Genomic DNA, 144,179 nt, shown 5'->3' on the forward strand with positions numbered 1-144,179 from the left:
TTAATAATATGGAAAATAAAATGGATAAGTTCAACAGTTTTCAACAATTTAAACTTCTAGTACAATTTTGTTAGGATCTACTAAAAAACATTTGTCTGTGTAAACCCAGCCAATTTGTAAATGGTAAAATAAATATTTGAGTGTAAAGAAAACGCAGGACTGAAAGAGTTCAAAGTAATGAAGATGTTTGTAAAAATAATATGGTAAGGATCTTAAGAAACTGTGGAAGACTATTTTTCATGAGGAATGGACTAGCATGATACCTGCACCAAATACTGAATCCTGGTTTTGATAACCACTCAGTTATATAGATTAACTTCTTATGGTTTGTACAACAAATGATTCAAGAAACTTTAAATTAGAAATGATACATATCTCTTTCTGTATCATTAAGGAAAATGAAGTTAAGGAAAGCATTTTTTATTGCTTTTATTTCACTTTCCTGTATTTATGTTTTGTTCCATACGTCACATAGATGTAGGAAAGCATCAACCCATTTCTTTGACATAATATCAAATGATAAGTAGGTAGATTGATGAATGTAGCAAAAATTAGGATAATGATAAAAAATAAGGTTTTTCTGTGATGAATAAAGTATGCAATAATATTCAGAGATTATAAATTAAATTCAGAAACTGAATGAAAATGAAACGTGAAAAGTATCGCTTTGGTAGATACAATGTGGACTTAAAAATCCACTACTGAGGGGAAGCTTTTGGAATGTGGCTGATAGTTAACACTGGTATTTAGAATTTTTCTTCGCTACCGATAGACAGTGTAATTCAAATAACTTACCTGCCCTGATTCTTTAAAATATTCATGTAGTAAGGAGTCAGATTGAAAACAATCAGGTAAATTGCATTTTGCCAAATAGAAACTATTCAAGTCCATAAAGAGGAGGTATTTGTCAGGATACGATAATTCTAAGTTGATCTGTTACATGATTTTAACTATCATATAACAACTTACGCAGAAAAAAATAAGTGTTCATGGATAGAATTCTACAAAGGTGTCTTTCCTTGGTTTTCAACATTTTTAAAAACTGAAAAAAAACCCTGTTTTTGCAGTTTAATCATTTTATAATGCAGTTTTGGTAAGATTCATAAAAGATAAGTAAGAACAAATCAGTGCAGATAGGGTTCATTTGACTTGGACTGACAGGTGAATCTTTGCTGCAAATTGTCATTTTCTGGTCTCTCAAATGCAATGTTGAACATGATGGAGAACTTATCCTCCTTAATCTGCTGATACCCTGCCTAAAAATTTTCATGGTTTTTTTCCTCCAAAAATTCTCCTTTTTAGAAATCCCATTAACACTGGTCTATATTCCTAAATTCATGATAAACTCAATGACTGAAAACTAAACATTTTCCTGTAGCATTGGTATGACTTAACTTTTGTTTCATCTTTTTGGAAGCGTTTTATGTTCCTATGTCCTATGACTACTGTGTTGGGATCTAGAAACCACTTAATCACCTCTATGATGCATGTTAAAATATGCTACTATCTTGTATCAACTTGTACTCAACTCATGGGAATTGGGTAGCTAGACTAATCTTCTAATACAGTTGAGGAACAGGTTAAAGTTCATTTGATGGTATTTAGATATCAAAATGTTTTAGCAGTAGTGGCTGAATATTATGCTATATCTACTGGATCACCAGAGAATACCTCTATGAGACAGAAAATGGAAAACAGCAAAACCCAGGAAAGACCAAAGGCAGTTTTTAGAAGATAAATATAATTGAGATATCTCTAGTTAGAATCATCAGTGGAAAATGACAAGGAACACACTACTGATTGAGTAGTGACCTCACTATAGATCCTAGAGATATTAGGAGAATAATGTGACATTATGAAAACGTTTGTGCCAAAAATAAGTGATTTATATAAAATAGACAAAATGCTTGTAAAATATAAACTTCTGAATCATGGAGAAGAAATGTATAAGCTGAATATCCTGTAACTGTTAAAGTAAATGATTTGTAGTTAGAAATTTTCCCACAGAAAAATATCAAGTTCTAGATGGCTTTAATTGTGAACTTACCCATTCTTTTTAAAAAACTACCAACTCTGTAGTTTTTTAAAAAAAGTATGGTTAAAAGTCTACCAATTTTACACATTCTTTCAAAAAAAACAGAAGAGAAGGCAATACTTCTCAATTCAGTTTTAAGTCATCAGTATCATGACACTAAAAAGGGCGAGACATTAAAAGAAAGCAAAACTTCAGAAAACATTCCTTATGAATAATAGGTACAGAAATTATAAAGAATATATAAAACATTAAATCCAATAATATGTAAAAATGATAGAATACCATGACCAAGTGGGATTTATTTCAAAAAATTAATTGCACAAGTACCATTAGAAAGCACATTGTTTGAATTCCTAACATTCACGTATCTACCAATAGAGTAACAAACAATTTGAGGAAAAAATAATACAATTTCAAAGAGAAATAGATGAACCTACTGTCATACTTGGTAGTTCAACAACTCTGTCCAAAATAGATCTGTCCGAAACAAAATCAATGAGGACAGTATTTTGAATTAAATAATGTCAATGGATATAACTTTGACATCTATAGAATATGTCAACCAGCAGTAGCTATAAACACATTCTTCTCAAACTCACCAAGATACAATACATTCTGGGTTGTAAAATACATTAAAAATTTTTTGAAGCATATAAATCATGCAGTATCTGCTCTCAGACAACAATGGTATTAAACTAGAAATATATGAAAATGAAACACTGAAAAGCCTTAATTTATGTGGATATTTAAATGACACATGAATCAAAGAAATCTCAAGAGAAATTTAAAATTTTTGAAATGAATGAAGATTAAACAATTTATTAAAATCCCTGGGATGCAGTGTAGGTAGTGCCTAGAGGGAAATTCATAGTATTGAATGCATCCATTGGAAATGAAGAAAGCTTAATAATTGATAATCTAAACTTCCAACATTGAATATGGATTAAAGAAAAATTAACAAACACCATGAATGAGTCTATAACCACAAGTTTGATAACCTAGATGAAATGGACAATCCTTGGGAGAAATATTTTGTCAATATTCACATAAGAATAAATAAACCACAGAAGCCTGTGTATGTTCAATTAAAAGGCCAAAAGATGTAGTTTTGAAAAGATCAATAAAATTAACTTTAGCTGCAATGACCAAGAACTGAAGACAGAAGGCTCAACATTACTTAGATCAGAAATGAAACTCAATTTACTACTAAATGACCTTATAGAAATAGAAAGGAATATAAATGTATGCTATGAAGAATTCTGTAGCAACAAAGCAGAGAGCATAGTCAAAAGCACAAATTTGTAGAATCCCACCAATTACCACTGACTTGAAAGAGAAAATCCAAAACTATTACACATCAGCAATAACAAAAACATAAACAAATAATCCAATTAAAAATGTGCAGCATTCGAATAGCCATTTCTTGAAATGGCCAACAAACACATGTTTCATTAGCCATTATGGAAATGCAAATCAAAATCACTTCAAACCCACTAAGATGGCTATACTTTAAAAAAAATGTGAGTTTAGAGTGATTGGGACCCTCATTCATTGTTGGTAGGAATATAAAAAATTGTGGAGTTGCTATGGAAAACAGTTTGACAGTGATTTTAAGGAAAATAAACATAAAATTCCCATATGTCCAGTAACTCCATTCCTCAGTTTTTATCCAAATAACTGAAAAAAGGGACTCAGATATTTGTACACTATTGTTATTCACAATAGCCAAAATGTGGAAACAATCCAAATGTCCATCAGTGAATTAATGGTGAACAAATTGTGATACTTACATACAATGGGATATTATTTATCCAGAGAAAAATTGGATTACTGATACATGCATCATGTACAAACTTCAATACCATCATTCTGTGTGACTAAGTCAGACACAAAAGCTCACATGCTGTGTGATTCCACTTACATAGGGAATCCAAAATGGGTAACTCCATGGAAACAGAAAGCAGACTCGTGTTCGCTAGAAGCTAAGGGGAGATAGGGAATTACTGTTTAATGGGCATGGGTTTTATTTATTTATTTTTTTGTAGTGATTATGATTTGGAAAAATATAGGTGGTGGTTGCAGACGTGGTCCATGTACTACATGGCATTGAGCTGTACAGTTTAAAGAAGCTAATTAAAAAGGGAAAACTACTGAGAGATCATCAAACAGTATAGTAAAAAATTGAAGGGAAAAATGTATTAGAGAATTACATTAACATTTAATGCAAATTTTGTCATTCTTTGCCTGCTGTGATTTTATTAACTTAGATGTGTTTAGCTATGATTTTCCTCTTTCTAAATTTCATTCATGTATGTCAATTCTTCACAAATTCATTGTTTCTTTGTCCAAAAGGTATAAAACTGTGTTTTTTGTTTACTTCTTTGAGTCTCACATTTTTATGTGGCTCCATCTGTAGGAAATTAATTAATTTTTTCCTGGTAATGTGTCTTATGTCAATTTAATTATTGGACCCGCCCCTAAAAGGGAAGAAGGAAAGAGTTGTCTGCTCTACACTGCTACAGCCTCTAAGAATGATGCAAGAGCTGGGGTAGTAGAAGTTCAGCACAGCAGAATCAGAAGTTTAGGTAGAAGGTTATGATGGAAGTTGAGGAGAAGTGTGAATACTGGACAGAACGCTGAAGAGACTTATATTGAGATTTCAGTTTGAAGCACAGGAACGCTTTTACTGCTAAATGGCAGTGACCCTCTGTACTTCCTGAGAACAGTTCTACCAGTTGTCTTAGCAGTAAAGTTGGTGAGTCTCATTTATTGAGAAGCCACTGTGGATCTCACCGTGTTCACAAATCTGACTAACCACACATCCGGAGAATATTAGCCTCTGATTCTATTCTGATTTCCAAATTTTGAACAAGGTCACCTTATCAGCAAATTGTAAATTAAAACCATGTGAGGAAGAGGGCACTCTGGGAAACGGGATCCCAGTTTTTCCTGTGCACTTAAGAGAAAAAAGAAAAGGTCATATGTGATGCCGAATTGGTTACAGACAATTCAAAGCAGATTCTTTGATTATAACCAAAGTCATGGTCTCAGGAGTTGCAAATTATTGGCTCTCTCAGTGGCTCTGCCCAAAGAATGTTACCAATGTTGAAGGCAGGATAGGCAAGATGAGACATGTTTTGCAAATTCTTGTTCAATTTATTACCATTCAATAGGATACTATTGGAGTTTTCTGGCCAATATGAATGTCTAAATCCAGGAAATCTATTGTAGTTAAAATTGCAATATCCAGAATCTCTCACCTGCCCTTAGTCATTTCCATATCGATAGGTGTTTTCAAGAGGAGGAGAGAAGTAGTCCATTTCCATACCAAAAGGTGATTACATGAGGAAACAAAGGCATATATGGACCAGAGAGGTTGGGTGGGTCCCCTTTTTGCAGCTGTGTTTAGAGACACAGTTGAGCTGATGTGGACAAGTGCTTGTCTACAATAACCAGATGTCTCCCACTTTATTTCTCCTTTTGATTGATTTTGGTTTCAAAGGTATTCTGCTCCTGGCTGGGAAAATATTTTTCCCTGGAGTTACATCTGGTGTTACTCGGTGGGACTTCTGAACCCCAAATCTGTCTTCATGGGTACAAGCAACCCTTGGGTGGGCTGACCCTAGAAAGGGTGGGGAGATACCTGGAAAACCCACTGTCGATGGTGGGGAGGCCCTGGTGGCTGCAGTGGTAGAGGGTGCAGGTTCACCAGGGAGCTCCCTTTCTGTTGGCCATGCAACTGGGGAACCCCTAGTGGGAAATTGGTCTAGTGTAAAGCACCTCCTAGAGGGGTAGAGCAGAAGCAGTAGAATTAGCCCCATGTGAGATAGAAGACTGCTTAGAGGTACTGAGTGGCTGCATGGCAACCAGGATTGTGGGATGTCTGATAATCGAGATAGTGGAAGGAGTTATCAAGAAGAGACACACTTAGTGTCACTTGGAGGAGATGGAAGATGACCTATGGGATGGCCTTAAGAAAGAGAGACAGTTATAGAGAAGAGAGGTCATGCTCTTCAGAGATACATTAGCAGCAAGGGAGGAGCCAGCAAGAGGCCTAGGGGAGGGCGAGGAAAGAGCGGTGCCTTCAGCCCTGGAGATGGTAGAGGAGATGTCGGGAGAGGATGAGGGTATAGGGCTGAGGGTGAATATGTTGCTAAGGCCACCACCCAAGGAACCAGCATCACCCATATTAAAGGCCTGCCCTGTTGTAATTAAGAAAATAAAAATGCAAAGACCATGGGCTAATTCGGGGAAGAGCACTCCATGCTGAACCCCTATAACCAGGGTAAGCTGGTGTCCATAGGCATCCAGTTTTGCAGAAGCCTTCAGAACGTCTGCCCACGTGGCTTTTGAGTCTTTGGGATATGGGGATGGAAAAGATTGTTTTGTTGGGTTTTGAAATGGGTAGACTGGTTTCCCTTGTATCTCACTCTTCCCTGTGGCCGTGGTTGCAAAGTGCCCACCACACCTCAGGGAATCAAGCTCTTCTGGATTGGCTGACAGCCCATCAGGGCTGTTTGGCCTAATCAGGGTGATTTACTATACTTATTGGCTAGGTGAAAAATGTATGCAGAGTGCCAGCAGATGTTTTGGGCGATGGGCATAAAGAATATCAACTATAATATGGACCAGAATACCCCAATGAGGAGTTGTCCACTGAAGAAATGAGATTTCTGGCACTCCATACATCTCCCCGCTCTCTCTTTGGGCCCCTAGTGACTATTCTTGTCCCTCACATAGGGGAACCCATAAGTGGGGCTACTCGTAGTTTAGCAGATCTGGGGAGTTTGAAACAGTAAGAGCATGGAAGGAAGTACAGGCTACAACTGAAAAGAGAGGTGCAAAGGGCCCCATGAAGGTCTTGAGGACCCAGATGTGGGTTGATATGATAAAGGCTGGGGTAGTGAAAGAAACACGTGATGAGCAGCCCAATAGGATCTTGTTTGAACTGTGGCATCAATTAAAGCCACAGCAGCGGTTCCAGCCACTGAGGTCCAGGACACAGAAGCAGAGGCAAAGCCCCGTGTCTGACCTGTGTCCCTGCAAAACTTCCTGGGGGACAGTACTCAGGCTTTACCTGGGCTCTAACGTCACAGTTTTACTGAGGTTGTGTCAAGTCCCCCACTTTGGGGACGTGGTGGGGACTGGAGGCCACCTCAAGAATTAGCAATTCATTGGTTCACTGTGAATGTACAATGTGTCCTGGCACTGGTGGACACAGGAGATGAATATTCTGTGATTTATGACAACCCTGAGCATTTTCCTGAGACCCCTGCTGTGATAGATGGCTATGGGGGTAAGGCAATTAGAGTGAAGACAGCCCAAATCCCATTGGGAATATGGCGTTTACCCACAAGGAATATACTGTGTACATTTCTCCCGTCCCTGAATATCTTTTGAGGGTAAATCCCCTGCAGGGCCTGTGGTTACAGACCATTAAAGGTGAGTTCAGGCTGAAAACATGTGGTAAAGGCAGTTCTGAGGGAACATGCTCAACACCCACCTGTAGCTCTGTCTGTACCTTACCAGGTGACAAATACTGAGCAGTATAAATTGCCTGGTGACACAAGGAAATTGGAGAAACTCTATAGGACTTGGAGAAGGTGGGCATCATAAAGCCCACTCCTAGTCTTAATTCCCCAGTGTGGCCAGTGAAAAAGTCAGATGACTCTTGGCATATGAACATGGATTACAGGGAACTGAAAAAGTCACATCCCCTTTGCACGTTGCTGTCCCTCTATAGCAGCCCTTATGGACACCCTTGGTCATGAACTAGTGACTTACCATTATGTTGTGGACTTTGCATATGCCTTCTTCTCTATTGCCATAGCACAGGAAAGTCAGGAGCAGTTTGCCTTCATGTCTGAAGGCCGGAAGTGCACATACGCTGTCCTTCCACAGGGATAACTCCACAGTCTCATCAGTTGTCACTGACTTGTAGTCCAGGACTTGGCCACATGGAAGATACTACAAACGGTGTGGCTATATCACTGCATTGATAATATCATACTCATGTCTGATTCTCTTGCAGATTTAGAATTGTCAGTTCCTAGATTGCTGCAACTTCTAGATGAGAAAGGATGGGCTGTGAGCATCACGAAGGACCTGGTTTGTCAGTAAATTCTTGGTGGTTGTCTGCCCAACCTGGCAAACTAATGTTATCCCAGAAGCAGTCATAGACGAGGTCCAGGCTTTCCCTACCCCTACCACTGTGGCAGTATTACAAGAGATTTTGGACCTTTTGGGCTACTGGAGAGTGTTTATCCCACACTTGGCACAAATTCTGAAGCCCTTATACTACTGTGTACGAAACGGCATCAGGTTGGACTGGGATGAAGCATGTGCCGCTGCTTTATACTGCTGCTAAGCGAGCAGTCAAGGCTGTACAGGCCTTGAGTGTAATTGATTCATCAAGACAGCTAACAGATGTCATATATGTAGACAAATAGATAGCATATATGCATACATGAATGTTTATATACATAGATGCTATCAAAGAATAGTGAAGAGGTTAATGTTAGACATTTTAGATAAATTCTTTTTCTGTAATTGGGTAGAAAATAAACTATTTTCTGTCTATCAAATTCTGAAGGTTTAGACTACTTTGAAAATAGCAATTATTTTATACCTGAACAAAATCATTTCAGGTTAAGCTTCATAGAAAATAAATAGTTCACTACAAAGCAAAAACTTCCCAAAACATATGAAAGTATGAATTTATTGGTGAAAATTTCTGTTCTATCCATTCCATCTAGCACATGAAATATCTAAATGTTTTGGCAGTATATGTGTTTGTATATTGTCTCATGAAGTCAAAAGTTAAAGCAAGGATTTATGATACCAAAAAAATTTTAAATTTTATCAACTATAATTTTTAGTAATAGGAAATAAATTAATTTGACTAGTAGAGATAAATTTTTACTGATCGTCACGCAATATCTCCACGTGGGGGACTTAGCACAACATTTATTGAGAAAGAAGTATCAGAAAATTGAAATGAATTCAAAATGTTAGATGGAAGACAGGAAACTTCATTTCCTCCTTATAGATTTAAAATTTGGGTTCTAAAGAAGAAAAATGGTTGAAAATCTGAGGTTTCTGTATCCTCTGAGTGAATAATTCCTCATTTATAAAACTTGCAAGACATCTTAAATTTATAGAAAGTGGGAACAAAATCATAACAGCACATAGAATAATGAGCTATCAATAAGTAGTAATTATTATTATCATTTAAATATGTGTATTAGTATAGTTGTGAATATGTTTCAGAATTTAAATTAAAAGAGAATATTCCCAGTTGTTTAAGTTTCGAGTTTATTATAACTGATGACATACTCATAAATATAAAAGGTAAGTGACAGATAAGTATCAATATTTGAAAGATGCAAAAAAACCCTCAGTAACAAATGAGGAAGAAAAGTGTCTCTTAATTGATGATATCTACAGATACTTGATAGAGATGATTGTATGTTTACACAATTTTGAGAAATGTATTAACAGATTTGCTATGGCTAATAATTCCAAAATTGAGGGAATTTTTAAAGCCAGAGTGGGAAGAATATTTTTAGAATGTTGAGAATGATACAAAATGTAGTGTTATATTGGAAACAGATTGTACATGGTGATAAGCCAGGGACAAATTGTAGAAACCTTTGTAAACTAATCTGAAGTATCTATATGGGCAATGATAATTAATTTAGAATTATTTTTGACTCCATAGGTTTTTCTGATGTTATTAGCCTTCAGGATGCCTGTTAGAACTGCTACTGTTGGCCTCTGAATCATGAATCCATGGATAGTTTACTATTTCAATTTTTTGTTTTTAAGATTGTGTCTTTAATAAGCAACACAACTTTTTAAATGCACATACAGCTCATTCTTGAGAGAACTTCCACAGAATTGTGGAAATGCTTCCCTGAAATGCTTTTAGAATTTTTGCTCTAGTGAGGTAGGCGAGACAAGAAAAGGGATACTAAGAGAGGAGATATTTGTTGGCCACCCACTAAATATACTGCTGAAAGCTGAATTAGGTTTTCCACTGTGATCAGAATACTCAAAATATTCTATTCCTAATAAATGTGATCTGCTTTATTTGTAATTTGAATTTTCAATGCTTCAGCTTTGTCTACATTTAGCTATTATTACCATCTCTACTTTTTTACTTCACATTTTCTGCTCAACACTCTTTTCTTTGCCCTGTAATCCACCAGTTCACTTAGTCAGCAGCTCATTCAAACTCCACCTTTCCAAATTCTTGTGTCATCTTTTATTGTCATTGAAATGAATCTCAGTAATATTTAGCACAGGTTACCACTACCTTTTATTTATATAATCTATTTGTCCTGGTTAAATGACACATTATAATGTGGGTTTCTCTGACTGCACTGGGATTTTTTTGTTGGTTTTTGTTGTGACTCGTTCCTTGCTACTAGAATCCCCAGAGCTCTAAGACTACAGATGAACCCCTTCTCCTTTATAGTCCTTATTGTCATTTCACTCACTTACCTATTGATGGAGCACTTCTGATTCCAAATTGTGTGTGTGTGTCAGTGTGGGTTTGTAAACTGGCTAAAAATGTTTCAAAATTGTTGATAAATTCTAAAGAGCAGATTGAGAAAGCTCAGAGAACACATTAAGAAAATGAAAAAAAATTAGGAATATCAGTTTATAAACTGATTAAAAAAAAAAGGCAAAAAACCAACAAAACCCTAACCTCTTGAAGGCCAAGGAAAATACATATTCACTACATAGCGACAAGAAGAGCTTCTCAGAAGCTGTGTACAAGCAGAAAGACAATTGAGTGACAACCTGTTAGAGTAGGCAGTTAGATCGACATGAGCAGGAGGGTCTCCATCCAGTCTCTGCCCCAGATGCTGTCCTGTCCCCCTTAGACCAATCTCTTCTGTGGTTTAACACAAACTGATAAGCAAAAGATACAGGTCACTGAGACATTCCCAATTTTGGTGCATGTGCACTTAAGGAAAATCCTGTCCGCTAATAACCCTGAGGCCATTATAATATCATTTACATTGCAGTTTTGATCCCACTGTGGATTTTGGTTAGGCGCTCATGAGAAGCGACAAACACAAACTTTGGAAAGAGGCTGAAGGGGAGGAATTAAGGTGGGTATAAACGATGGTGTGGGAATGACAAAATGTTGAGGGGCGAGAAAACCAAATGAACCCCCATAAAAAGACACAATGGAAAACCTGGTGGCTGCTACCCACCTTCAGGGTCATCCTGTTCCTCTGTCTTTGGAATGTACTTTCCTTTCACTTTGCTAAATAAAAAACACTTTTCAGCGTTAACTCTCTATCTATCCAGTCTCTAAACTGAGGTCTTCAAAGAGAACAGAGGAATTCCACAATCCACCTCCAGGTAACAAACCTAGATTGTAAGACAAAAATGCAAGTGAAATGAAAACTTTCTCAGATACGCTTAAACGGAGTGAATCTATTCCGAGCAAAACTACCCCTACAAGAGATGTTACAGGATTTCCTTCCAGCAAACCAAAATCATATAAGTAAAAAAATGAAGGGGTTCAAAAATGGAACAAAGAATGGTAAAATATAATGTTTTCTCATTTTAATTGCTCTAAAATTTAAGTAGCTGTAACAATGATGGTAATAATGTTTAGGGTGTTTAGTGAAATGAAAATTATGGCAAAATGCATAAAGTTGAGAGAGATATTTTAGGAATTTATGATCATAAATTGCTTCCCCTTAAAGGAGGATGGTATAAATTTTTTGATGTAGACAGACCATTTTGAAAAACATTTTCTGAACCACTAGGAAAATGAAAAATGGTTTTAAAATTACTCTGTTGTAAGTTAGGAAATACTCTTTTAAGTATACTATTAGGAAGGAAGTCTCAAGGAAAACTGCAAAAATTTGATATGAGTCCTGTCAGTCTGGGGAAAGGAAATCCCAGGGCAAAATATCCCTAAAAACCAAAATCAGTCAAAGGGAGAAATAAAGTTTAAAACCCGTTTGTTTCTCACAAACTGCAGTTCCAGTCTGTCTTTCTTCTCTTTCTCAAGCAGCAGCAACACCGACCACCCCCCTCACCTCTTAGGTACAGATAAGCCCTCTGTAGCCCAGGTAATCACCCATTGATATGGAGGTGACCTTCTCCACCCCTGAGGAAAGATGCAAATGCACTAAAGCCATACTTCTTTACAGCTCTGAACGCCTGTTGATATGCAGATATACTAAAGCCAGGCGAGATATTCTGGAAATGCTACAATTTTACCCACAGTCCACATAACATACATAAGTGTGGAGATGAAACAGATCCTCATTACTGAAGAATACAAATATAGACAGACAAATAGACAGGTAGAAATGTACATTAGTAGAAACTGGGTAAATTTTTTCCAATATAAAGGAGTTTGTTGAAAAACCATCTGCTCCTTGAAACATCAACACAAACTATGTCACCAGAGCAAACAGCAGTGAGGACTTGAGAGGCCATGGTCTAGGACGAAGGATACTTAGTAAGAGGATCCCCCCATGTTTTTTCTCTTAGAGTCTCTTGTTGTTTCATATGTAGTGGTGGGGAACGACCAAGTAGAAAGTTGTGGATAATGGCTTTTCTCTCTCACATGGGGCTGGGGAGAAACACACTGGAATCCACATTTATCAGTGCAAACAGGACTATTCTTGAAGAGAAAAAAAACCCTCTATACAAGGGAATTGATAACTAATGAGCCTGACCATTTTTGAGTGTTTTTCCTTAAGCTCATTTTAAAAGTCCTAAATTGCAAGCAATGGAAGCTTGAGGTCACAAGTACAAAGTAGAATCTGACTGATGAAGAATCTAAGAGTTTAAGAGTAAATTCCTGCAGTCTCCTAGTCTTGGAGACAGAAACTTGAAGCTATGATTTACCAAAGTGGAAGAGCAAAATACTTAAGCTTTTAATGGAGACCACTGAAATCTTATACTCTAACAATAAGCACAGTGAATTCGTCACTTTGCAAAATGTGAGGAGCAAGTTTGAACAATCATATTGCATGTTTCGGTAAAGGTTGCCTGTCTTTACCTGTGTGCCAGAATAAATTAAATTTTATTTGTAGGAATAAATCATCACCCACAGCCTTTAACATTTGCATACCATTTTAAGTATGCAATAAAAATTCACATGAGTACCAGAGGGAGGCTTAATGACCAACCATGAAAATAACTGAAATAGGAAGAGACCTGAGTACATCTACATATATTTAGCACACAGTCTGAAAAATAATTAGAAATTGTATTTTCATTCAGGAACTAAGAAATGATTTAAAATGATTAGTATTAATGTTCAAGAAACAAGCTATCCAATATTTGGAAGCAGAAAACAGGCGTTTTTGAACTGGAAAATTAGTTAGGAGAAATATCCAGAATGATTCTTATAAAAACTGCACGAACCTGCATTCTTTCCTGTAGGACACAGTAAAGAAATTAAAGAACTTTGAAATATCAGTCCTAGAAAACAGGTTTTGATATTAACATAGATTTGATAGAATTTGAGAACGACAAATATTTCAATGGTTTAACACAAAAATTTTTTAACTTGTTTAATTAATGAGGTTTGGATGTTGAAACTTGCATGAAGTCATTGTGTTTCTGGGCAGGTATGGCCTATAATGGTGTCCAGAACCTTGGTGTGTTTTGTCTTGTTGATTCCCCATCCCTAGGGTAATTGCTCATAGTTATGGCTCCCAGGGCCTTGCCACCTATCTTCATTACAGCAGATGAGAGGGTAATGGAGAAAGGGAGGGCAAACCCTATTTATCAAGGAATAATCCCTGGAAATTGCACGTAATCTCTATTTATAGTCTTTGGACAGAATTTAGTTACATGACCACAGTAAGTTGCAAGGAAGGCTAACTATAGACATAAATAGTTCACTGATAAAGAGGAATTGTAGAATGCTTTGATATTATGAAATCTTTAAAATTCCACTAGATGATATCACAGACGATGGGGAGGAAAGACGAATTTCACGATAGAAATAGAATTGCATACAGGACATGAGATGCTAGGTGTAACTGGAGAACTGATCGTGTTGCATTTAGCCTGAAGTACAGTTTGTTCTATGACAGGCTAAATTCTCCAGTTTATATTGTCAGTCTTTATTACCAATTAAATTTTTTTTTTTGCCTCTAAATCCTTATTTCTACACATGGGATTGCAAAACATCAGTGTGTGGGAAGGCAAGCATGTATCAGGGAAATCTATGCTGAATTTTCTGGAGACAATTGAAGTTAGTATTTTTCTTTTTCAGTGGTTATTTAAAAAAATATTTAGTGCCTGGGGAAAGCCCTGGCACACATATAAATCTCTGATCCTATGGGAATGGTGTTCTTGCATCTCATAGCCTCATAGCCTGCTGAGAATTCTTCATAATCTTTAGATATTTCCTTCAGGGCACAGATAGCACAATTACTCCATGGGATTAGTGTTGGTTAATTTATATGGCACTGCGAATAATACTTATAATAAGTATTGAATACATGAATAAGTAAATTATAGTAATGGGAAAATTTAATACACTAGTGTAAAATTTGAAAAAATAAAAACCTTTACAAAGTTGCCATTTATAAGAAGAAAAACACTCGTACAGGTGAATAGAGTGAGATCCATCAGAGAGGAATAGAATGCCAGTTTGTTCTGTTCAATAGGACGATAAAGTAGCTAAATGTGGACGCAGAAGTGTTAAATTTTGTCTGAAAAAATCCGTGTATATCTTCTTGTAAATACTGTTTGAATTTTTAAGTGTTTTTGGCGGACTGCTTTGGACTCAAATAAATGAAAAGAATTGGTATATCTAAAATGTAAAGACCATGTTTCCCATGAGATATATTTTAACACATTTTTTCTAATTTTATCATTACAGTATTAATGTTATTGTTTCTAAACTTTTAGTTTTGATTTAGAGAAAATGGTGAAAGAAGACAAATGGAATACAATGGCTATTTAGTATTGAAAAAACTGTTCTTTGTAACATTTATCTGATAGTCACAATGCTTAACACAAATAAACCTCATTGCTTTCTGAGGTCTGTCCTCCCAAAGCTCAACCTTCCTCATTAGTTTTTCACAAATTCATATTTTCTTTGTCTAAAAGGTACAAAAGCTGTCTACTTTCTTCACTTCTTTAAGTCTCATATTTTTATGTGGCTCCATTTGTCAGAAATTTATTTATTTTTCTCCTGTTAATTATTCTGTTGACAGGTAGCTGGGCAAACATGAGTGGGTCCTGCATTAGTCTGGACAAGGACCTCCCCCTCTCTACCTACCAATGACAGAACACACCTCAAACCCCTCAAGTTCATGGTTTAGTTTCCTGCCTTTTCAGGACCACACAAGATGTAAAAAAGCCCATTGGGACTATAGAAGAAAATAACCTTTAGGCCAATAAGATACATGTTTTAATGACACTAGCAGGCAAATCTTGTCCATCAGGTAGAATATATGCAAGAGAGTGGTCCTGTGATAGGACAGTGGCAGGAATGGGATCTCGTCCTGGTCTAGTGTACCAGACCTTCACCCCTCTCCCTGTGGGAGTTACAGATGGGTCAATATATAGGGCTATGGGAGGTACATGCACTGGCTATAAAGATAAAACAAAACTTCCCTGTAAGACGCTCTTACCTGCCAGACGTTTTGGGTATACTATCATGATCTTTGGGGGCCATTCTGCTGTTACTCCAGGAACACACAATAGGCCAGCTTCTAGGACTTTTCCCCAAGATACCAGAAATGCCAGCCATCACTGGTCCATGAGTCAAAATGTCCAGGGCCACATGCACTCAACAGAGTCTCCAGGATTGGCAGAAGGATGTTGCTCTGCTCACCATATCCTGGCTTCAATAACTCCTCTTTTGCACATACAGTTGTATAGGAGAGGCAGTGATGTGTGTTAGCATGTCCACTCGTCTCAAGGATACTTTTTAGGGCTTCTCATTCAAACACCATAGCACTGTGCATAAGTGAACTGACCAGCCCTGTAGAAGATTCGTGCCCTACTTCAAGCCAGATTTCAACAACCTTTGTACCTGTCTATCATGCCTACCCAAGTAGGGTTAGATGGTACAAGAATCTTCCATTTTATCTCTAATTGCTGAACCCATTCTTCTAACTCCTCTCCAGTAAAGTGTGTGACTCAATTGCTGTCAATCACCTGTGGCTGGCCATAGGCTGTTAAGAGATGCTCTAGGCCCCTTTTGGTCATTTGATGATCTTCACAATGTTCAGGAAAGGCAACAAACTGTCCCGTAGCTCTGTCCACAGAAGTCATGGCATACTGATACCTTTCTGATACCAGCAAAGGCCAAATATATTTGGCCTGTATAACCATTGGGCTACATCAGAGGTAGGCTTTCCTTCTAGCCAATGCACCTGGGCCAAAGTGTCTGCTTCATCATTCCTTGGGGAATCCAAAGGCAAATGGCCAGTCACATTATATACAGTAACAGTCTTAGTCTAACCAGAGACCCATAGGTCTTGCCACAAGTCTTGCCCCCAAAGGGGCCAGTGACCAATCATCCAGTGGGCATGGTACCATGACAGTAGCGACAGGTTCAAGCCCCGATAGATGGCCCAGCTTTCAGTGTAGACAACTATAGTATAGGATCCTGGGTGATCACAAAGCATACTGCCCACAACTCAGCCCACTGACTGCTCTTCCCATCCCTGTCCTCCATCAGTATTGTTTCAGTATTAGGACGGAAAGCCACAGCCCTCCAATTGTGAGGCTCCTATGACTACAATTGTTGGTATACCAAGCATCTTCAGGTATAGGGTTTTTCCCTCCTGATAAGGACTCTCAGCTAACAATGGCTCAAAAGCAAGTTCTTCCTGTATTCCACTTTTGTGTGTCACTGACTCTAATAAACAGACTTCTCCATTTAAGGGGCTAGTGGGAAGCATGCTGTGCTGCTTTAAATCTGTGCCCCAGTGTAGGTGTCTGTGCCATGCCTCTTGTCATTACCACATCCCCCAAGCTGGGGTCTTGACCCCCCCAAATCAGACAACAACACCCAATCATTCTCCAGTGAGGGTGAGAACCCAAGCAGAGCCTGAGTACTGTCCCCCAGGAAGTTTTACAGGGACACAGGCTGGACATGGGTCTTTGCCTATGGCTTCACTCTCCTGGACCTCAGTGGCTGGAAATGCTGCTCTGGCTTTAATTGGTGCCATAGTTCTAATGAGATCCTATTAGGCTTCCCATCAAGCTTTTGTTTAACTACCCCGACTTTATCAAATCAGCCCATACTTGGTCCTCAAGACCTTCATGGGGCCCTTTGAAGCTTTCCTTTTTATCATAGTCTGTACTTCTTTCTATCCTCTTATTGTTTGAACCTCCCCCAGATCTGTTAAAGTATGAGTAGCCTCACTAATGGATTTCCCTATGTAGGGGGCAAGAATAATCATAGGGACCCAAAGAGAGATAGAGGAGCTTTATGCAGCACCAGATTTCTCATTTCTGGGGTGACCAACTCCTCATCAGAGCCTTGTGGGTCCATATTATAGATGATGTTTTTCATGCCCAGCTCCCATAACACCTGCTAGAGCTCTGCCTATGTTTTCCAGCTAGTGGATAAGTATAATAAATCACCCTGATTAGGCCAATCTGCCTGATGGCTGCTGTTTGCCAATCCAGAAATCTCTTTTCCTGAGGTGTGATAGGCACTTTGCAACCACTGCCAGAGGGAAGAGTGAGTCATCAGGGAAGCCAGTCTACCCATTTCAGAATCAAGCATTACAATGTTTTCCACCCCAATATCCCAAACACGTGAAAGACATGTAAGCAGAGGTTCCAAGGGCCTCTGCCAAAACTGAATACTCATGTGCACCAGCTCATCCTGGGTATATGAGCGGAGCATGGAGTACTCCACCACCTGGGGAGGGGTCTTTGAGTTTTAATTTTCTTAATTACAACTGGGTTGACCTTTAATACAGGAGAGGCTGGTGTCTCAGGAAGTGGCCTCGGCAACAGATCACCCCTCAGTCCCACCCCCTCATCCTCTCCTGACATCTTCTCTACCATCTTCGGGGCTGAAGGCATCACTATTCCTCCTTCACCCCCATGGCCTTCTGCAATGCGGATTCTCCTGCTGCCCCCTCCTCACTGCTAATACATCTTCCAGGAGCATGACCTGTCTTCTCAATAACTGTCTCTCTCTTTCTTAAGGACATCCCATAAGTCATTACCCAGCTCCTCCAAGGAATGCCAAAGTGTACTTCTCTCCTTGATAACCCTTTCCACTACCTCTAGAAGCAATGATCCCACAATCCCACTCAGGGCCTCTAAGCCGTCTTCTCTCTCACAGAGGTCCAGTTCCATAGCTTCCGGTGTCTCCACCCTTCTCCAATTCTGGGAAGGATCCACCCATCTACAAGGTGCTTTACCCTGGACTAATTCCCACTAGGCACTCCCCTAGTGGAAGTCCCACAGATAGGGGGATCCTGGGTGAAGCTGCACCCTCCACCACTGCCGGACGGAAGGGTGAGTCAACACCCCCCATCACAGCAGCCACTGGGGCCTCCCCTCCCCGCCATCCACAGGGACATTACTGAGCATCTCCCCACTTTCTCTCGGAGCAGCATGCCCAAGTGTTGCACCCATGAAGACAGATTTCAGGGTCAGAGGTCCTTCCCAGTACCACCAGGTGGGGGGAAAATATGTTCTCATTTGGGGCAAATAACCTTTGAATTCAAAATCAATCAAAGGGAGAAATAAAGTGGAAGAAACCTGTTTATTGCTTAAAAGGCATTGTCCACTTCTGTTTGACTCTAAATCTCATGACCCAGGTACAAAAGGTCCCCATGAAACCTCTCTGGTCCAGATATACCCTTGCTCCCCTTTATAATCACCTATTGATATGGAGGTGGACTGCTTCTCTCCACCTCCTGGAAATACCTATTACTATGGAGACACACTATGGCCAGATGAGAGATTCTGGAAATACTGTAATTTTACTCACAGTATATTTACTTTGCTTAATACCCTCCTGGTGCTGTTTCAAGTCTGTCAATTCACTGAATCCTTTCTTTTGAAAAGACTAAAAGACTTGAGATCTAAATGAACAGGTAACATTATATCTTCTTAATTATTAGATCAGCCTAGGTCTCTAGAAGGAAGTAAATGGGAAGAACCTAAAACTTAGGTCCCTATTGTATTACAGCTTCTAAGAATACTACAAGCTGGGGTAACAGTAGTTCAAAGCAGCAGAATAAGAATTTTAGGTAGAAGCTTATGATGAAAGATTGAAGAAAAGCATAAATACTGGTTAGAATATTGAGACTGACATTGAAGATTTCAGTTTGAAGCATTGATCAGAATGGTTCAGGAATACTTTTACTGCTAAATAGCAGCGACTTTCAGTCATTTCTGAGAAAGCATATACCAACAGTCTTAGCAGTAAAGTGGGTATGTCTCAATGCTAAGAAGCCACTATGGATCTCAAATCTGTTTTAAAGCACCACAGGAGGATATTAGTTTCTGTTTTATTACAATTTTCACATTTGAACACGGTTATCTTATTGGCAAATTGCATATAAAACCATGCAAGGAAGAGGGCACTCTGGGAAATGGGACTCCAGTTTCTTCTCTGCCCTTAAGACAAAAAACAAAAGGTCATATGTGATACTGAACTGGTAATGGAAAATTCAAACCAGATTCTCTGATTCCAACCAAAGTCATGGTCTTAGAAGTTGCAAATCATTGCCTCTATCATTGACTCTGCCCAAAGAATGTTGTCAGTGTTGAGCACAGAGCAGGAGAGATGAGATGTATTTTGCATCTTGTTCAATTTAAGACCATTAAATAGGATACTATTGGAAATTCCTGGCCAATACGAATGCCTAAATCCAAGAGATCTATTCATGTTACTTCCGACACCTTTGGCCTACTGGATGAAAATTATGTTTCTACAGGGCACTGGAGGTGGGTTTCAAAATTACCTAGGAGCCATCCAACATGGCCCATAATATTTTATAGACCATTATTGCATCATTGATTATATTAAGAGCAGCAATACTGGGGTTAGTGTTTGTCTCTTTCAGGCAATGCAAGTTTCTTAAAAGTAAGGGTTGTGCCCTTCACAATGTCTGGAATAAGGGAAATACACAATAAATATATGTTTAATTAATTAACAAATTACATGTAGCAAGCTACACTTACACAGGGATATTTTATTCAAAACCATGGTTTCCAGAGCTAATATGCAATAAGGAAATCTTATTTAAAATTTAGATCCAGACTTGAGGAAGTAAATTATTGTGGCAGGGTCAAATGTCATCAGGAAGAATAAAATGTAAGAACTAAGTTACAAGACTCTTTGAAAGAATCTTCTATATGAGATAAGTAATGAGGTAGAAAAACATTATCAGAAGAAGTACATGAAACCTGTTTTTTGCTTTTATGGTAAGGTTGTCCTTTAACATTCCTGAACCCAATCAACATTGGGGGTCAATTCCATACACACAAGATGAAACCAGGCAATGCTCACACACCATCAGGGTATCTGATAATCTATGTCAAATTTGACTCCATCAAACCAGAGATAGTATAGATTCTACAGGTTAAGGGTTCAGTCCTCCAATATTGCCCCCATCCCCGCTTCAAAGTGGCTATTGTTGTGTTTCTGACCCACTGCCTACAGATTGGAAGTTCCAATGACCTCTTTAGGTTCAGTTAATTTGCTACAGCAGCTCACTGAATTCAGGGAAACAATTATGCTTACCAGTGTACCGAAAGACATGACAAAAGATCATCAACAGCCAGATGAAGAGATACATAGGGGTAGTTTCTGATCAAAGGAGCTTTCTGTCATCAAGTTGCTTGGGGCCTACCTCAGTAGCACTTGGAAAAAAATGGCCAAATCACTCTTGAGTTTTTATGGAAGCTTTATTATTGACCAAGTCACTGGCCATTGACTGATTCAACCACCAGCCCTTCCAGGGGGTGGGACTGAATGTTCCAATCCACTAGTCACATGGTTGTTCTCCTGTCAACCAGCCTGCATTCCTAGGTGATACCCAGAAATCACCCTATTAAAATAACACAAGACACCTTTATCACTCTCAGTTCTTAGGAAAATCCAAGGGTTTTTGGAGCCCTGCACCAGGAACTGTGGACAAATACCAAATATATATTTCCTATAAACCACAATTCAGCAGGTTATGCATTGTAGCATTTTTTACAACTATTGCTTTGAAAAACACCACATCTTTTGTAACATATCCCAGATGACTTCTTTTACCTGCTGGTTCCTTAGGGTATAAATGAAGGGATTTAGTAAAGGGGCAACTGAGGTGTACAGCAAAGCCACACCTTTGGATACAGTCACTCTTTCTTTGGCAGATGGCTTAATATACACAAAGATACAGCTGCCATAAGTAATGGAGACAACAATCATGTGGGAAGTACAGGTGGAAAATGCTTTGGTCCTTTGCTGTGTAGAAGGGAATTTCAGAATGGTCTTAATGATGTAAGTGTAAGACACAATCACTAGTACCAATGTGACCACAAGTGTCACTACAGCTAAGATAAAAGACATCAATTCTAGGACATGTGTGTCTGTGCAGGATATCTGCAGGATAGGAGATGTTTCACACATAAAGTGATCAATTGTTTTGGAAGCACAGAAATCCAGCTTGAGCCCCATGGCTATTGGAGGAAAGATTATTAGGAATCCAGTTATCCAAGAGCCAAGTACAAGCTGATAGCACACTTTGCTGTTCATAATGATTGGGTAATGCAAGGGTGCACAGATGGCAACATAGCGGTCATAGGACATGGCAGTTAGAAGATAAAACTCTGTAACTCCCAGTAAAAGTATAAAAAATAATTGAGCTGCACAATGATTGTATGAAATGGATTTCTCTCCAGTCATAATGGTTATCAGGTATCTTGGAATACATACTGTAATGAATAGGATTTCCAAAAATGAGAAGTTACGCAGAAAGAAATACATTGGTGTCTTGAGGCGAAGGTCCAGAAGGGTGAGGAGGATGATGGTTAAGTTCCCTATTAGGCTCAATGTGTAATTCAGAAATAGAAACAGGAAAATCACAATTTGCAATTGTGGGTCATCTGTCAATCCTAGGAGAATAAACTCTATGTCTTTTGATTGGTTCTTCATTTCCCTTTTGTGGGTCTTTTCAAATATACATAGAAAAAGAAGATAAAAAATTGAACATACTGATGAATGTAATACGGTAGGATATAGATTAATCTATGAATGTAAATATGTGTAAATATATAGCTATAAATTAGATTAAGTGTAGATAAATTAAACTAAATATGCATAAATTAACCTGTAAACAAATGAATATATAGTAAGTATATGTATATAGTAGCCAAATATGTATATTAACCTAATAAATACATATATACATTTCACCTAAAGCAGAATAAGGTATACATTCTCTAATTTATCCATTTGTAAATGGTTTCTCCAGTTTGAAACTGCTGATGACACATATAATCAATTTAAAATACTTTCTCATCCAAGTTCTCTTTATTATAATGTCCCTCATTAGTTTTCCTCTAGAACTTGGATATTTCTTGTGATTAATATGCATTCTTGCCCATCACTTCCAAAAGGAATCCACTCAGCATGTATAACTTAAATAAAATAATATGGGTTATTTTAAGTGAATTTTTCTATCATTTTTATTCAACCTGTAAAAATACACTAAATTATTTGCCTTTTTTGGAATAAATATCAGGGTGATTTTTCAAAAACATGATTTAGAGTTTGTTAACAATTCTTGTCATGTTCAATTACTAAGGCAGTGTTGATTTTTAGCACTTAAAGATCCTACTTATAATAGTTTTGGAATTATTATCTTCAGTTTTATTTTTATAAAATAGAAATTTTTATAATTACCATTATCAATTTTCTTGATATATGACAAATTAAATCATTACAAAACAATGATTTTAATAAAAATATTGTTTTAGTCATAATTAACCTTTTTGAGATAGATTCTTATATGTATCCACATAAGTTGAGGCATTGTTTTTTTCTTAGTTTTTTCATATTTTTACACAACTATTGAATTCTACAAAAATGTTGATGGGGAGCAGAATTTGCCACCCCAAAATGTGCCTTTTTGGCATGAGGATTATTTTAGGCTGATTATTTTTAAGAAACAGAAGACTCAGCAAGTTTTTCCTTTTACATCCCCCATAACTGCCTGCAAGAACTTAGAGGACCTGTTCCATAAAGGGAGTTACCACCGTAGATAACCAGAGTATAATATGAGCAAGGTGTGTAGACAGGAAGAAATATAGAAAAATCAGTTCATTAAAATTCTTCTTGATGTTCCATTGTTCCTGTATGGCCCTGAAAACATTTATTTTCCAAACATTTACTCCTTTTCATCTTCCTGTGAAATATCTCCTTACCTTCTGAAGTCCCAGATTCCATCCCTTTCTCCTTACCTAAGAATGGCAGATTAGCTTTGATTGCCTGATGGATTTGGGGCTTCATCTTTTTATGGAATCCCCACACATATGCAGTTATATTTGAGTTCCCCCTATTTACCTCTGTCATGGCAATTTATTTGACCAGTCAGAAGAATCTTGAAACAGAGGAAAATATTTCCTCCCCAGCATTGCATTACTCTCTATCCTCTCTATGTAGGAATTCTATTTGCTTCCATATTGTATCTTCCCTTTTTATGTTACTAAACATGTAGCTCTACTTCATTATACATATTACCTGTGGACTTTTAAAATAAATGGGCAACTAAAGCACTCTTTATTATCTTTTGTATTTGTTATTTATAAATTCTTGCTATTCTTATAAACACTACTTTTTCTCACTCGGAAAAAATAAAGCTAAGATTTTTAATGCTTAATGTGGTTTTCCAAAGCAGTTATTAGTGAATAGCTACTTTTTAAGAATGGCAATTGAAGATTTGCAGTCTTAAGCTACAAAGTTTTCACAAGGTTTTATTATAAAATATATTGATGATCATACTATGGCTCCCATCGTTACTCAAATCTGATTTTAAAAGGTATGTTCTAGGAGTCAATCATACAATTTCTGTTACCCTGTGTGTCTAGACTGTTCTAGAATTATAGGGAAGAGTTTCTCAATATTTTTCCCATACCACTTTATACAGGGTAACAATTCATAAAGAGAATCAGAGAAAATAAAACTTAGATGCCACTGGGTCTGAATAAAACAGATTACAACACTTGTTGATACACAACCATAAAGTGACTACAATTTAAAAATATTGTAAAACATGAAAATTAGGCAGTCAAATTTAACTCTGAATTGGATTTATAGTGCATTTGATTTAATTTCTGATTTTGACATTCAGTGAAAATGCACATTTGAGATATTTTCTTAGATATATTGTATCTATTGTTTATTACAATGTTATTTTCCTTTGTGGTCATATTGTAGTATCTAATCTGCATATTTACTGCCAATGCTTTTTGTAGGAAAAGGTAATGTACTGTGCTTCTGTAAAGAATTTCCATGTTCCCTCAAATTCATACTCACTTTGAAGTTCAGAACTCAGGTATCAATAATTTTAAGGGATATCCATCTTCTATTCAAGATAAGGTGCATTTTGTGAAATTTTGTTCATATAATTGCTGTTACTCAAAACCTTAAAATAGGAATTTATTCTTTAAGTTAAAGTAAAGTGAAGCAAAAAGTGGCAACTTAAAAACCTCAGGGAAATATCTGATGAAAGCTAAGCAACTGTTCCAAGAAAGAGATACCACATTGCCATCTGTACACTTACAAAATGCTCCAGTTTTATAATTTTCTATTTACCACAGACTCATTGGACCTATTGAAATAAAACTAAGGAAAAAAATATTTTCTTTGGAAACCAGAGCTTTAAAAGTACTAATTATTAGCAATAAAACACACCACTGTTCATCTTCTTTAAATAAAACAGAAATGAAAGTATCCCAGAGGAGTATCATAAGTGATTAAAAAACTCAATTACAAATTTCACAGGATCCTCAGTAGTTCACTGTCCTGAGGCAACAATGGGAAGTCCCAAGCTGATTTATACCAGCCCAAGACATCACCTTGCTTCCAATTAACAACAGAAACAATTTTAAACCATTGTAAACCATTTTTCACTCTGGTGCCTAGTGGTGTACATATGTGACTTATAAGTAATATATAAGTAATAAGTAACCATAGCTTATTATCACATTAAAAGGTGAGGCATGGGTGGATATTGATGAAAATTTTTTGATTTTTTGAGTAAACTAAATTTTATCTATTAAATATATTTTATGCCAATGCCAATGTAGGAGACAATCCAATGCCAATCAGCTGGTGAATGGATTATAAAATTTTGGTTATAGGCATTTGGTGATTTTCCAGTTATTTGTCCGTTAATGGTTCTTGCTTAATTTCATTATAATTGAAAGTATACTTCCTCAAATGTAAGCCTGTTGAACGTTTTGGAACTTCCTTTAGGCTAAGCTCATAGTTGATTTTGTAAATATTTCATGTGCTTTTAAGAATTAGATACTTTGAACTTGGATGCAGTATTCCACATTTATTAGGAATTAAAAAGAGAAAAGCTAAATTATTTTATATTTTTGCAAACACTAGTGCATTTGCTGTTTATTTATTTATTTATTGTAATTTACCTCTCGGTACTTTTTTGAAGGTTTTTCTATTTCATTTTTGATATTTCAAATTTGCACGTACATTGCTTTCTTGACTTTTCTACAGCATCCTCTATTTCTTCTAGTAACTTTAAGACAGTTGTTCTAAAGTCTCTGCCTAGTAGATCTGCCTAAGTCTTTGCAGGGACACCTCCTGTTGATCTGTTTTGAATGGATCACATTTTCCTGTCTCTTTTTATGGCTTGTGATTATGTTGTAGTTGAGATCTGGATACTTGAATATAATAAATAATGTAATGACTCTGGGATGCAGATTCTCGCCTTCCTAAGGGCTGCTGTTTTTTTTTTTTTTATCATTGTTTGTTTTATGTTTTGATTGTTGTAGGCTCCTCTGTATCAGCTTTGTATAAATTCAAGTCTTCATGTCCCTTCTAAGCCTGTGCCTCTCCCTGGGCAGTCACAGCTACTTTCTAATTTGTTCTCTCTATACATCTACTTTTGAATCTTCTAGACTTTAATGTGTGGTCACAGAAGGGAAACAAGAGAAAAATGAAGAGGTGGTAAAGGGCAGCAGTCCTTTTAAATCTCCTGAAGGTCACTTTAGTCACAGGCAGAAGGGCTTACACCAATGTAGGGAGGTCTAACAGCAATCCTTCCTGCCTCCTTATGGGCACCTGCAGGGTCAGAAGTAGCAATCCGGGACCAAGGGTGATTCCTAATATTAGGAGGACAGAATCCTTTCCACCCACCTTGGCTCCTGCAATCTGTGTGCAAGCTGCTAGGTGCCTGCCATGCAGGTGGGGGATGCAGGATGTGTAGCTTCTTCTATGCTAAGAGCCAAAATTAATTAACAGCAATTTATCATCTAGATTTCCCCTGGAAATTGCAAGCCTTCAGTAGATGCTAGAGTTCCAAACTGGTTACACCAGAAAGATTCTGCCACAAAAAACTTATACATTGTCCAGTGAAAGAAATGGCAATATATACAAAATTATACTATCAATAATATTTATGAAAATTCAGCCTTTGGAACATAAAGAAGGTGTAAAGCTTTCTTTTCTAAAATAATGCAGTCATATGTCTGAAAAAAAAACTTCCTTTAGGAAGATGTCAGAGTAGAGAGAGCCTGAATCCACCTTTTCCCATCTAAACACTGAATCTCCACCAACACATAGAGCATTTCAAAGACAAACCTCTATGTGCACAGAGCCTGAAGTGAACACTTTCTGTATAATGCCAGACAGACAGATAAAATTTAAAAATCCCAAAATGGCAGGAGAGGCTGTTTACTCCTCCATCAGCAGAGGTGAGTGGAGGGATATCACTGAGAGAGTTTGGTGTGGACTCCCTACCCTGAGGTACAGGAGAAAAGTCTGTGGTTTAACACGCAACTAGGCCGTAGTGAAAAAACCCAAGTTTCAGAGCTAAAATTCCACCACCATGCAAGGAACCACTGGAGGCCATCTGGGATCCAAGGAGCCAGGCAGCACCTTTGTTTGCACTCCTTCTGCACATCTTAGTGCACTGAGAGCAAATTCTGCGTGCACATACTAATCTCAGACTTGGCCTAGGCAGCCCTCTGACCCCTGCACCATACTCAGGTGCAAGCAGCAGGTTGGCAGGAGATCTGCTCCAACCTCTGCCCCAGCCAACATCAGCAGTACCAGGTAGTTCCTTGGCCCACAAGGAGGGTGCCTGAAATTTTGGGTAGGTGCCACCAAGGCAACTTCCCAGAGCAATGCAGGGGACCATGCATGTGGGGTGACCCCTGATGCATGGGTGAAAGCACATGCCCATGGTGTCTGACCCCAACAACTGGCAATGTTAGTGTGCACCAACATGGGAATTCCCTGAAGCATCCCAGAATAAGAAGTGACCTTGGCAACACTCTGCCTGACCCAAGACACAAGCAGGACTATGGGCACCAAAGCGATAGCTATCAGGAGTATACCAGAGTGTGCAGGGGCTGAGGGGCTGTGTGCACAGAGCCTGACTTCATACCACAAGTGGGATACTGGCCTACAGGTAAGCAGACCCTGGAGACTCAGCTGGTGCCAATCTGAGAGTTACCTTTAATGCACCCTTGACTCACCTCCCATCCACCACCATCCCCTGCTAGTGCAGATCACATAGGTGTCCACCTAGGAGCCCCTCCAACAGGCTACCAGGGCCCTACAGCTGCAACCATGTGCTAGGAGCACCAGCACCAGGAAAAGCCCATCTCACAAACAGCCTCCAGCTTGCCAAAATCACAAGGCACACATAGTCTATACAGGGGACTCTCCCACATGAGGCCAACACTTCAAGACTGGGAATATAGCCCTTTCAACTAACTCATGGAAACAAACACAGAAAGTCATACAAAATGAGGAGACAGAAGAATGTGCTCTAAAAAAAGCTTAAGAGATAATCTCAGAAAGACAAAATCTAAATTAAACAGAGTTAATCAACCTACTGATAAAGAGTTTAAAGCAATGGTTATGAAGATATTCACTGGACGTGAAAAAACAATAGTGTGACTCAAGACAAACCTCAAAAAAGTGGTAGAAAGCCTAAAAAGAACAATCAGAGCTGAAGATTCAATAGATGAAATTTAAAAAAAAAACCACTGGAGGGAATGAACAGCAGATTAGAGAATGTGGAAGAATGATCAGTGACTTGGAAGGTAGTTATGGATAGCACCCAAGTTGAACACTGAAGGAAGAAAGAAAAGAAAAAAGAAAAGAGAATAGGTAAGAGAGCTCTGAGACAGCATAAAGTGTACTAACATATAGCATTGTAAGATTCCCAGAAGGAGAAAAGAAAGAGAAAGGAGTGGAACATGTATTTGAAGAGATAATAGTTGAAAACTTTCCTAACATGGAGAAGGAAACACTCTACCAGGTCCAGAAAGCACAGAGAACTCCAAACAAGATGAACCCAAGAACATCCATGCCCAGTCACATTGTAATTAAAATGTCAAGATCAAAAGTAAAGAATCTTAAAAGCAGTAATAGAAAAGCAACAAATTACATATAAGGCATTCCTCAGAAGGTTATCAGCTGATAACCTGCAGAAAATATACAGACCAGAAGGGAATGACTTGCTGTATTCAAAGTGTTGAACACATATAACCTCCAACCAAGAATACTCTACTCAGCAAGGTTACCATTCAAAACTGAAGGGGACATAAAGGGCTTCACAGATAAATGTAAGTTAAAAATGCTCACCACCACAAGAGCAGCCTTACAAAAAATGTTAAAGGGACTTCTTTAAGAAGAAATGAAAATACCCTCTCTAATAGCAAGAAATTTAAGAAAGAAAATCTTCTGCTGGTGAAGCAAATGAATAGCAGGGGAAGGTAACAGATGAATTACTTAAAAGCTAGTATTAAGGTAAAAAATAAAAAAGTAGCAAAAGCAATTACATCTAACAATTACTTTAGGGAATCACTTAATAAATTTTTTAAAAGAAGATAAATACATAAAACATGGGGTAGGGGGTGTAAGAAATGTAGTGCTGTTAGAATATGTTTGAACTTCAGTGACCATCAGTCTATTATAGATTGTTATATTCATAGGATGTCATGTAGGAGCCCGATGATAACCACAAACCAGAAACTTATCATAGATACATAAAAACGGAAGAATAGGGAACCCAACCACAATACTAAAGAAATTCCTAAAACACAAGAGAAGAGAGCAAGAGGGGAATAAAGGATGAGAGAACAACAAAAACAAACAGAAAATGTTCAACAAAATGTCTATAAGTGGATACATATCAGTAATAACTGTAAATGTAAATGGCCTAAATTCTCCAAACAAAAGACATAGGGTAACTGAATGGATAAAAACATTACACTCATCTGTTTGTTGTCTACAAGTGACTCACTTCAGTCCTAAAGATACGTGCAGACGGAAACTGAAATCCTTATTTGCATGTAAAAAGCTATACCATGTAAATTAAGACAAAAAAAATCTGGAATGACAATATTTACATCAGACAATGTAGACTTCAAAATGAAGTAACAAAAGACAAAGAAGGACATTACATAATAATAAAAGGATCAGTCCAACAAGAGGATGTAAAAATCGTAACAATCTTTGTATCCAACATAAGAGCACCTAAGTATATAAAACAAATACTAACAGACCTAAAGGAAGAAATTAACTGAACATAATCATAGTAGGGACATTAGTAGCACACTTGCATCCAGACAAAAAATAAATAAGGAAGCAGAGGTGTTGAGTGACACATTAAACCACATTAATTTAACAGATATGTACAGAATATCCTACTCCAAAGCAAAAGAATACACATTTTTCTCAAGTGCACATGGAATATTCTCCAAAATTGATCAAATATTAAGACACAAAACAAGCCTCAACAAATTTAAGAAAATTGATGATGTTGTATCAATCATCTCAGACTACAGTGGTATGAAACTAGAACTCAGTTGCAAGAAAAGAATTAAAAAATAAAACCCCACATGGGAGTTAAATAAAATGCTCCTAAGTAATCAGTGGATCAAGGAAAAGATTAAAGATGAAATTAAACAATATGTGTAGACAAATAAAACAGAAAGTCAATGGTTCAAAATATGTGGGATGCCGCAAAAGCAGTTCTAAGAAGGAAGTTTATAGCAACACAGGCCTACCTCAAGAAACAAGAATAAGCTCAATTAAACAAGCTCACTGTACAACTGAAGGAACTAAAAAGATCACCAAAGCCCTAAATTAGTAGGAAGGGGGAAATAAAAATAATCAGAATGGAAATATTTAAAATATAGACAAAGAAAACAATAGAAAAAATCAATGAAACCAAGAGCCTTTTTGATAAGATAAACAAAATAGACAAAAAGACAAAAAGCCAGACTTATCACGACAAAAAGAGAGAGGATACAAATAAGATCAGAAACAAGAAAAGAATAGTTACAACTGACACAATAAAAATTCAAATAATTATTAGAGAATTCCATGGAAAATTATATACTAATAAATTAGACAATCTAGAAGAAATGGATAAATTCCTAGAAATATACAATCCTCCAAGAATGGTCCAGGAAGAAACAGAAAATCTGAACACAGTGATTAGTAATAATGAAATTGGAGGTTAATCAAAAAGTTCTCAACAAATATCTAGGACCAGATGGCTTCACAGGTGAATTATACCAAACATTTAAACATGAGATACCACTAATTCTTCTTAAAGTCTTCTAGAAAATAGAAGAGGAAGGAATACTTCCAAACTCATTCTATAAGGCCAGCATCACTCTAATACCAAAAACCAAGAGACACTACAATAAAAGAAAACTACATAACAAATATACCTTATGAACTTAGATGCAAAAATCTACAAGATATTAGCAAACCAATTTCAAAAATACATCAACAACATCTATCACAACCAAGTGGGGTTTATTCCAGGGATGCAAAGGTGGTACAATTCATAAGTCAGTCAATGTGATATACCATATTAACAAAAGGACTTAAACTGTATGACTGTCTAAATAGATGCTATAAAAGTATGTGACAAAATTGAACATCATGCTACAACTCTCAACAAAACTGGTATAGAGGGTTGAGGCAGAGCCAACGTGGTGGCGTGAGTAGGACAGTGGGAATATCCTCCCAAATACATATATATTTTTGAAAATACAACAAATACAACTAATCCTAAAAGAGAGACCAGAAGACACAGGACAACACCCAGATCACAACTACACCAGCGAGAACCCAGCGCCTGGTGAAAGGGGTAAGATACAAGCCCCGACCCGGCGGGACCAAAGCACACCTACCCCGACCTCCTGTCGGGAGATGAATAGGCAGAACGGGAGGGAGATGGAGCCCAGGACTGCTGAACACCCAGCCCCAGCCATCCAGGCCAGAGCGCAGACACAGTGCATGCGTGGGGTCCTGGATACTAGAGTAACAGGGCAGCAAGACCTCTGAGCGGGTGCCGAAGCTGATGCCCCTGTGACAAAGAAAAGCGGGGGCTTTTTGAAAGTCTTAAAAGGACAGGGACATAACAGCTAGACAGAAACAACACAGGTCTCAGTCCAGCAGCTGGAAATCACAGGGAAAACCAGGCGCACTAAACCCCTGGGCAACAGCTCTGAGACCCCTCACGGAGGTAAACAGCCAAACAGCCCCAAACCTCGTCCATTACCCCTCCGGGCGCTGCGAAAGCAGAGAAGCAGCTTAAGGCAAAACGGCCACAGAAAGGGAAATTCCTCCATTCCGGCCAGGCAAGACACAAAAACCCAGTCTACACGCAATTACCCAACACAAGCCACTAGGGGTCACAGTTGTCCCAGTAAAGAAAGGCCAGTAGCAAGTGAAAAGTTTGGCCCTCCCAGCTGACAGTCAATAGTACCTGTCAACATGAAAAGGCAAAAAAATATGATCCAGACAAGACTAACCCAGACAGCTTCGGCATCTGCTACATCTTCCACTGAGAAGGAACCTGGGGAGATAGATTTAGCCAGTCTTCCTGAAAAAGAATTCAAAACAAAAGTCATAACCATGCTGATGGACTTGCAGAGAAATACGCAAGAACTAAGGAAGGAGAATACAGAAATAAAACAAGCTCTGGAAGGACTTCAAAACAGAATGGATGAAATGCAAGAAACCACTAATGGACTAGAAAACAGAGAACAGGAATGCAGAGAAGCTGATGTAGAGAGAGATAAAAGGATATCCAGGAATGAAAGAATTTTAAGAGAGCTGAGTGACCAATCGAAAAGGAATAATATATGCATTATAGGAATACCAGAAGGAGAAGAGACAGAAGAAGGGATAGAAAGTGTCTTTGAAGGAATAATTGCTGAAAACTTCCAGAAACTAGGTGAAGATATGGCCTCTCAGACCGCAGAGGTACACAGAACTCCCATGACAAGGGATCCAAGGAGGGCAACATCAAGACACATAATAATTAAAATGGCAAAGATCAAAGACAAGGACAAAGTATTAAAGGCAGAGAGAGAGAAAAAAAAGGTTACCTACAAAGGAAAACCCATCAGGCTATCATCAGATTTCTCAACAGAAACCCTACAGGCCAGAAGAGAATGGCACGATATACTTAATGCAATGAAACAGAAGGGACTCGAACCAAGACTACTGTATCCAGCACGAATATCATTTAAACATGAAGGAGGGATTAAACAATTCCCAGACAAGCAAAAGTTGAGAGAATTTGCCTCCCACAAACCACCTCTTCAGGGCATCCTACAGGGACTGCTCTAGATGGGAGCATTCCTAAAAAGAGCACAGAACAAAACACCCAACATATGAAGAAGGGAGGAGGAGGAATAAGAAGGGAGAGAAATAAAGAATCATCAGACCACGTTTATAATAGCTCAACAAGCGAGTTAAGTTAGATAGTAAGACAGTAAGGAAGCTAACCCTGAACTTTTGATAACCACAAACTTAAAGCCTGCAATGGCAATAAAGTCATACCTTTCAATAATCACCCTAAATGTAAATGGACTGAATGCACCAATCAAAAGACACAGAGTAATAGAATGGATAAAAAAGCAAGATCCATCCATATGATGCTTACAAGAGACTCACCTCAAACCCAAAGACATGCACAGACTTAAAGTCACGGGTTGGAAAAAGATATTTCATGCAAACAACAAAGAGAAGAAAACAGGTGTTGCAATTCTGGTATCAGACAAAACAGACTTCAAAATAAAGAAAGTAACAAAAGATAAAGAAGGACATTACATAATGATAAAGGGCTCAGTCCATCAAGAGGATATAACCATTATAAATACATATGTACCCAATACAGGAGCACCAACATACCTGAAACAAATATTAACAGAACTAAAGGAGGAAATAGAATGCAATGCATTCTTTCTAGGAGAATTCAACATACCACTCACTAGAAAGGACATATCCACCAGACAGAAAATAAGTAAGGACACAGAGGCACTGAACAACACACTAGAACAGATGGACCTAATAGACATCTACAGAACTCTACATCCAAAAGCAACAGGACACACCTTCTTCTCAAGTGCACATGGAACATTCTCCAGAATAGACCACATACTAGGCCACAAAAAAAGCCTCAGTAAATTCCAAAAGATTGAAATCCTACCAACCACCTTTTCAGACAACAAGGGCATAAAACTAGAAATGAACTGTACAAAGAAAGCAAAAAGACTCACAAACACATGGAGGCTTAACAACACACTCCTAAATAATCAGTGGATCAATGAGCAAATCAAAATGGAGTTCCAGCAATATATGGAAAGAAATGACAACAACAACACTAAGCCCCAACTTCTGTGGGACACAGCAGAAGCAGTCTTAAGAGGAAAGTATATAGTAATGCAAGCATATTTAAGAAAGGAAGAACAATCCCAAATGAATGGTCTAATGTCACAATTATCGAAATTGGAAAAAGAAGAACAAATGAGGCCTAAGGTCAGCAGAAGGAGGGACATAATAAAGATCAGAGAAGAAATAAATAAAATTGAGAAGAATAAAACAATAGAAAAAAATCAATGAAACCAAGAGCTGGTTCTTCGAGAAAATAAACAAAATAGATAAGCCTCTAGCCAGACTTATTAAGAAGAAAAGAGAGTCAACACAAATCAACAGTATCAGAAACAAGAAAGGAAAAATCACGACGGACCCCACAGAAATACAAAGAATTATTAGAGACTACTATGAAAACCTATATGCTAACAAGCTGGGAAACCTAGGAGAAATGGACAACTTCCTAGAAAAATACAACCTTCCAAGACTGACCCAGAAAGAAACAGAAAATCTAAACAGACCAATTACCAGCAACGAAATTGAAGCGGTAATCAAAAAACTACCAAAGAACAAAACCGCCGGGACAGATGGATTTACCTCGGAATTTTATCAGACCTACAGGGAAGACATAATACCCATTCTCCTTAAAGTTTTCCAAAAAATAGAGGAGGAGGGAATACTCCCAAACTCATTCTATGAAGCTAACATCACCCTAAAACCAAAACCAGGCAAAGACCCCACCAAAAAAGAAAACTACAGACCAATATCCCTGATGAACGTAGATGCAAAAATACTCAACAAAATATTAGCAAACAGAATTCAAAAATACATCGAAAGGATCATACACCATGACCAAGTGGGATTCTTCCCAGGGATGCAAGGATGGTACAACATTCGAAAGGCCATCAACATCATCCACCACATCAACAAAAAGAAAGACAAAAACCACAAGATCATCTCCATAGATGCTGAAAAAGCATTTGACAAAGTTCAACATCCATTCATGATAAAAACTCTAAGCAAAATGGGAATAGACGGCAAGTACCTCAACATAATAAAGGCCATCTATGATAAACCCACAGCCAACATTATATTGAACAGCGAGAAGCTGAAAGCATTTCCTCTGAGATCGGGAACTAGACAGGGATGCCCACTCTCCCCACTGTTATTTAACATAGTACTGGAGGTCATAGCCACATCAATCAGACAAAACAAAAACATACAAGGAATCCAGATTGGTAAAGAAGAAGTTAAACTGTCACTATTTGCAGATGACATGATACTGTACATAAAAAACCCTAAAGACTCCACCCCAAAACTACTAGAACTGATATCGGAATACAGCAAAGTTGCAGGATACAAAATCAACACACAGAAATCTGTGGCTTTCCTATACACTAACAATTTACCAACAGAAAGAGAAATCAGGAAAACAACTCCATTCTCAATTGCATCAAAAACAATAAAATACCTATGAATAAACCTAACCAAAGAAGTGATATACTTATACTCTGAAAACTACAAGTCACTCTTAAGAGAAATTAAAGGGGACACTAACAGATGGAAACACATCCCATGCTCATGGCTAGGAAGAATTAATATCGTCAAAATGACCATTCTGCCCAAAGCAATATTCACATTTGATGCAATCCCTATGAAAGTAACAGCAACATTCTTCAATGAACTGAAACAAATAATTCAAAAATTCGTGTGGAACCACCAAAGACCCCGAATAGCCAAAGCAATCCTGAGTAAGAAGAATAAGTAGGGGGGATCTCACTCCCCAACTTCAAGCTCTCTTATAAAGCCATAGTAATCAAGACAATTTGGTACTGGGACAAGAACAGAGCCACAGAACAATGGAACAGACTAGACAATCCAGACATTAACCCAGACATATATGGTCAATTAATATTTGATAAAGGAGCCATGGACATACAATGGCGAAATGACAGTCTCTTCAACAGATGGTGCTGGCAAAACTGGACAGCAACATGTAGGAGAGTGAAACTGCACCATTGTCTAACCCCATATACAAAAGTAAACTCAAAATGAATCAAATACCTGAATGTAAGTCATGAAACCATTAAACTCTTGGAAGAAACATAGGCAAAAACCTCTTAGACATAAACAAGAGTGACCTCTTTTTGAACATATCTCCCCGGGCCAGGAAAACAACAGCAAAAATGAACAAGTAGGACTATATTAAGCTGAAAAGCTTCTGTACAGCAAAATACACCATCAATAGAACAAAAAGGAACCCTACACTATGGGAGGATATATTTGAAAATGACACAGCCAATGAAGGCTTGACGTCCAGGATATATAAAGAGCTCACACGCCTCAACAACCAAAAAACAAATAACCCAATTAAAAAATGGGCAGACGAACTGAACAGACGGTTCCCCAAAAAAGAAATACAGATGGCCAACAGACACATGAAAAGATGCTTCACATCGTTAATTATCAGAGAAATGCAAATTAAAACTACAATGAGGTATCACCTCACACCAGTAAGGATGGCTGCCATCCAAAAGACAAACAACAACAAATGTTGGCGAGGCTGTGGAGAAAGGGGAACCCTCCTACACTGCTGGTGGTAATGTAAATTAGTTCAACCATTGTGGAAAGCAGTATGGAGGTACATCAAAATGCTCAAAACAGCCATACCATTTGACCCAGGAATTGCACTCCTAGGAATTTACCCTAAGAGTGCAGCAATCAAGTATGAGAAAGACCAATGCACCCCTATGTTTATCGCAGCACTACTTACAATAGCCAAGAATTGGAAGCAACCTAAATGTCCATCGATAGATGAATGGATAAAGAAGAGGTGGTAAATATACACAATGGAATACTACTCAGCCATAAGAAAAGGGCAAATCCAACCATTTGCAGCAACATGGATGGAGCTGGAGGATATTATGCTCAGTGAAACAAGCCAAGCGGAGAAAGAGAAATACCAAATGATCTCACTCATCTGTGGAATATAAGAACAAAGGAAAAACTGAAGGAAGAAGACAGCAGCAGAATCACAGGACTCAAGAATGGACTAACAGGTACCAAAGGGAAAGGGACTGGGATGATGGGTGGGTAGGGAGGGATAAGCGGGGGGAGAAAAAGGGGGGTATTACAATTAGCATGCATAGGGGGGTGGGAGAAAGGGGAGGGCTGTACAACACAGAGAAGACAAGTAGTCATTCTAGAACATTTTGCTATGCTGATGGACAGTGACTGTAAAGGGGTTTATAGGGGGGACCTGGTATAGGGGTGAGCTTAGTAAACAAAGTATTCTTCATATAAGTGTAGATTAATGATAAAAAAAAAAAAAGCTGTTCCTGTGTGGTGACCTCCAATCAGTTCTACACAATGATATAAAGGGCATATAAAAGTGTAGGCAAAGGGTCTGTTTGTGTTTACACAGAGAATCAAAGCCTAATTTGGCTACCCCGAAAATGAACTAAGATATGATATGAAGAAAAACTTCCAACATCAGCACTCTCTGGAAGAGTCATACCAGAAGATGATCATCAAAAAACCCCAGCAAAGGTCCATGCACTGCTACAGCTGTAGATGCACTCATCCCACCAGTTCCTGGACTTGCCATGGGAATGAAGGAGATATCTAAGCTGGCCTGTGCATACAGTAAAACAACAAATTTGACTGGATCTATACTGTTGGAACTTAACCAAAAATTAGGAGAAGTGCAAGTTCTAGTGCTCCAAAATATTACAACTACAGACTATCTACTGTTAAAAGAACATATGGGATGTGAACAGTTCCCAGGAATGGGTTGTTTTAACTTGTCTGATTTCTCTCAGACTGTTCAAGTTCAGTTGGACAATATCCACCATATCATAGATAAGTTTTCACAAATGCCAAAGGTGCCTAACTGGTTTTCTTGGTTTCACTGGAGATGGCTGGTAATTATAGATCTGCTTTGGTTATGTAACTGTATTCCTATTATGTTAATGTGTGTGTGCAATTTAATTAGTAGTTTAAAACCTATACATGCTTAAGTTACTCTACAAGAAGATATGTCAAAGAAATAATCTTCCCATGTTTTCCTCCATCTGCTACTTCTATAGCTTTTCTTCTTCCTTCCTAATTACAACCCTTAAATAGAATTCGTGCCTCATATAGAATTTACCGAGTATCATAATTCCTCCAAGGGGTAAAGATACCTCAAGACAAATGCTGGGCATAGAAGCCACAGGGCATAAATAAACAAAGAAGTAAAAAGCTAACCTTTTCGAACAATATGGCTTATCTCTCACTTACCAACTTTACATTTCCCTGTATGGCCCCGGAAGATAACTGGTTAGCCAGAGACGGGTAAGATTCCTCAAGGGAAGAACAACCTAAGACAGGCACAGTCACAGGGGGGCCATCAGGTGAGAAATTGGGGCCAACAGAGGTGAGGCTTAGAACCTGACCCCCCTGTTTTGAGAGAAATCTTCTGCATCTGTGGATGTTTTATTGCCCTTGTCTAGCTTGGATTAACACATAGTCTATAGGCACATGCCTGATCATCTACATTTGCTCTCTTACAACACTAACCTAAGTTTTCTACCTTTATCTTGCATCTACCTACCACTTCAGCATTTTATTAAAAATAATAATAATAATAATAATAATAAAGGGAGAAATGTGGTATCCACATATAAATCAAGTATAAAAATCAGACGAATATTCATATTTGACCTGATTGTTTATAGTTCATAATGCGTGATCAAAACCAAAAGTTTCTGTGATGACTGCCCTTGTACTGTTCACCATGTAAGAACTTATTCACTATGTAAGAATTTGTTCACCATGTAAGAACTTGTTCGTTTTGCTTCAGAAGATTGGAGACTGATGAGAATTAGGCTTGGGGTGGATAATGATTGTGCATTGAGCATTGAGTCCCCTATACAGAATTTTATTGTTGTTAACAACCATTTGATCAATAAAAATGAAAGATGCAAAAAGAAAAAATCATCAAAAGGATCATTCATCATAAGCAAGTGGGGTTATTCCAGGGATGCAAGGATGGCACAGTACAAAAAAATCAGTCAGTGTGATACACAGATGTGTGGAAGTTGAGGTTCCTATGGCCAGGATCCTCACTGAACTTAAACCACCTGATGATGTAACTGGCCCATTGCTAGGCTACTACTTACACACCTTTAGGCAATAAGCTATTATTGCACTGTATGGAGAGTTCGGCCCAGTGCTCTGGGCGGAGGCAGAGACGCTAGTGCTCGACCTGCTGCCAGGAGAACAAGCCAGGTAATAAACCCTTTCACCCCAATGAACGTTTTGCTGTCAGTTTCTTTGGTCACGTTGAATCCATAGTGAACTTGCCTGGCTGAAACCCATTGGCAAGATAGCAGAATTAACAAAAAGGATAAAAAACATATGATCATCTCAATAGATTCTGTGGATAAAGTGAAGGTTCCTATGGCTAGAATCCTCACCTGAACCTAAACTATTTGATGATGTAACTGGCCTGGTGCTAGGCTTCTGCTTCCATACCCATAGGCAATTAGATTTATTGACTGAGTCACTATATAAAAGCTCTGCCCAATGCTCTGGGCATAGGCAGAGATGAAGGAGAATTACAGACCTGCAAACTGTTGGATGCAGACATAATTCTAGTGCTCGACCTGTTGCTGGGAGAACAAGCCAGGCAATAAACCCTTTCACCCAGAAACATTCCATTAACATTCCTCAGTCTCACTGAACCTATAGTGAACTTGCCCAGGGCTGAAACCAATTGGTAAGACAGTTGCTGAACAGCATTTGACAAAATTCAATAACCATTCGTGATAAAAACTCTCAACAAAATGGGTATATAGGGAAGGTACCTTAACATATTCAAGGTCATATACAACGAACTCACAGCTGACATCATACTCAATGGTGAAAAGATGAGAGCTTTTCCTCCCCGATCAGGGACAAGATAAGGATTGTCCGCTTTCCCCACTTTTATTCAACATAGTACTGGAGGTCTGAGCCATGGCAGTGAGACAAGATAGATAAGCATCCAAATTGATAAGGAAGAAACAAAACTGTCACTATTGGCAGATGACATGATACTGTATGTAGAAAACCCTGAACACTCCACAAAAAACTATTAGAACTAATAACTGGATTCAGCAAAGTTGCAGGATACCAAGTTAATATGCTGAAATAAGTTACATTCCTATATACTAACAATGAACTAGCAGAAGGAGAAATCAGGGAAACAGTTCCATTTAAAATTGTACCAAAAAGAATAAAATACATAGAAATAAACGTAACCAAGGAGGTGAAAGGCCTGTACTCTGACAATTGTAAGACACTGATGTGAGAAATCAAAGAAGACACAAATAAGTGAAAATCTATCCCATGCTTATCAGTAGGAAGAATTAATATTGTCAAATGGGCCATCCTGCCCAAAGCAATTTGCAGATTCAATGCAATCCCTCTCAAGATACCAATGGCATTTTTCAATGAAGCAGAACAAATCATGCTAAAATTCATATGGAAACACAAACAACCCAGAATAGCCAAAGCAATCTTGAGAAAGAAAAACAAAGCTGTGGGGATTACTCTTCCTGACTTCAAGCTATACTACAAAGTTGCAGTAATCAAAACACTATGGTAATGGCACAAGAACTGACACATAGATCAATGGAACAGAATGGAGAGCTCAGAGATAAACCCAGGCTTATATGGTCATTTAATATGATAAAGGAGACATGAATATACAATGGGAAAAGATAATCTCTTCAATAACTGGTGTTGGGAAAACTGGATAGCTACACCTAAGAGAATGAAACTGGATTACTAACTCCATACACAAAAGTAGACCCAAAATACATTAAAGACCTTAATGTAAGATATGAAATCATAAAACTCTTAGAAGAAAACATAGGCAAAAATCACTTGAATATAAGCACAAGCAACTTTTTTTCTTATTACATCTTCCCAAGCAAGGGAAACAAAATAAAAAATGAACAAGTTGAACTACACCAAACAAAAATCTTCTGTACAGTAAAGGACACAAACAATAGAACAAAAAGGCAGCCTAGAGTATGGAAGAAGATATTCATAAAGGATTTATATGATAAAGTGTTAACATCCAAAATATATAAAGAACTAATAGGACTCAGCACCAAAAAAACAAATAACTCAATTAAAAAATGAGCAGAGGACCTGAACAGACATTTTCCCAAAGAAGAAGAAAAACAGGTACATGAAAAGATGCTCCACATCACTAATCATCAGGGAAATGCAAATGAAAACCATGATGATGTATCACCACACACCAATTAGAGTGGTCACTATCCAAAAGACAAGAAATAACAAGTGTTCGTGAGGGTGTTAAGAAAAGGGAACTTTTCTACACTGCTGGTGGGAATGTAAATTGGTGGAGCCATTGTGAAAGCAGTATGGAGTTTCCTCAAAAATATTAAAAATAGAAATACCATACAACTCAGTGATTCCTCTTGTAGGACTATATCTGAAGAAAACAAAATCCATGATTCAAAAAATACATACACCCCTATGTCTGGAGAAAGGACATCACTTAAAGATGGCACAACAGGTGCAGAGGTTTTGAGCTGGCAATGGGCTTGGGTGACCAAGGAATAGCAAGACATCCACTCACAGAGAGAAAAATGGGTAGGAAACATAGTGACACATTCTGAGAGCAATGGAATGGTAAGGAAGGCTTAGGAGAGGGTTGCAATCTGCTTATATGCTCTGCAACCAAACTGCTTCTGTTTTCCTCTTCTTACCTGCTAATTTGACCCATTTCTGTTAGAACAGAAAGTCGGGGATTCTTGGGCATTTTGAAACAAATGATGACGAACCAGGGACCATTTCCCAATGGATCCTATATCTTTATAGCTTCCAATTCAGCCACAAAAGGAGCTGACTGGAACTAAGGCGTCACTGATTCACTTGCTTGAGGTAGGAAGAGGTTGAAGACAGCTACATTAACTAGAGGTGGATAGTGTCCTTATTGTTTTGTTCATCTAAAATTCATGTTTGCTTCTTGACATAACTGCACACACATTCTTTTTAATACAATTTTTATTTACTTTACAAGTACAGGTGAAAATTGGAAATGTAACTCCTTTTAGCATATATACATAATTTCAGGCAGAAAATGTTACATCATACAGAATTAGAGCTTAAAGTGGTAAAATTAGTCAAATCACATTTTTTTGTTTTTTCATTATTTCTGTTCTTACTTCCCATGGATTTGATTTTCTTCAATTTCCTCCTAAAAGTGTAATCTATAACAACCCTCCTTAAACAGATATTTCTTAAAGCTACCCTCCACAGGAGGAGACTGAGGCTAAATATTAGAATTATATATGATTTATTGTGGAGATGATTTCAGCCTAAATATTAGGGTTATGTATGATTTATTATGGAGATGATTCCACTTTGGGAGAAGGGATTCATAACTAAAGTTATCCAGGAGAGACTGGGAAAGTTCTTCCATGTCCTCTAAACTACAAGTAAATATTATTATTATTTTTTAAATCAGTGTCCTAACTGTAAATATTTTGAAGATAATAAATTTTTGGCCAAATAAACCTCATTTGGGTCAAGACTTTGTTATTTGATCATATACATGTAGGACTATATATATATACGTGTGTACATACATATTCTTTTTCTCAGAATAGTACTGATCTTAAGTGTAAAGAATTATCTTTTATTATGGTGAAAGAAATATGTTTGATATAAATTTTTCTTATATAAAATTGTCATTTAATTCTTCTTTTATTTAGTAGATGATGGTATCACTTGCTAATGTAAAAAATGTCATTTTTTTCTCTCAATTTTCAGCCCTCATTTATTTTTGCATTCAATCAAGTGTTTCTAGTATGTGGTAATCATTTATAAAGCTTTGTAAATTTGCCAAAAAGTTATCATTTAGACAATGGAAATTTAATAATATTAATGGTCTTTAGTAAAGGCAATTGCTTGATGACTTACATTCTAAGTTAGAATTTTAAGTCTTAAGTAGTAAGTAGGATCTCAAACTGGAAGATTAGCATCAATATCTTCAAATTATCTGACTCACTAGTTATTTGCATGTGGAAGCAGAAAATCATTACCAAGTGTTCAAGTCCCCAAGATTTATTTTAATTAGTTGTGGCAATATTACAGTTTAATGAGCTATTTTGACATAGTAGAAGTAGTGTCCTAATATTTCTCTGAATGTAAAATATTTTGTAAAATTTGTGTAATTTTTAATTCCCCACATTCACTTTTCAGTACTCAATATAAAATAGTCAAGATTATACATCCAGGCATAGGTAGCCATAACCTCAGTTAATACTTAAATTTACATTACTGGTACATTATTCATTCATTAAGATAATTTTTATATAATAATCTTGCATAATTGCATTGTACATTATAGCTTTTAAATATGTTAATTTAGCAGTATTTACAGAAAGACAATTATCTACAAAAGTGCAAATTGATTAAAGTTACAATATTAGGAACCCTAAAATTTTCCAAATATAATTCTACAAGGTGATAAATCTTCATAACTGAGCAGAACTGCCCTTTTGTCTGTATTAAATATATCTGGCACTTCTACCCTGATAAGAATATAAGACGTGTGACTATTACTAACTTATGAATTGTACAGTGAAAATATTCCCACACATGTAGTGATACAATTATTAGAATGAAAAGGACTTCATAATTTTTTGAGTAGGAAAAGTATTCTCTTTGTAATATTTCTTTGTATCTGATGATAGAAAATATTAAAAGAAAATTCTGATAAAATGAATGCATAAATTTAATTGGAACCTCTATTGGCATAAAAATAGCATTCAGTAAAGTAGAGCTATGATTCTGAAGAAGCAAAAATATATTTTGCATTACATTTTTATCAAATCTGTACAATTTCTGGCCTCTATAAAAACTATAAGGATATAGGGGCCTATTATTGTGGGCAACTTATTTGTTAAACTTGAATAGACAAAATGTACATACTTGATATAAATTGACTTTATGTGTTATGTTATGGTAAATTTTTATAAAGAAAATGAGAAAATATTGTTGAGGATTGTTACATAAAATCATATAGAAAGCTGAGCTTGAACTGAGTTTTAAGGAACTGTAATAGACTGGTGGGCAGATCCTGTGCACAGCAAGAAATCACAATCTGTGGATCATTTTGATTTAATATTTCACCAAGTACTGACTGATCCATATGCCTGTATGAATGGTGATGGCATTTATGGAGCCCTTGCCATGACCCAGGATTTGTATTATGAACCTTAAACACTTTATTAGGAGTTAAAATGAAACTCTGTCTAGGTTTTGAGCTTCAGTGGGTGCACAGAATTATTATTCAAAATAATAAAATTAAAATAAGCAAAAAAATACAAAATAGCAACAAGAAGAAAACAGCCACGTTCGATTTTATTGCTGTAGTTCATAATTTTTATTACTTTTACTTTGTTGGTGAATAAACTGAGAGCTAAAAGGCTATTATAAGAAATTGCAAATAAAATTTGCTTTCTAAGTTTGCTTTTATTTTATCTACATCCATGGACATCATCTAGTAGCATAGGAAATCAGAATAGGAAGAATGAAAAGGAAAAATTAAAGAAGAGAGAAAATGGTGAGGAAAAATATAGATAAATTTAGAAGAAATCATTGAAAATATTCCTAACAAACAGGACCTTTGTTACTTTGACGTAAAAGAGGAAAGTAAAAAAGATGTCTTATTTAAAACATAAAGGTAGAGAAAGATTCGTTTTAAAATTTTACTTCTAATTTTTTTTACCTTGATTTTATATTTCAAAAAAAATTTGGAACCTTTTGTTTTATTCCAATCTTTATCATTATTTATGTTTTCTCCTTTAATTTATCTGAAGTTAATGATGGGAAACCAAACATCAGCGATAGAGTTCATTCTTCTTGGGTTGACAAATGACGCCAAGCTTCAGGCTGTGCTTTTCCTTTTTCTGCTGCTAACTTATGTCTTGAGCATCATGGGAAATCTGACGATCATCTTTCTGACCCTGCTGGATTATCGCCTCCAGACTCCCATGTATTTCTTCCTCCGGAATTTTTCCATTTTGGAAATATCTTTTACCACAGTCTTTGTTCCCAAAATGCTAGTCAATATTGGAACTGGAGACAAGACTATCTCCTTTGCTGGTTGTTTCACTCAGTACTTCTTTGCCATCCTTCTGGGAGCAACTGAATTTTACCTCTTAGCTGCCATGTCTTATGACCGGTATGTTGCCCTTTGCAAACCCCTACATTATACAACTATCATGAGCAGGAGACTCTGCATTCAACTTGTCCTGTGTTCCTGGTTCTCTGGTTTTTTAGTTGTCACTGTGCCACATATACTGACTCTCCAGCTGCCTTTCTGCGCGTCCAACATCATCAATCATTATTGCTGTGACTATACTGTACTGTTGCATTTGTCCTGTTCAGACACACATTTCATAGAAGTGATGGAGTTTGTCCTTGCTGTGGTTACCCTTATCTTCACACTGGTGCTAGTGATTCTTTCATACACATACATTATCAGGACAATTCTAAGAATCCCCTTTGTTCAGCAAAGAAAAAAGGCTTTTTCTACATGTTCCTCTCACATGACTGTGGTCTTACTTTCTTATGGAAGCTGTATTTTTATGTACGTAAATCCCTCTGTTAAGGATGCAGCAACTTTTAATAAAGGAGTGGCTGTTTTAAATACCTCAGTTGCTCCTTTATTGAACCCTTTCATCTATACCTTAAGGAACAAGCAAGTAAAAATAGCCTTCAAAGATATGGTCAGTAAGATAACAATTTTTTCAAGAAAGTGACACTATCTGAGGTTCATTATTAAAATAAATAATAAATAAATGCAAGACCATAAATGTGTGTGATTATAATTAAGAACTATTTTCTGCATTATATCAATATTCCTATCTGAAACTGTAGTAGAACTATTTATTTAAGATGATTTTATCATAACTTTACAGTCCTGTGAGTGTGTGTTTGTCCTCTAACACTTTAGTATTATTTTTATTTACCTCACTTATAAGGAAAAGATTTAGGGGAATTATAACTGAATTTTTCTTATCTATTGCCCTATGATCTTCAAACTCTATATCTGGCAACTGAATAATTAAATATATATCTGGAAGAAAATTACATTAGCTTGTTCATACTAGCTTAAATAATATATTAGTGAATTGATATAAAGTTGGTTATTTTCAAATTATAATATTCAGATCACCATTTGTGAGAATATGAAATAAAACTATATAAGCTTTATCCATGGTGTTAATGATTTTATAGGCTTAAATAATACTCTTTCTAAATTTCATACTAAGTTTTAAATGTTCATAATTTAATATCCTTAGGGAAACTGTCCATCACAGGAAAAAACAGACATTTCCTGAACAATTCTTGTGCATATCAATTTTTCTGAAGGCATGGGCCAGATTCATGCCAAGTGTAGTTTTAGAATTTAAAGGCTGTAGATATTTCTACTCTAATCTGATCAATATAGTGATGAAGGAAACTGAGTCAGTGAACTTCAGAAAATCCTAATAACCTTAGAGTGTGTAAACAATGTCCTAATAATGTCCCGCAGAGAAATTCATGTCCTAATATATGGAACATTGAATGCTATCTTATATGGCAAAAGGGACTTTGCAGATGTGATTAAATTAAGGGACTTGAGATAAATACTTTAGTATTTATTTGAATATTATCCTAAATACTCTGGTTTGGCCTTAAATAGAATGACAGGCATCCTCATAAGGGGGACGTACAAGGATATTTGAGTACCAGCAAGAGGTTGGTGTGATCAGAGGAACAATCACAAGCCAAGGAATGCAGGTGTTTTCTAAAAAGCCCGAAAAGGCTATGGAACAGATTCTCACCTAGAGCCTTAAAAGGATCCAGCCTTTTCTGCACCTTGACCTTAGCCAAATGGAACTTATTTCAGTCTTCTGGACTCCAGAAGTTTTATTTTAATAAGAAAATTAATTTAGGTTGTTACATTTATAAGTTATATATATAAACATATGTTTAACTTTTATGTATAAGTTTGTAGCAGTTTGTTACAGCAGCAATAGTAAGCTAAGAGAGGGTGGGAAGATAATGAACTAAATAGAATGGCAGATCTCAAATCACTATCCGGTAAGAAAACACCAGACACAAAGGACCCACATACTATATAATTCCATATAATATGTAATTTCCAGAAAATACAAAGTATACTCTAAAGACAGAAAGCAGATGAATGGTTTCCCAGAGTCAGGGGCAAAGGAGAAGATGGTGTGTAAAGTGGCAACAGGGAAACTATGAGGATGGTGGCAGACTTCTGCATTAGGATTGTGGTGGTGGTTTCATGGGTATGTATTATGAAAACTCATAGAATCATACATTTTAAACAGCACAATGGGGTTTGTTAAGAGATGTTGAGAATAAAGCTTACTTCAAGATATATGAAGTGAAATTTAGAAGAAGACAAGAGGGAAAAACTGGTTACTTTGCTCAGAAATGCTTGGTGATTCAGTATAAAAATAAGTACAACACACCCAAATTAAGTATGATAGTTTGTGTGACCAACAGATATACTTGTCAGATTGCTTATGTCCTCTTAGAAGGGGGTAGGCTCGTTTGTGCAGCCTATGCTCATGAACTCCCCAAGTATGGGGTGAAGATCGGCGTGACAAATCATGCTGCAGCATATTGTACTGGGCCTGCTGCTGGTCCCCGGGCTCTTAATTGGTTTTCCAAGGGCACGATTCATGAAGGCCAAGCGGAGGTGACCAGAGAAGAATACAATGGGGAAAGCATTGATGGTCAGCTTCGTGCCTTCACCTGCTTTTTGGATGCAGGGCTTGCCAGAACTACTACCAGAAATGAAGTTTTGGGGGCCCTCAAGGGAGCTGTGGATGGTGGATTATGTGTCCCTCTCAGTACCAAACAATTCCCCAGTTATGATTCAGAAAGCAAGGAATTCATTGCCGGAGTACATCAGAAGCACACCATTGGACAGAACGTTGCATATTACATGCGTCAACTAATGCAAGAAGATGAAGATGCTTACAAGAAACAGTTCTCTCAATATGTAAAGACCAACGTAACCCCAGACATGGATAGATGGGTAAGAGAGCTCACACTGCCATATGAGAGAATTCAGTCTGTGAGAGGAAACCTAAGAAGGAAGTTAAAAAGAAGAGGTGGAACCATTCCCAAATGTCTCTTGCCCAGAAGAAAGATCAGGTAGCTTAGAAGAAGGTAAGCTCTCTTAGAGCTCAGGAATGGGCTGCTGAGAGCTAATAAACCAGATCACAATTTTCTAGGAGGTTTTTTCAGATAAAAACAATAATAATCTTACTGATCAAACATCAAGAAGAAAGAAAGAAAGAGTATAGGAGAAATTTGGTATCTTCTGAAAGACTGAACATACTAAAGGAAAATGATACAGAAAATGGAGCAATGTATGCATACTTGATAGCTAAGAATTGTGCAAAAAGTACAGAAAGTTTCAAGCCAAAGATTTAAGAAATCTGTTAATCCCTGACTTAATTAAAATTTTAAAAAAGTAAATAAACCAGCAAACCAACAAACCAACCAAAAACATCTAGGAACATCACAGTATAAGAGCTGACAATCCATATCAGGTAGGACAAAATGGTCAAGTAGGGGACAGTATGGGGGAGTCCCAGGACAGCCAAGGGAGTAGCAACTGAGTCCCATCATTCACATAGAATCTGAGTTGAATTCAGGCTGGGTTGCAGGCTTTGTTGCTGCTGTTTTGTTTTGTTTTCTTTTTCTTTGTTTGTTCTCAACTTTATTGAGTTACAGGTTTTGCACAATAAAGTGCAACCACTAAAGTTTATAAGAGGAGATTTGACATATGTGTACAGATATGAAACCACTACCAATATTGAGATAATGGACTTCAAATTTCCTGTAGGCACTCTGGAAATCCACCTCTGAATACTTTGTAATGTTTTCAATTTGGCTAGGCTCAACTGTTTGCTAGGATTTCCCTTTCCTGTACGCTTCCTACTAGGGCAGACCACAAGAAAGATTATCTGGGATATTTGGAGTGGAAGTGAAGCAGAGCCATTGTGTAGCTGGCACACATTGTTGCTTATTTGCTAATTTTGTGTGTAGAGGCAGCTTCAAGGCTTATGATTATTCTATTTTCACCTGGATCTTTTTTTCAGCATCTCCAACTCCAGACCCAGGTATGTATGTTTAACTCCATCAGAAAGTGCCCTGGCTTCTGTAGGATACCAATGAAACCTACTTCAGAAGCAGTAAGAACTAACACACATTTCAGTTATTCCTCATGTGATTCTGTCCAAGATAGACACAGACTTGACATGCTTCACAAAAATGAACTCAAAGTGGATCATGGACATAAATGTACACTGCAAAACTCTAAAATTTCTCAAAGATAATACAGGAGAAAACCTAGATGGCTTTGGGTATGGTGATCATCTTTTAGATACAACACCAAAGGTGTGACCCCTGAAAGAAATAATGGAGAAGCTGGACTTGACTAATTAAAATTTTCTGCTCTGCAAAAGATACTGTCAAGAGAAGACAAGAGAAGACAAGCCACAGACTGGGAGAAAATATTTACAGAAGACACAACTGATAAAGGACTGTTTCCCCAATTGTACAAAAATACATAGAACTCAACAATATGAAAGGAAATAACCCAATTTTAAAAATGGACCAAATATCTTAGCAAACTTCTTACCACAATGGCATGCAGATAACCAATAAATACATGAAAAGATGATCTACATCTTATCATCAGAGAAATGCAAATTAGAACAGCAGTGAGAAACCACTATACAACATGAGAATGGCCAAAATCTGGAACTCTGACCCCAGCAAATACTGGTGGGGATGTGGTGCAGCAAGAACCCTCTTTAATTGCTGGTGGGAATGCAAAATGATGCAGTCACTTCAGAAGGTAGTTAGGTAGTTTCTTATAGAAGTAAACATTCTCTTACCGTATGATGCAGCAATTACCCATCTTGGTATTTATCCAAAGGATTTGAAAACTTATGTCCACATATAAACCTGGATACAGATGTTTATAGCAGCTTATTCATAATTGTCCAAACTTGGAAGCAACTAACACATCTTTTAGTAGGTGAAAGGATAAATAAACAGTGGTATATCCAGACAGTGGAATATTACTCAGTGCTATAAAGAAATGAGCTTTCAAACCATGAAAAGACATGGTGGGAACTTACGTTCATGTCACCAAGTGAAAGAAGCCAATCTGAAAAGTCTATGTATTGTATGATTCCACCAATAAGACATTTTGAAGAAGAAAAAAGTATAGAGACATTAAAAAAGATCAGTGGTGCCAGAAGTTGGGAGCAAAGAGTGATAAATAGGCAGGGAACAGATTATTTTTAGAGCTTTGAAAATACTCTATGTGGTACCATAGTGATGTTTATAGATAGATGATAGATTGAAAGATAAATAGGTATAGTTAGTTAGGTAGATAGGATAGATGCAGTTAGATAGGTAGACAGTTGTTATACATTTGTCTGAACTTACAGGTGTACATCACCAAGTTAACCATAATGTAACCTATGGACTTTGAGTCATTATGATGTGTCAGTGTAGGTAACCAATTTGTAACCAATACTCCACTTTGCTGGGAAATATTGTAAATGCGGAGGCTATGCATGTCTGAGGTTTGGGGGAATATGGGAAATCTTTGTATCTTCATTTCAATTTCATTGTGAACCTAAAACTGCTCTAAAAAATAAAGTCTTAAAAAGTTTGTCCCTTTCTGGGTAAATATCCAGGAATATTTGGCCTGATGGTGTTCTCATAACTATTAAGGAAAAGCTTAATAGACAAAGAATATAAAGGGTACATTTTTTCTTGTTTTTCACTTTCTCTACCTTTTAGGGCTTATTTTCTACCTGAGGATAAGGAAAGTCTGAAAGCCACTAAGGGTGGAGAGGTACAGGTGGGGCAGAGAACATTTATTAGATAGGACCATTAGATAGGCTCATTGGGTTATGAGTAGAGAAAATCTAATCTGAAATTCCAAAGAATATTAGCTTTTGCTATGGTTGGTTACAGGAAATCAAAATAAATGATTGGTGTTCATATCTTTCAGTTCTTTTGTTGGCTCTATTTTTTCCTTTTTTATACTCTCTTTATGTGAGATAAACATGTTCTATTTAATGGGTGTTTTGAAAGACCCAAGTTTATTTTTTCATAACTCTAACTAAGACATAAATGAGTTTTCTCTAATATTTACAAAAATCTATTGAATTGAGCTTTACTGAACTGACTTTGGCCTCATGCCGAACACTGATTGAGTGCTTGTCTGTAGAGAGAATGTGGTCATTTGGGAAGCCTGTGATAGAAGTGGCACCTTGGACTAATCAGGGAGTACAAGGCATTAACTGGCTGTGGTTTATGGACCCAGATATGATTCATAAAAGTCACTCTATCAAAAATAAATACATAAATAAAATGATAGAGATAAAGATAGAGGTGAGAGAGAGAGAGATTGAATATCCTAGGCATACCACAACAATTATCTACTTTAAGGTAATTTGACTTGATACCAGGCCATATGGTAAAACCATAGGAAGTATCCTCCAAGCTCATAATGCTCTATTACAGAGCTTTCTAGATTTTTAAATGGCATGTTACCTATGTACAATGACAAGACACTACAGTAAATTACAATTCCAGCCAGATGTAGCCAGCTTGAGAGTTCCTTGTTGCACTTTCCCATGCAGCCCCCAAACTGAAACCATTACTATCCTGGCATATCTGTAAACCACTCTTTACTGTAAATTTGTTGGGGAGAGCTGATACTGGATAGAACTTAGCTTTTGGAATCTAGCAGAAATGAATCTGAATTCTCTCTTGCTAACTAGCCTTATGACTCTTGGTAATTTACTGCAACTCTTAAAAGTTTATTTTTTTACAAGATAAAATCAGAATAATTCATATGTTTTTAAAAAAATCTGGTTAGTATACATAGACACCTGAGATGATTATCACCCCAAAATAGTAGTTCTTATTAATGATTCAAATAATATTAAATAACATTTTCCAGCCTAACTCATTACAGCAGGCTGTCTTTATAGATTTGGAAGGGAAGTCTTCTTCGCAAATACAAGTGTTTGTAAATACTACCCCTGTGTAATTGTCCCTAGTATCACATGCAATAGTTTTAGAAACTGGGGTGTCCAGGGTTTAGAATTTTGTGGTACGGATTCCAATAAATGCAATGTCAAGGAGGAAGACTTTGCATAGAATTAATATAATTTTGCTTGTCCCTTTTCTCTTATAGTCAGAAATTACTGTCTTTGTTACTACTATAATATTTGAAAATGTAAGAAAGGAACATGGATAACTTAATCCAATCTGTCAAATGTAAATTAGGACATAGTTGAAGAAAATTATGTAAATTGGAACATTAACCAAGTTATACACCTTCTGTCTTGTTTTTCCTAAGCTAATTTTTTAATAATATTTATTATATAAATTCATAAATGCACACTATAGAGAAAATAATGAATACCCATGAACTCACTTTTCTGCTTCAACTATTGTAAATTACATTATTTTTATTTTTTATCTCTCTCCCTAATATTTTTGGAGCACATTTTAAAAATGAACAACAAATACCATATTTTTTTCATTGCTATTCATCAGGGAAATGCATATCAAAACCACAATGATATATCACCTCATACCAATTAGAATGGCCACTATCCAAATGGCAAGAAATAATAAATGCTGATGAGAATGCAGAGAAATGGGACCCTCCTACATTGTCGGTGGGAATGTAAATTGGTGCAACTGCTGTGTAAAGAAGTATGGAGGTTCCTCAAAAAACTAAAAGTAGAAATACTGTTTGATCCAGTAATTCCACTTGTTTGAATTTATTCAAAGAAAACAAAATCCCCGATTTGAAAAGATAAATGCACCCCTATGTTTATCATCACACTATTTGTAATATCCAGGATATGGAAGCAACCTAAGTGTCCATCAGTAGGTGATGGATAAAGAAGATGTGGTACATATACACAATGGACTATTATTCAGTCATAAATAAAGAAATCCTGCCATTTGCAACAACATGGAGGGATCTAGAGGGTATTATGTTCAGTGAAATAAGCCAGATGGAGAAAGACAAATACCACATGATTTCACTTATTTGTGGACTATAAAAACAAAGCAAAACAGAAGGCACGTAACAACATTAGACTCATAGACACTGGGAAGTGACTAGTGGTTAGCAGAGTAGAGAGGCTGGGCCGAGCGGGAGGGAAGGGTGAGGGGGATAAAGGGGCACAGTAATTCACAATCACAATATAAATTGTTCACAGAGATGGTAGTACAGCATGGAGAATATAGTCAGTGATTCTGTAACATCTTTCTATGTTTATGGATAGCAACCACACTAAAGGGGGTGAGGATTTAATAATATGGGTAAGTGTTGAACTACTGTGTTGTACATTTGAAACCAACATAAGATTGTGCATCAATGATGCCTCAATAAAAAAGTCATATCATTTCAGTCCCTAAACACTCCATTATTTAATTCTAACAAATGAGGAATTTAAAAACATGAGTCCAATGACATCATTACACTACATATTTTTAAATTACTCAACTCCTTAAAAAATGCCACTTTGCAGTTTATTTAGATAAGCTAGTATCAATTTGAAGTTTTGTAATTGTAATTTCTTTTAAATCTAGAATAATGTCCCCTATTATCTTTTTTCCTTTGTTTTTGGCTTGTTGAAGTAGTCGGGTTTTTTCATAAAAAATATACACATTCTCAACTGGATAGCTTGGATCCTTATAGTGTTCTACATGCTCACCTACACCCTGTATTTCCTATATGATGACAGTTGCATATAGACTCTGATTTTTAAATAAACATAGAACTTCAATTTTTCCACAAGCTCTTTTAAACCAAACTTTTCTTACCTATGATCACACTTTTGTTACTAGCAGTTGGTATGATTAAATAAACTGATTTGATTTTCTGGTTTCTGTTATGACTATTTTTTATTCATAGTTAGATTATGTGTGCTTGTAAAGGACTTATGTGGTCTCATTTGTTGTTGTTTTCCTAATAAGATATGTTAAATATATCTAATAATATAAATGGTTTGTAATTAACATTTCCCTTTCATCCAGTAATTATTTTATTCTCTTAAAGCACCCTTAAACACTTCTCAAAATAAAGTAAGTGGTTATTACTATGTTATAGATAGAGAACCTAGTTCCAAGATGAATAAGGAAGAGCTGGTTAAGTGTCAAATGTGATCTCTTTATGGTCTGTTTTATTCTTAAAGTTACCTAGATTTAGCATACACACGATTCAATATTTATTTAGTTATATAGAATGAACTATAACATAAACGTAACATACCATATATTTTTTAATTATATAAGCATAGAGGTTGTTTTTCAATTCTCAACAAAAATAACTTTTTAATCTCAGTGTCCCACTTTCGAATATCTTCATTTAAAACAATAAGAGCATGTGTATCAAGACATGAAAAGCCATGGAAAACAAAATGCCAAAGAAGCCACATTATATATTTATTATGAACTTATTAAGATTTTACAGAAAGTCAAATCTAAGAACAAAATGTACTGCACATATATAGAAATAGTTAACAGTCCCCATGAACAGATATATAAAATTGATTAACCTTTCAAATGTTTGCCACATTTAAATGAAAAAATAGGAAAGGAAGGGGTCAAACTTGGAATGCTTATAATAAAGCAAAAAAAATAATGCTTCGTTATTCTGAAAGGGAAGGTATTACTGAGAAACAACAACTGATGTAAATATTACACTACAGAAAGAAGTGAAAGGACAAATATTATATATCAGGTAGTGCAACTGGAAAATTAGAACACAATCCAAGCACTTCTTTTGCAATTTTCCTCAATAATTAATTTCCCTCATATACTTCATTATGATTCTACTTGCGTAAAGACAGAACTCTTTGTAACAAGTTCTTAAATGCTTGCTTCACCTGCTGGTTCCTCAGAGTATAAATAAAAGGGTTCAGAAGTGGGGCAACAGAGGTATTGAGAACTGCAACTCCCTTCATTAAGGATATCCCCTGTTTGACCGAGGGTTTCATGTACATAAAGATGCAGCTGCCATATGAGAGGGAGATGACAATCATGTGAGAGGAACAAGTGGAAAAAGCCTTTTTTCTCTGGTTGGCAGAAGGAATTTTTATAATTGTCAGAGCAATATATGTGTATGATAGGATTACCAATACCAAAGTGACCAGGAGAGTAACCAAGGCTAAGACGAAACTCATCATTTCCAGCAATTGTGTGTCTGTGCAGGATATTTTCAGGAGAGGAGCCGTATCACAGTAGAAATGATCGATGATGTTGGAGTCACAGAAATCCAGGTTTAAGCCTAAAATGAGTCCTGGAAAAATAATGAGGAAACCAGCGATCCAAGAGCTAAGGACCAGCTGGATACAGATTTTGGTGCTCATGATGTTGGTATAGTGCAGGGGCTTACAGATGGCGACATAACGGTCATAGGACATGACAGCCAGGAGGTAAAATTCAGATGCACCAAGAAGGAAGGCGAAAAATAGCTGAGCTGCACAGCAGTTATAGGAAATGGTTTTGTCCCCGGTTGCCATGGTAACAAGCAATTTGGGGATGCAGACTGTTGTATAAGAAATTTCTAAGAGTGAAAAATTTCGAAGAAAAAAATACATAGGTGTTTTGAGGTGAGAATCCAGTAAAGTGAGGGTAATAATAGTCAAGTTGCCTGAGATGCTTAGCAAGTAAGTGAAAAGCAGGAAGATAAATAGCACAATCTTCAATTCTGGGTCCTCTGTCAATCCTACTAAGATAAACACTGTCACTGTTGTATGATTTTTCATTGTTGCCTCTTGATCTTCTGCTCTGGTAAGAAATATTGAGAAAAAAGTTATGTCAAGGCACCAATGGTGACATAGGAAGATAACAATGTCAAAACATTAGTAATTGCTGTTGATCATACATACAAATTTAAAAAATGATTAGTGTAAGATAAACTCTAGCAAAAGCTGTTATTTTGCTTTTGAGAAAAGGCAAATATTTTCTACAAATCAAGTGAAATAAAAGAGTATCTTATGAATCATCTTTACACTCTAGTTATATTTATGGTAATGAGGTGAAAAGATGAACATGCATGTGAAAAACTGATTTCCTCTTTTGTCATTATGTAAGAGCTAAAATATCACATTACACTCAGTCTGATGACCACTAGGAAATGATTGTGCATATAAGAGAAGCAAGATGACATATAAATGCACATGATGGTTGAACTTAGAAATCCAGTTTAGACTTAAGGTAAATACTGGAAGTAATTCAATATAATAATGACCGTTACTCTTCAGCTGTTTGGCTTTTTGCTACACCTACTCAGTTAATCAACACTGTCTCAGTCCTTCCTGATTTTTTATTTCTATGGTTCCTATTTCCACCTCTTCAATTCTTCTGTCACCCTTCACTTTTACCATTTCCAGTTCTGATACTAGATTTATCTGATTGCGTAGTAAAATCTGACTTAGAATTAAACACATTAAAATCTGCTTCTTCTGGTTATGATTCTGAAAACAGGAAGAGAATAATAAAATGAAATAAAAACTAAAGTGAATAAGGGTTCAGAGAGAGGGGGAACTGAAATGGGGAAGAAGAAGAGGAGGAAGACAAAAACAGTAGAAAAGAGAGAAGTAAGGGAAGGTGATAAAGAGAAAATCCTACCATTAAGATTGTATTTTTCTTCAGGTGAGACAATGATTCTATTTCACTCTTGGCTTCTTAGCTGCTGTACAGATTGTGATTTACACAGGAGAACAGAGGGAAACTTCAGTAAATTTTACTCTGATGATCAGTCACTGGGCAAGTGTTCAGACACATGCAAGTAATATTTGACTGACCTAAAACAATACAGTAAATCAAAAGCCAAGCTAATTTAAATGAACTTGACTTTGTGGTTGAGAATTTTATAAGCTCCCTTTAAGCTAAATGTCATGAAAGCTCGTAGGTATAAACATTTCATCCCTTGAGGGCATGTTTCTTTGATGGTTTCATTATCAGTTAGGCTTCTTCGATGACTTCCTTGTAGCAAGCACTTACTGAGCGATTTATATAGGTCCATGGAGAATGCATTGTTGTACACTGAGGAATCAAAGAAGTATAAGAAAATGCTTCTGACTACTGCAGTTTACCAATGTATAGAGGAGACAGGATACCTGACTGAATATAGCTGTGTATAGTGTGCCATAAACTTAGGAGTAAATGAAGCTCATTTTTACTGTGTGTCATTGGAGAGTAGGAGACAAGATTTCTTTGGGGCTTGAGGCAGTTGGAGGAGATTTATCAGAAAGGCTGGTAAAAGGGAGGATGGAACCTCAGCTAGGCATTGGAGACAGACTGGGAAGTAGAATAAGGCATTTTAGGTAGTATAAACAGTGTGAACAAGGATATATGAGAGTGAAAACTAATGAATTAATAAAAATTTATCAGAGAGAATACAAAAATAAAAGTTTTCTCTAGGGAATATTTAAAGCTCTGGAGATTCTGGCAATTAGTGCCAAAGTATAATAACATCTTTCCGGTATTTAGACACATTCTTCCAAACCTAAGGGATGATTTCTGAAGAAACTAATTATGTTATAATGGCCACAGTCACTTGGGTCAACAACAGACCTGTCATCCTTGCAAGTCAGACTTTTACCAAATCAGACCTACTTTTCCTTCTGTTCCCAGCTCCCTGCTTGTATAACTGGGACAGTGTGTTACAATATGTATAACAAGCCTATTACTTTTATGGGTATTTACATTAAAAACTGAAAGTTTCCCCCCCCTTCAAAACCGTGAGTAAATATTTAAAAATGGTGAGTTTTAGAAATCAGTTTCAGATTTTTCCATAAATAAAATCAAATCAGAATAATTTAAGTCTGTTAACATAAATGAAATACCCTTAGAGTTTTAAAGAGATTTTTAACAATATATGGATTTATAAATCAATCTTCAAAATACACTAAGATCTATAAATTGTTACCCTTGAAGATATTTAAACCCAGTTACTCAGCATTCCTGAAAAACCCACAGCTAACATTATACTTGGTAGTGAAATCTGAAAGCCTTCCTCCAAATGTCAGGAGAAAAACAAAGATGTCCATTTATTTTAACTGTTATTCATCATTGTACTGTAAGTTCTGTCCAGAAAATCAGGCATAATAAATAAATAATTAAATAAATAAATAAATAAATAACATTTGAATTGGAAAGGACTTTCAATTCAATATAGAAAAATGGAATAGAATTTAAAGTTCTGAAATAACTCCATACATCTCTGGTTAATTAATTTTCAAATAGGGTACCAAGACCATTCAATGGGAAGATGAAACTTCATTAGTCAGAATGAAAACACAAATTAAAACCACAGTGAATTACACTACAGCTCCTCTTAGAATGGCTAATAGAAAAATGTGGATGTGAAGAAATTGGAAACCTCATATATTGTTGGTTGAAATTTAATATGGTGCATCCACTATGGAAACAGTTTGGCAGTTCCACTAAAAAAATTAAAAATAAAATTAGCATATGACCCAGTAACTCCATTCCTACATATTTACCCAAAGAACTGAAAACAGATACACAAATATTTGTACACTATTATTCATAGCAGCACTATTCACTATTCACAATAGCCAAAAGGTGGAAACATCTCAAATGCCCATCAACAAATGAATTGATAAACAAGATGTGATTTGAATGTGTAATGGAATATATTGTCCCACCAGAGAAAATGAAGAATTAATGCTTCAATATGGATGAACCTCAGTATCATTATGCTAAATGAAAGAAGCTAGGCAAAAGAGGTCACATATTAAGTGATTCTGTTATATGAAATATTCAAATAAGTAAATCCACAGATAGAAAACAGTTTGGAAAGGAAATGGGAATGACTGCTAAATGGACACAGAGCCTTTTTTGGGCTTGATCAAATGTTTTGGAACTTAATATACACAATGATTGCAAACATGGTGAAATATACTAAATGGCACAGAATTGCACACTTTAAAATGGTTAATCAAAAAAATATGTATTATCATAAAAATGTAAGGAAAAAGTATTAGAAAATTATAGTTAATGCAAATTTTGTTTTTTTTCTAGATTTTATGATTTTAATAGCTTTATTAAATATGATTTATGATTTTCCTCATTCTAAACAAAATTCATGTTTTCCCTAATTCTGTATTCAAAAATTTGCATTCATAATTTTGTAACTGTTTCCTTAAAAGAGGGCTCTATAATATGAGGAAACTTAAATATCCTCAACCTGCATTCACACTCGGAAGCAGGAGAAGCACTGTTGAGGAAAAAGGAAATGAAAGAGAGAATTTTCCTAACGTATTTGAACTTGTTGAGAATTTAAGAGCATTTCTGTAGGCTGCCTGGAGATAAATACTGAAAAGATACAGAGCTATGCAATTAATTTAATGAAGAAACTAAGCCCAGTGGAAGCAAACATTGTTAAATGAACAGAATGTATGCCAAGATGTGGGTCAGATGGAAAAAAAAATTACACTGTCAAAATAATGTAAATCAAAATTAAAATGATAATAAAAATTATTATGAAAAATATAAAAAAGGAAAAGAAATATGTGTAGAAGATCCAGGAGATATAAAAAAATCAAATGCTTAACTTCTACATTACATTACCAATAACTAATCTACAATTGAAAATATTATTTTAAAAAAGAGTAATGTGTGTTACAAGGGAAATAAACCCTATAACTTAATATACACTGGAAGTCTTGGGACTATGAGTTATGGTGGATGAAGGCTGGAGCAGGAAGTTACTAATTTACATTAAGAGAATTCTAAGATTTTTGATTTTTGAACTTTGTGTATGTACATCTTTAATGAAAACAAAATAATAAATGTACAAAAAACGACAACAACAAAACACCATTTTGTAGGACTTGAGAGCCAAAACTGTATATTTATGTCCATGGTATGTAACTTCACAAAAATGTTTTATTAAGAGATTTACTTGAGTGTGAGAAGTCGGCATGGAAGTAGACTCACAAGAACAATAAACTCTCTTACAGAAAAATCAATTTTTGAGTGCAAAGAATGTCTCAAAATAATTTACAATACACTGATTTTTATCAAAAGTTATAAATATTCATGAAGTTAACAACTATTATTGTATGATTATATAGTGTCAGGATATGAACCAACTTTTTTTAGTAACAGTTACCCACTTAATCACTACAACCTTCAACATTACTAGAAAGAAAATAGTTCTTCTGTTGCTAGATCATGACAAACATTAAAAAATGAAGTGTATTTTAACAGAATTCTATAGAAAAATCTCAAAAATTCCCTTATGTTTACAATGAAGGGGATGTTTTGTATCAGAAGATACATAACAGAATTATTCAAGTATGTCTGGTAAGTGAGCCACATATCCAAAATAACAGTAGCAATGAGAATCATAAAAGGGCCTGACAGTACTGTTTGGTACACTAAAAAGATTGATAAAGTTTTCTTTTTCTTTTTAAAACCATTTAAACCTAAAAGTAAAACAAGTGATATTACATTACTTTGTATAAAACATAAAAATATTTCTAATGGTAGATGTTATGATGGACAAATATTTAGATACATGATGGCATGTTTCATTTTTCACTCACAGCACCAAGTAGATGCAAATACAGAAGAAATAGTGAAGTTGACTAATTATATTCAGTTTAAGCAATGGAGCATGGGAAAAGTTTCAATGGGCCACTTTGGAAAATAAACACAGTTCAACACATTCGATGTGAATATGTTCTTTTGACTTGTATCTATAGTCTTCCATCTGCTCATTAATTTAAAATGTGAAATTTTTATTTGTGAGGACTATTCTAAGAGAATAGTTTTAGAGTTAAAAAAATAAATCAGTGGCACAATGGAAAGGCAACCTATAAGAAAGGATTTGCATGATGAGATTTATATTTTTTCCTGTCTGAATGACACAAAACTCTAGCTCTAATCTTTGAGAATAGAACTACCAGTCACCAGAGTTAAAAAATGGAGAGAAAAATAATTATTGAGATACAAATTCTTATCTTATTTTAAAACTGATTTTTAAAATGTATTTTTTAGTTGTCATATCACTGATAATACAAATTTATATTGGTTTCAAATACACAACACAGTGATTTCACACTTACCCATATTATTAAATCCTCCCCCCACTAGTGCAATTACTATCTGTCAACATAGGAAGATGTTACAGAGTAACCGGCCATATTTTCCATGCTGTAATACTATCCCTGCGACCAACTTACATTATGATAGAGAATTTTTGTGCCTCTTTATCCCCCTCACCCTCCCCAACCACCCATCCCAACTTCTTCCCCATGGTAACCACTAGTCACTTCTCAGTGTCTGTAAGACTACAGCTGCTTTGTTCATTCTGTTTTGCTTTGATTCTATAGTCCACAAATATGTGACATCATATGGCATTTGTTTTTCTCCATCTGGCTTATTTCACTAAGCATAATACACTCTAGATCCATCCATGTTGTTGCTAATGGCAGGATTTCATTTTTTATGGCTGAATAATATCCCATTGTGTATACGTACCACCTTTTCCTTATCCATTCATCTATTGAGGGATGCTTAGGTTGCTTCCATATCTTGGTTATTGTAAATAATGTAGTGATAAACATAGGGGTGCATATATCTTTTTAAATCAGGGATTTTATTTTCTTTCAGTAAATTTCTAGAAGTAGAATTACTAGGTCAATGGTATTCCTACTTTAATTTTTTGAGGAAACTCCCTTCTGTTTTCTGCAGCAGTTGCACCAATTTACATTCCCACCAACAGTGTAGAAGGGTCCCCTTGACTCCACATTGTTGCCAACATTTGTTATTTCTTGTCATTTAGATAGTGGCCATTCTAACTGGTGTGAGGTCATATCTCATTGTGGTTTTGACTTGCATTTCCCTGATGATTAGCGACGTGGAGGATCTTTTCATGTGCCTATTAGCTATTCATATTTCTTCTTTGGAGAAGCATCTGTTCAATATCTGCTGAATAATAATCTTGTGGGTAGAGGATTCTTGGTAGGAGGTCCTTCCTTTTGCTTCAGTACATTAAATATTTCATGCCACTTCCATCTGGCCTGTAACATTTCTGCCGAGAACTGCTAATAGTCTGATAGGGTTTCTCTTATAAGTAATCTTTTTCTCTCTGGCTGCTTTCAATACTCTCCTTATCCTTAATGTTTTCTTTTTCTTTTTTAAATTTTTTATTAAGGTACAATTGATATACACTCTTATGAAGGTTTCCTATGAAAAAACAATGTGGTTGCTATATTTACCCATATTATCAATCAAGTCCCCACCCATACTCCAATGCAGTCACTGTCCATCAGTGCAGCAAGATGCCACAGATCCACTATGTGCCTTCTCTGTGCTACACTGTTCTCCCTCTGGTCCCCCACACCATGTGCACTAAACACAATACCCCTCAATCCCCTTCTCCCTCCCTCCCCACCCCTCCCCTTTGGTAACCACTAGTTCATTCTTGGAGTCTCTAAGTCTGCTGTCATTATGTTCCTTCAGTTTTGCTTCACTGTTATACTCCACAAATGAGGGAAATTGTTTGGCATTTGTCTTTCTCCACCTGGCTTATTTCACTGAGCATAATGTCCTCCAGCTCCATCCATGTTGTTACAAATTGTAGAATTTGTTTCTTTCTTACAGCTGAATAATATTCCATTGTGTATATGTACCACATCTTCTTTATCCATTCATCTACTGATGGACACTTAGGTTGCTTCCATATCTTGGCTATTGTAAAAAGTGCTGCGATAAACATAGGGGTGTATATGTCTTTTTGAATCTGAGATTCTTTGGGTAAATTCCAAGGAGGGGGATTCCAGGGTCAAATGGTATTTCTATTTTTAGTTTTTTGAGGAACCTCCATATTGCTTTCCACAATGGGTGAACTAGCTTATATTCCAACCAGCAGTGTAGGAGGTTTCCCTTTTCTCCGCATCCTTGCCAGCATTTGTTGTTCTTAGTCTTTTTAATGCTGGCCATCCTTACTGGTGTGAGGTGATATCTCATTGTAGTTTTAATTTGCATTTTCCTGATGATTAGTGGTGTGGAGCATCTTTTCATGTGCCTGTTGGTCATCTGAATTTCTTCTCTGGAGAACTGTCTCTTCATATCCTCTGCCCATTTGTTAATTGGGTTATTTGCTTTTTGGGTGTTGAGGCATGTAAATTCTATATATATTTTGGATGTTAACCCCTTGTCGGATATGTCATTTACAAATATATTCTCCCATACTGTAAGATGCCTTTTTGTTCTACTGATGGTGTCCTTTGCTGTACAGAAACTTTATAGCTTGATGTAGTCCCATGAGTTCATTTTTGATTTTGTTTCCCTTGCTCGAGGAGATGCTTTCAGGAAGAATTTGCCCATGCTTATATTCAGGAGATGTTTGCCTATGTTGTCTTCTAAGAGTTTTATGGTTTCATGACTTACATTCAAGTTTTTAATCCATTTCAAGTTTACTTTTGTATATGGGGTTAAACAATTATCCAGTGTCGTTCTCCTGGATGTAGCTGTGCAGTTTTGCCAACACCAGCTGTCGAAGAGGCTGTCATTCCCCATTGTATGTCCATGGCTCCTTTATCATATATTAATTGACCACATGTGGTTGGGTTTATATCAGTGCTCTCTAGTCTGTTCCATTGGTCTGTGGCTCTGTTCTTGTGCCAGTACCAAATTGTCTTGATTACTGTGGCTTTGTAGTAGAGCTTGAAGTTGGGGAGCATAATGCCTCCAGCTTTATTCTTCTTTCTCAGGAATGCCTTGGCTATTTGAGGTCTTTTTGTTCCATATGAATTTTAGGACTATTTTCTCTAGTTCATTGAAGAATGCTGTTGGTATTTTGATAGGAATTGCATTGAACCTATAGATTGCTTTAGGCAGAATGGCCATTTTGACAATATTAATTCTTCCCAGCCATGAGCATGGGATGTGTGTCCATTTATTGGTATCTTCTTTAATTTTTCTCATGAGTGTCTTGTACTTTTCAGAGCATAGGTGTTTCACTTCCTTGGTTAGGTTTATTCCTAGGTATTTTATTCTTTTTGATGCAATTGTGAATGGAATTATTTTCCTGATTTCTCTCTCTGCTAGTTCATCATTAGTGTACAGGAATGCAACAGATTTCTGTGTATTAATTTTGTATCCTGCAACTTTTCTGAATTCAGACATTAGTTCTAATAGTTTTGGAGTGGATTCTTTAGGGTTTTTTATGTACAATATCATGTCATCTGCAAACAGGGACAGTTTAACTTCTTCCTTGCCAATCTGGATGCCTTTTATTTCTTTGTGTTGTCTGATTGCCTTGGCTAGGACCTCCAGTAGTATGTTGAATAGAAGTGGGAAAAGTGGGATTCTTGCCTTGTTCCCTATCTTAAAGGAAAAGCTTTCAGCTTCTCGCTGTTAAGTACAATATTGGCTGTGGTTTTGTCATATATGGCCTTTATTACATTGAGGAACTTGCCCTCTATACACATTTTGTTGATAGTTTTTATTATGAATGGATGTTGAATTTTGTTAAATGCTTTTCCAGCATCTGTGGAGATGATCGTGTGGGTTTTGTTCTTCTTTTTGTTGATGTGGTGGATGATGTTGATGGATTTTCAAATGTTGTACCATCCTTGCATCCCTGGAATAAATCCTACTTGATTGTGATGGATGATCTTTCTGGTGTATTTTTGAATTCAGCTTGGGAATATTTTTTTAAGTATTTTTGCGTCTATGTTCATCTGGGATATTGGTCTGTAATTTTCTTTTTTTGTAGTGTCTTTGCCTGGTTTTCATATTAGAGTAATGCTGGCCTCACAGAATGGGTTTGGAAGTATTCCCTCCTCTTCTATTTTTTAGAAAACTTTAAGAACAATAGGTATTAGGTCTTCACTAAATGTTTGATAAAATTCAGTGGTGAAGCCATCTGGTACAGGCATTTTGTTCTTAGGTAGGTTTTTGATTACCAGTTCAATTTTGTTGCTGGTAATTGGTGTGTTCAGATTCTCTGTTTCTTCCTTGGTCAGCCTTGGAAGGTTGTACAAATTTGTTCATTTCTTCTAGGTTATCCAATTTATTAGCATATAATTTTTCATTGTATTCTCTAATAATTCTTTGTATTCCTGTGGTGTCTGTAGTGATTTTTTTCTTTCTCATTTCTGATTCTGTTAATGTGTGTAGACTCTTTTTTTCTTGATAAGTTTGGCTAGGGGTTTATCTATTTTATTTATTTTCTTGAAGAACCAGCTCTTGCTTTCATTGATTCTTTCTATTGCTTTATTCTTCTTGATTTTATTTATTTTTGCTCTAATCTTTATTATGTCCCTCCTTCTACTGACTTTGGGCCTCATTTGTTCTTCTTTTTCTAGTTTCATTAATTGTGAGTTTAGACTGCTTATATGGGATTGTTCTTCTTTCCTGAGGTAGGCCTGTTTTGCAATATACTTTCCTCTTAACACAGCCTTGGCTGTTTCCCACAGATTTTGCAGTGTTGAATTATTGCTGTCATTTGTCTCCATATATTACTTGACCTCTGTGTTTATTTGATTATTGATCCATTGGTTATTCAGGGGCATGTTTTGAAGCCTCCATGTGTTTGTGGGATTTCTCATTTTCTTTGTGTAATTTATTTGTAGTTTCATATCTTTGTGGTCTGAGAAACTGGTTGGTACAATTTCAATCTTTTTTTATTTACTGAGGCTCTTTTTGTGGCCTAGTGTATGATCTATTCTTGAAAATGTTCCATGTGCACTTGAGAAGAATGTGTCTTCTGCTGCTTTTGGGTGTAGAGTTCTGTAGAAGTCTATTAGGTCCATCTGTTCTAGTGTGTTGTTCAGTGCGTCTGTGTCCTTACTTATTTTCTGTCTGGTTGATCTGTTCTTCAGAGTGAGTGGAGTGTTGAAGTCTCCTAGAATGAATGCATTGCATTCTATTTCCCCTTTTAATTCAGTTAGTATTTGCTTCACATATGTAGGTGCTCCTGTGTTGGGAGCATAGATATTTATAATGGTTATATCTTCCTGTTAGATTGACCCCTTTATCATTATGTAATGTCCTTCTTTTTCTCTTGTGACTTTCTTTGTTTCGAAGTCTATTTTGTCTGGTACAAGTACTGCAACTCCTGCTTTTTTGTCTCTATTAGTTGCATGAAATATCTTTTTCCATCCCTTCACTTTTAGTCTGTGTATGTCTTTGGATTTAAAGTGTGTCTCTTGTATGCAGCATATAGATGGGTCTTATTTTTCATCCATTTAGTGACTCTATTTCCTTTGATTGGTGCATTCAGTCCATTTACATTTAGAGTGATTATACATAGGTATGTACTTATTGCCATTGCAGACTTTAGATTCATGGTTACCAAAGGTTCAAAGTTAACTTCCTTACTATCTAAGAGTATAATTTAACTCACTTAATATGCTATTACAAACACAATCTGAAGTTTCTTTTCTTTCTCTCTTCCTTTTTTTTCCTCTTCCATTCTTTGTATATTAGGTATCATATTCTGTACTCTTTGTCTACCCCTTTATTGACTTAGGGGATAGTTAATTTAATTTTGCATTTGCTTAGTAATTAGCTGTACTACTTTCTTTACTGTGGTTTTATTTCCTCTGGTGACAACTATTAAACCTTAGGAAAACTTCCATCTATTACTGTCATTCCAAAATAGACTGTAGAGATGGTTTGTGGGAAGTAAATTCTATCAGCTTTTGCTTTTCTGAAAATTGTTTAATCACTCCTTCAAATTTAGATGATAATCTTGTCAGATAAAGTAACCTTGGTTCCAGGCCTTTCTACTTCATTTCATTAAATATATCATGCCCCTCCCTGCTGGTCTGTAAGGTTTCTGCTGAGAAGTCTGATAAAAGCCTGGTGGGCTTTCCTTTGTATGTGATTTTACTTCTCTCTCTGGCTGCTTTCAATAGTCTGTCCTTATCCTTGATCTTTGCCATTTTAATTACTATATATCTTGGTGTTGACTTCCTTGGGTCCCTTATGTTGGGAGATCTGTGGATCTCCATGGCCTGAGAGACTATCTCCTTCCCCAGATTGGGGAAGTTTTCATCAATTACCTCCTCAAAGACACTTTCTATCCCTTTCTCTCTTCTTCTTCTGGTACCCCTATAATGTGAATATTGTCCTGTTTGGATTGGTCACAGATTTCTCTCAATATTCTTTCATTCTTAGAGATCGTTTTTTCTCTCTGTGCCTCAGCTTCTTTCTATTCCTCTTCTCTAGTTTCTATGTTATTTATCATCTCCTCCACCATATCCAATCTGCTTTTAATTCCCTCTATTGTGCTCTTCAATGATTGGATCTCCAACCAGAATTCATTCCTGAGATCTTGAATATCTTTCCGTACCTCAGTTAGCATGTTAATGATTTTTATTTTGATCTCCCTTTCAGAAAGAGTCATGTGGTCCATGTCATCTTTCTCAGGAGTTGTATTAATTTTACTCCGAACCAGGTTCCTTTGGCATTTCATATTTGTATATGGGCCCTCTAGTGCCCAGAAGCTCTACTCTCTGGAGCTGCTCAGCTCCTGAAGCAATGTCAGGGGTCACAGGGGAGTGGTATTGGTGCCTTGGGGGAGGAAAGAGCTGTTTCCTGCTTCCTGGCAGCTATACCTGTCTCCACTGCCTGAACCAGTGGGCTGAGCACCCCAGCATATGCCTCTATGCCTTGTGTTTGCAGTTGCTGTAGACAGATCTTCCGTCTGGCTGGCCTAACGCCAGGGTAGGGTTTCTTGGTTTGTGAGCCAGGTTGGGCTGGCCAGGAGAAAGGCATAGTAGGCTACCTACCACAGAGGGGGTCCCTGCAGCTGTGTAGCCAGCCAGGGAGCTGGAGCACCTGGAAATTTGAAAGCTCCCAACCTTCTGGGCAGAGTGCACCCAGACAATTTTGTCTACCTGTCCTTTCTCTTGAGCAGTAAGATCTGTGCAATCCTTAACCCTTTAGCAGCCCTCCTGCCAAGGGCTTCCTTTTTAGGAAGTCTCTCAGACCACCCACCCTTACTTTGTCCCAGAGCAGCCAGATATGGTTCCCTGCTTTCCACAAGTGGCAGGAATCTCAGTTTCTCCAGGAATTCTGCTGTGTTAGCTTTCCAATCCCACAATCACGAGAGTATCATGAAAGCACCATGAAATGTAGGTTTGTGTTCCCAGAGCAGATCTCCAGCATTAGGTATTCAGCAGTCCCAGGCCTCCACTCCCTCCCCATCCCGTTTCTCTTCCTCCAGCTGGTTAGCTGGGGTGGGGGAAGGGCTTTGATCCTAACAGGCCACAGCTTTGGTACGTTACCCTGTTCCGTGAGGTCTGCTCTTTTCTCCAGGTGTATGCACTGTGGCACAGTCCTCCTGCCTGGTGCTCTTTCAGGATTAGTTGTGTTAGTTATATTTTCACATTACATGTGGTTTTAGGAGGAAGCCTCTGTCTCACCTCTCATGCCATCATCTTTGATCCTTTCCTCCTTATCCTTAATGTTTTTCATTTTAATTATTTTGTGTCTTGGTGTTTTCTTCCTGGGGTTCCTTTTATTAGGTACTCTTTGTACTTTGATGACTTGAGTGGCTATTTTCTTCCCCAGATTGGGGAAGTTTTCAACAGTTATTTCCTCAAAAAGACATTCTATCTCTTTGTTTCTCTCTTCTCCTTCTGATACCCCTATTATGTGAATATTGTTTCATTTGGATTAGCCACACAGCTCTCTTAGCATTCTTTCATTCCTAGAAATTCTTTTTTCTCTCTGTTTCTCACCTTTGTTGTTTTCTAGTTCTCTAATTTCCATCTCATCTCATTAATTGTCTCCTCTACTTGCAGTAGTCTATTATTCATTTCTTCCATTTTACATTATATTCTCCAGTTCTGAGTGGCTCTATTGCAGTTCTTGTATCTCTTATTGATGTCCTCCCTGAGATCTTCAATAATTTTCTACTGATCAGTGAGCATATTTATAACTTTTACTTTGAAATCTTTATCAAGAAGTTTGGTTATCTCTGTTTCATTTAACACTCTTTCTGGTGTCTTATTCTGTAATTTTGTTTGGGACAAATTCCTCTGCCTCTTCATTTTATCATGGTTTCTGTGTTTCTTCCTTTGTATCTGATGGATCTGCTATACTTCCTGGTGTAGAAAGAAATGACTGTATGAAGAAGGCATCTTGTGGTGCCTAGAAGCTTAGGACTCTTTCCTCTCCAATTCTTGGTTCTCCTTTGCTATGGAGCCCCAGTTGCTGTTTGTAGGCAATGGGTGGAGCTGCCTTTCTGTCTGCTGGCAGTGGTCTTAGTTTTAGACAAGCAGTTTGCCTCTGTGATCAGAGCAGGGCCATTGTGGGTGGAGCCACCCTCTGCCTGTGCTGCAGTGATAGCGGAGCTATAGGGTTAATGGGATGGGCAGGGCAGTTGTGTGAGTCTAGCACAGGGTAGGGCACAGTGAGGTGTGGAGTGGCAGGGTGCACTGCAACAGTAAGTCACACGGGGACCCCTCAGTAGTGTGAAATGCACAGCAGTGGGATTGGATGCCCCCAGGGAGGAAAATGTTCTCAGAGCTGCCTCCCACAGGAGCCTCCCTAATTGGGCCAAGACAAGGCTGAGAAAGCTAGGAGAGCCTCCCTTTGTCTGGCATAAACATCTGACACTGCTACTGGTCTGAGTGGGCTGCTGCTCCAATGTGCATGGAGCTGCCTCAGGCCTGCACTGCCAGTGAGGGGGATGGAGAACCTGGGGCTCCCTACAGTGCCCAACCTGTTGGGCTGAGGGAGGGCTAGGGAGATATGTCTACCTGCACTTCCTCCTTTGGAGGGAGCTCTGTCTAACCCTCACCCTTCTGGCACTCCTCCCACTGCTGACAAGTCCCTCAAACTGCTACCTCTGCTGTGGCTCTCAGAAGGACTGGTGGAGCATGCCTGTCCTCTACAAGTGGTTGGAGTCTCAGCTCCCAGAATGTTTCAACTGTATCTGGTATTCAGCCTTGCTAATTGACAGAACCCAATGCAATATGTCTTTGTGCTCTCAGAGCAGATCTCCAGAGCCAGCTGTGTAGAGTTCCTGGGCACCTATCCCCTCCCCACTCTGCTCCTCTTCCTCACTCAAGTGGGCTGGGGTGGGGAAGGGCTTTGATTCTGCTCAATTTCAGCTCTGCCACTTTACCCTTTTCTGGGTGGTCTTTTCTTCTTTACCAGGTGTAGGTGGTCTGTTCTGCAGTCTTCAGGTCATTTTCAGCGTTAGTTGTATTTGCTGTAGTTGTTTCCTCTGTATGCGTGTGGGAGGAGATTTCCTCCTTGCTTTCCTGTTCTGCTCTTTTTTTCTCAAATTCTTTATTGCTTAGACCTACACCTCACGATCGTTTACAATCCCAGATACAAGTATCTACAGAATAAACTTAGAGCTTTTGCTATAAGTTACAGCCACCTCTTATATCCTCTGAACATCACCATTTCAAGATTCAATCCAGATGCTTTCCAGATGCCAAATAATTGAGTCCTTGTGCCTGAGGGCATTTCCAAAATTGGGCTACAGTTAGTAGCACAGTAGGGGTTTAGGATTAATACTCCCTAGGACCAACTCTCAATCAACAATTCATGAGAAAAGGTGACACCCAGACCAGAAGGCAATAAACATTATGATTTTTTTTAAAGTCAGGGAAAAATCTGTATTTATAACATATACATATATATATATATATATGTCTTATACAACATATTTATAATGATATGTTTATAGAAATATATTTAAACAACATTTACAACATATATATTTCTATATATGCTACCCCTGAAATTTAACCTGCAGTCACACCCATTCTTTTGCTCCTGTGCCCTGCCAGGCATGGTGGTTCTCATCTCTCCTGTGAGGATAATTTCCACTTCTGTGTTCTGCATCTTATCCCCTTCTGCTCCCTGAGAGCGCTCTCTTTTAGCATCCTCAGTTACCTTCTTTCCTTGTTGGTTTCATCCCAATAGCACTCAAACATACTCTGTCCTCTGCTGCCTTAAAGAAATGCTCTCTGACCTCTTGTCCTTCTATGTCCTCCCAGGTCTTTTTCTGTTTAGTAGTTGAGCTTCTTGAAATCACTCACTGCTTATTCATTGTTTCCACATTCTCACCTTCTGTTCACTTTCTAATTCACTGCAGTAAAGTTTTCACTCCTGACATTGCTTTTACCAAAGCTACCAGTGACTTACATGTTTGTGACCAAGGGGCCAATTTTCAGTCTTAATATAGTTAATCTCTCTATAACACATGATTTGGTTTTATATTATTTCTCCCACATGATTAACTTTTAGTGGCATTTTATTTTTCCTGGCACAATGATGGGCTATTATTGTCTGTCTTCACCTGCCTGCATAAATTTTCCATCTTGAAGCCCCATCCAAATAACTTAGTTGTACTTCTATTAGGATTTGAGTCTATGGTAATAATATTAAGATAATATCAAAGGTTTTTCCCTTATGGAAGTGTGGTTCTTCATTATTCAAGGGATTAAAAATAATATCATTAGCTGATATATATTGGAGTCTATAAGGTAAATTATATTCAAACCAATACAGTGAGAGTAAGAAGAGTAAATGTTATGCAGGGAGAAGTTCCTCTAAAACTTAATTCAGATGAAAAAAGCAAAAAAGAAAAAAAAGGAGAATAAGAGCAAAAGAATAATCTTATTTTGTATAAAGAATGAGGATACCTCACTGGATTTACGAATTAGATAAATATTTTGATAGTTAAATAGTTAGAGTGTGTTATACTGTATACCACTCAGAAGTATTTATTGACAGTTGATTTTTAAAAGCAGCATAATTATTAAGATATGTAGAGAGCAGAGTAATTAAGGGAGCATACTCAACTTAAGAACTTAAATTCTAACAGTCTACATTTGATACTACAAATGCATTAACCATTCCCTATTAAAGTGGTGTGAAACATGCTTACCAAATCCTGTTACCCTTGGAGAAGGAAAATTGAATAGTGTCCAGGACAGAACATAGGAGGTGCTCTGTAACTTTTTTGATTGAATATTGCTGATTGAATGAATTATAAACAATTTAATAGTTCCCTGTTGCTTAAGCACATTGAAAAATGTGAAACAGATCCAACTGTTTCCTTGTTGTTATCTTACAAACATTTTCATGACAATATATATTCATAACGGGATCATAAAACCTTAGGAGACCTCTCTGTACAGTGGTGTAAGTTTCATCTACTATGGCTGGTTTAGACCGTTCGTCTGAGGGCGTTCCTTTGTGTTATCCTTAGAAAGGCTTCCTTTACTTCCTTGTTCCTCAAGGTGTAGATGACGGGATTGAGAGCAGGTGTGACCACCGTGTACATGAGTGCAGTTGCTTTGTCTGTTTCTGGAGTGTGTGCACTCTTAGGCTGGAGATAAGTGAACAAGGCAGTGCCATAGAACAGAGAAACCACCAGGATGTGAGAAGAACAAGTGGAGAGAGCTTTGCGTCTGCCAGCTGCTGAAGGGATTCTCAAGATGGTCGCCAGAATTCGAATGTAGGAGCACAGAATGAGCAAGCAGGGACTCATAATGAAGAGCACAGAGACAGAAAACATCACAATCTCATTGTGGGAGGTATCAACACAAGCCAGTTTCACTACAGGCATGATGTCGCAAAAAAAGTGCTGGATCTTTCCTGCTCCGCAGAAGGGCAGAGTGAAGATCCAGGTGGTCTGGGCTGACTCCACCACCACTCCGGTGGTCCAGGATGCTGCAGCCAGTTTCCAACACACACTAGGGCCCATCAGGAGAGTATAATGCAGTGGGTAGCAGATAGCTACAAAGCGGTCATAAGCCATGGCTGCCAGCAGGCAGCATTCTGTCAGTCCCAAGATAGTAAATACATACATCTGAGCTGCACACCCTCCCACACTTATGGTCTTGGTCTCCACCAACAGGTGCACCAGCATCTGAGGCACCACACTGGTGATATAGCACATCTCCAGAAGGGAGAGGTTAACCAGGAAGAAATACATAGGGGTGTGCAGGGAAGGGGTGATCCGGATCAGGGAGATGATGGTGAGGTTTCCTCCCACAGTAAACAAGTAAATGATTAGGAACACAGTGAAGAGCACAGGCTGTAACTCAGCTAGAGAGGAAAAAGCCACAAATGTGAATTTGGTGCAGAGAGACTGGTTTCCACTTATTACAGGCTCAGAGACAGACATCTGTGGAGACAGCAGAGGGGGCAGGTAAGGCCTCAGGGAATCCCTGCACCTGCAGAGGTGTCAATCAGACCTCAGAGAAGAAGCTTTCCTAGCGTCAGTGGTCTGACTGACCACCTAGACATTCATATTCCTTTTGCTAAATCTTTGTAAATAACTGTCCATTTAAATTGGGTCCAAAATTACTTCCTGATTTTGATTTCTAGATCTTAAACGATTTTCACAGAAATTTAGGGAAAACAATAGCTTTAAGTTACATAATCTATATTTTAATTTTAATGTTATCAGTATCCTAATCACATACACAGGCTTTTATGTATGCAGTATATGAATGTGTTCTAATTGTAAAGGAGTCACATAAAACCTAAGTTTATAAAGTGTAATATAAAGGTGCTATATTCAGGCCTTTTGGATTTACAACCTTCCTTAATGCCATACTTGGGGGTTTGGAAGGGAGTCTATTTCCAGCCAGTTATTCATTTTTATATATATTTTTACTCTTTTAGATTTCAAAAGCGTATGCTAAAGAGTAGACGGCTAAAATCAATGGAAACCAAAACTAGCAGAATCTCCTTTCCACAACATGAGTGTAATTTTGTAGGATATTTTGAAAAGGAGAACATACCTAGAACCACAGGCGAATTTTCTTGTTTGCTGGTCTTCTAGACTTCCTTCGATTTCAAACTATAACATTTTTGTTCTGACTAGAGTCCATAGGGATTACATCCATTGCAGAGCTTAATTACATTTGTCTCAAGAGGAATTTCGTCAGACAAAACAAAGAACTTTTAATGGAAATTTAGTTTTCAAAGTTTGAATACATTTTCCAGAGATAATCTTTTGCTGTTTGTTACACTACTTAGGTTCCAATGCAGGAAACTAAAGTTTCCAATAGATTTCCATCATGCAATTGAAATAATTACTGAACTTTATGGATGTTCGCCAGTATGACAGTGACTGTTCAGGTCTTTGGGATATCCAATAAGAACAATGAAGAACTCAAAATAGGCTCCATAAACCCCACACATGGCATTCACTTTATTCATTACCTAAAACTAACAACATAAATGAATATGCCTAATCAGAATTTCAAATTTGCAATGGAACTAATTAAAATAATTTATGAAAAATATGAAAAATGTTTTTTTTGCACTATCCTAAAGAAGGGAAAAACTTGTTAATTTTCAAAGATCCCTATTTCTTCAAAGAGAACACATGCTACTTTTTATTATATTTTATTTTTCAGCTTTATTGTTATAATTGATGAATAAACTTGTTTGTTTCTAGTGCATATAATGTGATGATTAGATAAGCTTATTCATTGTGAAATAATTACCATCAGGTTAATGAACATCACCTCCCATAGTTATCTTTCTTTTTGTAATGAGGGTGCTTAGTGTCTACTCTTAACAAATTGCAGTGTTGTTAACTACAGTCACCCACAGTGTACATTAGGTCCTCAAAACTCATTGATCTTATAACTGAAAGTTTTTAGCCTTCCTTTGATCAGCATCTCCCCATTTCTCTCACATCTCAGATCATTCTACTACCTGTTTCTAATGAGTTGAACATTTTTAAAAAGATCTCTCATGTAGCTGAGATCATATAGTATTGCTCTTTTTGTTTCTGGCTTATTTCACTTAAGATAATGTCCTCTAGGTCCATCTATATTGTGTCAAATGGCCATATTTCTTTCTTTTTTTATGGTTGAATAACATTTCTTTTTGACTTTGGTTTTGGTAATGATTTTTTGGATGTGACAACAAATGCAAAAAGAAATGTGACTGCATTAAACAAAATAGTTTCTACACAGCAAAGGAAAGACCAGGAAGAGCACAGACCAAATTGAAATTATTTATGAGAAAACAGAAGTTAAGAAATGAAAGAAACTGTCAGAAATAACAGGTTGGAGAACTTCGGCCATAAATGAAAGAGAAAATGGTGATACCTAGAGAAAAAGAAAGGACAGGACAAGATTATGTGTTATATGATACTCTATTTTTGGATGGAGAACCATGAGCTTGTGTAATAGTGACATGAAAGAGTCATCGAAGATAATGCTTCCCCTCCCCCAATTTGGAAATAGCATAACAGCACCTTTTCTTAAATTTTTCAATAAGGTGTTAATTTAAAAAACTGTGAACATCTCAGGGCAGAACAATTGCAAACAAACATTTATCATAGTAAGGTCTGTGCTTGTAGTACTTAAAATATTTTATTTGGGATAAGAATTCACTATAATGTCATTCGAAAGCCTTTTTTGTGCATGAGAGCTTTGATACACCCATCACTTGCATCAGAATTAAGATAATCTTTGTAACAATAATAACACATGGCTAATAACAGTGCTGATATTTTTAGTGTTTGCCATTTGCTAGATGTGTTTGACAATTTATACATATTACCTCATTTAATTTTTATGATCTCTTTGAAAGAGCTATTGGTAACCCATCATAGGCACCAGGAAACTTAAAAACAGAGCTGTTGAGTAATTATAAGTATTATTATAGTTAAGTATTATAGGTACAAAGATGTGGAGTTGGGATTTGTACCCAACATGTATAATATTTTTCATTTCCCTTTATTGTTCTCTGCTCTCTCCTCTGTATAAATTTTGGTGAAATAGGTAATAGAAATTATATAAATAAACATTGTGAGTCTTAGAAAAAAATGGAAATGAAAGACATAAGAGAGAAAAGAGTCCCCAATCATTCTGTTTATTCTCATCTTCAAAAATATTATTCTGAGGAATGTAAAGATAATCATTTTCCACTTTCTGCTTTTCAGTACTGAGAGTCCAGAGCAATCCTTAGGGATAAAAACATAATATAATTATAGATGTAATACAGAAGTCCTTCCTTAAAGTTCAGTGATTTTAAGATGCTTAAAAGTCATACACATTCATATTTATAGAAGCATGTTTATTAGTAAAAAATACTAATCACCAAGCAAATACATAAACCAGCTTTTAAATACATATAACCAAAACCAAAGATTCCAGTTATCTTCGTAAATAAATAATTGACCCACTACTTTGATTTCCTCACCTAATTCTTTTCAGACATTTAGTATGTTGGACCCAATCAACTGTGCTATTGCCATCAGAAGGACGCATACCAATCCTATAATACATGATATTCTGTCACATGCCAATGGATGGAACAGAAACTATTTGAATGGCTGAAATGGAAAGTACTGAAAATCAAATGTTGGTGAGGATGTGAAAAAATAGGAATTCTCATAAATTTGTAACCAGTGTGCAGAATACTTTATTTCTTAAAAGTTTAAACATAGTTTGGCACTTTCACCCAGAAAGTCCACTCTTAGGTGTTTATTCAAGAGGAATGAAAAGAAACACAATATTTATAATTTTACAAGAGACATGTGCAAGAATGTTTATAAAAGCTGTAGGCATCACAGTCTAAGCTTGAAACAACCACAACATTCATCGACAAGGGAACAGGTTAACAGATTTGTGTATATTCATACAATACTGCTAAAAATGGAGTGAATAACTGATCACTTAACCTTGTGGACGAACATTTATTTGAGTGAAAGAAATCAGATACAAAATACCAAATCTTATATGATTCAAGCTACTGGAATTCCTGAAGTACCCAAAACTACAGTGATAGAAATCAGAAAGTAGTTACCTTAAGGGGATGGGAATTGACTAGAAAAGCCAGGAGGAGAGTCTATGGAATAATTTAATATGCTTATTTTTTGTTTTGCATGGTTTTATAAAATTGTCAACAACCATTGAAGGAGAATCTGAATTCTGTATATTATATTATTTAAAGATTATCTGTTATCTATCATATATGGTTATATATATATATATATCCATTGATAGATACATAGGAAAAAATAAAAATATTTAGAATTATAAATATACTGTCATCTGCAAATAGCATCCATTTTATTCTCCATTCTAACCTTTTTATCTTTCAGTGCTTTTTCTCTTACTTTACTGTATTGCACAAAATGTGTTTCATTGTCATAACCAAAATCTCATGATTGCCTTAGATTTTTTTATGGTGATACACTTTATTAGATTAAGAAAGCTGCATTTTGTAGTAATCAGCCTTCAAGATAGCCCCCAGTAATCCCCATCTCCCTGTGCTCATGTTTTTTGTGTAGCCCCTTATATTGCAGAAATGGCAATGTGTGACCTACAAGTTTATGCAATAAAATATATTAGTAACTATTGGAAGAGATGAATATGTTAATTAGCTTGAATGTGACCATTATTTCCCAATGCATATAAACTGTACTTCTTAAATATATAAAATTCTTAGTTGTCAAATATACCTCAATTAAAAAAAAACTCTTGTTAAAAAAAGTAAACATTACATTTAAGAAAAGGCCATGGGTGTATCATCGTGTTCTATTGAATGTCTGCTCTTGGAGAGGCCAATTGACATGCCATGAGGACCTGAGGCAGCGCTGTGAAACTGAAGCTTCTTGCCAGCAGTCAGAACCAACTTAACAGCAATGTGAGGGGGCCATCTGGAAGCAGACCCTCCAGCCCCAGCCTAGTCTTCAGGTAGCTACTGTCTTGGCTGACATTTTTTTCCCCCAGCTTTATTGAGATATGATTTAATATGACATTGTGTAAGGTTAAGCTGCATAACATGACTTGATACATGTACGTATGTTTCACTAGGATTATTATAACAGGGTTAATTAACACCTCCAGCACTCACATAATTACTCTTTTTGGGTGCATGTGGTGAGAACACTCGAGATCTACTCTGGTGGCTACCTTTAAGTATATAATTGTATCATTAACTATAGTCACCACCTTGTACCTTAGATCCCCAGAACTTATTCATCTTATAACTGAAAGTTCCTACCTTTTTGACTATTTCCCAATTACCTCCACTTCCCAACCCCTGGCATCCACCATTCTATTCTCTGTTTCTATGAGTTCGGGTTTTTTAGTTCCATATTCAATTGAGATCATATGTTGACTACATTAAAGGCTCTGAGACAAAATCTGCCAGATAAACCATCCCTCAATTACAAAACCATGGAAGTTGTTAGGTAATCAATGTTCATTATTATTTTAAGTATAAAATTAATTTGTGACATAACAGTAGAAAATTAATATACCTTCAGTAGGTTTGTTTGCTGACAGTTTTTCTAAATGATGGCTGTGAAATATAATCAAACTCTTATGTGTGCACATAAAGAAACAGTAATGTGTTTTCCTATGTTTAATCTCCTAAAATGCTAAATTACATTGGCTGGTTTTCTAATATCAGATTTAGTCATTACATATTATCATTGTTATGCATTTCTGAATAATTATCCCTAATATCTAATTGTTGATCTTTATATTAATGTTAAAGAATAAAATTGTAGTACAAAATTTAGTACAGAATTTATTGGTTTAGGTTCTTAGCAGTGACCCAGCTTCATAAAATAATTTTGGAATACTAACATCTCTTCTATTATCTACACACGAAAATAGTTTTCTTTTTCAAGTTTCTGAAATACTTGATTTTTTTGTGAGCGTGAAGAGGTCCATAATTGCTTGGTACAATTTTCTCGTAAGTACGTCTGGGTCTACATTTTATTGTGAGATGGCTACTGACTCATTTTTAAAAACTGTTGTTTAGCTAATCCAGTTATCTATTTCTTCTTGAGTAAGCTTTAGCAAGTTATATGTTTTTTTCTCAGAGATTTAACATTTTATTTGTTTACGTTGTTACACTTATTTAACTCTCATTCCTTTTTTATTTGAAACACCTGAAGGGAGATATCTTTTATTTATTATTTATTTTGGTTATTAGTCACTTTATTTTCTTAGGCTCTCTTGTTGGAGTATTACCAATTTTTAATTCATTTCAGAAAATCAGTACTGACTCTACTGATACTCTCCTGTGTACATACATTTTGTTTCATTTATTTCTCATGTTTTCTTTATAATTTATTTCCTTCCATAACCATTGGGTTTAATTTATGTTTTCTTAATTCTTAGGATGGATAGTTAAGTCATTATTTTGTTATTACTAAAAATAAGTATATTAATTTCACTTTAAATAGAAATTTCATGAATTCCAGATCATAGTTAGAGACTTGTTTATTTATTTATTTATTTTATAGACAGGTTTAAAATAGAAAGAAGATTTGAAGATTTAAAAATAAATGATTTTAAGTTATTATAGTATTGTTATTGTGCTTACTTGGAAAATAAGGATTAAGGCATTTTCCTCTAATTTGTGCAAATGTAGCACATAGCTTCTCTTTTTTTTTCCAGAAGGGAGTAAAATAAGCAAGTGATGTAGTTTCCTGTCAAGCTATTTGTTACATCTCACTCTCATGCATAGGTTGACTTTAAATTCCTGGCGCGTTTTTGAGGTTTTTTGCTCCACAAAGATTTCACTAGAATTTTTTGGAATTATTCCCTCTACTAATTTGTAACTGTTTTAAATTTATATTTATTTTGATTTGGTTCTACAACAAATATAATGAAATAAAGAGAGTGATTTCCACAGTTTTTAGCTAATTATAAACACTTCCAAGGTAATGTTATATCTCTGCCTACTAAATTAAAATAGGCTTATATATTCCAAGGAGAAAACTTTCCAAGGATTAAAAAAAAAATTGCTTACTTGTTTATAGCACTAGCCATGTTAGAGGTACTGCTTCCATGGAACAATGTATGAATCTTGGTACTGTTTACAATGTTCCCATAGTAAAAAAAGCCCACTAGCCAAACTATTCAAGGTTTAAGACAAAAATAAACCCAACCCAATTGTCAGCTTACCTTGATGTGTATAAACATTTTAAAAAGATCATTATTAGGAAAATATATGTTTAAAATAATGTTTAAAAAATAATTAAAAAGTGAAATTTAAAAATCATGTGACTTTCAAGATCATGGTACAAATTACTTTTATCAATAATGGACCAAAGCCTATCCTACAGAAAAAACAAAAGTCTTACAGGGAAAATGAAAACATGTTCCTTACATAGTCTTGGCATAAAAATAGTTGTAATCCCAAGGTACTTGACCAGTGAGAATGTCAATAGAACCACCACACAGTATCTATTGTTGGAAAGTACATTTGAATGTAGTCATTATGACTTAAAGAAAATATAGACAGTTCCATGGAATTCTTTACTGTTCTGTATGAGAGAAAAACAGTTGTTTAATTAACAGTAGTCTTTTCTAATGTCCCAGAGATCATATCCCCAGTCAGTCACACTTTTAAATATTATTATAAAATACATCAAACATTAAGTGCCAATGTAAAGCAGGTTAGTCTGCCTAAGGCATTCGCTTAATTCTGAAGATCTGAGGTAACAAATTTAAAGATCAGTTAACAATTCTCATAAAATTAGTTATATTTTTAAAAAATCATTCAAATTCTAACTAAATAATAAATATGGGGTTTTATTTGGTAAGAAATATCCAGATATTTCTTTGTGTTTTATTTTATTTCTCAGTTAAAAAAAATGCGCTTTATCTTGAATCTGTTTTAACAAAATCATTTTAAGATAATTGTGGGACCTTGTTTATTTAGGGAAAAAGGAATGACTTTATGTTTTATTAAAAGAAAACAAAAAATACAGGGTCCCTGTTCTAGCTAGAAAGCTATAGAATGCTAAGGAAAAGAATATTAAGAAAACAATAGTTGTATATTTAAGAAATGCTGTGGATTATAACATACAAAGCATTTTTCATTCAGATCCTGGAGTCATTAGCTTTCTAATGTTTACTAATTTAAATAGTGGGTTGTTAGAAGTGCTTTTCCAATTTAGTGAAATTTGATGATCTCAGCTTCAGGTTGTACTCTAAATACTGATGATGTAATTGCATAGACCCATAATCATTTTTATGAGAAAACATATTTGTGAGAAAGCTGGATAGAATGGGAATTAAGGTCTATTTCCTCAGAAAATTTTGAAGTTGGTTTGCTTGATGGAAACTGAAAAATCTCTTTGGCCTTATTAGGACAGAGCCAGTAAATTAATGGACTTAAGTACATGTCATAAATTATCAAAATGCCATGCAAGAAGCAAAACGGTACATTGTCTAAAGCTATGCAATAATCATGGGAACTCAACCACAGTCTGCAAATATCTTAAAAGCACATCAGTATAAATCTACGGTGTGTTTCCACATGTGACCACGCTGTTTGTAGAAGATGGACAGTCTGCTGAGAGTTTAGCTGCAGTGCTCCACCATGTTGCTGACCAGGTCCCTGTTTGGTGAGGCCAAGTAGCCAGTAGCAAGGAGCAAGTGGCAGCAGCCTCGAACTCCCGTACTCTAGATAACAGACCTCAGAGTCCCAAGCAAAAGTAAGTTTTTGGTGTGAATCCACCAACTGCCCTTGTGATAAACAGTCTTCCCTGGCCCCTAGGGCCTTCCCCTTTAGCCCTCCTTAGATAAACCCCCCAGGAAGCATACCAAAACCCTGCTCATTTTGGTTTGGATTAACCAATCTGACCATAGCAGGGAACCCCAAAGTTCTCCCCCCTCAGACCCTAATAAAGCCATGTGCCCAAGTCCTGCCCTGCTCTTTCTGCCAGCACCCTGCCTTGTCTTCCCCAGGTGGCCTCCTGGAGAGTGCTGTGCACCTCCTCCAGGGCTTGTGAGTAATGACCTCCCTATCCCACTGTCCCTTGTGGTCTTCAGGTGAACCATGGCTCACCATCCTATACCCTATACCCTGGGCTCTACTTACTCAATGTTTTTTTAGAAAAGTCACAGCACAGTGGGAAGCAGCACTATTTTGGTGGATAGGAATTGAGATGAGGGCTGGAAGGAGGATTTATTTATTGCAAATCATATTTGTTCAGAAGTTTGTGATTTTATGCCCAATTCAAATGATAAGAATGTACATATGTGCAAAATAAGAAACAAAAGCCCAGTGAGGTCAAATTCTGGTTCAAGAGACAATATAAAAAAAAAATCACATAAATTAGCACTGTGAAGACTACTGAAATACAACAAAAATTATGAATATATGCTGTTTGTTTACTTATGTTTATTAACTGTCTCTCATATGCATATATATGTGTATGTGTATGTATATGCATATGTAAATGTGTATAAGTATATATACAGTAGATGAAGGCGTAAAATTCAGTACAGTTGAAGTATTTACTGAGATAAATGATTAGAAAAGTCAAAATAGCCCATAATATACTTTTTGCACCAAGGGTTTACTTTTAAAAATTAGCAGATGATTATATTTTAATTAATATCTGTCTGAACTCTTTCTACTTAATCCTAAAAAATAGCACGTCTCTGATGAAGAGCTTTAGGCCATGACCACTAAAGAGAGAAAAACTGTTTCGAGGTGATGTGTTAAGTAACCAGTAGGATTCATGCAAAATATGTACTTTCCCTTGATTTGTTCTATTGTAAACATTCTGCTTCAGATAAATAGAATATTAGAACAGTAGAACAGAGACACATTTATGGATTTTGTTGGCATTTTTGTGATTATATGTACATTTAAAGAATATCCTTTGACACATCTACTCTGATTCTCAGTGAGAAGCTAGTCAAAGATATGACTTGTGAAAAATCACACCAGAGTCACTGAATTTATTTTTCTTGGTTTTAAAAATAATCCTGAGACACAGGGTTCCCCCTTTGTTTTGCTCCTGGCTATCTATACAGTCACTTTTTTGAGCAACTTCCTTATTGTCACAGTCACCAGTGTGGATCCTGTTCTTCAAACACCCGTGTACTTCTTTCTCTGAAACCTACCACTCCTTGAAGTCTGTTTCACGTTGGTCATGGTGCCAAAGATGCTGGTAGATCTAGTGGTCGCCAGGGAAATCATCTCATTTGTAGTCTGCGGTACCCAGATGTACTTCTTTTTTGGCAGTTCTCAATGTTTCCTCCTCTCTAATGGCTTATGATTGCTTTGCGGCCATCTGTAACCCTCTCCACTCACTATTCAGCATAATGAATGGTCCCTGTGTGTGTTGGTGGCCCGAGGCTTTAGGGTGTCTGGTGTTCCTGTGTCTATGCTACAGACGGATTGGATGAAGCCCTTCCTTTCTGTGGATGAAACTACTTTTTTGTGGTGGTCCTCCAGTGTTGAAACTAGTTACTCAGGATACAGCCATGAATGAAATATAAGCATTTGCCTCCACACTCCTATTTATTATCTTTCCCTTTTCTCTCGTTTTGGTCTCCTACACCTGCATTATCAAAACCACCCTGAGGAAGCCCTCTGCTGCTGGCTGACAGAAGGCATTCTCTGCTTGTTTATCACCCCTCATTGTGGTATCCCTTCTCCATGGAACAGCAAGTTTGACCTACTAATGGCCCAGATCCAACCTGTCACCAGAGAGTAAGAGGCTAGTGTCATTGTCCTGCACTGTCATTACTGCTATGTTGAATGCCATCATCTACAGTCTAAGGAAAAATGATGTGAAAGGGGCAGTCAAGAGGACAATTACTTGGAAGTTCTTGCAGAAGTTAGCTGCTTCCTGAGTCCTACTGTGTAGATTATTTCCAAACAAAGTAGGGGCAGCCGCATCCAGGAACCAAAGCTGAAAGGGGTAGATTTGCTCTTATTTTCCTTGTCCCTCACTGTGATGGGTGGAATTCTTGTATCAGTCAGAGTCCCAGGAAGAGACAGATGGTACTCTCAAACTTGAATAATTGAGAGAATTATGACTCAGATTTACAGATCATTTTGGATTTACAAATATGTTTACAAATTGGAGGTAATTGTCACACAACTCATATGATGGAAATCCCTTATCTGTGGGGACCTGAAGGAGCAAGAAGAGTACTAACTGGAACCAGGAGAATGCCACAAGTAGAAGAAAAAGTCGCAACAGGATCTCTGTTTTTCAGCAGAGGAAGGCAGCCATCTCATCTTTATTCTGCTCTGACTCTCAGATCTCTTGGTGCCTGCTCTTGATCAAATAAAATCTGAGACAGAGGGCAAGAATGTCTGTTGATGCAGTAAATAAAAAAGGCCAGCCTTCTGGGGCACAGATCAGGATGGGTAAATTTATGAAGGTAAATGAAGATATCCGCCATAAACCATTACCTATTCTGTAGCTTAAGTTATGCAATGATCAATCATATCATGTGCTTTAAGTATCCTTTTAAAAGATTTATTGAAAGGTGGAGATTTGTAGTTGCCAAGAATTCATGGTGCAAATCCCTTGTAAGAGTTGCTGGTTTAAATGAGGTTATTTAGTAAAATTACCTTAGTATTCATATTTGGTGATATGATTCTGTACTTCTTTGATCATTGGATGAATCAACTTTTATTTTTTATTAATCAGCTATTAGTTGTTAGAATTTAAACAACAAACGTTCACTTGACACTATAGTAAAAACAGAGAGTGATGATAATAATAGGCAACACAATTCACAATTTATCTAGGCACTGCTTTTAACAAATGCCCCGGCAACAACTAAGTGATAGATCCTATTATACATTTATTTTTCATACAGGGCAAATTTGGATCAGAAGTTAATTATCTTGATAAGGCAAAGAGTTATTGAGAGGTGGCCACAAGAATTCAAATCCAGGCCTGTTTGTATTTGAAATCCAATATATTAACCTCTTAAAAATCTCTAGCTACATTTTCATTACTGTAAAACACCAACTGAACATGGGTATTTGTTTTTTAAGGGATTAAATTTCCTTAAAACAACAGAGAAGAAAAAATGAGTTTGTGTCAAATTCAATTTTTGAAAATCTTTTATTTCCACTAGCATAGAGATATACTGGCTTTGAATATGCCTCATATATAATGGTCTCTGTTGCTCTATGTCATCATTAGCCAATGTTTTTCTTAAACACAGATTTTCTTTATGCAGTAACCACCCTCCATCAGTCTCTGTCAATTTTCAGGAAAATTAAGAAATCATCACAAATTTTCAACTTGTGACTCCAAGAGGTTTGTTTTAATTGAGGGTAATGAGAGTTTAGGGTAAGAAATATCAGTTCTTTTAATTCAGTTCCTCCTCTGATGGCATTTTGATTTTTTAAGCCTAATTTTTAATTGTGATTCCAAGAGGTTTGTTTTAATTGAGGGTAATGAGAGTTTAGGGTAAGAAATATCAGTTCTTTTAATTCATTTCCTCCTCTGATGGCATTTTGATTTTTTAACCCTAATTCAAATATTTTTAGATTAATATGTTATGGTTGGTGACCATCTGGTAAGACTCTATTGCAAAGCTCTTCTACTAGTTGTATGTCACTCATGAGTAGGTTGTGAGATTTTAAAATCAATTTAATAATGTATGTGTGTGTTTAATAAACTAGCATAATAAAACCTGAATTATAATAAAATAAACAATATCTGAAAAGAGCTATGGGAGCTCTTTGTACATAGTAAATACTATCTTAGTGTTTGATAGTATTATTGTTAGAATAACAGAAAATATGGAGTAGATCCTGCATGTTAATGGGTGTGTTTTATTTATGCATATATTATGTTAAGATTAAAATGTAAAATTAATTTCTTCCCATAAGATGCAAGCAGAACTGTTCATAAATCATATGCCTATTGCATATACTGTGTGATTTATATCCACGGCATTGTGCAGGAATTTATAATTACTGTGTTTCAAATACTTTTATTAAGATTCATGTAAGTCACAGAGCCACAAGGTCTTCATGCAGTCTTGTTAAAAGGAAACTTTTCAGCCTCAGTTTACAAGTTGATTTTCACACCAAAGTCCTATTTACCTCCATTCTTATCACGTGACACAGAAAGTCCACCTTTCAACAACATTACAAGCATGACACAGCACGGAAAAGCTGTCAGAGGAAACAACAATCATCAAAGCCTGAGAGACATGTTGGCATTATCAGGTACAGAATTTGAAATAACTATGATTGTTGTGTTAAGGCTCTAACTGAAAAAGTAGGAATTGTTCAAGAACAGAGAGATAATATGAATGGAGAGATGGAAACTCTAAGAATGAAAAGTAATGCTAGATAACATTAGCATTATAGATAGATAATCATCCTACAAGAGATAAAGAGCGCCACTCACGGGCCCATCATCAGTCAGCAGGACGTGGCTCATGAGAAAACTAGAGCCCCTGCCCGTAGGTCAGAAAATACTTTTCAAAGAGAAACCTTGAAATGCAAAGACAAAAAATGAAAAAAAGAAAAAAAACTAGACAATATTACAAAGACAGGAAAGGCAGCTTTCAGAATAGAAACAGAATGGCATACAGAACATGAAATGCTACGTGTATCTGGAGAATTAGTTATGGTGCAGCTTTTTCTGACAGGCTGAATTCTCCACCTTATATTGTCACTTTTTATTATAGGCAAAATAATCCTTTCTTTTTCTGTTTCCAAATCCTTATTTATGCATGTAGGATTTGAAAATGTTAGTGTGGGGAATGGAAACCACTTATTAGGGAAATTTATGTTGAATTCTCTGGAGACAGTTAAAAGTAGTCTTTAAAAAATATATATATATGTGTGTGTGTGTGTGTGTGTGTGTGTGTGTATTTAAAAATATTTAATGCCTGGGGAAAACTCCTATATACAATATAAATTTTGATCCTTTGGGAATTGTGTTCTTGGATCTCATATTCTCCTGACAATTCTTCCTCACCTTTAGATATTTTCCATCAGGGCACAGAGAACATTAACACTCCATAGGATCAAGTGTTGATTTGTAACAGTATGGATAATACTTAAAAAGGTATTCAAAACATAAATAAGTAAAATGGTAGTAATGGAGAAATTTAAAATAATAGTCTAAAAATCTGAAAAAGGACTAAAACCTTTACAAAGATACCACTTATACACAGGAAAAGACAGTCACAGATTGTGGGTCAGAGTGGAATTCAGAGGACTGAACACCAGGATGCTCTGTTCAACATGATGCTAAAGAGTTAAACACGGAAGCAGGGACAATTTTCTCTGAAAAGAATCTGTGTATATATCTTCTTAAAAAAAAGGTATTTGAGTTTCAAAGTGTTTTTGGCAGACTGCTTTAGGACTCAAAAAAGTGAAAAGAATTGGTATGTCTAAAATGTAAAGACCATATTTCTTGTTAGATATGTTTTATCCACTTTTTCTAATTTATCATTGCATTATAACATTATTTTCTCTAGCCTTTTAAGTTTTAATTTAGGGAAAATGCTGAAAGAGGAAGAATGGAATACAATGGTAATTTAATATTGAAAAACTGTTCCTTTTTAACGTTTATCTGATAGTCACAATGTGCAACACAACTAAACATGGTTGCATTCACAGGCCTGCCTTCTACAGTTTACCACTGTGGAGGGACTTTGTTAATTTTTTTACAGTGTATTTTGAGGGTAGCTGGTGTATGTAATTGTTGAAGTTAGACAATGAAATAATTTGATATGTTAGAATTCTGATTTAGGTGTTTTAGAGATATGCATTCCTACAATACTTTGTACACTATAATATGTCCTGTGCATATTATACACTGTGTGTGTGTGTGTATATACATATATATATATACATATATATATATGTATATATATATATATGTAGTATATGTAAATACATACAGAAATACACTATAATCTGGCCTATAACTATATTACAAAATATTGCCACGGGAGTAATTTGTGTAGATAAAGGAAATTTTATAATAGACTGCTTCACAATTATGTGAGTATAAAGAGAATGTTCAGGAAAAATAACAGCCATTTCTTTTCACCCACACTGTCTACATTATTAACATGACTTTGACCACAGATCTTATTTTTTTAGTTTTAGAATCCTCCTGTAAACTCCTCTTCATAACTTTGATTTGTCCTCATATAGTTTTTATTTATGTATGCTTTTTAAATAATAATGTATGTTTTAAGGTTGGAAATAATTATCTTGTTATTGTCAAGACAGGAAACGTTGTCTTCTGTAGTTTCTATCACAAAACTTTATTATCTGTGTTTGGTGATGAAGATACTGGAAGGAAATTTCTTGAGACATTATTAATCGTTTTTTAAAGAAGTACATTATAATGAGTTCTATAATTATATGTAGAAAATTTTGCATTTTTAAGAGGACAACTTGTAAAAACATACTCGTTCAAATTCAGTCCTGATCTCCAATGTGCCGGCTGTGCAAACCTGAGCAATGTGATCGTGTCACTTAATGTGAGCAGGGTGTTGAGAGCAGTTATCTATGTTGATATTGTTTAACCATGTGTTAGCCAAACATTTGAATATCCTTATAATAGGGAAACATATCCCTCCTAAAATTTGTGTTACCACTATTTTGAGATTTACTGTGTTTGAAATTCACCAAATACTCAGCTCCTCATCTCTTTTAGTCCAGGCTGATCTCAAAATAGTCCATCTTTCTGTCTGTATTTGAGACAAAGAATAAAATTATAAGTACAAAGAATAGAATTACATGAGGAGAAATTTCATGGTAACATTTTCTCTTTATTATTGTTTTTACTGATTTCTTTACTACTAAGTTACATATTTTTAATTTTTAAAAATTATCCTTAAACTTACTATTCTACGTCTAAAAAACTCCCCTTTCCTCTGTAGTTTTTCATAAAACTTGGACATTATCTTTCTCTTCATTTTACTTCTCATACCTCATACAATTTCCTGAACCTGTATTTATATATTTATTTATGCTCCTATATTCCTTACTCCTATTTTTCATTTTTTAATAACCTGTAGAGGAAAACTGCTCTTTCTTGCTACATACAACCAACTGTTCCTGCTGAATTTGTATCAGGGTAAAATGTGTAAAGAGGGATGATAAGAGAAACTGCAGGATAGAAATACTAATAGAGACAGAAAATAAAATTATGTTCAATGCTCCACATGCACTGATCTCATTAGCCATGAAAGTGACACAGAAACTTATTTGAGTTGTGTCAGTTGAGTAAAATGGCAATGGTGTACTAGTCCTGTATACTGATGGTGGCTAGGTTTGTATGTGTAAGGGTATGTGTGTGTTAAATGTTACACATGGGGTGACATACTTGTAATGACAGGTATCATTTTGCTTCCAGTATGCAAGCTCCTCATAGTGAACAGAAAACGACATCCATCCCAAACTCTTGCATAAAATAGAGAAAAAAGTTTCATTCCATATTTTAGAAGTCCCTCTAACTTCCCTCCAATTTATTTGACAAAACGCAATAAACATTTACTGTCATAACATAGGTAATCCTCTGGTAGAATTGCAAAATAAAGATTGAACTCTGTCCAGATACTCTGGAAAGGAAAATTGTTGTTCTTCCTGCATGACCATCTTTAGAACGTGAATGAGCCTTGTGTTCCTCTAGCTGAAACATGACCTTCACCATTAGTTATCACTGTTACTTTCTCACTGGGATGCTCACTTTCTTGTTCTTCTTTTTCCATTTAGACCTGGGCAAATAGAGGACAGTAATGGGGAACCACACAAGAGTGACAGTGTTCATCCTAGCAGGTCTGACTGATGATCCACAGCTGAACGCAGTGTTGTTTACCTTCCTGCTGCTCACCTACCTTCTCAGCATCACTGGCAATCTGATCATCATCACACTCACCCTGCTGGATACTCACCTCAAGACCCCCATGTACTTCTTCCTTCGGAATTTTTCCTTCTTAGAAATTTCCTTCACAACTACATGCATCCCTAAATTGCTGGTGATGATGGCAACTGGGGACAAAACCATTTCCTATAACAGTTGTGCAGCTCAGGTGTTTTTTGTGTTCCTTCTCGGAGCATCTGAATTTTACCTGCTGGCAGCCATGTCCTATGACCGCTATGTTGCCGTCTGTAAGCCCCTGCATTACACAGCCATCATGAGCACTAAAATCTGCACACAGCTTGTCTCCTGTTCTTGGCTTGCCGGGTTCTTTACCATCTTTCCACCTCTCCTCTTAGGCCTAAATATTGATTTCTGTGACTCCCACACTGTTGATCATTTCTACTGTGACACAACTCCCCTCCTGCAGACTCCTGCTCAGACACGCAGCTGTTCTAGACAATGGGATTCGTTTCAGCTTTGGTGACCCTTGTGGTCACGTTAGTATTGGTGATAATATCATATATGTATATTGATTTAACAATTCTAAAAATCCCTTCAGCTAATCAGAGGAAAAAGCTTTTTCAACATGTTCTTCTCACATGATTGTGATCTCCCTTTCTTATGGCAGCTGCATCTTCATGTATGTTAAACCATCAGTGAAACAAAGAGTATCTTTTTCTAAGTGGATTGCGGTGCTCAGTACCTCTGTTGCACCACTTCTGAACCCTTTCATCTGCACCTTACGGAACCAACTGGTGAAACAAAGGTGAAACAAGCCTCCGTGAATATGACACACCGGGTTGTTTCTCTCTCAAAAAAATGAGTGTACTATTGCATTATATATAAAGGAAATGAAAAAAGGATCCCAAATAGTAAAAGTAATACAATAATGCAAATAATATAAATAATCCCTAGTAATACCAGTGTATCCAATAGTACCTTCCAAGACATAGTTTCCTCCTTTTTCCCTTTGATTTCTATAATATTCTTCATAATTCTTTATTCATAAAAATCTTTGTTCCACAAAAATGAAATTTCTCTGTATTTTTCTTTAGATTTTTGTTGTCATAGTAGTTCCTTTTCCTGTGTATATCTGAAAGAAATTGAGCTAAAGTTTTCAATGTCTTTTGTCTTCGATTTCTACTTATTCAAGAGTATAAAATATTAATTTTAACTATATTTTATGTAGCACACAATTCAAAGGTCATCAAATTATTAAGTAATTTTTATTTTAGTTACTTTTAATCAGTTAATTAAAATTTAAATAAATTTTTAATTACTTAATAATTACTTATTAATTAATTAAAAGAAAATGTAAACAGAGATTATCCATCTGTGTAATTGTTTATGTTTGAAAATATTTGTTAAAAATTTGATTGTTCTGTCTAGTATATTTCATAGAAACTAGATATTTAGAAGAAAATTTGTTTGAAAAATACTGTCTAAAAGAGCAGCATAAAACATAAAAAGGAAGAAAACCACATATAAAATATAATTGGCTGAACAATTTTACATGTTTCTATACAATTTGTAGGATGTCCTGGATTTTAAAAGATATTTGGGTCAGAAACATGATTTCAGGAATAATGGTTATCTAAACAATTGATTATTACATTTTATTCATGATAATTCTGGTCTAATTTGTTTTCAGAAAGCAGATATAGTGATCCTGAGTATTGTCTAACTTTTAGAAATTTTAAGAGCACAGAATTAAAATGAACAAATTATCTATCTATATAATATATATATATTATATTATTATATTACATAAGGCTATCTCAGTATTCCGACTACTTTGCTTTTGTTCATGTGCCAGTTAGGGTAAGATTGCTTATAACATACTACTTAAGTTAAGCCATTAATTTATCATTAGCTCTTCCAAAAACACTTATCTGTATACTCTAAAATGCTTATTACCTATTAGTTATTTATCATAGAGGACGTTCTGTAACTCTTAATAAGGGCCTAGTGTTTCTAAATTAAGACATCCCCATTGCTGCTGCTTCCCACCGGCTGGCAGGTTGAAGTTACATCATCCGTCTTCTCTTTATTTCAGTTTGTCTGTGACGAATCACCTGATACTGTATCTATTAGATCAGCTACTGTTGGTCTGAATCCTGAATCCACAGATACTTTACTACTGCTGTTCTTTGTTTTTGGTTTTGCTTTTTAAATTGAATATTTTTTGAAAGATATTTAAACAAGTATTGGATCTTTAATAAATTTTTAAATACAGGAACAGCATATTACTTGAGAGAACTTCCACAGAAATATTGGAGTTCTTCCCTGAAATGCTTTCAGCTTTTCTGCTCTAGTGAGGCAGGCGACACAACAAATGGGATAATAAGATAGGAGATACTTTGTTGACCACCTACTAAATAGAGGCACTGCTATGCATTTTATATAAATCATATAATTCTGGAAATAAAATTGTATATCATAATTATTACTAGCATTATATATAAGAACAAAAGATAGCTCAGTAAGGATAAGGTCATTTTGTGAGAAACAAAGCTATAATGATTAGTGAAAGCTTAGTCAGGAAGACTTAGTTTTCATTTTTTCAATTGAAGACCTTAAAGTTTTTTAAACATTTATATTAAATCTCTTCACACTTCCTGAGTTGTCTAGGAGGGGACATTGATCTTCTTTACATGTCCAGAGCTCTGAATGAAGACAAGTGTATTAATAGTATCACTTTGCCTTGCTTGCAGTCATCCTTACCTTGAACTGCCACACTCTTGTGCTTTCAAATACCTTCCTGTCTCAAAATTGATAAGCTGTCCTGAGTCCTCTAAGTCCCCAAGTCCAATATCACCATGCTTAAGAACATTGTCTATCTTTTCAAGGAAGAGTTAGTTACTCGATTCTGAGTAACTTCACCCTTAATACAACTTTTGCAAGTAACCCTAGTTACTCGATTTTGAGTAACTTCACCCTTAATACAACTTTTGCAAGTAACCCATTGGCACCTATCCCACATAAGTAATTCTAGCTTGCCAATTGATTTGCTCATAAGATTAACTTTTTGAATTAATTTTTCCAAAATAAATTCTGACAGATACATACTTCTATGTCTGAATATGGACAGAGACTTTCTTTTGCTCTTTCATCAAATGAATATCTACCTATGATAAAATAAAGATAAAGTCTTCCTAAATAAAAGCCTATGACTGAGAGACCCTAATTTATTATTCAGAAGAAATCTAGGCAATCATCCTTGCTTTGTCTCAAGACACATAGCTCCAATTTTGGTCAATTTAACAATAATATAAAATCCCTTATCTTACAAATACATTAAAAATTTTTTTTACTTTATTTTGATATCTCATTATGATACTATTTACTGAAAGCTGAAGTAGACTTCCCACTGTGACCAAAATACTTGAAATATTTTATTTCTAATAAGTGTCTCCTTGCTTTATTTGTAATTTGAATTTAGAAAGCATCAGCTTTGTCTACATTTAGCTATTATTACCTCTATATTTTTTTCATCTCACATTTTCTCCTGAACCCTCTTTTGTTTGGTCTATAATTTACCAATTCATTTACTCTGGTTTTTCAAACTCCACCTTTTCAAATTCATTGGTTGTTTTATTGTCATTGGCAGGAATTTAAGTAATATTTAGTGTAGTTGACCACTACCTTTTATTCATATAGTTTATTTGCCCTGGTTAGATGACACATTATTATGTGGGTTTTTCTGAATGTATTGGCTGTTCTTTCTTATTTCTTTGCTGGCTTCTCTTGTGACTCATTGCTTGATATGATAATCCCCAAAATTCTAAGACTCCATCTGAACCCCTTCTTTATAATCCTTATAGTCAAGTCACTTACCTGAATGATAGAGCACTTCTGATTCCAAATTGTGTGTGTGTTCGTGTCTGTGTGTGTATGTGTGTTTATGTAAAGTGGCTAAAAACATTTCAGAATTGTTGACAAATTTGAAAGAGTAGATTGAAGAAGCTCAGAGAATACAAAGAGAAAAAATATATATAATTAGGAATATGAATCTACAAACTTATGAAAAACCAAGACAAAAAGAAACTTGAAGGCAATCAAGGGAAACTACATGTTCCCTACATAATAACAGGAATAACAATTAGACCTGACTTCTGTTCAGAAGCACTGCAAACAGAAAGACGAGTGATGACCTACAATTGTACATACAAAAATGAGAGTGAAATGAACATTTTCTTAGATAAACTAAAACAGCAGGAATATATTGCTAGCAAACCTACCTTACAAGAGATGTTAAAGGATTTCCTTCCAGGAAAATCAAAATGATATGTCAAAAAACTGAGTTTCTTCAAAGAATAGAGAGTTTCAAAAATGGAGCAAAGGAGGATAAAATAGAATGTATTTTATCATTTACATTGCTCTACAATTTAAGAGACTGAAACAATGATGGTAATAATGTTTTGAATATTTCGTGAAATGAAGTTAATGGCAAAAATACAAAAGAGATGAGAGGGATGTTTTAAGAATACGTGATCATAACTTGCTTACACTTCGAGGGAGGTGGTATAGAGGTAGACATAGATCATTTTGAAATGCATGTTCTAAACCAGTGGGAAAATGACAAAAGGTTTCAAAAGTACTCAAATATTTGTAAGTTAGAAAATACTCTTTTAAATAATCTATTAAGGAAGAAGTCTACAGGAAAATTGCAGAAATTTGACATGAATGAACAGTAATCAAATAAGTGTGGGAGAAGGAACTAATCTTCCTTATGGAAGAATCCAAATACAGGTAGGTAGATAAATAGACAGACAGACAGTTATTCCTTCCAGGAAGAGAAGCTTATTAATCCTTCTCCCCTCCTTTGATGTGGGCTATTTAGTGATTAGTTGCCAAGAAAATATTATAGACAGGAGAAAAATAGCATTTTTTTTTAAAACTGGAAAACTATACCTTAAACAAGTTGTCAAGAAAAATATTAACAGTGATAAGTCATGGTGATGTCATTTACCCTCTGATATGATGGGATGATAAGCATTTAGTCATTCTTATATTCTTTACCTAAATACAGAACACTAATCTATTACTTAATAAAAAAAGAGAGAAATCCAAATTGAGGAACACTTTTAAAATTGCTTGACAAGTGTGGGTAAAATTGTGATATTTCCAGAATCTCTTTTGGCCTTAGTGCATCTACATATCAAGAGGTGTTTCCAAGGGGTGGAGAGAAGTAGTCCATCCAGACAGAGATAGGTGATTACAATGGGAAGTGAGGGCATATCTGGACCCAAGAGGTTGGGTGGGGTCCCTTTTGGTAGCTTGGTCGTGAGAGATATGGGCAAGCAGAAGTGGACAACTGCTTGTAAGCAGTACATGGGTTTCTCCCACTTTATTTCTCCATTTGACTGATTTTGGTTTCAAAGATAATTTGCTCCCAGCTGGAAAAATATTTTCCCCCAAGAGTTACAACTGGTGATAGCCGACAGGATCTCTGAACCCAAAATTTGTCTTCATATGTGAGATGCTTGGGTGGGCTTCCCCTAGAGAACGTAGGGAGGTATCAGAAATGCCCAAGTGGATGGTGGTGAAGCCCCAGTGGCTTCTGCAGTGGGGGTGATGACTCACCCTTACCTCTGGCAGCGTTGGAGGGTGCAGCTTCACCTGGGAACACCCTATCCATGGGGCTTCCTCCTGGGGAATCCCCAGTGGGAAATTGGTCTATGGTAAAGCACATCCTAGGTGTGTGGTCTCTTCCCCAGAACTGGGGAAGGGTGAAAACACTGGAAGCTATGGAATGAACCCTCCGTGACGTAGAAGACTGCTTAGAGGCCCTGAGTGGCCGTGTAGAAGCTGGGATTGTGGGATATTTGTTTCTTGAGATAGTAGAAAGGCTTACTGAGGAGAGAGACACACTCTGGCCTCACCTGGGTATGCTGGGCGATTACCTATGGGATGCCCTTAAGAAAGAAAGACAGTTACTGAGAACAGGTCATGCTCCTGGAAGATGTGTTAGAGTGAGGAAGGAGGCGGCAAGATGATTTGTGTTACAGGAAGCGATGGGGGAGGGGAAGGAGCAGGGCCCTAAGTCCTCCATGTGGTAGAGGAGATGTCAGAGGAGGATGAGGGGGAGGAGCTGAGGGCAGGACGGCTGCCGAGACCACCTCCAGGGGCACCAGCCTCTCCACACAAAAGGCTCTGACCAAGGTAGTAACCACCTGTCCCATTGTGGGGTCGGTGTGAGCCTGGGCCCAAGGGCCATGGAGTGGCATGGCACAGATACCTGCACTGGCCAAATGGGGTGCATACTTACAGCAGTATAGTGCCCTCTCCGATGGCACCTTAAATGGACAACTCCAACACTTATTGGGGCCAGTGACGTATACTAGTGGAAAACAGGAGGAACTTGCTTTTGAGCCATTGGTAGCTGAGACTCCTTATTAGGAGGGAAAAGCCACATACCTGAAGATGCTTGGTACACAGATGGCTCCAGTCATGGGCAGCCCCCAAAGTTTAGAGCTATGTCTTTCCATCCTAAGACTGAGACAATATGGACGAAAGATGAAGAAAGAAGAGCAGTCAAGGGGCTGAGCTGTGGTCAGTATGGCTCATGATCACCCAGGAGCCCTCCCCTATAGTTGTCTGCACTGACAGCTGGGACGTCTATCAGGGCTTAACCCTGTGGTTACCAACACGGTACCATGCCAACTGGATGGTTGGTCACTGGCCCCCTTGGGGGCAAGAGTGTGGCAAGACCTATGGGCCTCTGGTCAAACTGAGACAGTTACCATATGTCATGTGACTGGCCATTTGCCTTTGTCATCCCCAGGGAATGATGAAGCAGACACACTGGCCCAGGAACATTGACTTGAAGGAAAGCCTGCCTCTGACGTAGCTGGATGGTAACATCGGCATCCCTTTTTTTGTGCCGGGTCATGAGAGGTATGGGTGAGCAGAAGTGGATGACTGACTGTAAGCAATAAATGGGTGTATCCCACTTTATTTCTCCCCTTGACTGATTTCAGTTTCAAAGGTAATTTTCCCCAGGCTTGTAAAATATTTTCCCACCAGAGTTACAACAAGTCTCCTCCAAACTGACAAGTAAATGAACAAGAAAGGACTGAAAAGCAATCAAAGTCCAGATGACAATAAGGATACTGCATGAGTAAATGCTGTGTAGTACCCTGGATTGTAATAAAAAAAGGAAATTAGTGAGAACACTATTGAAAGAGAAATAAATTTAGGTCTCTAGTTAATAGTAATGTACCAATGCTTCTTTTTCAGTATATCTTTTATCTTGACAATAGTATACTGATAATACAATATATGTACAGTTCCTGTGTAGATTTTTCCCAGATAAAAGAGTTGAAAAACAAGCTGCCCTCTAAAACATCAACACAAACTGCTTGTGTCATTAGTGCAAAAAAATCAGTGAGGACTTGAGAGGCCAGGGCCTAGGAGAGCAGGGTACTGACTAAGTGGATGCCCCCTATTCTGTAACTTTCTCTTAGAGCCTCTTGCTCTTTTGTATGCAGTATGTAGAACATGTCCCAGCAGGAAATGGTGGGCCGCTGCTTTCCCCTCTCACATGGGGCTGGGGAGAAACAATCTGAATTCTATGAATGCATCTGTCAGTGCAAACAAGACCTTTCTTACAGACAATAAAAACCTCTATAAAAGGGAATTAATGACTCAAGAGCCTGGCATTTTGCAATATTACTTCCGTAAACTTGTTTGATAAATCCTTAGTGGCAAGCAATGGAAGACTGAGGCCACCAGTACAGAGTAACATCTGACTGATGGAGAAGCTGAGAATCGAAGAGGAAACTCCTGCAGTCTCCTAACCTCTGTCTGGGGAGGGGAAATCCCACGGCAAAATACCTAGCTGAAACCGAAATCAGTCAGTCAAAGGAAGAAATAAAGTTTAAAACCCATTTATTGCTTATAAACAGCCATCCGGTGTCTCTCTCTCTCTCTCTCCTCTTGTGGCAAAAGTGAGCGAATACTCCCCTCAACCTCTCAAGTCCAGACAAGCCCTTCCTTGCCCAGGTAATTACCCATTGATAGGGAGATGAACTACTCTCCACCCCTTGGAAATGCCTGTTGATATGGAGATGTGCTAAAGCCATGTGAGGGATTCTGGAAATAATTGTGATTTTATCCACACTGATGAAGAATTTTAGAATCTAAGAGGAAACTCCTGCAGTCTTCTAGTCTGTAGACAAAAGCTTGAAGCTATGATTTGCCAAAGTGGAAGAGCATGGGTTAGTGCCTAGGCCTTTAGTAGAGCCACTGACATCTTATACCCTAACAATATGCACAATTAATTCATCATCTCACATCATTTCACATGTTTTGGTCAAGGTTGTCTGCTTCTACCTGTGTGCCAGGATAAATTATTTTAAATGATTAGTACTGATGTTCTCAAGAAACTCTACCCAATATTTGGAAGTAGAGAACAGGAGTTCTTGAGCTGTAAAATTAGTTAGAAATATTCAGAATTATTTTACAAAATATATATGAACATATGTTCTTTACTGTGTGACACAGTAAAGAAATTAAACAAATATGAAATATAAGTCCTAGGAATCAGGTTGTGATAATAACAAAGATTTGGTAGGATATGAATAAAACAAATATCCCAAAGGTTTAACAACAACAAAAAATATTTTTATCTTATTTAAATGGTCAGTTTGTTATGTTGAAACTCTTCCATGAAGTCGTCGTGTTTATGAACTGGTGTGGCCTGAAATGGGTCCAGAACCTGGGTGTGTTTTTTCTTATTGATTCCCCATCCGTAGGGTGATTGCTCATACTCATGGCTCCCAGGGGCTTGTCACCTGTCTTCATTGCAAGAATGCGAGGGTAAAGAAGGAAAGGAGAGCAAGCCTGACCAATCAAGTAATAATTCCTGGAAGCTGCATGTTATCTCTGTTTACATTTTTGAACAGAACTTAGTAACATGGCTACAATAAGTTGCAAGGAAGGCAACTATAGATGTAGGTAAATAGTCTCTTAATATAGAAGTGGAGAATGCTTTGGAATTATGAAATCTTTAAGATCCACTAGATAATATCACAAATACTATTTGGAGGAAAAACAGCTTTCAGAATAGGAATGGAATGGCATACAGGACCAGAGATGATAGGTGTATCTGGAGAATTAATCATGATGCATTTAGCCAGAGGTACAATTTTTTCAATGACAGGATAAATTCTCCAATTTATTTTGCTACTCTTTATTATGAATTAAAATATTTTTATTTTGCTTCCAAAGCCTTATTTCTAAACATGGGATTGCAAAACATCAGTGTGTGGGAAGGTAAGCATATATTAAGGAAATCTATATTGAATTCTCTGGAGAGAGTTTAAATTAGTGTTTTCTTTGTCAGTGGTTATTTTAAAAAATATTTAGTGCCTGGGGAGAGCCCTGGTACACATATAAACTTTTGATCCTATGGGAATGGTGTTCTTGCATCTCATATCTTGCTGAGAATTCTTCATAGTCTTTAGATGTTTTCCTTCAGAGCACAGATAGCACAATTACTCCATGGGATTAGTGTTGGTTAATTTATACGGCACTGTGAATAATACTTAGAAAACTATTTAAAACATGACTAAGTGAACCGTAGTGATGGGGAAATTTAATACACTAGTCTAAAATCTGAAAAAAATCAACAACAAAACCTTTACAAAGCTGCCACTTATAACAAGAAAAACAGTCACAGAGGGTGGTTAGCGTGAGTTCCACCAGAGAGGAGTGGAATGCCAGTGCGTTCTGTATGGCAGGATGATGAAGTAGCTAAATGTGGAAGCAGAAGTTAAATTTTGTCTGAAAAAAGACATCAGTGCATAGTACATCTTCTTAAAAATGGTGTTTGAGCTTTTAAGTGTTTTTGGCAGACTGCTTTAGGACTCAAGAAGATGAAAAGAATTGGTATATTTAAAATTTAAAGTCCATATTTCCTGTCAGATATGTTTTACCCCATTGTTTTTCTCCTTTTATCTTTACCTCATTAATGTTATTTTCTCTAACCTTTAAATTTTAATTTAGGGAAAATGGTGAAAGAAGACAAATGGAATACAATGTAATTTAGTATTGAAAAACGGTTCTTTTTAATTTATCTGATAGTCCCAATATGCAACACAACTAAATGTATCGTATGGACAGGCCTGCCTCCTAATGCTTTGCTTATGTGACTTTTGTTAATTTTTTACAGTGTGTTTTGGTAGTAGTTGGTGTGTTTGACATAGAACAATTCTAATTAAGTGCTTTAGATATCTGCATTCCTGCAGTATCGCCATGGGTGTGATTTGTGTAAATGAGGGAAGATGTATAATAATTGCTTCACAGATACGTGAATGTAAAAGGAGTGTGAACGTAAAGGGAAAAATGACAGTCATTTCTTTTCACCCAAACTGTGTACACGATTAACATAACTTTGAGAGAAGGTCTCATTTTTTGTACATTAGTATCTTTCTATAAACTCCTCTAGATGTTATAGGTAAAAACTTTTGCTTTACCTTATATGTTTATTTTAATTTAGGTATGTGCCTTTTCTAAATTACTGCATGATTTAGAGGTTGGAAACAATTACCTTGATATTGTCAAGACAGAAAACATTGTGTTATCTGGGGTCCATCACTAAACTTTAATCTTTTTCTGTGTTTGATGATGAAGATACCAAGGAATACAATTTTCTTTAGAGATATTATTAATCCTTTTTTTAAAGAAACACACTAAAATCTGCCCTACAATTATTTACACAAAATATACTCTTGAAAGGACAACTTGGAAAACACACTCTTTCAAACTAATCCTGAACTTCAATTCACTAGCTGTGCAAACCTCAACAACACAACTGTCTCAGTAGGTACCTGGCATTGAGAACAGTATTCTATAATGAACATTTTAAGTATGTGTTGGCCAAACATCTGAATATCCTATCATAGGGAAAAGATTGTGTCACCCCAAAAATTTGTGTCAACACTATTCTGATATTATGTGTTTAATAGTTACCAAACACTCATTCTTCATCTCTTTTAGGCCATGCTTAATACAAAGAACAAAATAAAATGAACACAAAGAAAAGAAATAGGTGGAGAGAAATATCATTGGTAAATATTTTCTTCTTATAAATATTTACTTACAAATTTTTAACTTACTAAGTTAGAGATTTACTTACTAATTTACATATTTTTAATTCTTCAAAATTTTACTCACTCATTAATATATTTTTAATATTCTTTTGAAGTTTTTATCAGACTCACTCTTCTATCTCTAAAAAACCCTTCTTACTTCTTTAGGTTTCCATAAGTTTTGATTTTATCTTACTCTTCTTTTACCTCTCACACCTCATACAATGTCCTGAACACATAGTTTTATATTTCTATCTGCTTCTATATCCTTCCTCTCATTTTTCACTTCATTTTAACTGGTATATTCTCATCTTCACAACATGCATTAGAAAACTGAAATTACCATTGTGCTTACTGATATACTCAGGGTACAAGGTAGGTAGGGTAGTTCGTGATCATAACAGAGATAAGTGAAATGTGTGTGTATGTGTGTGGTTGGTTGGGTGGGTGAGGTGAATGCAAACATGGGCTGAAATACTTGTAATAACAGGTATAGATTTTCTCCTAGCATGCAAATTTCTTATATTAAACAGAAATAGCTCTATCCAAAACTCTTACATAAATCCAAGAGAGAAGAAAATTTCATTCTATGTTTTAGAAATCCCTTTAACTTCCCTATAATTTATTCAAATAAAAATGCTGAAAATTTACTGCCACGATATAGGTTATTCCATGTTGCAAACTAAAGATTGAACTCTCTGTATAGATACCCTGGAAAGGCAAACTACTGTTCTTCCTGCCATGACCATCATTGGAACATGAATGAGCCTTGTGTTGCTCTAGCTGAAACATCATCTTAACGACTATTATCATGTAACATTCCCGTTGGAATAATCGTTTTCTTCTTCTTTTTCTTCTTTTTCATTTAAACCTGGACAAGTAGATGGCAGTAATGGGGAACCACACAAGTGTGACAGTGTTCATCCTAGTAGGTCTGACTGATGATCCTCAACTGAAGGTGGTGGTGTTTACCTTCCTGCTGCTCACCTACCTGCTCAGCATCACTGGCAATCTGATCATCATCACACTCACCCTGCTGGATACTCACCTCAAGACCTCCATGTACTTCTTCCTTCGGAATTTTTCCATCTTAGAAATTTCCTTCACAACTACATGCATCCCTAAATTGCTGGTGATGATGGCAACTGGGAACAAAACCATTTCCTATAACAGTTGTGCAGCTCAAGTGTTTTTTGTCTTCCTTCTCGGAGCATCTGAATTTTATCTGCTGGCAGCCATGTCCTATGACCGCTATGTTGCCATCTGTAAGCCCCTGCATTACACAGCCATCATGAGCACTAAAATCTGCACACAGCTTCTCTTCTGTTGTTGGCTTGCTGGGTTCTTTACCATCTTTATACCTCTCCTCTTGGGCCTAAACCTTGATTTCTGTGACTCCAACATTGTTGATCATTTCTACTGTGACTCAACTTCCCTCATGCAGATCTCCTGCTCAGACACAAAGCTCATCGAGATAATGGGATTCATTTCTGCTGTGATGACACTCGTGGTCACCTTGGCAATGGTGATAATATCATATATGTATATTGCATTAACAATTCTAAAACTCCCTTCAGCCAATCAGAGGAAAAAAGCTTTTTTAACATGTTCTTCTCACATGATTGTGATTTCCCTTTCTTATGGCAGCTGCATCTTCATATATGTTAAACCTTCAGTGAAACAAAAAGTATCTTTTTCCAGGGGAATTGCAGTTCTCAATACCTCTGTTGCACCACTTTTGAACCCTTTCATCTACACCTTACGGAACCAACAGGTGAAACAAGCCTTCATTAATATGATACACAGGGTTGTTTCTCTCCCAAACAAATGAATATCCTATTGCATCACATGTAAAGAAACAAACAAAGGGACCCTGGCAATACCAGTGTATTCAATAGTAGCTTCCAATACACAGTTTCCTCATTTATTGTGGTTTCTTTGCTTTGTTATTTATCTCTATCTCATTTCAAGCTGTATTTTCAAAAAGCTTGGTTTCAAAGAATTTTATTTTCTTTATAGTCTTCAGTATAGATTATTTTCACTTCACTTCTTTTCCTGTTGATACCTGGAAAAACTGAGCCAAGTTCTTCAGCCTTTCTCTTTTATATTTGAATTCTAGTTAGTCAAGAATATAAATATATTTAATTAAAATATATTGAATGCAGCATGCCATGTAAAGGTTATTATCATTGTTTACTTGCACTTAATTACAACCTACATAAAATAATATTCATTTATGTTTTTGAAATACTACCAATTTTTGTGTGTACTCTACTGAATGAATAAAAAGAAAATTGTGGTAGAGTTAACCATTAGTAGTGTTGATGCTCAACTTAGAGAGTGTTTGTCTATTAAAAAGAAAAGGTCATTGTGTTAAAATACATCCAAAGGATCTGGTTGTTTTCTATTACTGCATTGTTAACATTTAGAAGTATTTCAATTGTAGATGAAAAATGGTTTTTCTCATTACCTTATTTAAAAAAATAACAATGAAATACCATGCTTGTTAGGTGTTTCCATTCTCAAAAAGCTCCCTTTGAAAACTTGGGATACTTCTGAAGCTATCTGGAAACTGCTTATAAATGACTGATAAATGAGGAGGACAAGGCTAACTCAATGTATTTATTCTTTCCGTTTGTCACTCATATATATATATATATATACATTTAGAGCTATATTTCTACCTACATATATACATTTATAGCTATACTTTCTACCAGTGACACCAAAATATTAGAATAAACTGAACCTTTTCTTTAGGATTTTTGAATTCCCAGTAATAATCTGGAATTTCAGGGAATCAACTTCTTTGTCATGACCAGAATTTAAAAATATTAAATATAAAAAAGAATTTTTTCACAGAAACACATCATGGTACATGATTTCTTTTCCAGAAAAGTTTATGAATTAGGCAATTTCATTTCCTTTTTAACTTTTGACCTTGATTTGAAGAAAACGTATTTTGAAAATACCATCTATAAGAGCATAATAAAACACATCCAGGAAAAAAATCTATATAACCTGTAATGGACTGGGCAGTTTTTTATGTTTTTGTATAACTTGTTAATAAACTAGATCTTAAAAAGACATGGGAGTCATAAATACAATTTCAGGAATAGTGGTTATTTAAACAATCTATTATATTGTCCCTTAATCATTTATATGCATACAGTTTCCATTTTAAGAAAATTGATCAAGTTATCCCATAGCATTATCTAACTTTAAGAAATTTAAAGAGCATAGAAAATGAAAAAATACATATAATATAATGAGGCAATATAATAAAACCAAAAGTTAAGGCTCTTCCAATATTCTCTTTAGTTTGTATTCTGCTATCTATGGTAAATAACTAGTAAATAACAGGTATTTGAAAGTATATAAATAAAGCATTTCAGAAAAAATGACAAAAAAGGTTTATATATATCAACTTCTTATGGTTTGTAGAACAGATGATTCAAGAAGTTTTAAATTAGAAATCATACATATCCCTTTATGTGTCATTAAGGAAGATGAGGTTAAGGAAAGCATTTTTATTGCTTTTACTTCACTTTCCTATATTTATGTTTTGTTCCATACATCATATAGATGTAGGAAAGCATCAACCCATTTCATAGACTTCAAATTTCATAGAGTATCAAATTATAAATAGGAAGATTGATAAATGTAGCAATGTGTCGTCCAGAATTGGTTTGCTTAAACTGCCTGAGTTAAACCACCTTTTTGTCATTTTTTCTGAAATGCTTTATTTATATACTTTCAAATGTCTGTCATCTACTAGTTATTTACCATAGAGGATTTCTGCAACTCCTTGTAAGGGTTGAGCTCTTCTAAAGTAAGACTTCCCCATTCTCACCACTTCCCACTTGCAGGCAGGTTAAAGTTGCATCACCTGGTTTCTCTTTATTTCAGTCAGTCTCTGATATTATCATCTCATTAAGTCTAATGGAACCACTATCACTGGCCTCTGAATTCTGAATTCCCAGTTAGCTTAATAGTGCTGTATTTTTAAAATATGGTCTTGAAAAAGTAACACAACTCTTTAAATAGAGGTACAACTTGTTTCTTAAGGGAACCTCCACCAGAAAGGCTGAAATATTCACCTTGAAATTCTTTCAACATTCTTTTCTTTGAGGAAAGCTGAACAACAAATATGATATAAAAACAAAATTTCTATTTTGTTGATTAATTACTGGATTGCATGCCTGGTGGATATTTTATATGTAATTCTGGAAATGTGATAAGATATAATGATTACTATTAGCATTATGCATAGGAGCAAAAGATTGCTCAGTTAGGACAAAATCATTTTGAAAACCACAGAGTAAAAAAAATAGATCATAAAAATTTAAACTCAGGGAGATTTATCTCCCATTACTCCAATTAAGGAGTAATGAATTATATAATCATTAGTGAAAGATTACTAGTAGTAATGATTAGTAAAAGAGGAGAAAAATAATACATAGACACCGATCAAGAAAAATGCAGTAATTAATAAAATTAATGATCTTCCTAACAGGTGCTTAAATTGGGAATTTAGATAAAGCAATTGAATAAGTACAGCATAGAAATGCTTGGTATAAAGTACCTGTAGTAGAATAAGAAGAGTTACTTAATAATATGGAGAATAAAATGGATAAGTTCAACAGTTTTCAACAATTTAAACTTCGAGTACAATTTTGTTAGGATCTACTAAAAAACATTTGTCTGTGTAAACCCAGCCAATTTGTAAATGGAAAAATAAATATTTGAGTGTAAAGAAAACACAGAACTGAAAGAGTTCAAAGTAATGAAGATGTTTGTAAAAATAATATGGTAAGGATCATAAGAAACTGTGGAAGACTATTTTTCATGAGGAATGGACTAGCATAATACCTGCACCAAATACTGAATCCTGGTTTTGATAACCACTCAGTTATATAGATCAACTTCTTATGGTTTGTACAACAAATAATTCAAGAAATTTTAAATTAGAAATGATACATATCTCTTTATGTATCATTAAGGAAAATGAAGTTAAGGAAAGCATTTTTTATTGCTTTTATTTCACTTTCATGTATTTATGTTTTGTTCCATACGTCACATAGATGTAGGAAAGCATCAACCCATTTCTTAGACATAATATCAAAGGATAAGTAGGTAGATTGATGAATGTAGCAAAAATTAGGATAATGATAAAAAATAAGGTTTTTCTGTGATGAATAAAGTATGCAATAATATTCCGAGATTATAAATTAAATTCAGAAACTGAATGAAAATGAAACGTGAAAAGTATCGCATTGGTAGATACAATGTGGACTTAAAAATCCACTACTGAGAGGAAGCTTTTGGAATGTGGCTTAATAGTTAACACTGATATTTAGAATATTTCTTTGCTATCAATAGACAGTGTAATTCAAATAACTTACCTGCCCTGATTCTTTAAAGTATTCATGTAGTAAGGAGTCAGATTGAAAACAATCAGGTAAATTGCATTTTGCCAAATAGAAGCTATTTAAGTCCATAAAGAGGAGATATTTGTCAGGATATGATAATTCTAAGTTGATCTGTTACATGATTTTAACTATCATATAACAACTTATGCAGAAAAAAAAAGTGTTCATGGATAGAATTCTACAAAAATGTCTTTCCTTGGTTTTCAACATTTTTAAAAACTGAAAAAAAGACCCTGTTTTTGAGTTTAATCATTTTATAATGCAGTTTTGGTAAGATTCATAAAAGGTAAGTAAGAACAAATCAGTGGAGATAGGGTTCATTTGACCTGGACTAACAGATGAAACTTTGCTGCAGATTGTCATTTTCTGCTCTCTCAAATGCAATGTTGAACATGATGGAGAACTTATCCTCCTTAATCTGCTGATACCCTGCCTAAAAATTTTCATGTTTTTTTTCCTCCAAAAATTCTCCTTTTTAGAAATCCCATTAACACTGGTCTATATTCCTAAATTCATGATAACCTCAGTGACTGAAAACTAAACATTTTCCTGTAGCATTGGTATGACTTAGCTTTTGTTTCATCTTTTTGGGAGCGTGTTATGTTCCTATGTCCTATGACTACTGTGTTGGGATCTAGAAACCACTTAATCACCTCTATGATGCATGGTAAAATATGCTACTATCTTGTACCAACTGTACTCAACTCATGGGAATTGGGTAGCTAGACTAATCTTCTAATACAGTTGAGGAGCAGATAAAAGTTCATTTGATGGTATTTAGATATCAAAATGTTTTAGCAGTAGTGGCTGAATATTATGCTAGATCTACTGGATCACCAGAGAAGACCTCTATGAGACAGAAAATGGAAAACAGCAAAACCCAGGAAAGACCAAAGGCAGTTTTTAGAAGATAAATATAATTGAGATATCTCTAGTTAGAACCATCAGTGGAAAATGACAAGGCACACACTACTGGTTGAGTAGTGTCCTCACTATAGATCCTGGAGATATTAGGAGAATAATGAGATATTATGAAAAAGTTTGTGCCAAAAATAAGTGATTTATATAAAATAGACAAAATGCTTGTAAAATATAAACTTTTGAATCATGCAGAAGAAATGTATAAGCTGAATATCCTGTAACTGTTAAAGTAAATGATTTGTAGTTAGAAATTTTCCCACAGAAAAATATCAAGATCTAGATGGCTTTAATTGTGAACTTACCCATTCTTTTAAAAAAACTACCAACTCTGTATTTTTTTTAAAAAAGAATGGTTAAAAGTTTACCAATTTTACACATCCTTCCAAAAAAAACAGAAGAGAAGGCAATACTTCTCAATTCAGATTTAAGTCATCAGTATCATGACACTAAAAAGGGCAAGACATTAAAAGAAAGCAAAACTTCAGAAAACATTCCTTATGAATAGTAGGTACAGAAATTATAAAGAATATAAAAAACATTAAATCCAAAAGTATGTAAAAGTGATAGTATACCATGACCAAGTGGGATTTATTTCAAAAAATTACTTGCACAAGTACCATTAGAAAGCACATTGTTTGAATTCCTAACATTCACGTACCTACCAATAGAGTAACAAACAATTTGAGGAAAAAATAATACAATTTCAAAGAGAAATAGATGAACCTACTGTCATACTTGAAAGTTCAACAACTCTGTCCAAAACAGATCTGGCCGAAACAAAATCAATGAGGACAGTTTTTTGAATTAAAATAATGTCAATGGATATAATTGAGACATCTATAGAATATGTCAACCAGCAATAGCTATAAACACATTCTTCTCAAACTCATCAAGATACAATACATTCTGGGTCGTAAAATACATTAAAAATTTTTGAAGCACATAAATCATGCAGTATCTGCTCTCAGACAACAATGATATTAAACTAGAAATAAATGAAAAGAAAACACTGAAAAGCCTTAAATTATGTGGATATTTAAATGACACATGAATCAAAGAAATCTCAAGAGAAATTTAAAATTTTTGAAATGAATGAAGATTAAACAATTTATTAAAATCCCTGGGATGCAGTGTAGGTAGTGCCTAGAGGGAAATTCATAGTATTGAATGCATCCATTGTAAATGAAGAAAGCTTAATAATTGATAATCTAAACTTCCAACATAGAATATGGATTAAAGAAAAATTAACAAACACCATGAATGAGTCTATAACCGCAAGTTTGATACCCTAGATGAAATGGACAATCCTTGGGAGAAATATTTTGTCAATATTCACATAAGAATAAATAAACCACAGAAGCCTGTTTATGTTCAATTAAAAGGCCAAAAGATGTAGTTTTGAAAAGATCAATAAAATTAACTTTAGCTGCAATGACCAAGAACTGAAGACAGAAGGCTCAACATTACTTAGATCAGAAATGAAACTCAATTTACTACTAAATGACCTTATAGAAATAGAAAGGAATATAAATGTATGCTATGAAGAATTCTGTAGCAACAAAGCAGAGAGCATAGTCAAAAGCACAAATTTGTAGAATCCCACCAATTACCACTGACTTGAAAGAGAAAATCCAAAACTATTACACATCAGCAATAACAAAAACATAAACAAATAATCCAATTAAAAATGTGCATCATTTGAATAGCCATTTCTTGAAATGGCCAACAAACACATGCTTCATTAGCCATTGTGGAAATACAAATCAAAATCACTTCAAACCCACTAAGATGGCTATACTTTTTTTAAAAATGTGAATTTAGAGTGATTGGGACCCTCATTCATTGTTGGTAGGTATATAAAAAATTGTGGAGTTGCTATGGAAAACAGTTTGACAGTGATTTTAAGGAAAATAAACATAAAATTCCCATATGTCCAGTAACTCCATTCCTCAGTTTTTATCCAAATAACTGAAAAAAGGTACTCAGATATTTGTACACTATCGTTATTCACAGTAGCCAAAATGTGGAAACAATCCAAATGTCCATCAGTGAATTAATGGATGAACAAATTGTGATAGTTACATACAATGGGATATTATTTATCCAGAGAAAAATTGGATTACTGATACATGCATCAGGTACAAACTTCAATACCTGCATTCTGTGTGACTAAGTCAGACACAAAAGCTCACATGCTATGTGATTCCACTTACATAGGTAATCCAAAATGGGTAACTCCATGGAAACAGAAAGCAGACTCGTGTTCACTACAAGCTAAGGGAAGATAGGGAATTACTGTTTAATGGGCATGGGTTTTTTTTTTTTTTTTGTAGTGATTATGTTTTGGAAAAATATAGGTGGTGGTTGCGGATGTGGTCCATGTACTACATGGCATTGAGCTGTACAGTTTAAAGAAGCTAATTAAAAAGGGAAAACTACTGAAAGATCATCAAACAGTATAGTAAAAAATTGAAGGGAAAAATGTATTAGAGAATTACATTAACATTTAATGCAAATTTTGTCCTTCTTTGCCTGCTGTGATTTTATTAACTTAGATGTGTTTAGCTATGATTTTTCTCATTCTAAATTTCATTCATGTATGTCAATTCTTCACAAATTCATTGTTTCTTTGTCCAAAAGGTATAAAACTGTGTTTTTTGTTTACTTCTTTGAGTCTCACATTTTTATGTGTCTCCATCTGTAGGAAATTAATTAATTTTTTTCCTGGTAATCTGTCTTAATGTCAATTTAATTATTGGACCAGCCCCTAAAAGGGAAGAGGAAAGAGTTGTCTGCTCTACACTGCTACAGCTTCTAAGAATGATGCAAGAGCTGGGGTAGTAGAAGTTCAGCACAGCAGAATCAGAAGTTTAGGTAGAAGGTTATGATGGAAGTTGAGGAGAAGTGTGAATACTGGACAGAACGCTGAAGAGACTTATATTGAGATTTCAGTGTGAAGCACAGGAACGCTTTTACTGCTAAAGGCAGTGACCCTCTGTACTTCCTGAGAACAGTTCTACCAGTTGTCTTAGCAGTAAAGTTGGTGAGTCTCATTTATTGAGAAGCCACTGTGGATCTCACCGTGTTCACAAATCTGACTAAACACACCTCTGGAGAATATTAGCCTCTGATTCTATTCTGATTTCCAAATTTTGAACAAGGTCACCTTATGATCAAATTGTAAATTAAAACCATGTGAGGAAGAGGGCACTCTGGGAAACGGGATCCCAGTTTTTCCTGTGCACTTAAGAGAAAAAAGAAAAGGTCATATGTGATGCCGAATTGGTGACAGAGAATTTGAAGCAGATTCTTTGATTATAACCAAAGTCATGGTCTCAGGAGTTGTAAATTATTGGCTCTCTCAGTGGCTCTGCCAAAGAATGTTACCAATGTTGAAGGCAGGATAGGCAAGATGAGATATGTTTTGCAAATTCTTGTTCAATTTATTACCATTCAATAGGATACTATTGGAGTTTTCTGGCCAATATGAATGTCTAAATCCAGGAAATCTATTGTAGTTAAAATTGCAATATCCAGAATCTCTCACCTGCCCTTAGTCATTTCCATATCAATAGGTGTTTTCAAGGGGTGGAGAGAAGTAGTCCATTTCCATACCAAAAGGTGATTACATGAGGAAACAAAGGCATATATGGACCAGAGAGGTTGGGTGGGTCCCCTTTTTGCAGCTGTGTTTAGAGACACAGTTGAGCTGAAGTGGACAAGTGCTTGTCTACAATAACCAGATGTCTCCCACTTTATTTCTCCCTTTGATTGATTTTCATTTCAAAGGTATTCTGCTCCTGGCTGGGAAAATATTTTTCCGTGGAGTTACATCTGGTGTTATTTGGTGGGACTTCTGAACCCCAAATCTGTCTTCATGGGTGCAAGCAAACCTTGGGTGGGCTGACCCTAGAAAGGGTGGGGAGATACCTGGAAAACCCACTGTGGATGGTGGGGAGGCCCTGGTGGCTGCAGTGGTAGAGGGTGCAGCTTCACCAGGGAGCTCCCTTTCTGTGGGCCATTCAACTGGGGAGCCCCTAGTGGGGAATTGGTCTAGTGTAAAGCACCTCCCAGAGGGGTAGAGCAGAAGCTGTGGAATTAGCCCCATGTGAGATAGAAGACTGCTTAGAGGTACTGAGTGGCTGCATGGCAACCAGGATTGTGGGAAGTCTGTTAATCGAGATAGTGGAAGGAGTTATCAAGAAGAGACACACTTAGTGTCACTTGGAGGAGCTGGGAGATGACCTATGGGATGGCCTTAAGAAAGAGAGACAGTTATAGAGAAGAGAGGTCATGCTTTTGGGAGATACATTAGCAGCAAGGGAGGAGCCAGCAAGAGGCCTAGGGGAGGGCGAGGAAAGAGCGGTGCCTTCAGCCCTGGAGATGGTAGAGGAGATGTCGGGAGAGGATGAGGGTATAGGGCTGAGGGTGAATAGGTTGCTAAGGCCACCACCCAAGGAACCAGCCTCTCCCATGTTAAAGGCCTGCCCTGTTGTAATTAAGAAAATAAAAACGCAAAGACCATGGACTCCTTCGGGGAAGAGCACTCCATGCTCCACCCCTATAACCAGGGTAAGCTGGTGTCCATAGGCATCCAGTTTTGCAGAAGCCTTCAGAACGTCTGCCTACGTGGCTTTTGAGTCTTTGGGATATGGGGATGGAAAAGATTGTTTTGTTGGGTTTTAAATGGGTAGACTGGTTTCCCTTGTGACTCATTCTTCCCTGTGGCCATGGTTGCCAAGTGCCCATCACACCTCAGGGAATCAAGCTCTTCTGCATTGGCTGACAGCCCATCAGGGCTGTTTGGCCTAATCAGGGTGATTTACTATACTTATCGGCTAGGTGAAAAATGTATGCAGAGTGCCAGCAGGTGTTTTGGGAGATGGGCATAAAGAATATCAACTATAATATGGACCAGAATGCCCAAATGAGGAGTTGTTCACTGAAGAAATGAGATTTCTGGCACTCCACACATCTCCCTCATCTCTCTTTGGGCCCCTAGTGACTATTCTTGTCCCTCACATAGGGCAGCCCGTAGGTGAGGCGACTCATAGTTTAGCAGATCTGGGAGTTTGAAAAAATAAGAGCATGGAAGGAAGTACAGGCTACAACTGAAAAGAGAGGTGCAAAGGGCCCCATGAAGGTCTTGAGGACCCAGATGTGGGTTGATTTGATAAAGGCTGGGGTAGTGAAAGAAACACTTGATGAGCAGCCCAATAGGATCTTGTTTGAACTGTGGCATCAATTAAAGCCACAGCAGAGGTTCCAGCCACTGAGGTCCAGGACACAGAAGCAGAGGCAGAGCCCCGTGTCTGGACTGTGTCCCTGCAAAACTTCCTGGGGGACAGTACTCAGGGTTTACCTGGGCTCTAACATCCACAGGAAGATGATCGGGCATCACAGTTTTACTGAGGTTGGGTCAAGGCCCCCACTTTGGGGACTTGGTGGGGACTGGAGGCCACCTGGAGAATTAGCAATTCATTGGTCCACTGTGAATGTACAATGTGTCCTGGCACTGGTGGACACAGGAGATGAATATTCTGTGATTTATGACAACCCTGAGCATTTTCCTGAGACCCCTGCTGTGATAGATGGCTATGGGGGTAAGGCAATTAGAGTGAACAAAACCCAAATCCCATTGGGAATAGGGCGTTTACCCACAAGGAATATACTGTGTACATTTCCTCTGTCCGTGAATAACTTTTGGGGGTAGATCCCCTGTAGGGCCTATGGTTACAGACCATTACAGGTGAGTTCAGGCTGAAAACATGTGGTAAAGGCAGTTCTGAGGGGACTTGCTCAACACCCACCTGTAGCTCTGTCTGTACCTTACCAGGTGACAAATACTAAGCAGTATAAATCGCCTGGTGACACAAGGAAATTGGAGAAACTCTATAGGACTTGGAGAAGGTGGGCATCATAAAGCCCACTCCTAGTCTTAATTCCCCAGTGTGGCCAGTGAAAAAGTCAGATGACTCTTGGCATATGACCATGGATTACAGGGAACTGAAAAAGTCACATCCCCTTTGCACGGTGCTGTCCCTCTATAGCAGCCCTTATGGACACCCTCGGTCATGAACTAGTGACTTACCATTATGTTGTGGACTTTGCTTATGCCTTCTTCTCTATTGCCATAGCACAGGAATGTCAGGAGCAGTTTGCCTTCATGTCTGAAGGCCGGAAGTGCACATACGCTGTCCTTACACAGGGAAAACTCCACAGTCTCATCAGTTGTCACTGACTTGTAGTCCAGGACTTGGCCACATGGAAGATACTACAAACGGTGTGGCTATATCACTGCATTGATAATATCATGCTCATGTCTGATTCTCTTGCAGATTTAGAATAGTCAGTTCATAGACTGCTGCCACATCTAGATGAGAAAGGATGGGCTGTGAGCATCACCAAGGACCTGGTTTGTCAGTAAATTCTTGGTGGTTGTCTGCCCAACCTGGCAAACTAATGTTATCCCAGAAGCAGTCATAGACAAGGTCCAGGCTTTCCCTACCCCTACCACTGTGGCAGTATTACAAGAGTTTTTGGACCTTTTGGGCTACTGGAGAGTGTTTATCCCACACGGCACAAATTCTGAAGCCCTTATACTACTGTGTATGAAAGGGCATCAGGTTGGACTGGGATGAAGCATGTGCCGCTGCGTTTTACTGCTACTAAGCGAGCAGTCAAGGCTGTACAGGCCTTGAGTGTAATTGATTCATCAAGACAGCTAACAGATATCATATATGTAGACAAATAGATAGCATATATGCATACATGAATGTATATATACATAGATGGTATCAAAGAATAGTGAAGAGGTGAATGTTAGACATTTTAGATAAATTCTTTTTCTGTAATTGGGTAGAAAATAAACTATTTTCTGTCTATCAAATTCTGAAGGCTTAGACTACTTTGAAAATAGCAATTATTTTATACCTGAACAAAATCATTTCAGGTTAAGCTTCATAGAAAATAAATAGTTCACTGCAAAGCAAAAATTTTCCAAAACATATGAAAGTATGAATTTATTGGTGAAAATTTCTGTTCTATCCATTCCATCTAGCACATGAAATATCTAAATGTTTTGGCAGTGTATGTGTTTGTATATTGTCTCATGAAGTCAAAAGTTGAAGCAAGGATTTATGATACCAAAAAAATTTTAAATTTTATCAACTATAATTTTTAGTAATAGGAAATAAATTAATTTGACTAGTAGAGACAAATTTTTACTGATCGTCACACAATATCTCCACGTGGGGGACTTAGCACAACATTTATTGAGAAAGAAGTATCAGAAAATTGAAATGAATTCAAAATGTTAGATGGAAGACAGGAAACTTCATTTCCTCCTTATAGATTTAAAATTTGGGTTCTAAAGAAGAAAAATGGTTGAAAATCTGAGGTTTCTGTATCCTCTGAGTGAATAATTCCTCATTTATAAAACTTGCAAGACATCTTAAATTTCTAGAAAGTGGGAACAAAATCATAACAGCACATAGCATAATGAGCTATCAATAAATAGTAATTATTATTATCATTTAAATATGTGTATTAGTATAGTTGTGAATATGTTTCAGAATTTAAATTAAAAGAGAATATTCCCAGTTGTTTAAGTTTCAAGTTTATTATAACTGATGACATACTCATAAATATAAAAGGTAAGTGACAGATAAGTATCAATATTTGAAAGATGCAAAAAAACCCTCAGTAACAGATGAGGAAGAAAAGTGTCTCTTAATTGATGATATCTACAGATACTTGATAGAGATGATTATATGTTTACACAATTTTGAGAAATGTATTAACAGATTTGCTATGGCTAATAATTCCAAAATTAAGGGAATTTTTAAAGCCAGAGTGGGAAGAATATTTTTAGAATGTTGAGAATGATACACAATGTAGTGTTATTTTGGAAACAGATTGTACATGGTGATAAACCAGGGACAAACTGTAGAAAGCTTTGTAAACTAATCTGAAGTATCTATATGGACAATGATAATTAATTTAGAATTATTTTTGACTCTGTAGGTTTTTCTGATGTTATTAGCCTTCAGGACGCCTGTTAGAACTGCTACTGTTGGCCTCTGAATCATGAATCCATGGATAGTTTACTATTTCAATTTTTGTTTTTAAGATTGTGTCTTTAACAAGCAGCACAACTTTTTAAATACACATACAGCTCATTCTTGAGAGAACTTCCACAGAAATGTGGAAATGCTTCCCTGAAATGCTTTTAGATTTTTTGCTCTAGTGAGGTAGGCGAGACAAGAAATGGGATACTAAGATAGGAGATATTTGTTGGCCACCCACTAAATATACTGCTGAAAGCTGAATTAGGTTTTCCACTGTGATCAGAATACTCAAAATATTCTATTCCTAATAAATGTGATCCGCTTTATTTGTAATTTGAATTTTCAATGCTTCAGCTTTGTCTACCTTTATCTATTATTACCATCTCTACTTTTTTACTTCACATTTTCTGCTCAACATTCTTCTTTGCCCTGTAATCCACCAGTTCACTTAGTCAGCAGCTCATTCAAACTCCACCTTTCCAAATTCTTGTGTCATCTTTTATTGTCATTGAAATGAATCTCAGTAATATTTAGCACAGGTTACCACTACCTTTTATTTATATAATCTATTTGTCCTGGTTAAATGACACATTATCACGTGGGTTTCTCTGATGACATTGGGATTTTTTTGTTGGTTTTTGTTGTGACTGGTTCCTTGCTACTTGAATCCCCAGAGCTCTAAGACTCCATATGAACCCCTTCTCCTTTATAGTCCTTATTGTCATTTCACTCACTTACCTAATGATGGAGCACTTCTGATTCCAAATTGTGTGTGTGTGTCAGTGTGGGTTTGTAAACTGGCTAAAAATGTTTCAAAATTGTTGATAAATTCTAAAGAGCAGATTGAGAAAGCTCAGAGAACACATGAAGAAAATGAAAAAAATTAGGAATATCAGTTTATAAACTGATGAAAAAAAGGCAAAAAACCAACAAAACCCCAACCTCTTGAAGGCAAAGGAAAATACATATTCCCTACATAGCAACAACCTGTTAGAGTAGGCAGTTAGATCAATATGAGCAGGAGGGTGGGGGCTACACAGTCTCCATCCAGTCTCTGCCCCAGATGCTATCCTGTCCCCTTAGACCAATCTCTTCTGTGGTTTAACACAAACTGATAAGCAAAAGATACAGGTCACTGAGACATTCCCAATTTTGGTGCATGTGCACTTAAGGAAAATCCTGTCCGCTAATAACCCTGAGGCCATTATAATATCATTTACATTGCAGTTTAGGTCCCACTGTGGATTTTGGTTAGGCGCTCATGAGAAGCGACAAACACAAACTTTGGAAAGAGGCTGAAGGGGAGGAATTAAGGTGGGTATAAACGATGGTGTGGGAATGACAAAATGGGGAGGGGTGAGAAAACCAAATGAACCCCCATAAAAAGACACAATGGAAAACCTGGTGGCTGCTACCCACCTTCAGGGTCATCCTGTTCCTCTGTCTTTGGAATGTACTTTCCTTTCACTTTGCTAAATAAAAAACACTTTTCAGCTTTAACTCTCTATCTATCCGGTCTCTAAACCGAGGTCTTCAAGGAGAACAGAGGAATTCCACAATCCACCTCCAGGTAACAAACCTAGATTGTAAGACAAAAATGGAAATGAAATGAAAACTTTCTCAGATACGCTTAAACAGAGTGAATCTATTCCGAGCAAAACTACCCCTACAAGAGATGTTACAGGATTTCCTTCCAGCAAACCAAAATCATATAAGTAAAAAAATAAAGGGGTTTAAAAATGGAACAAAGAAAGGTAAAATATAATGTTTTCTCATTTTAATTGCTCTAAAATTTAAGTGGCTGTAACAATGATGGTAATAATGTTTTGGGTGTTTAGTGAAATGAAAATTATGGCAAAATGCATAAATTTGAGAGAGATATTTTAGGAATTTATGACCATAAATTACTTCCCCTTAAAGGAGGATGGTATAAATTTTTTGATGTAGACAGACCATTTTGAAAAACATTTTCTGAACCACTAGAAAAATGAAAAATGGTTTTAAAATTACTCTGTTGTAAGTTAGAAAATACTCTTTTAAATATACTATTAGGAAATCCCAGGGCAAAATACCCCTAAAAACCAAAATCAGTCAAAGGGAGAAATAAAGTTTAAAACCCATTTATTTGTCACAAACTGCAGTTCCAGTCCGTCTTTCTTCTCTTTCTCAAGCAGCAGCAACACCGACCACCCCCCTCACCTCTTAGGTACAGATAAGCCCTCTGTAGCCCAGGTAATCATCCATTGATATGGAGATGACCTTCTCCACCCCTGAGGAAAGATGCAAATGCACTAAAGCCATACTTCTTTTCAGCTCTGAACGCCTGTTGATATGCAGATATACTAAAGCCAGGAGAGATATTCTGGAAATGCTACAATTTTACCCACAGTCCACATAACATAAATAAGTGTGGAGATGAAACATCCTCATTACTGAAGAATACAAACATAGACAGACAAATAGACAGGTAAATATGTACATTAGTAGAAACTGGGTAAATTTTTTCCAATATAAAGGAGTTTGTTGAGAAACCATCTGCTCCTTGAAACATCAACACAAACTATGTCACCAGAGCAAAACAGCAGTGAGGACTTGAGAGGCCAATGTCTAGGACGAAGGATACTTAGTAAGAGGATCCCCCCATGTTTTTTCTCTTAGACTCTCTTGTTTCATATGTAGTGGTGGGGAACGACCAAGTAGAAAGTTGTGGATAATGGCTTTTCTCTCTCACATGGTGCTGGGGAGAAACACACTGGAATCCACATTTATCAGTGCAAACAGGACTATTCTTGAAGAGAAAAAAAACCCTCTATACAAGGGAATTGATAACTAATGAGCCTGACCATTTTTGAGCGTTTTTCCTTAAGCTCATTTTAAAAGTCCTAAATTGCAAGCAATGGAAGCTTGAGGTCACAAGCACAAAGTAGAATCTGACTGATGAAGAATCTAAGAGCTTAAGAATAAATTCCTGCAGTCTCCTAGTCTCTGGAGACAAAAACTTGAAGCTATGATTTGCCAAAGTGGAAGAGCAAAATACTTAAGCTTTTAATGGAGACCACTGAAATCTTATACTCTTAACAATAAGCACAGTGAATTCATCACTTTGCAAAATGTGAGGAGCAAGTTTGAACAATCTTATTGCATGATTTGGTCAAGGTTGCCTGCCTTTACCTGAAGGGCCCCCACCCATAAGATGGCAAACCTCCTGCTTCTCTTCCGGGTCCTCGGTTCCCGCCGGCGCCACCTGAAGCCCAATCACCCCTCCCCCTCCCAATCCCAGCACCTAGCCAATAGCCACCAGCCCCGTAGAAGTAACACCACAATCACCCCATGCCCCTTCCTATATAACCCAGCACCTTTCCCTAATAAAGCGGAATTCTACGGTGAATTGCTGCTGTGTGTCGCTCCTTTCCTTTCATTGGTGCTAAAACCTGGGAGACGGGACACCCCAACTGGGCCCCGTCTTCCCCCGACACCAGGAGCAGCTTGCCCTCGTCCTCTTTTTCTGGCGCTGGCTCATCACACTCACCACTCCTCTCTGGCCTTTGGGTAAGTTTTCCTCCAGAGTGGGCCGCTCTTCCCCGACGAGGAGGGAACTCTCCCCGTCAGGCTTTCACAGCTGCGGCGGACCGTCAGGCCCCTCCTCCAACAGCCATAAACGAGGTGACTCCTTTGCGGATGAGAACGCTCCCTTCTCCCCCCCTCCTCCTTCCGTTCCTTCCACTGAAAACTCCTAGTACTAGGTACCTCGTGACTCCGGCACTCTGCCTTCTTAGAGAAGTCTGGGTGACGACCCACACTTCCTATGAAACCGACTCATATACGAGTTTCCGCAGACCCCCAAGGATCATCGGGGACGCCCTTTGTCTCCTTGCGGTCTTCTCCCAGTCCGAGGGTCTCCATTCATCTTCCCCTGTTTGTCTCCTTCTCTGTCCTTTAGCCATGGGAGCCTCCTCATCCCTCCCTGAAAGATCACCCCTTGATGCCTGCTCAAGCATCTAGCCACCCTCTCCCTGACACCTGATATAAAACCAAAACTTCTCCGTAAATACTGCTCCCAAGATTGGCCGACATACCCCCTAGACAATAACAACCAATGGCCCACAGGGGGAGCTCTTGATCCTAACATCATTCGTGATCTCTTTAACTACTGGCAGCGCCTGAAAAAATGGAAGGAGATTCCCTATACCGAAGCTTTCCGCTTCCTCCCCCCGCCTCCCTCCAAGTTCTCCTAGCTTGCAAGCCATCTCCCTCGCAAAAACCTCCCTTTCACTCCCTTCCCTCTTCTACAACCACTCCGCCCTCTTCCCTTCCACCGTGGCCACCACCTCCCCCTCCTCTCCCACAAGAGCCCCTCCCCCTTTCTCCACCACCATCTCCTCCCCCACCTCACCCCCCTTGCAGTTTAAGCCGGAGCCTTTCAGCCCCCCTCCAACTAATTTCCAGGAGCCTCCTCTGTCTTTGCCCCCATCACCTGTTTCTCCCCCACAGACTGAGCCTGAACCCTTCAGTCCTCCTCAGACTCGGTCCCGAGGGCCTCCCAAAATTATTGCACCCCTCCGAGAAGTAGCAGGATCCGAAGAGCCCGTTCACGTCCCTTTCTCCTTAGGAGATTTAGCCCAACTGGAGAAACGCCTAGGTTCCTTTTCCACTGATCCCACGACATATATCAAGGAGTTTAAATGGACCCTCCAGTCATACAGCCTCACACATCATGACATTTTCATGCTCCTGGCCAATACCCTCCTTCCTGAAGAGTGTAGACGAGTTTGGGTCTTCGCCCAAACGCACGCCACCGAAACCCACAGGACTGACCCCACCTATACCCCTGGTCCCACCGCTGTCCCCAAACAAGACCCATACTGGGATTATAACACTTCCATGGGTCTCCGCTCTCAAGATATTTTTGCCTCCTGCTTAATAGCAGGTCTGAAAAAGGCAGCTCGTAAAGTAGTCAATTTTCAAAAGCTCCGTCCGAGTTCTTAGACAGACTCACTCAAGCCCTATTACAGTATACCAGCCTGGATCCAGAAACGCCTGACAGGAGACATGTCCTTATGACATACTTCCTAGCTCAAAGCTATCCCAACATTAAAGCTAAACTCAAAAAGTTAGAACAGGGCCCCGCTACCCCACAGACTGAGATCCTAACAGTGGCCTTTAAAGTCTTCCATAACCGGGAGGAGAAGAAAGAATGCGGTAAATAAAAGGCTAATCAGGCCAATTTCCAAATGTTGGCCCAGCTGATAAAACCACAACCTGGGCACTCCTCTACAAACAAGCCCCCCACAGGAGCTTGTTTCAAGTGCAGACAGGAAGGACATTAGACAAGGGCTACCACCCCATGCCCCAGATGCCACAAAAAGGGCCACTGGGAGTCTGATTGCCCAGCCAACCGAAGGGGAGGCTGGACGAACAACCCCCATCCTAAGCCCTCCATAGTGGGGCTGGCAGAAGAAGATTGACGGGGCCCAGGGGCTTCTCGCCCGACCATTTCCATCACCAAACAGGAGCCCAGGGTTACTTTAATAGTAGACGGTCGCCCCATCTTCTTCTTCCTAGGTACAAGAGCCACCTTCTCAGTCTTGTGGGAATACCGGGGCCCTATCATGCCTGCCATTACTCCTATAGTCGGGGTAGGAGGTAAACAGATTTTCCCATTAAACCCCCCCCTTTTATGCACAATCCAAGACAATCCCATACCTTTCTCCCACTCCTTCCTGGTTATGCCCCAGTGTCCCATCCCCTTACTAGGACGGGACATCCTTTCTCTCCTACATGTTTCCATAACTATATCCACTCCCACAGCCCCCAGTGCTCCCTTTCTAATGGCCCTCATAGCTGACAATCCCCCTCTACCCAATGAAAGTTCTAGCTCCGCCCTCATAAACCCTGTAAATCCCAAAGTTTGGGACATTACAAGCCCCTCCATGGCTCTATATCCTCCTGCCTCTATCAAATTACATAACCCCTCTCAGTATATATGTCAGGCCCCATACCCCCTAACCACTTCAGCCCTCATAGGCCTCCAACCCATCATTCAAGATCTTTTAAACAAAAATTACCTCAGACCCACTCACTCCCCGTTTAATACCCCCATATTAGCTGTTAAAAAAACCAACGTATCTTTCCGCCTTGTCCAAGAGCTTCGCCTCATTAACATGGCCATCGTCCCTATCCATCCCTTAGTCCCAAATCCATACACCCTTTTATCGAGATCCCTGCCTCGGGCTCCCACTTCTCAGTCCTAGATTTCAAGGACGCATTTTTTTCTATCCATCTGGACCCCTCCTCCCAAGATTTTTTTCGCCTTCACCTGGACGGACCCATACACAAGACATTCTGGACAACTCACTTGGACATTTTTGCCACAAGGCTTCCGAGTCCACCTTATTACAATATGTGGATGATCTTCTATTCTGCAGTCCCTCATGGGAACAGTCTCAACTTGACACTGCCTCCCTGCTTAACCTTCTAGCTTCCAGAGTTTACCGGGTATCCCCCGTCAAAGCTCAAATCTCTTCCCCTTCTGTCACTTACATCAGATTTCTTCTATCTCAACAAAGAAAGTCCATTACCTTAGACAGAAAACGGCTCCTCTCTGACCTGCCCGTTCCCAAAACCAAGACAGAAATCCTTTCCTTTCTAGGCCTGGCTGGGTATTTTAGAGCGTGGATCCCTAACTTCTCCCTGTTGGCAAGACCCCTGTATGACCTCAGCAAGGGCCCCCCTGAAGAACCATTATCCTCCTCACCGCGACACTCCTTCATTAAGCTCCGTCGAGCCCTTGTGGAAGCCCCAGCTCTCCATCTTCCTGATTTGTCGAAGCCCTTCTCATTATACATTCATGAGAGGTCCAGTCAAGCTCTAGGAGTCCTAAGCCAATATTATGGCCCATCCTTTGCCCCAGTAGCTTATTTTTCAAGTAATTAGACCCCACAGTTCGGGGATGGGCCCCCTGCCTACGGGCATTAGCCGCTGGACAGCTCTTGCAGAAGGAAGCTCATACACTGACATTCGGGGCGCCCCTTACCATTCTGTCCCCACATCACCTAAAGGATCTCTTAACCTACAAAAGTTTACAGACTCTCCCTCCCTCCAGACTCCTGACCTTACTGTCCTCTTTCCTCCAAAATCCCGTTCACCCCCTTTGCCATCCATACCCGAATCATGACTTTTTCCTCCTTTACTGCTCCCTCGCTCTCTCTCGCCTCTTTTCCTCATTCCTATTGTCTTCTCTGCCACCCCAGCCTCCTTTGTATGGTGATTCAAAGTCAGACAGACTTATACAGAGCATCAAACAAAAATTACTGCCCTCATTGCCACATCAGACTGCCCTCTGAAAGGCTGCTCCAAGCCTTTATACCTCCACTTTCCTCCCTCCATTGAAGTGCTCACTAGCAGCTACCTTTATTCTCCCTACCTCTGCTTCCTCTATGACCAAAAACAAGCCTGTTGCAGGCGATCTCCAGACACCTACAGAGATGTCCCTACTAGTCTTGTGCCATTCACTTCATGGGTAACTCCCGGTACCCACAGTGTTACTCCTCCAACCCATTCTCTTCAATACTAACAAACCCCTTCCTCACCTGGCTGTGGCCCATTGCAGGCCCTATAATAATCATTCTTCTCGCCTGTCTCTTCTTACCTTGTATAGTAAAGTTTATCAAATCCTAAGTCGGTAAAATGTCTAATCAAACTTTCAATCAGCTTTTACTCAGGATCTACCATCTTTTAGCCACAGAAGATCCCTCACCCTCATGTAACCTCCTCACCACACGCTGAGATGGACCCCTCTCTCCGGTGGACACTGTTCCTGGAAACAATGGCCACAGACGCCTGGCTTCTGGCATCCGTATCCTCTTGGCACCATTAGAATCAACAAATCCTCGACCTATGGTTACAGGGAACCTTCATTGATTTACAACCTGAAGAAGTCCACATCTACTCGTCCTTACTGTGGGGAGTCCTATCAACCCTTTCCTCCCAGTCCTCAAGCCCTCACTGCCTTCTCCACCCCCGTTCAGCAGGAAGCAGTCAGAGAGAAAGCAACATCCACAACCCCATAGAGGAGAAAGGGGGGAATGAAAGGCCCCCACCCATAAGATGGCGAACCTCCTGCTTCTCTTCCGGGTCCTCGGTTCCCTCTGGTGCCACCTGAAGCCCAATCAACCCTCGCCCCCCTAATCCCAGCATCTGTCCAATAGCCACCAGCCCCGTAGAAGTAACACCACAATCACCCCATGCCCCTTCCTATATAACCCAGCACCTTTCCCTAATAAAGCGGAATTCTATGGTGAATTGCTGCTGTGTGTCGCTCCTTTCCTCTCATTACCTGTGTGCCAGAATAAATTAAATTTTATTTGTAGGAATAAATCACCACCCACAGCCTTTAACATTTGCATACCATTTTAAGTATGCAATAAAAATTCACATGAGTACCAGAGGGAGGCTTAAATGACCAACCATGAAAATAACTGAAATAGGAAGAGGCCTGAGTACATCTACATATATTTAGCACACAGTCTGAAAAATAATTAGAAATTGTATTTTCATTCAGGAACTAAGAAATGATTTAAAATGATTAGTATTAATGTTCAAGAAACAAGCTATCCAATATTTGGAAGCAGAAAACAGGCATTTTTGAACTGGAAAATTACTTAGGAGAAATATCCAGAATGATTCTTATAAAAACTGCACGAACCTGCATTCTTTCCTGTAGGACTGTAAGACAAAATGGCCTTATTCCGGTCTGCGCTTCCCCCCAGTGAGGAGACGAATTCCACGGCAGATCATGCAACAAGTAAGAGGTTTATTGTTATTCCAGCTAGCTGGGGTCCAAGTGTCTGCCCGACACAGCGGGTTTCAACAAGGATCCCGAGCACTCAAAGCCAAGGGTTTATATAGCATTTTCAAAACACTTAACTCATAGTAATTGTCCACAGCTGCACATTATTTTTGCAAGACATACATCCTGGGGTTAAGCGAGAGCAAGATAAGCCCACTCCTCAATTGTTAGGGAGGTTCTGCACGATAAGCTTGGTATGTAAGATTAGCTGACCAAGGTTGGCTGACCAAAGGCCACAGCTGCCTTATTCTGGTGTTCATGATTGATTATCTTGTTTTTCTCGGCCTTACCCAGTTCCAGTTCACACACACTCAGGAAATGGCTTTTAGGCCCTTAAGATGGCTACTCTTATGCTAACCTATTTTTATTCTTACATTTAACCTATTTCTATTCTTACAGGACACAGTAAAGAAATTAAACAACTTTGAAATATTAGTCCTAGAAAACAGGTTTTGATATTAACATAGATTTGATAGAACTTGAGAACGACAAATATTTCAATGGTTCAACACAAAAAATTTTTAACTCTAATTATTGAGGTTTGGATGTTGAAACTTGCATGAATTCATTGTGTTTCTGGGCAGGTATGGCCTACAATGGTGTCCAGAACCTTGGTGTGTTTTGTCTTGTTAATTCCCCATCCCTAGGGTAATTGCTCATAGTAATGTCTCCCAGGGCCTTGCCACTTATATTCATTACAGCAGATGAGAGGGTAATGGAGAAAGGGAGGGCAAACCCTATTTATCAAGGAATAATCCCTGGAAATTGCACGTTATCTCTATTTATAGTCTTTGGACAGAATTTAGTTACATGACCACAGTAAGTTGCAAGGAAGGTTAACTATAGACATAAATAGTTCACTGATAAAGAGGAATTGTGGAATGCTTTGATATTATGAAATCTTAAAGATTCCACTAGATGATATCACAGACAATGGGGAGGAAAGACGAATTTCACGATAGACATAGAATTGCATACAGGACATGAGATGCTAGGTGTATCTGGAGAATTGATCGTGCTGCATTTAGCCTGAGGTACAGTTTGTTCTATGACAGGCTAAATTCTCCAATTTATATTGTCAGTCTTTATTACCAATTAAATTTTTTTTTTTTTGCTTCTAAATCCTTATTTCTACACATGGGATTGCAAAACATCAGTGTGTGGGAAGGCAAGGATGTATCAGGGAAATCTATGCTGAATTTTCTGGAGACAATTGAAGTTAGTATTTTTCTTTTTCAGTGGTTATTTAAAAAAATATTTAGTGCCTGGGGAAAGCCCTGGCACACATATAAATCTCTGATCCTATGGGAATGGTGTTCTTGCATCTCATAGCCTGCTGAGAATTCTTCATAATCTTTAGATGTTTTCCTTCAGGGCACAGATAGCACAATTACTCCATGGGATTAGTGTTGGTTAATTTATATGGCACTGCGAATAATACTTATAATAAGTATTGAATACATGAATAAGTAAATTATAGTAATGGGAAAATTTAATACACTAGTCTAAGATTTGAAAAAATAAAAACCTTTACAAAGTTGCCATGTATAAGAAGAAAAACACTCGTAGAGGTGATTAGAGTGAGATCTATCAGAGAGGAATAGAATGCCAGTTTGTTCTGTTCAATAGGATGATAAAGTAGCTAAATGTGGACGCAGAAGTGTTAAATTTTGTCTGAAAAAATCTGTTTATATCTTCTTGTAAATACTGTTTGAATTTTTAAGTGTTTTTGGCGGACTGCTTTGGACTCAAATAAATGAAAAGAATTGGTATGTCTAAAATTTAAAGACCATGTTTCCCATCAGATATATTTTAACACATTTTTTCTAATTTTATCATTACAGTATTAATGTTATTGTTTCTAAACTTTTTGTTTTGATTTAGAGAAAATGGTGAAAGAAGACAAATGGAATACAATGGCTATTTAGTATTGAAAAAACTCTTCTTTGTAACATTTATCTGATAGTCACAATGCTTAACACAAATAAACCTCATTGCTTTCTGAGACCTGTCCTCTGATGGTTTGCTAATGTGACCTGTGTTAATTTTTTACAGAATTGCCTTTCTTGGTATCTTCATCATCAACCACAGATGTTTGGGGATAGTTGTTGTGGGCAACTGTTGAAATTGAAAGAAGAAATAATTTGACATGGTAGAATTCTGATTTAAGGGTTTTAATTTATTCTTACACCATTGCCGTGGGAGTAATTTGTATAAATGAACGAAAATGTACAATAGATTGCTTCATAAACATTTGAACATAAAAGGAATGTACTTGAAATACAATAGTCGTTTTTTTTCACCGAAATTGTGTACATTATTACCATGATTTTGACAGATCTCATTTTCTTATCTTAGTATCCTACTATAAACTCCTCTAGATATTATTATAAATAACTTTTGTTTTACCTTATATGTTTTTTTAATTTATATACGCCTTTTCAAAAATCATGTATGTTTTAGAGGTTGGAAACAATTATCTTGATTTTGTCAAGACAAATACTGTGTTATCTAATGTCTATCAAAAAACTTTAACCTTTATTGTATTTGATGATGAAAATATACCAATGAAGACAATTTTTTTCAGGGATACTAATTTCTTTAAAGAAACACACTAAAATAAGTCCTGTAATTATTTACACGAAATATACTTTTGAAAGAACAACTTTGGTAAATAATCCTGAGCTTCAATTTACTAGCTGTGCAAATCTGAACAATACAACACTTTTTTTTTTTTATATATTTATTTTTTATTGAAGGGTAGTTGACACACAGTATTACATTACATTAGTTTCAGGTGTACAACACAGTGATTCAACATTTATATACATGATAATTCTAGGTACCAGCTATCACCATACCAAGTTGTTACAATATTTTGACTATATTCCTTATGCTATACATTACATCCCGGTTACTTTTTTATTTTACAATTGGAAGTGTGTTTATATATATATATATATATATATATATATATATATATATATATATATCTTTTGTGAAGGCATCTCTCATATTTATTGATAAAACCGTTGTTAACAACAATAAAATTCTGTATAGGGGGGTCAATACTCAATGCACAATCATTAATCCACCCCAAGCCTAATTTTCGTCAGTCTCCAATCTTCTGATGCATAACGAACAAGTTCTTACATGGACTACAAATTCTTACATAATGAATAAGTTACATAGTGAACAGTACAAGGGCAGTCATCACAGAAACTTTCGGTTTTGCTCATGCATTATGAACTATAAACAGTCAGTTCAAATATGAATATTCATTTGATTTTTAAACTTGATTTATATGTGGACACCACATTTCTCTATTATTATTATTTTTAATAAAATGCTGAAGTGGTAGGTAGATACGAGATAAAGGTAGAAAACATAGTTTAGTGTTGTAAGAGAGCAAATGTAGATGATCAGGTGTGTGCCTGTAGACTATGTGTTAATCTGAGCTAGACAAGGGCAATAAACATCCATGTATGCAGAAGATTTCTCTCAGAACATGAGGGGGGAGGTTCTAAGCCTCACCTCTGCTGCTCCCCATTTTCTCACCAGATGGCCCCCTGCGACTGTGCCTGTCTTAGGTTGTTCCTCCCTTGAGGAATCCTACCCGTCTCTGGCTAACCAGTCATCTTCCGGGGCCATACAGGGAAATGTTAAGTTGGTAAGTGAGAGAGAAGCCTTATTGTTTGAAAAGGTTAGCTTTTTACTTCTTTGCATATTTATGCCCTGTGGCTTCTATGCCCAGCATTTGTCTTGAGGTGTCTTTACCAGTTGGAAGAATTATGATACTCGGTAAATTCGACATGTGGCACGAGTTCTATTTAAAGGTTGTAATTAGGTAGGAAGAAGAAAAGCTATAGAAGTAGCAGGCAGAAGAAAACATGGGAAGATTGATTATTTCTTTGACATATCTTCTTGTAGAGTAACTTCAGCATGGATAGGTTTTAAACTACTAATTAAATTGTGCGCACACATTAACATAATAGGAATATAGTTACATAACCAAAGCATACCTGTAATTACCAGCCATCTCCAGTGAAACCAAGAAAACCAGTTAGGCACCTTTGGCATTTGTGAAAACTTATCTATGATATGGTGGATATTGTCCAACTGAACTTGAACAGTCTGAGAGAATTCAGATAAATTAGAACAACCCATTCCTGGGGACTGTTCACATCCCATATGTTCTTTTAACAGTAAGTAGTCTGTGGTTGTAAGGTTTTGGAGTGCTACAATTTGCACTTCTCCTAATTCTTGGTTGAGTTCCAAAAGTATGCACAGGCCAGCTTAGATATCTCCTTCATCATTCCCATGGCAAGTCCAGGAACTGGTGGGATGAGTGCATCTACACCTGTGGCAATGCGTGGATCTTTGTTGGGGTTTTTTGTTTTTTTTGCTTATCATCTTCTGTCATGAGTCTTCCTGAGAGTGTTGATGTTGGAAGTTCTTTTTCATATCGTATCTTAGTTCATTTTCGGGGTAGCCAAATTAGTCTTTGATACTCTGTATAAACACAAACAGACCCTTTGCCTACACTTTCATATGCCCTTTATATCATTGTGTAGAACTCAACAATACAACTCTTTTAGTATGCACCTGGTGGTGAGAATAGTATTGTGTAATGAACACTTTCTTAGTTATGTGTTAGCAAAACATTTGAATATCCTACAGTAGGTAAAAGTGTGCCTTCTAAAATTCATGTCACCACTATTCTGAGATTCATTCATATACGTATTCCTCATCTCTTTTAGACCATGCTGATTTCAAACTTGTTCATTTCAGTGTGTGTTTTAGACAAAGAATAAAAAGATAAGTAAAAGAATAGAAGCAGATGGAGAGAAATTTAATTGTTAAACATTTTCTCATTTTTTCAATAAACTTTAAATGCTGTTATGTATTTTCACTTAATTTACATAATCTTAATTTTCAAATTTATGCATATTAACATATTTTTTAACTCTTTTAATTTTTTCATCAAATTTACTCTCCTACTTCTAAAATCCCTTCTTACCTCTTTAGGTTTCCATAAGCTTTGTTTTCACCTATTTGCTTTACCTCTCACACCTCATACAATCTCCTGAACATGTATTTTTATATTTCTGCTTCTATTTCCTTTATTCTCATTTTTCACTATATTTTTCTTGTTCTATTCTCAGAATCATAAAATGAATAAGAAAACTGAAATTAAAAGAACATTCTTACTGATTTGGTTTAGGGGTACAGTGTAGGTAGGGTGGGGATAACAGAGATTCAAGTAATGTAAATACTAGTAAATACAACAAATAAATACATCCCAGTGCCTTAAGTAATTTGAAATTGGATCTCATTAATCATGAAAATAAATAACAACAAGATTCAGGCATTGGAGTTTGTTTAGAGGAGTAAACCTGTACAGGCGTACTAATTCAATGAATGATGGCTACAGTGTATGTGTGGTGTATGTGTGTGTGTGTGTGTGTGTCTGTGTGTTTGTGGACATGCATGTGTGTGTTAAATATAAAACATGGGCTGATGTACTTGCAATGATAGCTATCATTGAGATCCAGTATGCAAACTTCTTATATTGAACTGAAAATAGCCTCCATCCTAAACTCTTGCATAAAACTAAGAGAGAAAAAAAGTTTCATTCTGTTTTGAAAGTCACTCTGATGTCCCACCATTTCATAAATATAAAAAAATGCTGAGCAATTACGGTCATTATATAGGTTATCCTCTGGTAGAACTGCAAACTAAAGACAGAACTCTCTATCCAGATGCTCTGGAAGGCAAACTACTGTTCTTCCTGCCATGACCATCTTTAGAATGAGAATGAGCTTTGTGTTGCTCCAGCAGAAACATCACCTTCACCACTATTTGTCACTGTTACTTTCTCATTGGGATCCTCACTTTCTTTTTCTTCTTTTTCCATTTAGACCTGGACAAGTAGAGGACAGTAATGGGGAACCACACAAGAGTGACAGTGTTCATCCTAGCAGGTCTGACTGATATTCCACAACTGAAGGCGGTGGTATTTACCTTCCTGCTGCTCACCTACCTGCTCAGCATCACTGGCAATCTGATCATCATCACACTCACCCTGCTGGATACTCACCTCAAGACCCCCATGTACTTCTTCCTTCGGAATTTTTCCTTCTTAGAAATTTTCTTCACAACTACATGCATCCCTAAATTGCTGGTGATGATGGCAACTGGGGACAAAACCATTTCCTATAACAGTTGTGCAGCTCAAGTGTTTTTTGTCTTCCTTCTCGGAGCATCTGAATTTTACCTGCTGGCAGCCATGTCCTATGACCGCTATGTTGCCATCTGTAAGCCCCTGCATTACACAGCCATCATGAGCACTAAAATCTGCACACAGCTTGTCTCCTGTTGTTGGCTTGCTGGGTTCTTTACCATCTTTATACCTCTCCTCTTGGGCCTAAACCTTGATTTCTGTGACTCCGACACTGTTGATCATTTCTATTGTGACACAACTCTCATGCAGATCTCCTGCTCAGACACACGGCTCGTCGAGACAATGGGATTCATTTCTGCTTCAATGACCCTTGTGGTCACGTTAGTATTGGTGATAATATCATATACGTACATCGCATTAACAATTCTAAAAATCCCTTCAGCTAATCAGAGGAAAAAAGCTTTTTCAACATGTTCTTCTCACATGATTGTGATCTCCCTTTCTTATGGCAGCTGCATCTTCATGTATGTTAAACCATCAGTGAAACAGACAGTATCTTTTTCCAAAGGAATTGCAGTGCTCAATACCTCCGTTGCACCACTTTTGAACCCTTTCATCTACACCTTACGGAACCAACAGGTGAAACAAGCATTCATGAATAATATACTCAGGGTTGTTTCTCTCTCAAACAAATGAATATCCTATTGCATGACATGTAAAGAAATAAGCAAAGTCGTTCCTAGTAATACCAGTGTATCCAATAGTCGCTTCCAATATAAAATTTCCTCCTTTATTTTGGTTTCTTTTCTTTGATATTCTGTTTTATCTTATTTCAAGCTTTGTTTTTACAAAAATCTTTGTTCCAAAGAAGGTAATTTTCTTTATAGTCTTCAATACAGATTATTTCCACTTTGTTTACTTTCCTGTGGATATCTGAAAGAAATTTAGCTGTTTTTCAATTTTTCCTCTTTTGTCTTTGTATTCTATCTAGTTAGTCAAGAATATAAAATATTTTTCATTAAAATATATTGAATATAGCATGCAATGTAAAGGTTATTATCATTCTTTTTTTGCACTTGGTTCTAACCAGCTTGATACTAATGTTCACATTTATTTTTTATAATATTGCCAACTTTTGATGTATGTACTCTGCTTAATGAAAAGAAAAGAAAATTGTGGCAGAGTTAACTATTAATGTAGATGCTCAAGTTAGAAAGTATTTGTTTATTAAAAGAAAATATTATTGTGTAAAGTGCATGCCATAGAATGTAGTTGTTTTTTTTTCTATTAGTGAATTGATAGCATTCACAATTATTTCAATCTTAGATGGAAAACCTATTATCCTACTGGCTCATTTTAAAAATTAACAATGAAATACAATGCTTATTAGTTGTTTCCTACTCAGAAAAACTCCCTTCAGTAACTTGGGATACTTCTGAAGTTAATTTGGAACTGCTTTTAAATGACTGTTAAGTAAGGAGAACAATGCCAACTTAATGTGTTTTTTCTTTCCATTTGTCACTAATATACATATATACATATATAGCTAAACTTCTTATGAGTGAAACCAAAGTAGTCTAATAAGCTAAATCTTTTCACTAGCATTTTCAAATTCTATGTCATAATTGGAATTTCAGGGACTCAATTCACTTTCTGTCACGTGACCAGAATTAAAAAATATTAAATATAGTAAAAAATGTTGTCAAAGAAACACATCATGGTTCATGATCTTTTTCCAGAAATGTGTATGCATACGGCCACAATAGGACATACTGATTATTTTGAATTAAAGTTACTCGAGAAACAGCTGGTGCAAGAAGGACACTTTGACCCTCCTTTGACTCACCTGAAAACACAACATAAAATTCCCATGTGAATGGCATCCCCCCCATACCAGCAGGAAGAGAGACAGCCTTATCACCAGGGACAGGAAATTTAGGGCAAAGAAGGGTGCATAAAACCCTTATTTTCTCATTAATTTACGACCCAAAGCTCAACCTTCCTCATTAGTTCTTCACAAATTCATATTTTCTTTGTCTAAAAGGTACAAAAGCTGTCTACTTTCTTCACTACTTTAAGTCTCATATTTTTATGTGGCTCCATTTGTCAGAAATTTATTTATTTTTCTCCTGTTAATTATTCTGTTGACAGGTAGCTAGGCAAACATGAGTGGGTCCTGCATTAGTCTGGACAAGGACCTCCACCTCTCTTCCTACCAATGAGAGAACACACCTCAAACCCCTCAAGTGCATGGTTTAGTCTCCTGCCTTATCAGGACCAAACAAGATGTAAAAAAGCCCATTGGGGCTTCAGACCACCAACACAGGTTGACCACAGGCACACTGAGACCCAAGAAGTGACCTGGAGTTACCTCAGGGTTCTTTATACTGTTACTGTAACAAATTCACATTACAGTTTTGGACCCCCACTGTGGGTTTCACATGGGTACTTACGGGTGAGTGCCTATGCACTAGGAAAAGTGTTACATAACCTGAAACTTTCAATCAACACGTCAACTAAATGACATAAGACACAGGGAGGGATTTTCTAACCATTTCAAAAACCAAATCTAACCCTTATGGCAGGGCTCCTTCTGGTTTCCGGACAGCCTGCCCTCCACCTTCTCGAGAGTGTACTTGCAACTTCAGGGGGAAAATATGCTCGAAGCCTGGGGCAGATAACCTCTGAAGCTAAAGTCAGTCAAAGAGAAATAAAGTGGGAGAAACTCATTTATTATTTAGAATAAGTCATCCTCTTCTGCTTGCCTGTGTCTCTCAAGACCTAGCTGCAAAAGGGCCCCACAAAACCTCTTCAGTGCAGATATGCCCTCACTCCCTTTTGTAATCAACTATTGATATGGAGATGGACTACTTCTCTCCACACCTTGGAAACACCTTCTGATATGGAGATGCATTAAGGCCAGGTGAGAGATTATGGAAATACTGCAATTTTATAAACAACCACCCTCCAGAAATATCACCTCACAATCTACTCACTCCTCATCTTCCACAATGTCTGCTGTGCTAGAAAGCTGCCGCACTGTAACTAGACTAATAACATAACAATAGCAACAGCAATAACAGCATGATAATCCTCAAGCTGGGGAATTCAGTTAGGTTCAAATTCATTTGCTGATTAAATCCACAGCTCACCCATTCCACAGATGGGCAGTAGCTGAAAGGGTAGGGAATTCACAGCATTCATCAGGCAGCAGCTGCAGCCAGGGGCGGGTCCAGGCCACAGGAACTATAGAAGAAAAGAACCTTTAGGGCAATAAGATACATGTTTTAATGAGACCAGCATAGGCAAATCTTGTCCATCAGGTAGAATGCATGCAAGAGAGTGGTCCTGTGATAGGACAGTGGCAGGAATGGGATCTCGTCCTGGTCTAGTGTACCAGACCTTCACCCTTCTCCCTGTGGGAGTTACAGATGGGTCAATATATAGGGCTATGGGAGGTACATGCACTGGCCATAAAGAAAAAACAAAACTTCCCTGTAAGACGCTCTTACCTGCCAGACATTTTGGGTATACTATCATGCTCTTTAGGGGCCATTCTGCTGTTACTCCAGGAACACACAATAGGCCAGCTTCTAGGCCTTTTCCCCAAGATACCAGAAGTGCCAGCCATCACTGGTCCATGAGTCAAAATGTCCCGGGCCACATGCACTCAACAGAGTCTCCAGGATTGGCAGAAGGATGTTGCTCTGCTCACCATATCCTGGCTTCAATAACTAATCTTTTGCACATACAGTTGTATAGGAGAGGCAGTAATGTGTGTGAACATGTGCACTGCTCTCAAGGATCCTTTTCAGGGCTTCTCATTCAAACACCATAGCACTGTGCATAAGTGAACTGACCAGCCCTGTAGATGATTCGTGTCCTACTTCAAGCCAGATTTCAACAACCATTGTACCTCTCTATCATGCCTACCCAAGTAGGGTTAGATGGTACAAGAAACTTCCATTTTATCCCTAATTGCTGAACCCATTCTTCTAACTCCTCTCCAGTAAAGTGTGTGCCTCAATTGCTGTCAATCACCTGTGGCTGGCCCTAGGCTGTTAAGAGATGCTCTAGGCCCCTTTTGGTCATTTGATGATCTTCACAATGTTCAGAAAAGGCAACAAACTGTCCAGTAGCTGTGTCCACAGAAGTCATGGCATACTGATACCTTTCTGATACTGGCAAAGGCCAAATATATTTGGCCTGTATAACCATTGGGCTACATCAGAGGTAGGCTTTCCTTCTAGCCAATGCACCTGGGCCAAAGTGTCTGCTTCATCATTCCTTGGGGAATCCAAAGGCAAATGGCCAGTCACATTATATACAGTAACAGTCTTAGTCTAACCAGAGACCCATAGGTCTTGCCACAAATCTTGTCCCCAAAGGGACCAGTGACCAATCATCCAGTGGGCATGGTACCATGCCAGTAGCCACATGGTCAAGCCCCAATAGATGACCCAGCGTTCAGTGTAGACAACTATAGTATAGGATCCTGGGTGATCACAAAGCATACTGCCGACAACTCAGCCCACTGACTGCTCTTCCCATCCCTGTCCTCCATCAGTATTGTTTCAGTATTAGGACGGAAAGCCACAGCCCTCCAATTGTGAGGCTGCCTATGACTACAATTGTTGGTATACCAAGCATCTTCAGGTATAGGGTTTTTCCCTCCTGATAAGGACTCTCAGCTAACAATGGCTCAAAAGCAAGTTCTTCCTGTATTCCACTTATGTGTGTCACTGACTCTAATAAACAGACTTCTCCACTTAAGGGGCTAGTGGGAAGCATGCTGTGCTGCTTTAAATCTGTGCCCCAGTGTAGGGGTCTGTGCCATGCCTCTGGTCATTACCACATCCCCCAAGCTGGGTCTTGACCCCCCCAAATCAGACAACAACACCCAATCATTCTCCAGTGAAGGTGAGAACCAAAGCAGATCCTGAGTACTGTCCCCCAGGAAGTTTTGCAGCGACACAGGCTGGACATGGGTCTTTGCCTATGGCTTCCATGTCCTGGACCTCAGTGGCTGGAACTGCTGCTCTGGCTTTAATTGGTGCCATAGTTCTAATAAGATCCTATTAGGCTTCCCATCAAGCTTTTGTTTAACTACCCTGACTTTATCAAATCAGCCCATTCCTTGGTCCTCAAGACCTCCATGGGGCCCTTTGAAGCTTTCCTTTTTATCATAGTCTGTACTTCTTTCCATCCTCTTATTGTTTGAACCTCCCCCAGATCTGTTAAAGTATGAGTAGCCTCACTAATGGGTTTCCCTATGTAGGGGGCAAGAATAATCATAGGGACCCAAAGAGAGATAGAGGAGCTTTATGCAGCACCAGATTTCTCATTTCTGTGGTGACCAACTCCTCATCAGAGCCTTGTGGGTCCATATTATAGATGATATTTTTCATGCCCAGCTCCCATAACACCTGCTAGAGCTCTGCCTATGTTTTCCAGCTAGTGGATAAGTATAATAAATCACCCTGATTAGGCCAATCTGCCTGATGGCTGCTGTTTGCCAATCCAGAAATCTCTTTTCCTGAGGTGTGATAGGCACTTTGCAACCACTGCCAGAGGGAAGAGTGAGTCATCAGGGAAGCCAGTCTACCCATTTCAGAATCCAGCATTACAATGTTTTCCACCCCCATATCCCAAACACGTGAAAGACATGTAAGCAGAGGTTCCAAGGGCCTCTGCCAAAACTGAATACTCATGTGCACCAGCTCATCCTGGGTATATGAGTGGAGCATGGAGTACTCCACAACCTGGGGAGGGGTCTTTGAGTGTTTATTTTCTTATTACAACTGGGTTGACCTTTAATACAGGAGAGGCTGGTGTCTCAGGAAGTGGCCTCGGCAACAGTTCACCCCTCAGTCCCACCCCCTCATCCTCTCCTGACATCTTCTCTACCATCTTCGGGGCTGAAGGCATCACTATTCCTCCTCCACCCCCATGGCCTTCTGCAATGTGGATTCTCCTGCTGCCCCCTCCTCACTGCTAATACATCTTCTAGGAGCATGACCCGTCTTCTCAATAACTGTCTCTCTTTCTTAAGGACATCCCGTAAGTCATTACCCAGCTCCTCCAAGGAGTGCCAAAGTGTACTTCTCTCCTTGTTAACCCTTTCCACTACCTCTAGAAGCAATTATCCCACAATCCCACTCAGGGCCTCTAAGCAGTCTTCTCTCTCACAGAGGGCTAATTCCATAGCTTCCGGTGTCTCCACCCTTCTCCAATTCTGGGAAGGATCCACCCATCTACAAGGTGCTTTTCCCTAGACTAATTCCCACTAGGCACTCCCCTAGTGGAAGTTCCACAGATAGGGGGATCCTGGGTAAAGCTGCACCCTCCACCACTGCCAGACGGAAGGGTGAGTCCACACCCCCCATCACAGCAGCCACTGGGGCCTCCCCTCCCCACCATCCACAGGGACATTTCTGAGCATCTCCCCACTTTCTCTCGGAGCAGCATGCCCAAGTGTTGCACCCATGAAGACAGATTTCAGGGTCAGAGGTCCTTCCCAGTACCACCAGGTGGGGGGAAAATATGTTCTCATTTGGGGCAAATAACCTTTGAATTCAAAATCAGTCAAAGGGAGAAATAAAGTGGAAGAAACCTGTTTATTGCTTAAAAGGCATTGTCCACTTCTGTTTGACTCTAAATCTCATGACCCAGATACAAAAGGTCCCCATGAAACCTCTCCGGTCCAGATACACCCTTGCTCCCCTTTATAATCACCTATTGATATGGAGATGGCCTACTTCTCTCCACCTCCTGGAAATACCTATTACTATGGAGACACACTATGGCCAGATGAGAGATTCTGGAAATACTGTAATTTTACTCACAGTATATTTACTTTGCTTAATACCCTCCTGGTGCTCAAGACTGTTTTAAGTCTGTCAATTCACTGAATCCTTTCCTTTGAAAAGACTAAAAAACTTGAGATCTAAATGAACTGGTAACATTATATCTTCTTAATTATTAGATCAGCCTAGGTCTCTAGAAGGAGGTAAATGGGAAGAACCTAATACTTAGGTCCCTATTGTATTACAGCTTCTAAGAATACTACAAGCTGGGTAGCAGAAGTTCAACGCAGCAGAATAAGAATTTTAGGTCGAAGGTTATGATGAAAGATTGAGGAAAAGCATAAATACTGGTTAGAATATTGAGACTGACATTGAAGATTTCAGTTTGAAGCATTGATCAGAATGGTTCAGGAATACTTTTACTGCTAAATAGCAGCGACTTTCAGTAATTTCTGAGAAAGCATATACCAACAGTCTTAGCAGTAAAGTGGGTATGTCTCAATGCTAAGAAGCCACTATGGATCTCAAATCTGTTTTAAAGCACCACAGGAGCATATTAGTTTCTCTTTTATTACAATTTTCACATTTGAACACGGTTATCTTATTGGCAAATTGCATATAAAACAATGCAAGGAAGAGGGCACTCTGGGAAATGGGACTCCAGTTTCTTCTCTGCCCTTAAGACAAAAAACAAAAGGTCATATGTGATACTGAACTTGTAATGGAAAATTCAAACCAGATTCTCTGATTCCAACCAAAGTCATGGTCTTAGAAGTTGCAAATCATTGCCTCTATCATTGACTCTGCCCAAAGGATGTTGTCAGTGTTGAGCACAGAGCAGGAGAGATGAGATGTATTTTGCATCTTGTTCAATTTAAGACCATTAAATAGGATACTATTGGAAATTCCTGGCCAATATGAATGCCTAAATCCAAGAGATCTATTCATGTTACTTCCGGCACCTTTGGCCTACTGGTTGAAAATTATGTTTCTACAGGGCACTGGAGGTGGGTTTCAAAATTACCTAGGAGCCATCAACATGGCCCATAATATTTTATAGACCATTATTGCATCATTGATTATATTAAGAGCAGCAATACTGGGGTTAGTGTTTGTCTCTTTTAGGCAATGCAAGTTTCTTAAAAGTAAGGGTTGTGCCATTCACAATGTCTGGAATAAGGCAAATACACAATAAATATACGTTTAATTAAATAACAAATCACATGTAGCAAGCTACACTTACATAGGCATATTTTATTCAAAACCATGGTTTCCAGAGCTAATATGCAATAAGGAAATCTTATTTAAAATTTAGATCCAGACTTGAGGAAGTAAATTATTGTGACAGGGTCAAATGTCATCAGGAAGAATAAAATGTAAGAACTAAGTTACAAGACTCTTTGAAAGAATCTTCTATATGAGATAAGTAATGAGGTAGAAAAACATTATCAGAAGAAGTACATGAAACCTATTTTTTGCTTTTATAGTAAGGTTGTCCTTTAACATTCCTGAACCCAATCAATATTGGGGGGTCGATTCCGGACACACAACATGAAACCAGGCAATGCTCACACACCATCAGGGTATCTGATAATCCATGTCAAATTTGACTCCATCAAACCAGAGATAGTATAGATTCCACAGGTTAAAGGTCCAGTCCTCCAATATTGCCCCCATCCCCGCTTCAAAGTGGCTGTTGTTGTGTTTCTGACCCACTGCCTACAGATTGGAAGTTCCAATGACCTCTTTAGGTTCAGTTAATTTGCTACAGCAGCTCACTGAATTCAGGGAAACAATTATGCTTACCAGTGTACCGAAAGACATGACAAAAGATCATCAACAGCCAGATGAAGAGATACATAGGGGTAGTTTCTGATCAAAGGAGCTTTCTGTCATCATGTTGCTTGGGGCCTACCTCAGTAGCACTTGGAAAAAAATGGCCAAATCACTCTTGAGTTTTTATGGAAGCTTTATTATTGACCAAGTCACTGGCCATTGACTGATTCAACCTCCAGCCCTTCCAGCCTCTCTGGAGGTCTGGGGGTGGGACTGAATGTTTCAATCCACTAGTCACATGGTTGTTCTCCTGTCAACCAGCCTGCATTCCTAGGTGATACCCAGAAATCACCCTATTAAAATAACACAAGACACCTTTATCACTCTCAGTTCTTAGGAAAATCCAAGGGTTTGGGGAGCCCTGCACCAGGAACTGTGGACAAAGACCAAATATATATTTCCTATAAACCACAATTCAGCAGGTTATGCATTGTAGCATTTTTTACAACTATTGCTTTGAAAAACACCACATCTTTTGTAACATATCCCAGATGACTTCTTTTACCTGCTGGTTCCTTCGGGTATAAATGAAAGGATTTAGTAAAGGGGCAACTGAGGTGTACAGCAAAGCCACACCTTTGGATACAGTCACTCTTTCTTTGGCAGATGGCTTAATATACATAAAGATACAGCTGCCATAAGTCATGGAGACAACAATCATGTGGGAAGTACAGGTGGAAAAAGCTTTGGTCCTTTGCTGTGCAGAAGGGAATTTCAGAATGGTCTTAATGATGTAAGTGTAAGACACAATCACTAGTACCAATGTGACCACAAGTGTCACTACAGCTAAGATAAAAGACATCAATTCTAGGACATGTGTGTCTGTGCAGGATATCTGCAGGATAGGAGATGTTTCACACATAAAGTGATCAATTATTTTGGAAGCACAGAAATCCAACTTGAGCCCCATGGCTATTGGAGGAAAGATTATTAGGAATCCAGTTATCCAAGAGCCAAGTACAAGCTGATAGCACACTTTGCTGTTCATAATGATTGGGTAATGCAAGGGTGCACAGATGGCAACATAGCGGTCATAGGACATGGCAGTTAAAAGATAAAACTCTGTAACTCCCAGTAAAAGTATAAAAAATAATTGAGCTGCACAATGATTGTATGAAATGGATTTCTCTCCAGTCATAATGGTTATCAGGTATCTTGGAATACATACTGTAATGAATAAGATTTCCAAAAATGAGAAGTTACGCAGAAAGAAATACATTGGTGTCTTGAGGCGAAGGTCCAGAAGGGTGAGGAGGATGATGGTTAAGTTCCCTATCAGGCTCAATGTGTAATTCAGAAATAGAAACAGGAAAATCACAATTTGCAATTGTGGGTCATCTGTCAATCCTAGGAGAATAAACTCTATGTCTTTTGATTGGTTCTTCATTTCCCTTTTGTGGGTCTTTTCAAATATACATAGAAAAAGAAGATAAAAAATTGAACATACTGATAAATGTAATACGGTAGAATATAGATTAATCTATGAATGTAAATATGTGTAAATATATAGCTATAAATTAGATTAAGTGTAGATAAATTAACCTAAATATGCATAAATTAACCTGTAAACAAATGAATATATAGTAAGTATATGTATATAGTAGCCAAATATGTATATTAACCTAATAAATACATATATACATTTCACCTAAAGCAGAATAAGGTATGCATTCTCTAATTGATCCATTTGTAAATGGTTTCTCCAGTTTGAAACTGCTGATGACACATATAATCAATTTAAAATACTTTCTCATCCAATTTCTCTTTATAATAATGTCCCTCATTAGTTTTCCTCTAGAACTTGGATATTTCTTGTGATTAATATGCATTCTTGCCCATCACTTCCAAAAGGAATCCACTCAGCATGTATAACTTAAATAAAATAATATGGGTTATTTTAAGTGAATTTTTCTATCATTTTTATTCAACATGTAAAAATACACTAAATTATTTGCCTTTTTTGGAATGAATATCAGGGTGATTTTTCAAAAACATGATTTAGAGTTTGTTAACAATTCTTGTCATGTTCAATTTCTAAGGCAGTGTTGATTTTTAGCAATTAAAGATCCTACTTATAATAGTTTTGGAATTATTATCTTCAGTTTTATTTTTATAAAATTGAAATTTTTATAATTACCATTATTATCAATTTTCTTGATATATAACAAATTAAATCATTACAAAACAATGATTTTAATAAAAATATTGTTTCAGTCATAATTAACCTTTTTGAGATAGATTCTTATATGTATCCACATAAGTTGAGGCATTGTTTTTTTCTTAGATCTTTCATATTTTTACACAACTATTGAATTCTACAAAAATGTTGATGGGGAGCAGAATTTGCCACCCCAAAATGTGCCTTTTTGGCATGAGGATTATTTTAGGCTGATTATTTTTAAGAAACAGAAGACTCAGCAAGTTTTTCCTTTTACATCCCCCATAACTGCCTGCAAGAACTTAGAGGACCTGTTCCATAAAGGGAGTTACCACCGTAGATAGCCACAGTATAATATGAGCAAGGTGAGTAGACAGGAAGAAATATAGAAAAATCAGTTCATTAAAATTCTTCTTGATGTTCCATTGTTCCTGTATGGCCCTGAAAACATTTATTTTCCAAACATTTACTCCTTTTCAACTTCCTGTGAAATATCTCCTTACCTTCTGAAGTCCCAGATTCCATCCCTTTCTCCTTACCTAAGAATGGCAGATTAGCTTTGATTGCCTGATGGATTTGGGGCTTCATCTTTTTATGGAATCCCCACACATATGCAGTTATATTTGAGTTCCCCCTATTTACCTCTGTCATGGCAATTTATTTGACCAGCCAGAAGAATCTTGAAACAGAGGAAAATATTTCCTCCCCAGCATTGCATTACTCTCTATCCTCTCTATGTAGGAATTCTATTTGCTTCCATATTGTATCTTCCCTTTTTATGTTACTAAACATGTAGCTCTACTTCATTATACATATTACCTGTGGACTTTTAAAATAAATGGGCAACTAAAGCACTCTTTATTATCTTTTGTATTTGTTATTTATGAATTCTTGATATTCTTATAAACACTACTTTTTCTCACTCGGAAAAAATAAAGCTAAGATTTTTAATGCTTAATGTGGTTTTCCAAAGCAGTTATTAGTGAATAGCTACTTTTTAAGAATGGCAATTGAAGATTTGCAGTCTTAAGCTACAAAGTTTTCACAAGGTTTTATTATAAAATATATTGATGACCATACTATGGCTCCCATCGTTACTCTACATCTGATTTTAAAAGGTATGTTCTAGGAGTCAATCATACAATTTCTGTTACCCTGTGTGTCTAGACTGTTCTAGAATTATAGGGAAGAGTTTCTCAATATTTTTCCCATACCACTTTATACAGGGTAACAATTCATAAAGAGAATCAGAGAAAATAAAACTTAGATGCCACTGGGTCTGAATAAAACAGATTACAACACTTGTTGATACACAACCATAAAGTGACTACAATTTAGAAATATTATAAAACATGAAAATTAGGCAGTCAAATTTAACTCTGAATTGGATTTATAGTGCATTTGATTTAATTTCTGATTTTGACATTCAGTGAAAATGCACATTTGAGATATTTTCTTAGATATATTGTATCTATTGTTTATTACAATGTTATTTTCCTTTGTGGTCATATTGTAGTATCTAATCTGCATATTTACTGCCAATGCTTTTTGAAGGAAAAGGTAATGTACTGTGCTTCTGTAAAGAATTTCCATGTTCCCTCAAATTCATACTCACTTTGAAGTTCAGAACTCAGGTGTCAATAATTTTAAAGATATCCATCTTCTATTCCAGATAAGGTGCGTTTTGTGAAATTTTGTTCATATAATTGCTGTTACTCAAAACCTTAAAATAGGAATTTATTCTTTAAGTTAAAGTAAAGTGAAGCAAAAAGTGGCAACTTAAAAACCTCAGGGCAATATCTGATGAAAGCTAAGCAACTGTTCCAAGAAAGAGATACCACATTGCCATCTGTACACTTATAAAATGCTCCAGTTTTATAATTTTCTATTTACCACAGACTCATGGGACCTACTGAAATAAAAGTAAGGAAAAAAATATTTTCTTTGGAAACCAGAGCTTTAAAAGTACTAATTATTAGCAATAAAACACACCACTGTTCATCTTCTTTAAATAAAACAGAAGTGAAAGTATCCCAGAGGAGTATCATAAGTGATTAAAAAACTCAATTACAAATTTCACAGGATCCTCAGTAGTTCACTGTCCTGAGGCAACAATGGGAAGTCCCAAGCTGGTTTATACCAGCCCAAGACATCACCTTGCTTCCAATTAACAACAGAAACAATTTTAAACCATTGTAAACCGTTTTTCACTCTGGTGCCTAGTGGTGTACATATGTGACTTATAAGTAATATATAAGTAATAAGTAACCATAGCTTATTATCACATTAAAAGGTGAGGCATGGGTGGATATTGATGAAAATTTTTTGATTTTTTGAGTAAACTAAATTTTATCTATTAAATACATTTTATGCCAATGCCAATGTTGGAGACAATCCAATGCCAATCAGCTGGTGAATGGATTATAAAATTTTGGTTATAGGCATTTGGTGATTTTCCAGTTATTTGTCCGTTAATGGTTCTTGCTTAATTTCATTATAATTGAAAGTATACTTCCTCAAATGTAAGCCTGTTGAACGTTTTGGAACTTCCTTTAGGCTAAGCTCATAGTTGATTTTGTAAATATTTCATGTGCTTTTAAGAATGTTAGATACTTTGAACTTGGATGCAGTATTCCACATTTATTAGGAATTAAAAAGAGAAAAGCTAAATTATTTTATATTTTTGCAAACACTAGTGCATTTGCTGTTTATTTATTTATTTATTGTAATTTACCTCTCGGTACTTTTTTGAAGGTTTTTCTATTTCATTTTTGATATTTCAAATTTGCATGTACATTGCTTTCTTGACTTTTCTACAGCATCCTCTATTTCTTCTAGTAACTTTAAGACAGTTGTTCTAAAGTCTCTGCCTAGTAGATCTGCCTAAGTCTTTGCAGGGATACCTCCTGTTGATCTGTTTTGAATGGATCACATTTTCCTGTCTCTTTTTATGGCTTGTGATTATGTTGTAGTTGAGATCTGGATACTTGAATATAATAACGTAATGACTCTGGGATGCAGATTCTTGCCTTCCTAAGGGCTGCTGTTTTTTTTTTTTTATCATTGTTTGTTTTATGTTTTGATTGTTGTAGGCTCCTCTGTATCAGCTTTGTATAAATTCAAGTCTTCATGTCCCTT

At 37.0% G+C, this 144,179-nt stretch overlaps 7 protein-coding genes and 3 pseudogenes across 7 annotated transcripts; 6 read left to right on the forward strand and 4 right to left on the reverse strand.

Annotated features, from left to right (window-relative positions):
• Window positions 1-21,230: 21,230 nt before the first annotated feature.
• On the reverse strand, window positions 21,231-22,172 carry LOC130679038 (olfactory receptor 6C6). Its single transcript, XM_057486747.1, has one exon. The coding sequence runs from the start codon at window positions 22,167-22,169 to the stop codon at window positions 21,231-21,233; it is 939 nt and encodes a 312-aa protein (XP_057342730.1). The 5' UTR covers window positions 22,170-22,172.
• A 22,613-nt stretch (window positions 22,173-44,785) lies between these two features.
• Window positions 44,786-45,727, forward strand: LOC130679025 (olfactory receptor 6C4-like). Its single transcript, XM_057486734.1, has one exon. It carries the CDS (start codon window positions 44,786-44,788, stop codon window positions 45,725-45,727), a length of 942 nt encoding a protein of 313 aa, XP_057342717.1.
• Window positions 45,728-47,029: 1,302 nt separating this feature from the next.
• On the forward strand, window positions 47,030-48,232 carry LOC118926487 (60S ribosomal protein L5-like; annotated as a pseudogene).
• A 6,654-nt stretch (window positions 48,233-54,886) lies between these two features.
• On the reverse strand, window positions 54,887-55,837 carry LOC130679035 (olfactory receptor 6C76-like). The gene has a single exon (XM_057486744.1). It carries the CDS (start codon window positions 55,820-55,822, stop codon window positions 54,887-54,889), a length of 936 nt encoding a protein of 311 aa, XP_057342727.1. The 5' UTR covers window positions 55,823-55,837.
• Window positions 55,838-72,246: 16,409 nt separating this feature from the next.
• LOC130679276 (olfactory receptor 10C1-like) lies at window positions 72,247-73,209 on the reverse strand. The gene has a single exon (XM_057487896.1). It carries the CDS (start codon window positions 73,207-73,209, stop codon window positions 72,247-72,249), a length of 963 nt encoding a protein of 320 aa, XP_057343879.1.
• Window positions 73,210-82,944: 9,735 nt separating this feature from the next.
• Window positions 82,945-83,674, forward strand: LOC130679277 (olfactory receptor 10A7-like; annotated as a pseudogene).
• Window positions 83,675-89,566: 5,892 nt separating this feature from the next.
• LOC130679024 (olfactory receptor 6C74-like) lies at window positions 89,567-90,514 on the forward strand (annotated as a pseudogene).
• An 11,165-nt stretch (window positions 90,515-101,679) lies between these two features.
• On the forward strand, window positions 101,680-102,618 carry LOC130679027 (olfactory receptor 6C3-like). Its single transcript, XM_057486737.1, has one exon. It carries the CDS (start codon window positions 101,680-101,682, stop codon window positions 102,616-102,618), a length of 939 nt encoding a protein of 312 aa, XP_057342720.1.
• A 27,383-nt stretch (window positions 102,619-130,001) lies between these two features.
• LOC130679030 (olfactory receptor 6C74-like) lies at window positions 130,002-130,937 on the forward strand. Its single transcript, XM_057486740.1, has one exon. The coding sequence runs from the start codon at window positions 130,002-130,004 to the stop codon at window positions 130,935-130,937; it is 936 nt and encodes a 311-aa protein (XP_057342723.1).
• Window positions 130,938-139,331: 8,394 nt separating this feature from the next.
• Window positions 139,332-140,273, reverse strand: LOC130679039 (olfactory receptor 6C6-like). Its single transcript, XM_057486749.1, has one exon. It carries the CDS (start codon window positions 140,268-140,270, stop codon window positions 139,332-139,334), a length of 939 nt encoding a protein of 312 aa, XP_057342732.1. The 5' UTR covers window positions 140,271-140,273.
• Window positions 140,274-144,179: the final 3,906 nt, after the last annotated feature.

This window comes from Manis pentadactyla, chromosome 10 (genome assembly GCF_030020395.1).
Source record: "Manis pentadactyla isolate mManPen7 chromosome 10, mManPen7.hap1, whole genome shotgun sequence".
Lineage (NCBI taxonomy): Eukaryota > Metazoa > Chordata > Mammalia > Pholidota > Manidae > Manis > Manis pentadactyla.

Coding starts and splice junctions, on each gene's coding strand:
- LOC130679038 (XM_057486747.1), bottom strand. CDS start 22,169: ATGAAGAACCAATCAAAAGACATAGAGTTTATTCTCCTAGGATTGACA.
- LOC130679025 (XM_057486734.1), top strand. CDS start 44,786: ATGATGGGAAACCAAACATCAGCGATAGAGTTCATTCTTCTTGGGTTG.
- LOC130679035 (XM_057486744.1), bottom strand. CDS start 55,822: ATGAAAAATCATACAACAGTGACAGTGTTTATCTTAGTAGGATTGACA.
- LOC130679276 (XM_057487896.1), bottom strand. CDS start 73,209: ATGTCTGTCTCTGAGCCTGTAATAAGTGGAAACCAGTCTCTCTGCACC.
- LOC130679027 (XM_057486737.1), top strand. CDS start 101,680: ATGGGGAACCACACAAGTGTGACAGTGTTCATCCTAGTAGGTCTGACT.
- LOC130679030 (XM_057486740.1), top strand. CDS start 130,002: ATGGGGAACCACACAAGAGTGACAGTGTTCATCCTAGCAGGTCTGACT.
- LOC130679039 (XM_057486749.1), bottom strand. CDS start 140,270: ATGAAGAACCAATCAAAAGACATAGAGTTTATTCTCCTAGGATTGACA.